Consider the following 144179-nt stretch of genomic DNA (forward strand, 5'->3'; position numbering starts at 1 on the left):
GTGAGAAAAAAAATTGATTTTCATTTTAAAGGGAAAAGTTTTTTTTTCAAATTTCCTATTTGTCTTTTCCCAGAGGGAGGATTCGGAGGTTTTTTGCAGTTCATTGTAAGTCACTGAATTATTTAAGTGTATGTTTATTACAAGCTTGAGTTCATCACAAATTGCTCATTTTTCTCAAAAGAGAAGGGAAACTTGCAATGAAAGGATTCCCTTGTAAGTTTTCTCTTCTTAAAGACAAAGCCTGTTCTGTGGAAAAATCCACCAGAAAAACCTTGTTTGAAGGGTATTCATGTGAAGTCAGACCAGATGCCTCTCAGGCCATAAAGCTGAGAGGCACAAGTAAGGAGTCTGGAAAAAAAAGAAAGACTTTTGATGATGATAGATCAACACAAAGTAGTGACTAATTATAAATGAAGCACAATAATAGATATATACATATATATTTTTAATATTTTTTTTCAGTGAAAAACTTTGAATTACTCTGTGTAAACCAAGACCAGGCTGTGACTTGCCTTGTCTTGGTTTTCATATTTGCACTCATCCGCCCTGAGTTGATACTTTGTAAAACTGACTTTCATTGCCGTCACAGTTGCAAGTCTTTGGGGAATATGTCTCTATCAGAATCAAATTTTTGCTCACTCTTCTGTGCAAAATAGTCCGAGCACGCAAATCAGAGCACCTGAATGATCAAGTTAAATTACCAAGTTGGTGCTTTGAATTAAACCACTCTGTTGAAACGCTGGTACTATGTTTAAAGTTGCTGTCCTGCTGGAGGTGAACCACTGCCTAGATTTCCTTCCAGGATTGTTACATTCATCTTCTCACCAACTCTTATCAGCTTCCCTGCCTCTGCTGAAGCAAATCATCTCCACAGCAGGATGTTGCCATAACAGTGTTTCATGGTAGGAATTGTGTATTCAGTGTTAGTTCTCTGCCACATGCCTGAAACTTCACATTTGGTTTCACGGTCTATATATTAGGCTTCGATAACATATTTGCTACATATTCATATGCATTTATTTTAACAATAATTTTCTTCTTGTCACTCTTCAATAAAAGTCAGATTTGTGGTGTGCCCAAGTAACTTTTGTCTTGTCAATAGATTAGCTAACCTGATCTATAGGCCTCCAGGGACCCCATGGCTTCTTGTCTGATTAATGTTCTCCTAGTCAAACCTTTCGGTTTGGATGGATGACAAATTCTTTGTAGGTTACCATTTTTTATAATGAGATGAACATTGCTTTGTGTTTGTTGGCTAATGTTCTCTAAAAACCCTCTGAGGCCTTCAGAGAAGGCCCGAGGTCAAAGTGCACATAGGTAGGCTTTATTTATTCAACTCAGTCAACTATTGTTTTCATTTATGGGCATTAGATTGAAGAGGACCGAATGCAAAAACATCACACTTATCAGAATTATGCTGAAAAACAAAATAAAAAAGCAACATTATTTTCCTTTCACTTCATGAAAACTATATTTTGAAGAAAATGTAGTCCTTACAGAGTTAAGGCACTACTTTGGATTATTCTATCATCATTAACTCAAAACAAAAACAATTTATTGATATAACGTGCATCCTTATTAATTTCAAGAAAGAAAGAAAACACATTGACCATAAATTGATCAAAATGCTCCATTTGATGCAATAATTATTTGAACTCAGGCAACATCTGAACATTCATTTATTCTGCAGATATTATAAATATGTGTCATCTGATTCATAAATGCACATAATAAAAGTGTTCAAACCACGAATGTAACTAAACTTATAAAGATCCAAGAATAAAGATGTTGGATCTTCTGTCAAAAACTGCAATGTAAGGGAAATTGAGCCTTATCATAGTTTTAGGACTATGTTGTGACTGTAAGGTTAAAAATGAATTCAGCTTTGTTTACACAGTTTTTCTTAACACTGTGCATCTGTTTGACTTTTAAGATCACCCATTTTTGTGCAAAGTCCAAGTGCAGGGGATTTCAGACTGAATAAGCATAACCTAAAATCCTCTTTGGATTTGGTATATTGTTCTGCTGATATAAAATGGGAAGCAGTGCATTGTCCTTGATCCCCCGGGAAAACAGATAGCAGAGAACATTAACTAAGAAACAGGACTCCACGCTGGACAATATAAATTTGTCTGACCATGCAATAGTTTCATCATTTTGGATGTCAAAGGTGTGACCAAAATAAGCATGCCTCAGACGGTAAAATAAATAAACAAAACACCTTTAATGTTCCAATTCACTACTTAGTTGCAAAAGGTCCCTTATTTCTAATACCGAGAGACAATAAAAATTAATATTTAATAAATGAGAGAACAATTTAACAGTCTGAGTTTTACAACATTTTCAACCTCAAAAGATTGGCAGCATGACATGTTAGAGTGTCATAACCTATTTAGGACAAACTACAGAGTGAGTAAAAAAAGCAAACAAACAAAAAAAACATTTGTTTCAAGCATCTTTTGGAACCATCATGAACAGCCCTAATTTTAACTGTATTCAGTTTAGCTGAGTTCATTTAATCAATTGTGCCAATGCACAAAATAACTTTACCCCTTAAAGTCCCAAACAAGCAAAGTGTCTAAAAAGTTGGTCACTTATTTACAATCAACTAATTAAGTGTGACAATTTAAAGGGCACCTTGCTGCTGCCTACCCTCCTAATCTCAGTGGAAGCAGCCCAAGGTGTACTAAATCTTTCACATTCAGCTTTGGATTTTGGCTCAGGTTTGTGAAATGAATACTGATGCATTGTAGTATACCATATGTTGGTATCCATATTAAGATGGGTGTGGGAAGTCACAGGCTTTCATGACTGCAGTCCCACAATGCCCAGTAATGGATTTAGCCTGTGGCTTCCTACAGTTCATCTAAACACCAATAAATCTAAAGGTGTAAAAAATGTGTGAAAAAAAAATTAAAATTAAGAGACCACTCCACTGAACCCCATTGAAAACCTCATGGTTATGCCACCAGATACTGATTTCTGAAAGAGTGAAGGGAAGGGATAGCAAAGAAAAGTGATTAATAAATTATGTACATATCAATTTAATGCAGTGTGAGGACAGATGAACAGATGCACTGAGGAAGAGAGATTAGAAATTACAACATGACTATGTGAACACTACAAAGGAACACAGGATAATATAACTGAACAAGACAAGCACAGGAAAAATCATGGGCAACCACTAAACAGAATATGAGTTACACAATATTCCACTTAAATGTCAAGAAACCTCAAATAGTATAGAACTAAGAACTGTAGTGACAAAACAGAATCAAAGTTCTACACATAATGTGTAACCAGAAGTTGCTTTCTTTCCTCACTTACATAGATGTAGCAATTTTAAAGCAACTTTAATATAGGCCTTTGTTGTTTACGTTGTTGTTGAAATGTAGAAATTGTACAATATTGGCATCGTCACGTTTTTACCAAAAACGTAAAATTGTAAAAAAAAATTATGAAGACCAATGTATCATATACTTTTAGTGTTTGTATTTAATTTTATTCAATTCAACCAGTACCTCTTACTAGCAATTGTGTCATCTGGGATTCTCCAGCAAAATATACAGTTCTGGAAACAAATAAGAGACCACTGCACTGAACACCATTGAAAAACCTCAAGGTTATTCCAAAAAATATTGATTCTTGAACTCATTCTGAGTGAAAACATTTACATTGTTGTTTCTCAATGAATATGAACTTGTGTTGTTGCCTTATTTGAGGTCTGAAAGCACTGCATCTTTTTTGTTAATTTGACCATTTGTCAATTTCTGCAAATAAATACAAAAGTTTGGCTTGGAATTTCAGAGACATGTCAGTAGTTCAGTGAGTAAAATAACAATGTTAATTTTACTCAAATATATGCCTATAAAAAAGTGAAACCTGAGAAACTGATCATTTTAAGTGGTCTCTTATGTTTTTCCTGAGTTCCTTATATAGAAACAGAGGCATTTAAACATATTGCAATTCTAACCTTCTTAGTTGACATGCTTCCCAGAAAAATATGGTAGTCTCAAATGTGCTTTTCAGGTAGCAGTAAATTGCAAATGGCTTAACTTGAATCAATAATGTTGTTATTTATAAGCTTCTGTATGATTATATTTTGTGCTTAAAAAGCTGACAGTCTGACTGTAGAAAGGACAATCTGTTTCAGATTAGATTTGTCTTCCTGTACTGCCAGTCTAAGCCAATTTAGTTACTTGGCTGCAGCATGCACTGTCGAAAAGCTCTCTGTGATTTTGTCAAGATTATAAATGTCCACTTTTATTTCATCTTTAACTCTAGTAATCACAGGAATCACTCAGAAAGAAAAGGAAAGAAAAAACTCCTCTGTTGTTCTGGAAATCTGACATAAACAGGATTCAGTTTTTTTTTTTTTTAAATAGGCATGCTTTGGGTATTTGTTTCTCTACATAATAACCAAATTAGAAAGTGCTGTTTGCTGAGAATAATTCATGAAATTTAATTTCCCTGGTATGGGAAATATTAATTTATGTTAAACTATAGCCCACTGGTATTAATAAATAAAAAAAAAGAATAAATTAAGGCATGTTCAGCTTCAGGGCCAAAGGTCACACTTTGAAAGCAAAGCTGAGTTGAAGGGAGCTGAGATACTCACAGCTGTTCCTGTAATTCTCAATGTAGATATTAAAACAGAAAGCAACATTTTCAGCACTTTACTTTTAACACTAGTGTAAGTCTGCAGTGTTTACAGGCACATGATGGATAAAAATAAAATCTTTATTCTAAGATAGAAATATTCTGACAAATATAGTGAAAGGTCTATTTTACAAAATTCCAAGTCACACATTGTAAAACTCTTCACACATTTCTACGTCTTGTCTTTTTACAACTACAAACTTAAAGCAACTTATCCTGAGCAATCTGTGTAGCTATGCTGCTATGAGTTTAAGCTAGTGGAAAACACAACCACTTTTCCTCATTCTCCTACTACTTTACATTTTTGCATAAATTGTAAAGTTGGACTAAAATTATTTCAGCTTTTTTTATAAGCTACACCTGAGCTGTTCAGCTTTCACACCCTACTGCTGCCATTAACTTAATGTTCTACTTTCAGTGTGGCTACGTCTCTCTCTTAGACGTAGCCATTGGTTGAACTTTTGCTGTGACTAACTGCGTGCTCCCTCTTTCATCCTAAAGATTTAAAAAGTGGCTGTGAACTTATCTGCTTAGCTGTGTTTTTCTCTTAGAGGAAACCACTAAAAGAGCCACTACTACCATTAACTTTTACTTTACTTTAACATAGTAGACACTCCAAGATCACTTCTTCTGTTACTTTACATAAAACTCTTTTGTTTTGCTTTTATAATTTTTCACAACTTGTTTTTCTATCACAAATAACCCAAAGAAAATACAATGAAATTTAAAGTTGTAATGTGAAAAGGTAAAAAGGTGTGAATACTTTACGAAGGGACTGTTTGTGTGAATGATCCTAAAGTCTGATCCCATTTTCTTGTCAATGGACAGGATCAACATGAACAAAAATGATTCTCTTTTTAAGATACATAATATGATCATATAAACAAAAAATGCAAATTTTTTCCAAAAAAAAAAAAAATGAAGGTCAGGTTCTATCCGGATCCTGTGTTGTTTTGGATTTTTTTGTGTTTGCTTTCCCATGTTCCCATTTATGCATGATTAGCTTTAGTTTCTGTCTTTACTTTTGACTAGTATTTCTTAGTTGTTAATTTATGTTGGATCTGTTGCAAGTTGTGTTTAATTATTTTTTTGTTATGTTAGATTTTTTTTTTACTTCCTGCTCTCATCTTAATGTTTACGTTTTCTTGATCCCCTGCGCCATCTTTTTCTTTCCCTCAGCCTGCCTTTGCCTCAACCCTAACAGCTGAACTCATTTAGTAATCACTTCCATCCCATTGTTACAGCAATCTCTCTTCCAGTATTTGACCTCTTTTTCTTTGTTAACTTTGAACAAGATTCTCTGTTAGTTTTATGTACCTGGTCCCTGTTCCTGCTTTTACATCTTGTGGTTCCTGTTGTTTTATAAGTTCTTCTTCAATGAGTGAGTCACGATTTACTCACTGCCCCTGCCTGCTCTATATTTGGGTCCAATCTTCACAACTACACATTATGACAGATTCCCCGTGTTAACCTAAAATGTGATCCAAAATCTTTAGGTGCAGGGTTTCCCTCTGAGACAAGCAAGTGACACTTGAAAGCACCTTCACAAGGTAGCACACCACTCTAATGGAAATCCTTCACATCCTAGAGGCAGCGACATTAATCCACTGTTGATCTACACAGGGATCAAGCTCTTCAAAAATCAATAGTTCCCTGATAAGCTTGCCTTCTGATCCTCACTGTATCCTTTACTTCGATGTGTTTTATATTTATAAATTCAATCCTGTAGTCGTTCTGGGTGTGAGAAAGGACAAGAAAATAAGTAAGCATTTGCATGATTTGAGGTACAGCATGTTTACCTTTTGGTGGAGGGACATATAAGTAGAGATGATAGAAATAAAGAAAGTTTTAAAATCTTAGCTTTTCAGAATTTATGGAAGTACTTGCATGAAATGGAAGTGAAGTCTTCAAAACTAATTTTTAGCTACATAGCAAATCCTCCCACACAGGCTTTGAGATTTTATTTTTCCGTCTTAACACTTGGACTTTAAATGAGCCAAAGTTTTTCCATTATGCTGTTATTATTTTAAGGTCTCCCTGCTCACCTTCTGCAATGAAACTGAATGGACAAAAGTGTTGGTACATGGAAAAACTTTTTAAATAAATTAATCTTTTACTACAGTGACATTGTTGGATTCTGAAAATCTTAGTTAAGTTTAATCTCTAATTTGAGTTATTTACTCGTTGGGCGAAACAAACAGCATGCAAATAATTGTTTTTAAGTAAATCACTTGGTGCACAGTAAGTGGTACCTTGGCTGTAAATACCAGCTTTGGAAAAAATGTACCAAGTTGTTTTCTTTAATATTGACTGAAATTATTTGAAATTATTAAAACAATTTGGCAAAGCCATATTGCTATTTTCATATTCACACAGGGGAAAAAATCTTAAATTATGAGTGTAAGCATTTAGTTCCCAATAAATAATGACATCTACTGTTTTTTTGTTTTGTTTTGTTTTTTTTTTGTTTTGTTTTTTAGGTCTTTATATTCTAAATAAATACAAAGTATGTTTCTTATAAGCTTTGGAAGCATAGTCCCCTCCATGCAGGGTTCAATCTTCATAGATGAAACTAAACATTTGCAGTTTTAACATTTGTAGTCATTGACTATTGACACAGCCTCGATTACTTCTCAATTAAGACTGCATTGAGTTTAAATGTCGGGCTGCATTTATAGATTTCAGTGAATACATGATTCTTCGACGAAAGCTGCATTTATTCTAAGAATCTTTCATCCGTATTTACCAGTGGTGGCAACATATTTGTTTCTGCACGTCAGTCCAGCCCGTTTCCCGCTGAGCTGAAGTGGATGAGGCTCGATTCCACTCCATATTTTGTGTCCCGCTCTGTCCTGTCGGTCCGTCTGATCCGAGCACGCAGCGCTCTCCAGCAGCCCTCAGCATACCCACTTCAGCGCAGCCTCCAGAGGGGCTCCTTTCACTGGACCAAGTTGAGCCACCCTCTTGAATTCATGTGGCACCTACACAGTCCTTCTCTCTGCGCCACTTATTCCTGGCCGCGCTCCGACTTGCCGCTCTGCTCCGGGAAATGTGTCGGTAGGCATTCATACTAGTTGAGCTCCAAACAACACATAGATGAGCAGTCATTAAGTACCTGCGGACCTGCTGCAGGAGGGGGGAAGTTTTATTTCACTCTTTTTATTTTTCTTCTCTTCTCACTCTCTTTTTTTTTACGCCTGGGAACCTGGCATCACTGAAGGATCTTTACACAAGTGAACAATGCTGAGACTAGAGACTATCATCTGCACTTTTTCTGTGCTGTCAGTCGCAGCGATAGCAAATTTTAAAGCGCGGAACTGCAGCGAGGTGAGGGAGGCTTGCAATGAGAGGGGCTTCGCCTTCGCACATGTTCCTCACCAGGAGATCCCAGGTAAGTCTGCGCAACCTTTCCGACAGTTCAGGATTGCTGCAAAGTAATTTATGAACAACCACACCGGTTGACATGGGTCACTTTTACAAAGGGGTGCTGCATTTTGGACCCTTTGCTTGCATATTATACAGATCACTCATGATATATCAACCACCTGTCACTTAAAGTCCTCTTGTGAGGGATCTGCTGCCTGAAGGGCTTTAACTGTCTGGATATTGATTAAGTCCAGGTTGAAGCCTCCATGCGTCCCTCATCTTGCACCAGTGAGGTATTTATGGATCTGTCTGGTTTATTCATTAAAATGGGAAGATTTGCTCCTTGTTCATTTATGTTCAATTCTTTCCAAAAGTTTCAACGCTGCTAGGGTCTCCTCATGAATCCACTGATGGTTTCAGGTCTGACTGTGTCCAGCAGAGATTTCTGACTGACGGGTGTAAAAAGTGGCTTAGTGTGCTGAAATCAGCTTCTGTCTAATTAAATGAAATAACAACATACAGATGTGTTGCCATGGTTTCCTCTAATCACTAGGATGAGCAACAAGTAAATAAACAAATAAATACAAATGTGTATTATTTATTTTTATTTAAAAACATTATATTGTGATTACTGTCTTGAATCTCAAGTTTATCAGTATGACAAAGGCATTAGAGTTGGGGCATGCAGTTGTCACATTACTACAGGGTGCTAACAAGTGTTGCGTATCTGACCAGAAGTCACTCTACTCTGCAATGGTCACTTTGTGGAAGACGCAACACTTTGTGATTAGGGGTCATTTTGTAATTTTCACGTGATGTATTTAGAAATTAGCTACTTAATAAAAAGCTCTAGGTAATAGGTTGTGGTATATGCCTTAAAATATTTGTCAAGAGCTCAGTCGGGGTCTGTTGTCTCATGCATGTACAAATGAATTTAAATGAATCATGCAATATTTGTGGAATCGGTTGTGGCTTTAATCATTTCTAAATAATTAAAGCAATGGCAATTTGCACATTTTCATCAAACTCACTGCTCAAACACAATAATTTACAAATTCGCAAATGATCGTTGGTTCAAATAAATGCTTTCCATGCAAAGTGCATTATGGTGCAACTAGTATTTATGGTTTTATCTGAAAAAAATAAAAAAACTCAGTATTTTGTCCTTAAAAAAACATAGACCTTCAAATATAATGCTGTTTGTTCAAGAAAACTTCCAAGCTGTTAACAAGTTAGAGAGACAAATGGGAGCATTTTGAGGAGGGCATTGGAGTTAACTTTGATTGGATTACCTTGTAAGCACTAAGTGGCTGCTGGAGGCAAAGGACTACTCATACTGTTTCCTTTTGTATGTAGTAAAGAAAAAACATCCTCAAAATGCTTTCCTCACAAAGCCCGACATGTTTAAGATTCTTTTGAAATTATTTTTTTATTTTTTTTTTTACTTTTACATCCTTTTGCCTTCTTCTGAGATAAATTGTCTGAGAGGCTGAGTTCTTAGAGATTTTCTGCTCTTAAAGTCATGGTAACGCTGTGCTGTTTTAATGGTAATTTCATTTTAAAACAGCAAAAATAAACTGCTGAAAAGTTATTATGGCAATCATTAAAACCACTGATTGCTTCATCCCTAACAGTTAGTTTATTAATTTATTTATTTATAATGCCTCAGCCAATAAGGAAGAGATTGGAATCACTTTTATTCTGATCACAGTTGTGCTCCCGCTTTTCAAAAAATGCATTAAACCAAAGTCTCCCAACATTTCCTGTCTATAAAAACGTCGACCAAAATAATGAACTTTGATTTCCTATTCTTAGTTTAATAAAAAGTTCAAATAAAGCTTTGTGACACATCCCTTTGATACATAAAATTGGATGATTTCACTTTCAGTTGGGTTCAAAATGACTACCTCTATCAAAAAACCTGCAGCACTTTTTTTTTTTTTTGCAATCTCTCATAATGTTCATCAGATGTTCAGATCTAAAGGAAAGCAAAATGTAAGCAAGGAAATATTACGAGTCCATCTGTTTTTTGTTTTTTTAAGGGTTTTGTTGGTATTTATTAACAGTTGTCAGACAGGAAATTGGGTTATGACAGAGAGGGGGAAGACATGCGGCTGAGGTCATCAGACCAGGACTTGTACCTGTGACAGCCTTGTCAAGGACTAAGGCCTCCTCCATACATGGGTCACGCTTTACCCTGGCAACAACACTACATCTGTTTTTATTGTTGTCCTTGTTGCCATCCTTGTAATTGTGCATACTTCTATGACGTTTGTTACTCAGAAAGACACAAAGAAGACATAATGGAGTGTCTACCAATTGTACATCTATAGGTGTACAATATAGATGTGCACTGAACTTTATGCTTCTTTCATTTAATTAATACATTATTTACTGTTGTTGCCTTAACTATAAGCATATGATGTGCACATTTTAGCTAAACTTAAATAATAATATAATTTCTAGTTTGAACTTTAAAACAGTATAGGGTGTGACCCAAAACAAATCAATTTGGTTTTAAATGAGTTCAAAAGGCTTTGTTTTCAAGCTGTCCCAGCCGGATTGTCACATGTTATTAGCGTAAAGCTCCATCATCAGCGACTCTTTCTATAAAGCAGGGAATCTGGCACACGTTAAAGGCTGCATATTTGATAACAGGCACACCTGTTCAGGAATTAGTTGAATAACAGACTGATTTAATCTTATGAATCTGTGTTGATGACATCACAGCTAATCTCCCAAATGAGAGATAAATTTCTCTCTTTTTCTTTAATATCAGGATGATGACATCCTGAATACTTTTGTTGTGATCTTTGAATGAGTTACAAGATTAAAATAATTCCTGCAGAGACAACATGTAACTCAGCAAAAATCATCCGCTGCAGGCTTCGTCTGTATTCTGACAGTGTAGATCCCGCATTAAATCATGACATAGCTAATAAGTGAATTAGCTTCTTGATTAAAACCCTAAATTGCCAAAAGTGTAATTTAGAACAACTGCATGCAACTAGTGTAAGATGGCAAACAAAACATCTCCACTGTCTTTCTATTAAGTCATACAATTAAGAATGATCTCTATTGTGGTTGATCATCCAAGTTGTAGCAGATGTGTTCGTTTAATAATCAATTATAAATTCAAAATTGAGGCATTAAGTTTATGTCCTTCTGAAGAGTGGAGAAAGTACTTCTTGTTTTAAAAAAATGCTGATGCTTGCTTTATTTGCGTCACATTTTTTTGACTCCTCAAAAGTCTGACCCACAGTAATTTATTCTTGCCTTAACCTGCGCCTTACTCTCTGCTTTGGAAATGATAGTCTCCTCGTTGGAAGGTAAGGTTTGCTGGTCACACAAGTACTCAGGAATGGAGAGGAAGCTTAAAAAAACCCTAAACCTAAATAAACTTGTGATGTTTTATAACAGGATTGGATCCCTCCTACTGACTGCAAATCAGTCAAAATATAGTATAAACTTTGGAAAATAACCCACAATTCTAGTGGAGGCTGCAGACTGCTCATTCTCCCTCTGCCTGCATTGGTGACAGTCCTGTATGCTTTTGTTTCTTAAGGCTAATGATTTGATCTGTCTAGGTGTCTGCTGCAATAAATCTTTCACACCCACAGTAGAATCAGGATTGCAGTGACCATTTTGGAGGTTTAACCTTGCCATGGCCTCTTTAAATAGACATAGGAGTTTGGCAGGAAAGAAAGGCCTCTTGGAAACTGAGCTCTGGATTTCCCACACAAGTAAAGGGTGTACTAGTTCTGTCCCATTGAGCAACCTTGGGTCCATGTAATATTGAGCTGGGTAACTGTCAAGTTGCAGGAACTGGAGTTGACATTTAATCCTTTTTGATGGGCATAACAATATGGGATAGATGTGTGTTTGGGGGGTCGGAATGGGAAGATGGCATGTCTGAGGTTTAATATTTCAACTTGGCTGACAGACTATATGAACTCATGTACTCATACATTGACCTTGTTTACTACTGGCAGTAACATTTGCCCATGCTAATTAAATCATGTCCAGACATTGTTAAATGCAGATGTATACACATTGAAGGTGCGTTATCTATTTTTAAAATCTGGATTGGTTCGGCAGTCTGACCACAATCGCTCTTAAGTAGTAATGAAGGACCACCGTCTGACCTGAAGGGACTCTCTTTCAAGCTGCAGCTATTATTCAGATAACATTTTTAAAAGGAGAACATTCCATCTCTGCTGTCAGCTAATTAAAGCCTAATAAGCACCCCTTTGAAGGAATACATTAAAGACAGTAAATTTTATTAAATGCTTGTTGGATAGCTTTGTAGTAGAACATATATTTCCTCACAACTCCGTCAACCATCACTGGCTGGTTCTGCTTACTTGGAATTATATATTTTTGGGGTTGTACGGTGTCTTGAGTTAACCACCTAACCAGAATATTAGCTCAACGTCAGCATGCTTAATGTTTTAACGCAGCACTCTGATTACATTATAGATGTTTTGCACAGCTAACAGTTGAGGGGGGACAGCCTGTTTGTTTTTATCATTAGTGTCTTTTTGCTGACACTGAGCTCGTGAAGCCAAGCATTATTTATTCACCTTCTCCCCTCTCATTTAGTGTCTCTTAAGATGAATAAATGAACCCCTCAAGAGTTTTGTAACAAAAAGACCATCCACATTATGCAACATAGGTAATTTTCAAGCATGATAAATGTCTGAATAATAATGTAGCGCAAGTGATTAAATGCAATAGTGATGTTACAGAAACACATCAGAGCTCATCTGTATGATTGAGCTGATAGTTCAGTGAATAACATGGAGAAATGTTTACTTGCATGTACACCAAGTATCTGGCGGCAGATTTTAATACCTGATGTGAATAGTTGTTGCTTTGCCTGTCTGTTTATATCTGAATAAGACAAGATTGAAAGACCAAGCCATTTGCCCTTAAAGAACTTTGCAACTAACTTATATATTGGCTCATTGCCCTTTTGTAAGACTCATTTCCAAACTTTGCTTTCCTGTCTGATCTCAAGGTGTCTCAAGGTGTCGCTTCTGTACGGGGGAGGGACATTGTACTCTTACCTTGTTATCGAACTTGCAAGCTTCCACTTATTTCCTTAAATTGTAACAAGGGTCATTTGGGCCATCCATCTGTTATCCATCTATCTGTTCATTATTCAAACCAGTTTATCTTTGGAAAATTGCAGGGGGATGGTGCCTATCTTCAGCAGTTAATGGGCAAGAGGCGGGGTGCAGCCTGGACAGGTTGCCGGTCCATCATAGGGCAACATAAAGACACACAAGACAAACAATAATGCACAGACATGGACAAATTAGAGAGCCTTCTTTGACCAACAGTCCAGAGAGAACATGCAAACTCCAAGTAGAACCCAGTAACTTCTTGCTGCACCACTGTAGCGTTCATTATGACCAGACGCTTACATTTTTGTGCCATCAGGTCTGAGAAAATCTCTCCAAAGATTCCCTTTCAAAATGTAATGTAATGTTGCAGAAAAGGTTTTATGTCTTTCTATGCAACGTATGTAAAGATGTATTTTTAATTTCACATACTGAATTTTATTGATTTGATTTGCTATTTTTTGTGGTTTTGCTTTCTTGCATATGGACAATAAAATGAATTCTGATTCTGAACCTTTGAAATATTACCTACTTGTAAAATAAACAGCTGGCAGTGATAGACCTGTACATCATTATAATACCAGAGAAAAAGAAGGGGGATGTGTAAAGATGTAATTTTCAAATCCAGAAGTCCACTTTAAAGCCCATGTATAAAAATTGTGGACATCTGCCATTTGTGCATAATGTGAGGAGTCACACAAAATGGTAACTGCTAGCCCCTAAAACAGCTATAAATGTAATTATGTAACAAATGTGGCATGGCAATGCAGAGGGCCTTTAATGTGTTAAGGAGCTGTTTAAGGGGTGGCACGGGAGCATGCGTGTGTGGCAGACGGTGAACAGCTTAAGTGACAACATTACCTTGGAGTTCATATTGCAGTACTTGTATGTTAGTTGGTCGTTGGGGGTCTCAGTGAAAAGTGACTCTACAAGCCTCATACTTAGTATTTCTGTTGGCCATGCAGCTGCCTCCACACTCTTATAGATCACAGATGATCCGGGAAAAATTTCAGTTCTGATATTTCTGGTCCTAGTCTACGAATGAGTCATTTTATCTACATGCTGTGTGTCCTTGAAGAGTGATTAACTTCCATGGATTAATTCCTTGAAATCTCTTGTAATAGCTTTGAGCATCAGCTTTTAAAATGAGCAGCGTTTCAATCCTGTTACTTTGTGAGACATGAGATTAGACTGAGACATTACACATCAAGTTATATAAGGCAGATTTTCTTTACTGTCTTTTTAAATGCTATTCATTAGATCGTTCCCTTTTTTTCTTTTACCATTTAAATTTTTGGCTAGCGATAAATCATTATAAATTTAAGCGCTTGGCTCAGCCCTGCTGCTCAAAAGACATGAGTTGAAGGTTTTTTTTCTATTAAGCCATTCCTGAACCTGTGGGAAAATCAGAAGCAGTTTACCTTGGCTAATGGGAGAAACTGGACTATTCCTCCTACAGTCCTTAGTTTAGGAGGAAGAGTAGAGAGCAGAGTGACATTTTCATAGCCATGTCAAGCTTTTTTGTTTTGGTCCCCTATGTTTTATCAATTCAAAAGTCAATGCAGCCATCTACCAGGATATTTCAGAGCAGTTGCTGCTTTGAAATAGCAGAAACTTTTTGGAGATACTGATTCCATTTTTCAGCCGGGCCTTAGACCTGTGCTCGCTCTCAAAGTACCACTGGTACATGGTTCAGTGAACACTGGATCACTGTGCTTGACTGGTCAGCAAACTCACCTGACCTAAACTTTATAGAGAATCTGTGAAGTATAGCCAAAGGAAGGTGGGAGACACCAGATCTAACAATGCAGACAGAATGAAAACTGCTTTCAAAGCAGTCTGGGCTTCCTTAACGCCTCAAAATTCACTTTTTCTTTGGAACTGAATTCGGAGGGTCTATATGCTGAAACCCATAATTATCAAATTTAGCAGAAACAGATGGTTGACACCCAGTCATCCTCAATGAATTACAGTATTATTAAAGTGTTAATTTATTTTTTAAACTCAAATCATCAAGTGAAACGCCTTATTAATTACATACAGACTCCTGTTTTCAAGCCTTTATTTCTGTTAATTCTTGCAGCTAATGAAAAGTCAACATGTAGAAGTAAAAGTAAAATACACATTTACGACGCTGCTAAAATAATATATGAGAATTTTAGTTACAATATTTATTTTTTATTGTCATTTTGACAGTCTTCGGGGAGATAAATATAATACACTTAAAGTAGTTTAGCAGTAATTTCATTCAAAAACATATACACAGATTCATCACTGATATAAAATCATTCAATAAGTTAGAATAAATTTGCTAATATGGGTCATTATTTGGTTTTCTGTTTTAGAATAACTAGGTCATGTTTTACTCAATCTTACTATATCATAATCTCATACCAGTCCAACTCCACGTAGATTAAACCAGTGCTCAAACGATGTTTTTAGAGTTAAAAATTAAAGTCTTAGTTTCCATGATCTGTTGTGTTTGATTAAAGGAACCAGGTCAGATGACATGACAGCATGTAGACTGTGTTATGATCCAAAGTTTAAAAGCTGAGAAGGTAATTTGACAACCCCGAGGCTGTTCCTTTGCCTGCTGACCATGACTGAAAGCTGTCAGCAGCTACATCCCGATAAACTTGTGGATTGCAATAAAAGACCTTGGTGTTCACTCATCCAGAAATCCAAACCGCACTCTTGTCAGTAAGTTGAGTCTAACTTTAACTTTTTAATTTGGGTGTGACAAATTAACTATCATCCTCTTCATCAGTTTGCTTTTCCACAGCTCTTGTTAAGGATCTGATCTGTGTTTGGTCTTGTCCCTGCTGTCTCAGTTTCCTCCAAAAGGATTACCCAATGTCTGAGACTAGATATGGAAAGTGAGTCACACAGCAGTCTGCTGGATTCAGTGGAGCTTCTATTCAGCACAAACATTTGACGTCCATCTCTGTTTACTGCCAGTAAGTACAGAGAAGTGGGACAGAAATAACTGTGCTGATATTTTATGTGATCTTCTGCATACAGAAGGCAAACGACCTTTGCTGAGGACTCTGATTTGTGCAGGTTTACCCCTGTCAATGAAAAGGGCCATAACAGTAAATACTTGCGGTGACCATGTCAAGTTTGCCTCTCCAGCATTCCTCACTGCAGTGGTGATATGTTGTGAAATTATTGTGACCTTTCTGTCAGTCACACATGTGTGGAAATATATCCGGATTCTCCTTAAAGGGATCACGAATTTCAATAGATCTGTGGCATGTTTATGTTTCTCCATTTCCCTCAACAAACATCAAAATATTTGCGATGAAAGTGCAGACGAGATGGCTGGTGGTTGGTTTTTGTGTTTGTATATGGCTGCAACAATGTTTGTGCCTCCGTTCAGCTATAAAATGTAATGTGAATCTGTCTCAGCATGGGGGGTAGCGTCAGGGGGACAAAAAAAGTCCAAACAGTCATCAATTTTCCCGTGGTAGAGGGGATTTCTCAAGCGCTGTCTCCATCCTTGTGTCATCAATCATGCTTATGAATGCCAAAGTGGCCTCATGATGGGCTCTTTCAGCGGCTGTTTCGTCTGAAAGCTGCAAGAAACATTGTGCCCTACAATTTATACACACAACACCCTGCAAATTTATTGGAACTCCTGGGATAGGTGGGTAAAAGAAAATCTTTAAAAAAGTAACTTTCATTTCAGTAGCATAATTTCAAACGTAATCATTTAACAACACCAAAATCACCCACATCACAATTAGTAGGAGCCAATCAATACCTCCTATAAAAGGAATGTACAGTACATTGAAAAAGTATCCAATGGTACTTTTATGTTATGTTACAAGTACAAGCTTTAATATATTTTATTTGGATTTCATACGACAGGCCAGCCGTAATTGTGACGTAGATTTTCTTATGTTGTGTAAAATTAGCATTTTCAACTAGCTTTCAAGCTTTCAACTTGTTGTTTAATTGTAGCTCTGGTTGTATATTTAGAGTTTTCCTACTGGAAGGTGGAAATCCATCCCATTTTCAAGTTTGTTTTGAAAATGGTGCTGAAGTTCTTGAAGGTTTTCTTTAAGATTTTCTTCAAGATTTTTCTTGTGTTTAGCCTCATCCATCTCTCCTTCAACTCTGATTTAGCTATGAGCATGAATTTCTAAAATAATATACAAATATGTATGATTTTCTCTCCACCTCACTATTTTGGTCTATTCTGTTGGTCTATCACAAAACAGATTCTTTTTTTAGTTCTGATATAACTACTTTATCAGAATATAGAAAAGCTCAAGAGGTATAAAACTGTTTGTTTCCTTGGGGTATACAGTAAATGGAGCAATTCACTGAGGTTTCCTCTCTTAGCTCCTTCTCAGTTTGGCAAAGACAGATGACCATCACATTTAAATGAGACGGGGCTGTTTTGATTTTAACTTAGGAAGTGGCTTTAGGAAAATTCCTACTTGTCAACATTTACCTAGATTTGTTGTCAGTAATAATTATAACCTTTGAAAAAAAAAACTTGAACTGGAAAATCCCAAATTCATCTTCCTATCTCTGACTGTGGAGAGGATTAGAAGGGAAGTTCCTTCCCCATGTCCCCAGAGCTGATTGTAAGAAAAGGCCAAGATCGACGATTGCTTTAGTGACACCAACAAAGTTAATTATGTCAATGTACAGTAATTTTATTTTTCCTGACCTGAATTTAATTTTATTATATCTGCTTCTCTGCGCATCCCAGTGCAGAATTCAATTTTAATGCTTCTTTAACAAAGGGAGGCTTTATGTTTTCAGGGTTGCTATTTTTAATAACAAAGGACTGTCTGCAAAATATTCCTTGACTCCAATCCTATTTGTAACTCAAACATTTAGATTATTTTGCTTTTTGCCCCCAGTAGAGCTTAAGTCTAACTCTATTTTCCTGCTAAACCCCTTCGTAGAATTTTATATCACCAACAGTGTTTATGGATGGGTGTTTAAGTGTCAGCATTGCACCTTATTTGCTCTTATAAGGTTGAGTGTGGCAACACACTGATATATGTACTTTATTAATCTTACAAAAATAGGCAGAAAAAGCTTTCCTTTTAGTATCTCGTGTATTTCTTCAACATGCAAATGAAAGTAAAAGTGAATATAAAGCACTGTGTGTTACAGAAGCTTCTGCAGAGCTGGTGTGGTTGGTTGACATTGCTGTCGCACAGTTGTTGTCCTTTTTTATAAATTGGTTTGGAAATATTACTGCATGCACAGCCATAAAAAATTAATGTTTGTCAGACTCATTTAAGCTTAATCCTCGCTGGTATTTTGAGCTACTGGGTCCTGTCAGCAACTGCCCAATTAAATTTGAACCTGCAGTTACTAAGAAAGGGATTTTTTTATTCCTTCCTAAAAGAGCAGGTATTAACACATTTGCAGCAGTTAGTAATCCTGCTTTTAAACACTGTTGCCCACTCAACACGGGGCTGCACGCTTCATGCTTACAAAAATAGAAGCTCGCTTACAGCCTGTTATCTCTTTCAACCTTATTCAATTTATGCAAGAATGCCATGCTAAGAAAGCCAGACAGTACAATTCCAGTGAAGTTACAAATAAAATATAGTTCAAAATAACGATGCGTAAGACTATTTACGTAAGAAATACACATACGCTCATTCTTATGTTTTTTTTTTTTTCTTAATGATGATTTGTTTTAATTTTTTGTATAGGGGAATACAAAAGAAAATCTTTAAAAAAGTAACTTTTTTAAAGATACTTTAAAAAAGAATGATTGTGCAACACACAAGGGCTGGAATTTCTAAAAAAAATAAGAATTTTATACACAATTTTATCCTGTGGATTTTCTCTAATCCAAACAGGTTCAAAAGTATACATACAGGCTTAGTTGCAGGGAACCTGCATAATTTTAGAAGCTATTTCTGTGATATTTGGGGGAGTTCGTATAATTCCAATTGAAATTGGAGCATTTTATGACATAGACAAAGCTATGGAGAACAGTAAGCACATTTTGAAAATGGCAGCGATTGAGTCCGATCCTCAAGGTCGATATTAGTCTGCCTTATCCGTCCTTTGTTCCAAAACAGATCTGATGTTTGTTTGAACCAATGTCCTGTTGCTGTACATGGTTGAGTCCAAGTTTCAAAGATTTCAATATTTTTATCATTCTACCCATGCCTCACCATGACTCCTCCAAACATACTTCTTGTTTTTGTGCAAATAATCTATTATTTGTCTTAGACCTTTTTCCAGATGCCAGTTGGAACAAGGGCCATTTTCTGGACAGCACCCTCCCAGTCCAGGCTGTTTGTAAACTTGATTCACTATGAACAGTCACTCCAGAGTTCAAGCAGTTTTCTGTTTTTGGCTGACTTGAGGTGCTGAGCATCCAGACCAATTTCTTTTTTTCTGAGGGTGACGGTTTGGGTCAGATGGTTGAACCTCAAGCAATCCACCAGAACGACTATCCAAAGCACACAAATCATGCTTTGGAAGGCGAGCATTAAGATTCCTGATTGACCTCCACAACGATCTGACCTTAGCCCTGTTGTAAGTTAGTTGTAGGAAACTAACCATCTTAAATTAACTCTGTTAATCTTAGTCAGAATAATTATCAAAAATACAGTTCCAATTCTACAAAGCCTTTGTTTATGGCTACAAAAAGCATATAGCTTCTCAGCAGCCTTGCTTTAGGACATCTATTCACATATTTCTTATGTTATCTTGACAGGATGTAGATTACAAAAGATGTGCAATAATCTCAAAAACAGATATGCTGTGTAATGATTTCACATGGAAAAGGAATTGTTCAAATCTATCTCTAAAATCATATACTCTTTCAAAACGGAGGACATTCTTTGTTGTCAAAGGTGCCAAGGCACTGGATGTAAGCTTCTCCAACATGAGTAATTGTTCAGACATTTTTGGCATCTGTCTCTCCTATGATGTGTGAACACTTTGATTCTCATTGTTTATTTATTCCTGAAAACTCTTTACAGAGTTCCCAATGGTTTTCTTCTTTTCAACCCGATCACTGATCAGCACTTTCCGAAAGCAATCTTCTTGATCACTGTCTGGTTCTTTATTGACTTTAGCATCAATATTTGGCCAACGTCTCATCTAACCAGGTCCAAACCCAGTCATCATAAAACAAAACCCAAATCCAATACCTCATTGTATTCATCTTTAGCTACTTGCTGCCAGTTCTGTCTTGTTGAGAACGTCTGAGGAGACGTGAGGTGAAACCTGAGTGGATTGGATGTTTTCCTTCATATTGATTTTGAAGTTGTTTTTGGATATTTTCCTCTTTTAGCATTTTTTTGCAACTTAGTGCTGCAGCCCAAGAACATTTGCAGTGCCTTTAGATGTAACAACTTATTCCTATAAACATATCCATTAATCATGAATTGAAGATAATTATGAATGTAGGTCTTTTAAACTATCTGCAGCTGCTACATGTAATACAGCAATTTGCAATGTTCCACTTAGCAAACCGACATGGAGAGTGGCTCCCGTTCTCACCTCTCATCCCTGTGGGTTGGGGGGGGGGGGTTCTTCTAGGCGTGCTCCCCACATAGATCAAATATCCACATTGGACTTCACAAGCATATACTTGGCTTTTCATTGCGTACAACTCATCAAAGGCCAGACATAGAGCTAGAAATGCTAATTTTGTTGTGCTTGTCACAACAAAATGCAGTGCACATGGCAATGGGGAATTCTGTACATTAATCATAACCGTAATTATATCGGGACACCTTTCACAAGGGCAAATAAAGCATGTAAATATTTTATCACTATTACCTTCAATGTCAAATGCACAACATGTTGTGGTTGTATATTAATGTTCCTGTCAATAGTAAATTGAGGGTTTAGCATATTTTGTACCTGCTACAGTCCCTGATTGAGGCCTTTTGGGTTCTTATTTTTTAAGCATTTTTAAAATGCCAGAATTTGATAAAATTCATGTTTCCATTTTCCAAAAGCTCCTGCTAAATTTGAACCTTTTGGTACTGTGTGGATGACAAATTCTTATTAACTTACAAGAATACAGGTTTACTTTTAATTGGAAAAACTAGTTAGGTGATGCTTAAGGAGATAATTAAAAACTAAAAATACTTAAATTGATTGTTCTCTATGCAGACTTTTTATTTCTTAAATGAACTTCAGAGACACCTCGAGAAGGTTCAAGTTTAAAAACATAAACATATGAAACAAAGTATTCTTATTTTTAATTTTCACTGAAATGTGTTTTGACATTTCTTGATGATAACCAACAAGATAGAGGTATAGATCAAATATCCATTATGAAATAGATTTTCTTTCTTCTAATTCAAATCTGAAAAGTATGATGTGCGTCTATATAACACCCTCATCACACCTCTTACATAATCTCGTTTGACCAGCTGCTTCCTGAGGTGACCTAATCAGTTTACCTGTTTTTATTTTAACCTGAATGCAAGGCTAGCTGTTCTGCAGAGGCTCCAGAAAGTTGTTCAAGAACCTCAGCGAAAAAATAGCATCACATAGGCCAAAGAGCACATCAGACAGGGCAGCGATAAAATGGTGGAGAAGTTTAAGTCAGTATTGTTTTAAAACAATATCCCAAGCTTTGGAGCGAGTGTGGCTCAACTGCAAGCCTGCCAACACACTGGTCTCCACCTAAACTGACAGACCAAGTAAGTGGAGCATCAACAACAGAAGTAGTGGAGAGATTTAATTAACTATGGAAGAGCTTTCCAGATCTACATATCAGGCACCTGTTAGAAGTTATAAAAATGCTACACGTTGTGCAAACATTCACCTTTCATTTCCGAAATCACCATAAACACATGGAGCTACTAGGGAATTGTATCAAAACAAAATATGTATGTGTTAGACCAGCCTTTTCAGCTATTTTGCAATCGAGAATGGACTAAAATAGGATTCCCTAGATGTGCAAAGTTGGTGGAGACATTCTAAAGGCTTAGGGCCGTAATTGCAGTGAAAGGCGGCTGAATACAAATTCACAAGCACTTGACATGTTTTTCTTTAAAAAAAAAAAAAAAACTGCTTCACAATTGTGTGCTATTTTGTGTCAGTACTCCACATAAAACTCAGATAAAACACATTAAACTTTACGATCAAAACTTGACAAAGTAAAAAAGAAAAAGATGTCCAAAGGATATGAATACTTTTACATGCACCAGTATATATGTACTAGAAAAAACAGTGTCTTCAAATCTTCTTTAATATGTTGTCTGTACTCTCTTTATTTTCATGCATTTTCCATGCTGGAACTGTCACTTTTAAAATGCCTCTGCATAAAAACACCCTATTGTTCAGTCAGCACTGTGTTTGTGCTGTTTTACTGCATTTTTATCCTTGTATCAATGGCATGTTGAGGTGGATTGTGATGATATATGTTCATAGATGAAAAATAATGGTGCATTTGCTAGGAGCATATAGCTATTCCAAAAATCTTTATTCTTTTTTCTGTTTTTGTTCTCTTTATGCAGAATCTCTGGAGAATGAAAAAAATACTGTCACACCATTGTACTTTGCTTCTTTTATTGTAGACGTTTTCATATCAGTGAGACTCTTTCCTCTTGAATATGTCCTCATTCACCCAAGGACATCTACCCATTGAAACGTTCTCCTCCCACTTATATAAAACATGAACAGGATTTTCATTATGAATTCTGACATGCCTCAAAATGTGATAAGAATACATGCATTTAATTTTGATTGAGGCAAGTGCTAATTTGAAGAAGGAAGTTGGCTATTCAGGAAGGAAAACCCTCTGGAGACATTAGCCAATGTGGAGAATAGATACTGTTAATACACCATCAGACGAGAGGCATAGACTTCAGCTATGCAACCTCCATCTATTGTTTGTGTTTGCACAATAATAAAACAAAAAAAAAGTCTACACCAAGTATTTTTGCACAGTTTATCTTTGGCCTTGTAAATGTGAAAATACTCTGTTGAATACTTGAATGAACAAAACCATTTGTATGCATTTTATCAATAGGTAAATACACAATTGTGTCATTTGTCGGTCTTCATAACAGTCCATCTTTACCTATTGTAACATATGCAATTTCTGAGAGCTAAACTAAGTAGATAGAAGAACAACACTGAGAATACTTAGTCTAGCTTTCCTGCTGTAAAGGAATCATTTATTATTAATGCTGAGAGGAGAGGCAATGCCACAGTACAGTGAGAGCCGCTGCTGCAAAAAAACAGTTTTGCTATCTTAAACAGAAACATCGTCATTTTTAATAATGTGTTAAAGACTAACATGGTCAGCAATACAAAATCAACATATTGTCTTGTGATTTTTCAAAGGCTGCCAACAACTAACAATATATTGCTGCATGTTTTATGACAGATGGCGTTGGTCAAAAGGATAACAGAGAACTACTTTCTTCCCTGGTCAAAGACTTTCTCTCACTCTCTCCCATTCTAAATCAAAGGTAAATGTACCTTTAGAGTAGATGTAGTTTACTATTAAAAAACTGACTTCATTTTGAAACTTCTCCCTGATACCGTGAGAAGTTACCTTTAATTCTTCATCCCCATAACAAGATTGCTATAACAGCATCCATGCTAAGGAGCGTTGTGGTCAAACAGTCGCTTTTGGTGTAGTGCTGTCACCAGTCAGGTCTAAATTAACAGTCATGGCACATTTCTACCCTTAAGTCCCTGGAATTCAAACACTATTAACCCTTTTAAAGGGCGTATTATGTAAAATAAACTTTTTTGAACTTTATATCATGTCATAATGTTTTTCCCTAGTCAGCAACATACTTGGGAGTCAAATAATAGCTTTGATTATTTGACCCATGTTTGAGAGATACTTGCTTCTCCATGGCAGCCATTTGGGAGTACCTAAATCAAGCATTTAGGTACTTATTTCCACAAATCTCTTCCTTGGAGCTGCAGTTTCCATTCGAGCTTCTGCCTCACAGAGCTCCTTTCCTCTACCCCACAACTTGTTTTGACTTGAATTCATTTCACCTCTGAGAAAATAACATAGATCAGATGAAAAACAAATGATTTTTCTTTTTTTGGAGAAGCATCTGTGTCTCAGTCGCTAGAGATTAGATAGGGACACACTTAATATATTTGTAAAATCTTTGTTAATTTGACTTTTTCCTTGTAAATCCCTAGTTTTGATTCTTGCTTTCTGCTGAATAAATGCTTCATTACATTTGTGTCAATGCAACAATTCATACCTTATAGCAATTGGTGAAATTACCATGAGAAAAGGAAATTCTTTGAATGCTATTTAAAGCCTTGGACTGGCGTGCCATTGAAAGTCATTCTTTTGTGTTGTTATTTCATTTTAAACGTGGTGTTTTTGTCATCTTGATTATCCATCAGTTAATAGTATTGTCCCAGCAAACCCCAGAGAAAAGGCAATGCCACAGTGCATATATTCTGCATTCAAATTACTGTTGTGAATGACTTGGATGTTTAACTGAATATGGAATTAGTTTATATCAGCAATACAACATAGCCTCAGAATTACAATATGTTCTGTGTGTCTACTTTGAAATGTGCTTGCTTCTGCTTTCGTTGTAAATAACTTTACAATAACCTTTAGCTCTAAATTTAATTTGGTTTTAATACCATGGGGAAACAAGCACGTTTTAGTCTGTCTAGGCTCAAATGAGCCCTATATAATATCCACATGACATGATCATAATGCCAGAAAGGATGTTGCATCTTCATTTATTTGTGCAGAATTCACCAACATGCTTTTAAGCTAAATTCATTAAATATTCTCTTCATGTCTTCGCACACCCCCCAACAGATAGTCTATTGATCCTAACTCTTTGAGCCATAACAGGCGGGTATTAATTTGCTTGTAGCAGCATATTTTCCAATGTTTGTTTGTGTATTCAGTGTGTTTAATTCTGAGCTTGAAGTAACTATAGTCAGTCAAATGACTGAGTTAATTTAAAAATGTTTAATTGCATATTTATGAGAAAAAAAAGATTATCAGGCAATTGTGTGACCTAAAAGGAAAATATTGCAGTAATAATAAAACATGTATTTTATTTCTCTAGGTGTACTTAAATCTGATGATTGATTTGTTTTTTATTTTTTTTACTGATCAGTTTGCAGTTGGAATTTTTCTTGACCTATCTATTCAATTTGCATCTTATTTTAGCCCAGTTCCCTCATATTTCCTGGTCTTAAGTTTACCTTTGCAAAATTGTAAATGATTGCAACTCTTTTTCTTGTTTTCTAGATTTTTTTGGCACTTTATTGAAGAGTAAATTGACAGGAAATGGGGTGGAGAGAAAAGTGTAAGACATGTAGTGAAAATCATAAAACGGGGAATTGAAACGAGGACAACCACGTCGAGGATGATAGCCTCTGCACATGGTGCATGTTGAGCTGCCCAGCTCCCCTACATGTGGTTCTTCTAAAATGAAGGAATGCTCATGTTTTCTCCACCACTGAATGATGTAGTTTAAAGAAGTTTAAACACTCAAACCTGTCATCCATTCTGATTAAGAGTGTTTGGCTTATACCTGCATGTGAAAACAGCTTTGGCTCCAATAAATGTTTTACTTCTCTTTGACTTGACTTGACTTCCCAGGTAAAAGTAAAAAAAAAATAAATAAAAAAAAATTCAGTGCCTCAGAAAATTAGTACACTACATTAAACCAAACAAAAACGGATGTTGTAAGCACAAATGTCAGGCTTCTGAAACGTATATACATTTCTGCACCTAATACTTGGTTGGTTGAATTACTGCATCAATGTGCCGTGGCATAGAGGCAGCAGCATTGTGTAGGTGTAATGGAAGTGGAGATTGCTTTGATAGCTGCGTTCAGGTCATCTGCCTTGTTGGGTCTGGTGTCTCTCATCTTCCCTTCATTTTTTCTCCTTAGCCCAGCTAAGACGCCTCTCATGTTGCCTCTGATTCAGGTTGGCTTCTTCCAATAACCCTTAAATATAACAGAATTAGTTACAAGGAGTCCTCAGAACAACAAAGTGAAAGTTTTGGAAAGGTCATTATAAAGGCCTGCTCTCAATCCCATAGAAAGTTTGTAAGTAGAGCTGAAAAAGATGTCTGTAAGTAAGGCGGCCTGTATACAGTTGAATTCAGGTATTTAGATGCACTGAATAAAAAGACATGAAGAAATTTTGTTTTTCTCACTGTCTGAAGGTAAATCAGACCAAGCTTTTCTTGATTTAAGTTAGTTTGAATTTCCAAAATAATTTCTATTTGTTAAAGGCTAGAGAATTTGGTGAGGAAAAATTTTATATATATTTTTTGTAACATTTTTGTAAATTGAAAAGTTTACATACCTTTGGTTAGTATCAGGGATAACCGTCTTTTAAAATATATGACTTGGGTCAAACCTTTTGGGCTTCCTTCCACAAACTTCTACAGGTCAAGTTTCAAATTTGAGTTAATTAGAGTCACACCTGTGGATGTCACACCTGAAACCTGAAACACATTTCTTTCTTGTTTGACACGATGGGAAGCTCAAAAGTAATCAGCCAAGATATCGGGAAGAGAGCTGTGGCACTGCACAAGTCTGGCTCATCATCAGCAGAAAGGTTGCTCGCAGCTATTCACTTAGCAACCAGAGACTTCCTATAAAAATGTACTGAGTGATACTGAGCCATAATATTAAATTCACAACTTTGTTAAAGTTAAACAATTAAATGAAAAAAAAACAAACAAACAAAAAAAAAAACGACAACTAAATTCAAAGCTTTATATCTTTGAAAATTGATCTTTGAAAGAGAAGGAAAGCTGGACTCAGAGCCCCAACATTGATCTCACAAGGGCTGAGAGTGGCTTCAACTGTGACTCCATAAAAGGCTTGTCAGGGAGGACCAAGGGACACAGCAGATGGCAGAGACCATATGCTGTGAGTCTCTTCGGCCACGCACTCTGTGGAATACTTCAGAGAGGTGGCCTACCTTTGCTAGTTTATGCACAGGACACTTTGAATCAACTTGAGTCACAAGATTATTTACACAGTACACCCCTGTCACAATGTCATGAGGCTCACATAAAGATCTCTTTAATTTTGCACACCAGGGGTGGAGAATGTGTGTCTGATAAAGCTTATGAGAGATGTAATGAAAAATGAACATTTTGATTCAGTAATCAACAAAAACAAATATTGGTATTGTTTCCTTTAAATGTAAAAAAAAAAAAAATGCAGTTGAAATATCTGTGATTAAATCATATGCAGTAGGATGTCTGAATGGGCTACCTTTTTATTGTAGATACATCAGGAAGATCAGAATAGCAAAGCAAATGTTCTAAAAGGTTTTTATGATGAGGGATTTTATTTTGCCACACACAGGTGAATATTAAGAGGCACTACATTAAAATGACTGTCCACCTAATCCTTATTATGGAGAATTCCCAGTGCAGTTCAAAGTCCTTTTTAAAGAACCATTTTGCATACTATTTAATTTATTTTCTCCAATGAATTCACAAAGCAGATTGCACTAAATACATGCTGATCAAGTTCAGCAAAGAGGAGGAGTTTGTTTTCCATCAGGTCATGGTAGTTTTTGCTCCAGATGCAAACACAGAAGTGATCTAAGACACAAAGAAAAACTTAAATTTTGTATCAATATTTAGATAACTCCAGGTCCTGATATGAAAAGTAAAAAATAAACCAGGTTTTTACATGTAGTCTAATTACACCACTTTAATTTGACTTTATAAATAGAAAATATTCTTCTTTAGAAGCTGTGGTAGAATCTTGGAGCCAGCAGAAAGGCAAGCTCTAAGACATTACTGTAAGACACAAGTACTAAGGGTTCGGTGTTTAGGATTTTTTATTTTTCTTTGTTACATTATACAAAAAATAACATGCATAGTAAAAGAAAAACAGAACAGAGTGCAGGTGAGATCTTACAATCTTAATGTGTTTAGTTCCTGTAATGGTTTCTAAACAATGTCCATTTTCCCCCACAGTTCTTCAGCTACTGTTTGTTGTCCATGTAAATGTCTCTACTGTTTGTTGTCCATGTAAATGTCTCCATGTTGAGAATTTCCTCCACGAAGTCCATCCAATTAGTTAAGGTGGGGGCCCAACTATTAAACCCACAGGCAGATCAATTTTCCTAATATTCCAGACTCACAAAATGTTACATACTTGCTGGTGATTATTATTTTTATCAATATTTCTTTTTCTTCTGTCTTCTTTCTTGATAGTGTTTATATGGATTGAGGGAGATAAATTTTCATATTTTTAGGTACTATGTAAATTTTGTGATGCACCTGCTTCTGTCTGTTACTACAGTATGGTAAGTTTGACTTGATCCATTTGATGTATTTTGCATATATTTAGATATATCTGTATAACTGGGTGTGTTCTAACCCAATTTTGCTTGTATGATAATGGTAAGCTGTTAACTATATCACTATCATGCTGCTTTTATCCTAACCCTCAAGTTAAAGTATAAATGGATTTTGTAAATAAAAAGGTGGGGGGCCTACCTTTTTATTTGAGGGCTTTCTTGGTCACAGCCAGGAAAATTTTAAACAAGGACTGGGCTTCATTTGGAGTGTTATTTTCTAATAAATAAACCACATATAAAACTTCACCTCTTTTGGGTAGCTCATATATTCCTTTCAATAATTTACAAACAAAAGCCCAGTAACCTTTCAGCTTTTTGCATTTCCAAAAAACCTGTGAATGATCTACATCTTTCTCATCCAATAACAACTTTGGTCTACATTATACCAAAACAATTAGATTTTCCTTTTGTAACTTATGGGAATTGTAAATATACATAGAAATGTGAATGCAGATTCATCCATGAGGGAGCTACTTCCTATTTCTTGATATGTATTTATATATATTTGGTGAATAGCAGGTAATTCTATCCAGCTAAATTCATTAATATAGTGTCATTTTAACCTCTAACACTTAACATGAAAACCAAATCCAATTTAGAGCACTGAAAGAAAGCCAATTTGAGTAGGAAAAAATTTAATGAAATCTTCTTTTAGGGTTCCCTTAGCATTGGTAACAAGCTGGCTGACGTTAGTTGAACTGTTTAAGATGTAAAAGTGACAGGACGTGATCACAGAGTTTTATGACATTTTGCATAGGTTTTAATGAATGCCTGAGAGCATGAATACCCGTGTTTCATTAAAATTAATATAATAAATGCATTTTTATAGCTTTGCTCCATTGTAGAAAAAGGGGTGAAACATTAGTATGCATTAAATCTGCTGCTGCTTTGGTATTAATATGTTAATAGAAGTAGAATCTGCTCCTCAGTATGAATGTTAAACACATTGATCAGAGCAAAGGGAAGCATTGCTCTGCTCTGTTAGTCATGGACAAATAGACAATGAATGTTGGGCCTATTGTTTCAGCCTTACTGTCCTTTTGATATTGAATGACTTGCCAAAGGGCAGCTTTGAAATGAGACCATTAGTTGGAACTCCCTTCAGCTACTCTTCTTGGTTTTGCTGAGAAATGTAGACAATTTATCTGAGAAACTATTTTGTTTTGATAATGGCATTTGAAAACCCCTTCCAGCCTCCTTGGATTGTCATGTTTTTTTTGTTTTTTTTTTCCTCTTTGACTGAAAAGACAAATTAAAGAAACACAAAGGTCTAAAGTTATGCCATAACGGCATCATTGGGCAACTAATAACATCTACTTTAATAACTTCTGGAGATAGTTTCTCTAGTAGTGTGCAGGATTGTGTTCCTCCTTATACAGGTCCAAAATAAATTTGAATATGCGTTTTGATGAGGTTATTTTGATACATAAAAATAACGTTTTTCAAAATAACCGTTAAACAGGTATTAAACATACTTTTTGTTAGTCCCACGTTTCTGCATTAAAAGTGGCATATTTATTCTAATTTCAAGTGTTGTTACCATTAACTATAAGAAAATAATCATAATTGTCACCATAATTAACAGAAATAAAGGCTTCATACAGTCTGTATGTAACCAATCTGTATGTGTTTAACCTAGTGAATTGTGTTGTATTCAAAGTTATTAATTCAGTTTTTAGATCTCAATGAGGAATTATGAAAATTACAGAATTATTGACTACAACATCTCTGGCTGCTGCATTTCTGCTAGTTTCTCCAGTTGCAGAACCCATCGGTCAAGTTGAAGAGGAAAGCTCTAATATTAATTTCACTGAATAGAAGTAGGAAGACAAAAATCGGCAACAAAGAGAGTGATGGCAGGCTTTTGGGTAAGACCATTCATGTGTCTTTGGGGATCCACATATCCAGTGATGTCCATTTTAGACTTGGTAAGATTACTATTGCCATGGATTCTGAAATATGTCAAGCAATTTGACAACTTACTGTTAAAGTCCACCAAAGACAACCACAGTTGGCAAGATGAGAAGAGTCGCACAATTACTTTTAAGATATTAAAACCAACTAATCGTGAAAGCTGTGAACAAATCACAATATATTTATTCAAGGTGTGATGAAAAACTGTAAAAATATGAAACTGTTCTTTTAAATCAAGGCTAAAACCCACCTCTTCAGAGTTGCATTTGATCAGTAGTGATTGGAACATTGATCAACATATTTGCTTGATGATTTTGATGATTTGACAAAATGTAATGCTTGTTTGTTTCACAGCTGGTGACCACATGATGTTTAAAGAGGTGAAGCATGTTGAGCTGCCTTGTTTCTGAAATGCGCTACACAAATTAACTTGACTCAATCAAATCTTTTATGTATCAATGTGGACACACACAGTTACTCTTCAGTTTAAGTTTATTTCAAATTTGATACAAAATGTACAGGTCTCTTTCTCGACTCGCTGCTGCTATTAACTCAACTCAAAGCAGATCAATTCTCTCAGTGTAAATCGAGCTGATATGAAAATGTTTTGAGCGGAGTGCGCTGCTCATTCTACCCTTTGTAAAAGCTGCTTTGGGCTTTTTTATTGTTGCAGCCTATTGACTGAATGACTTAAGCTGGTCTAGAGGGCTAAAAGTAATAACTTGAAAAAATATTTGCCCAAGTAGAACCAATATGCTAAGAAAATTGCCTTTAAAACTATAGATGACATCAATGCAAGTATTTGCATTCAGTTAGCTCTGTGAACCGTGCAGCCAGTTACCAACGTGCGTTCTGTGCTTCAGTAGATGGATTATCTTCGAGGCTACAGCGCTGTTTTAACCTTGTCTGGAAGGTCGGGGCACTTTGCTGAGTGCTGAAGTCCGTTGAAAGCTTCTTCCCTTATGTTGATGTACGGCAGGCTTATTTTTAAGTAATGTTTTGCTCTGTTGAGACTGCTGGAGCACACTGAGTTGTTGTCAAGGTAGACTTTTTTTTATTTTTTATTTTTATTTTAACTCTTCCTGACATTCCCTTGAAGTGACCATACTCAACAGAAAGGGTGCACTGGTGAGATCTGTCTTTACTCCTATTTGGCAACAAATCTGTTAGAAAGTTGAAGTAATATTTTAACTTTGCTTGATGTATTTAGACAATTTCACCTCATTTTTTCAGCCTGTCAGCCAAGCAGGATGTTAAACATGGAGCGGTATGAGATTGCCTCAGTAGATGTTAACATGATTTAAATGCCTTTCAACAGAAAAGAAAGAAATATTTGTATTTGATATAACTGAATATTGTTCATTATTTTGCCTATGAGGAGAGATTTGAGCAAAACTATTAAACATTTTTTATTTTATTTTAGTAGGAATTAGTCCTTATTAATAAAATTTAAAGTATACTTTTTGGGATAACCTTGTCAAGTGCTTGTGTAGAATATATCTCCTCAGTGGCTGTGGATAGCAACAGTTGTAGGAGGAGCATTGAGATGATACTCTATAAGGTTAGAAGAAGCACAAGAGAGAACCTCGCTGTGCATGATGCAGATAAATTGTGTAGAAATAAATAGTCCAATATCACTCTCTCTGTTTGCTCCAATGTTATGAAATATCTCCTACAAAAACTAAATAGGTTTCATTTATGAGGAAATTTAATTTGCTTTGCTAAGCTGTACTAATAAGTCAACATTTACATCATACATTGCCTGTGCAACAACCATCTAAAGCAAACTACCTTTTCCAGGATTAACTTTCAGAAACAACAAGCACAATGCTCTGAGTCAATTTAAATCTTATTGACCCTAAAAAATGAAGATTTGAAATGGATAACATAAGCAGAGCTATGTAACAAAAAATAAAAATAAACTGCCTAAAGGTTATTAAAAGCTACACTCTTCTTCATCTGCAGCAGCAGGTATTTGAGATGATTTTCTGTCCCTTTTTTGAGCTGAAATCATTCAACTATTCTAACTGGGTCATCCTTAAGAACAGCTGTCTGTACTAATTTCCTTCTTCAACCTCACATGAGCCACCAATGAACTACCAAACCTTACATCTGCCTCATGGAGTTTCCTGTCTGATCTTGATGCTTTACCTTATGAGTCATATTAAGTGTTTTTAGTGTTATATGTTGCTTTGCATTGATCTTATCTCTGAGTATCTGACACGTTGTTTTTTTGTACCCTATGGCTGTTAGGGTGAAATCTGGAGGTATATCCTTCCTCATGAAATATTTAATTGATTTTTTTGTCTTTAGGAGGTTTTACCAGAAATAATAATTTTAAAAAAAACTTTCTGAAATTTTAATGAGTCTTAAGATTATCTTTGAATTAAATACATCCTGTGGGCCTATTCACTAAGTTATATGGCTTATTCATTTTTTTATTTACAATTTTTTTTGGTTTCACATAACAGATGATAATTGATTGATACAGATTCAGGGAGATATGTATAAAACAAGTGCATCTGAAGAGAAATAAAATCAGCATCTGAATGCAGCTTGTTAACAAAGGGAACCATGAATTGCTCTAGAAAGTCCTTGTAGACGGCTGCAACGACTGTGTATTTCAGAAAACCAGAGACCTGAGGAATGTGACATTTACAGTACATGTCTAGTATTCTTCTGTGTGTGTTTGCTCTTGTCCCACAGACTCCAACCTCCGCTTACTCCTTGTGAAGCTATACCAAATTCTTGAATGGATTTTGCAGGACAATTCTCTCAAATTTGTTGTTGTTCTGCCTGTTGTTGGTGCATCTTTTCCTACCGCACCTCTTTTATCCACTCACTTTTCTGTCAATATCTTTGGATACAGAGCACCGTAAACAACCAACTTCTTAGCAATGACTTTTTGTGGCTCGCCTTTTGTAAAGGATGTCAGTAGTTGTCTTCTGGTCATCTGTCAAGTCAGCAGTCTTCCCCATGACTGTGTAGCCCACTGACCCAGAGAGGGAAACTGTTTAAAGGGTCAGGAAACCTTTGCAGGTGTTTGGAGTTAATTAGCTGATTAAGATGTGACACCACAAGTTTCCATTAATGACCTTTTCCACAGTATTCTAATTTTCTGAGACACTGAATTGTGGGTTTTCATCATTTGTAAGCCATAAGCAGAATTACAAGAAACAATGGCTTTGAATCACCTAAGGTATGATGAATCTATGTTATATACGAGATATACACACACACTAGTAGAACACTATCAGTTCATCTTAGCTTATTTCTTCCTAACCATGTGGTGAACTATTATTCCTAAAGAAACAACTAATATTGTGCTTTATCTTTCTGTATTATCATAACTAAGATGGTTAAGTTTTGCATGTATTTGTTGTACAAAAAAAAACACAAGTATATCAATAGATCAAATGTCTGACAGCATTCTGATGGACGACGTAATTGCAGAACTTCAGGCAGATGGTGGCAACTGTAGTAGGAGTCTGTCCTCTAACAGGGGACTCCTAACAGGAGGGTTGCTGGTTCAAACCCCCGCTCTATCTGTTTCAGTCGTGGTGTCCTTGGGCAAGATACTGAATCCGCCTTACCTCCTGCCAGTGGTCAGAGGGCTTGATGACACCGGTGCAAGGCAGCCTTGCTTCTGTCTGACTGCCCCAGCTCTGGCTACTATCCAGTAGCCACAGCTGGATATTATTCACACACTATCACTGTGTGAATGATTGACTGTAGTGTGAAACGCTTTGGAATCAAAGATAAAGTCCTATGCAAGTACAGGACATTACCAGCATTTATGCTGCGTAGGAATGAATCAGTGATACATGCAGTGGGTTGATTACTTTACACTCAGAGTGTCCAGCTCTGGTCCTGAAGATCTGCTGCAGGTTTTAGATGCATCCCTGCTCCAACACAACTGTATAACATGATTGAATTATCTCTTAAGAATACCGTGAGGCTTGGCAAAGGTCTCGTATCGAGTCAGGTATTGGTTTTATGCTAGCTGTGAACACAAGCAGACATTTTGTTAGGCAGAGAAGGCATAAAAGATAAAAACTTCTGTATTAGAAGGCATTTTCTTTCCTGTTAAACATTATGCTCACACATAACAGCCTCACACATAACAGCCTCATTCCCCACTTTGGTTTGACTTTTTTGCTGCTGGGATATTTGTATTCTTCAAAGCATGAGCTAAGATATATTTCCATATGTTACACTTTCAAACACTTACCATTGTTTCATAATCTTGGGGCAAATATTGATCTGAACAGAGACATGTTTTTTGCGGGAATCCATCTTCCTCACGTGTGTTCCACAAATATCTCATTTTTCCTGTATAATTTTTTTTTTGTTTTGTACCAAAAGTGCTCACTCTTTACTCTTGACAATAAGCAACAACTCATAAAAAAAATAATTTATTTTTTTATAGGTATTAACAATCTAATATATATCTACAGCCATTCAGAGTCACATAGCTCAAGGAATGAGACAGATGGAACGTCACATAGGAGTGCTGTCTTCCCTTGACTCAGAAGCCTCTTCTTCTTTCAGAAAAAGTATATTGTAAAACTTCTACAAAAAAACTTTAAGGCAAACTGTGAATTATTTATGTTTCATATTTTCAATATTTTAGGCTTTCTACCTTAAAAACACTATATGCTCTTGAACTTATTATTTAGTGTTTGCTATATTGAAAATATATTTTATGCTCATTGTTCAGCCAAAAGCCATTCTAAAAGAAGGCAGCATATTTTAGATACTTATCATAAAGGCTGTACAGCAGTGATACACGACCATAATAACTGAGCAGCACTTTCAAAGTTTTCTGTGAAGATTCAGTATTATTTTATAGACCATGGAATAGACTGCTGAACTGCCCGGCTTTAATTTTATGCAAATCCATTTTGCAATCAAGTCTCGCGCCTTTCCACATTGCACTGTTCACACATTTATTAACACAAACATCCCCCTCACATTGCCATATTACAGTTTGTAAATGAGGTTTCAGAAGAAAAAAAAAGTTCTGTTATTTTGTTTTGGCTTCATGGATATTGAATAGAAATTCTGCTTTGTCTATTACTAATTGCTAAAAATAGTGTGCCCTCAAACATATAGGTCTGCCTTGACTTTAGGCACAAATTGTGTTGTAATATTCAGTTAGATTTCAGCAGGGAAAGGATCACTCCACGGTGTGCCATCACATGATCATATGATGAAATTAGAAATATTTCTGTCATGATGATCACGAGATGGAACCAAAGAGTACATGCATCAGCTGATCTTGTTCAGCTGCACACCGAGGTCACCAAGTACGAGACACCACATGCCATTTCTAAAATCATCAAAAATGAAGCTAGCTACAGTTTTGAAGTGAATTTTGTCAGGCAGCGTTTGGATTATCTGTGTCTTCTTTTATTGGCCATTGATGAAAATGAAATTATAAGGGTCATAAAGTTTTCATTAGTAGTTCCACGGTTACATCAATTATGTATTATGGGAGAATATTTTAAATCAATATTTCATCTGTTATGCCAGAGGCAAAAGTTAATAATAAACATCAGCATTTCATTTCATTTGCTTTCATGTCACTACATTATTTTAATTCTCTAATTTCACTGCACAATTCAGTTTATTTTGCAAAATTAAAAGTCAGACTTCATTCACTGTCTCTGACTAAAAACACATTTAATTTCTCCTTCCAATTAATGTCTCAATACTTGCTTAAAGAAACAAGTATGAGTTTTCGCAAACTCATACTTGTTAGAGAAATGATCAATTTTGATTTTTGTATTTGCATCTTTTGCATTTGCTATTTCAAAACCTGCAGTTTTTTTATTATTATTATTTGTAACGAGCTGTCAACACTTTTCATAATAGTTATTGTTATAAAAGTAACCCATCCTGATGAAGTCATCCTGATGAAGTTGAGGACTAAATTACGCATCCTTCATTCTTATCCATGCATTATTCAAAATGATTATTGTTAGAGTAACAAAGACTCTAAAGATGAAAGAAGGCTCAATGTTCTTGGAAATATGGCTAACTTCCTCACATTTAGATCCTTTAGTTTCAACTTATGACTGAGAACCAGGAAATGTGCCTTTGAGTTCTAATTCCTTCTTTTTGGGGAACATATAGTGGACTTATTTAAACCACCCAACTGGCAGTGGACAGGAACACGTTTTCAGTGGATGTGTTGCTTTACGTTTTGCTCCAAAAACTATTCCTTTATAGCACAATTTTACTTAAAGTTTATGAAAAAATTATCTTCTAGATCACATTAAAATTCAAGTGTGAATGAACATGTGCAGACCATGTTCTGATTTGAAAAATATTAACAAAATTTCCTCTATGCTGTATTGTCTCAAGCATAGACAATTTCCCTCAGTCAAGAAAAAAATGCCTGATGATTATGTAATTTACATAGGCAACAGTCAGACCGTAATTACTGAGCGTGTCTTATTAATAATGTACATTGAATTAAAGCAGATTTAATCAAATTCACTCATGCTGTAAAGGCATCTGAAGGGCCATAAATAAAGGTCTTGTGGACCAGACTTACTACTTTGCTCATTATGAAAGGTCTGAATGATTTGCTTCATATTAAATTTACTTTTAAAACAAATTAGATTAAATACTGAACACTCCAATTATCAACATAGGACATCCTCCTTTGTAATCCCAACTGCTTTTAACTAATGTGGGAGCTTTAGATAGTCTGTGTTTTTACTTCAACTTGGTCAAGTGTTATCTTTATTTATTTTTTATTTTTTTATCAATTAAGCAGTAGTATAAAAATACCTCTGCTTTGTTTTCCTTTTGCAGGAGAAGATCTGCGTGTTTGCACCTCTGAACACACCTGTTGTACCCAAGAAATGGAAGACCGATTTGGTCAGCAAAGCAAGCTGGACTTTGAAAAACTGCTTAACGAAACCAGTCACACGTTGAGAAGCATATTTGTCTCCAGACATAAAAGATTCGACGGTATGTCTTTCATTCTTTAATGCTTTTCTTATATTTATTTATTTTTTTAATTTAGTTTCTTTTGAAAGTTATTTAAATACTCTGTCACCATATTGCTGTCGGCTGCAGAAAGCAAAAATCAAAGGATTTATACTGCAAGACTTAATTGTAAAGAGGTGTCTGAAGTTGTTTTTCTTCCGTTTGGAAGAGAGGAATTGTGAAAATCTCATTAATATGCTTCTGTTTGGATTCAACAAACACGGTTTCTTGTGCAACAAATTGATGACGTGCACAGAGACAAACTACGCTGTTGAGGCCACTTGAACTTTTGTGCAATGTGTGAGTTTTGTCTCAAACAATATTTCAGTCTTCAAATCACCATCTGTTTCATTAGTTTCTTTGGAATTGGAACACACTGAGTTTTAAATTAAAGCTCTTTATCTCTCAAAATTTTAGCACTGTTTTCTTATTTCTTACAAGAATTATTTTTAGGAATATAGTTTTTTCTGCAACCATTAGACTGTATTTGCAGCTTGTCATAAAGGACAAAGCTAAAGCGTAGACGGGGTGAAACTTGTCAGAGGAAGCCACCTGTCAGCAGAAAGATTTATTATCTTTCAAAATGACTGACACACATATCCTTTTAATTTTAATTAAAAAAAAACTTTGAAGTATTAAAGCTAAAGAGCCCTTTAATTCTTGTCTTTTATAATCTTAGAATATTATCAGAATTATCATGAGAGTAGTAAAATCTATGATCATTAAATATGGGTAGTTATCACTGTGCAAGATTCCTATCAAACACCTTGTAAATCTATGTAAAAGGGTTTGCAATATATTTATTCTTCAGCTGTTAAAGTTAATCCAGCCTATGGTTTGAGGCCATTTATTTAGTGGGAGGAATAAATTGCATAGGAATAAATGTATTAACAAAGTATGGAGATTATTACTTACTTTATAAAGTCTAATCCAAATAATACAAGATCCTGTTTTGCATTTGGCATAAATATAGCTCATTCTACTTAGCCACTCTTTAAAAAAGAAGATACAAGAGAACATATTTAAGTAGGGCAAATCTGCTTGTTAATCTTTGTTCTTCAAGACATAGTTGCAATTCAATTTCATCATCCCTAAACCTGTGCATACCTACAGCCAGAATAATATTTCAAAAAATTAATACACCTAGAATTGTGACAAAAAAGGCTGGATGATGACCCATATTTATCTTTACATCGTGCAAAATCATTGAGGATAATCAGTAAATGCATAAATATATATATTTTTAATCACAAGCTCAACGTTAGGATCTGCAGGAAAAGCATAGATCTTGGTGCCAACCAATTGTCAGGATAAGGACCAAAACATATGACCAAATTAGTACAGAAGAGGTTAAGACTCCAGATCGACCTTCTTTCCAGTCTCATTTTCCAAAGATAAACCGCATGGATTTAGAAGAGAAAAGGGCAAACTTGATGAACCTGATTTCTGACTGTTGTAGAGATCATGTACAGAGATCCCTGTGTCCTTGAACTTTGAAATATTATATTAGAAGAAAAGAAGCAGTGTTGTCTTTTTGGTGCAAAGGGTGAACTGCAGGAATTAAAATTGTCAGCACCAACAATTGAGTCAAATTACCATTATTTTAAAATTGAGTATTTTCCCCAATTAATAAATGTAATAAAATTTAATTAAAACACAACATGTTTGATAGTGTTATAAAGAAATAACTAACAAAGACTTTTATAACTATCACACTACAGTCAACCTCTGAAATCAAGAGTAATTATCTGGGGCTGTTTATAGTTCATTAGGATTTGCTGCAACAGTCTCCACAGCAGTGGGATGCTATAAAGAGAAATCTGAAACCTCCGATTACAATTTAATATGTTAACATTTTTGGAAAAATTTATCATACAGATCTTACATTGTGTAATACCGTATTTGAATGTATTTTAGAATGAAACTGTTTCACAAGTACAGAAAAAAAATCAAAAATATGAAATAGTTGCATAGTCTAGACTCCTATTGCTACATACAAATTATTGTATGAATAATACAATACAATACAGGGAGAACATTATATGTTCTACCTGTATACTACACTTTGTAAATGCATATCGTCACCTTCTAAAATAATGGCCTAAGTCATTCTTTGCCAAAATTGACGGGTATTTTAGGAAGGTAACAATAAGGGATTCCTGAAAGCTTAAATAAATGATGCTTAAATTATTCACTGAAAAAAAAAAGTGGTGAAAACCAACCATTTCCCTGCAGTAGAAATGATGGGTGAAAGGGGTGGGGATTGGGTGTGGGGGGTTTCCAGCAGCATGCATGACTCCAGGCTACCTTTCTTTCCCTTGGGATTTGCTGCCACTTTCCATATTTTAGTCACAATAGTCAAAGATGTCCTATGCAGAGTTTATGTCAGACACTGTCTGTCTACACTGACAAGCTGCTTAGGATGTGTGAGATGTTGTTTCCTTGATTAATATTTAATCTCAATGTTGATACTGTATATAATCAGTTTGAAATGTGCCTTTGCAGCAATAGATTATTCAGTACAATGTTAGTTTCTCTTTCGCTTCACCATAATATTTTCTTGTGTTTTTCTTGATACTTCTCCAGAGTTTTCAACAAGACCTCACTTTTGGGTTATTTAGATGGCCTTTCTAATCCATTTAGCACCTGACTCTGGTGTTCCACCTATGCATAGTTAATTGTACAGTCCTTGAGTATGTCCATTTCCTTGTGCAGACTCTGATGAGTCTACAGTTGTTGGCAGTTGTTAAGCAGCCCACACATATTTCTTGTTCGACAGCCATTTATTATAAAGAGAGCATGCATTTGGTATTTTAAGGTTGTCCACACTTAGAAATGTATTCGAAGCTCAGTGTTCCTGTGTGAGTGTTTGAACTACCAGTGTCCACTCTCTGACACCATACAATCCATAATTGTATAAGGAGAAAATTTAAGAGTTTTAAAACCCTTCTTCTTCAAATATGTTCAGCTTGTAGTTCATAATAGCTGTATACATTTTCCAAAATTAAATCAAGAAATGCTGAGAAAATATATAGAAAAGAACTTGCTCAAGGCAGCTGAGAACTAGACGTTGCTGCTGAGTGATGACATTATGTATGGAACATCACACTAAGGCATCGTAACAAAATGGCAATCCATGACAAAAACGGTGACAGCAAAATTTCTAGTTTTAGTTTGAGTTCAAAAACTGGAGAGTTATATAATAATTTATTCAAAGAGGTCAGGAGAACCTGCTGCTGGGACATAGAGACCTAAAAACAGGCACTCTACCCATTAACGCTGCATTACCATTTGCCCTGCACCAGTTGGAGGAATGATCACTTTTGCCATAAACTACAAGTATTCAGACTAGATGGAACAATGTCGTTCTGACCAGCATTAGCACACAGGCCTTAATACTCCAATCTCTCCAAGCAAGCATGTCATAAGAAAAAATTTTCTTTCTTTTTTTTTCAGTGTTACCTTAGGTGCTCTGGCCACAACATATATAAATATGCAAATAAATTAATTAATATATGTTGTTTTTTGAGTAAATGTAGTTTTTTGTTGAGTTTTAAATTGAGTTTTAAATGTTGCTAAGATCTTTCTTGTTTCATCCAGAGTTTTTACTCAATACCGTTGTCTGTTTTTATGTAGTTTATTATGCATGGTGGCGAAATCTGAAATGGTGTAAGTTACTCAACATGTTGTTGCTAGGGATCCAAAGAGTGAGTTAGTTGAGGCTGCCCACCTTGCTTTGTTCACAGGAGAGATGGAGCAGTTAAAGTCTTTCCTCTGCCTACATCTCGCTGAAAGTTGTGCAGTTTTGGATTGGAGTTCAGTCGCTATTCTATCAGATCTATTGATATTGATCATGTATCTGTTGTGACATACATTGATACTGACTTATTGACCATCTCTTTACTGGGTTTGTATTTTCTTTGGAGTCCGTTCTGTGGTGGAGTGAAGCGGAGGTGCAAGCAGTGTGACTTGAAGGTCATACAATTATTGTGCAAGTCTCCCTTTTCATCATTTTACTTGGACGTGCAATTTCTTCACTAATTCAACTGTTTAGAAGTGATTCTGAGGATACTGTTTTATTCAATAAATAAAAGCATTTTACCATATTGAAGGTTTTTATTTTATTTGATTTTTTTCAGACAAGAAACAGGGGAGAGAGAAGGCAGGAAAACTTGCAAGATAGTGTGAAAGGTCAAACTTGTATAAATACACATGATATATCTGTAATTTAAAAAATAATAGTGATTTTTTTTCCACATATTATTTCAGGATTTTTAACATTTCTAAAGTAAAGCCATTTTACAAATATTCCCTTCCAACTTAGTTCATTTCTTTTAAGTGCCACTGCGTATCTGGGTGGTCGTTTTGCCTTCGATATGAACAGAAGAAAATGGAGAAATAAAAGGACTCTGTCTTCCACTCAGATCATCTCTTTTTGGACTGGCCAATCGATGACCCAGTTTATGATTGACATGTGGAATTTAAAGTGCGGCACAATAGCTTGTTTTATGTACGGGAAAGAAACCTCAAAGGGACTGAAAACCAAGTTGCGTGTGTTATTCTTTGCGCTTTTAACTGTCACCTACAGAGTGATGGACTCCGTCTCCGACTGGTTGGAGTCCTGCTGAGAACACGGAGCATTCTGCTGGTAATATCAGCTGTTTACTCTACAGCATATAATTTCTGTAGCTTATTCAGGTCTGCTTTCAGAGATGGAAGTTTTGTCAATGCTGATGTTGGAAACATCCGATTGGTTTCAGATTGCCGTGCAAAAGCTTTGAACTTTTTCACATCATGTCAGCCGTAGACGTCAATACAGTTTTTTGGGATTTTATTTTGATCGATCAACACAAAGTAGTGCACAACTGTGAAGGTAACAGAAAATAATCTATAACATCCTTTTTGTGAGATTGAAGATAAAACTGCACTGTGCTTTTATAGTTGCTTATTGTACTATCCATTTCCTCAGTTAGCTGTGCTACTGTGTGCCTTTTTGTAACAGAAAAAACAAAATAAAATGCAGAGCAGTTTGTTGTTAAATGCCAAAATGTAAAAAGGTTAGAGGGTTAATAATACCTTTGCAAGGTCCTGTATGTTACTTGGTTTATTTATTTGATGTGGCAGGCCTTGAAATTGTCTGTTATTACTGAATTGAATTTATAACACTGGATAAATAAAGATAAATGAGAGCCATTTTGAAATGAAAAAAACTGGAAAATGAACCTGATCACTCTTCTTGTTTTTTTTCCCCCTTCTTCTATCTAGCTAACTTTATAATTACGGTTTCCAAAAATACTTTTTCTCCACAAATTCATAAAAATATTTCTACTTTTATTGTGTAGCTCTAAAGTTAAAAAAAAAGAAGTACTGTTTCAAGACTGTTGAAATAGACTACTGATATCTTTGCCATCACAGAGATCATCTATCAATAGAAGCATAGAAACTGAGCGCAAGAAAGCTCTGTAAAACCTCTGCACAGCTTTGTGTACACAGCAAGAAGTCAGTGCCAAACTGAGATTTGTCAGTAAAATATTATGAGCTTCCGGCCTGCCAAGATTATTAAATATGCTGTTGCCCAATTTTTCACTATTATCGTTTTGCATTTTAATTTGGTCAAACATCTTTATTACTGATGTGTTAAGATTTATGAAAGCCTTCCAATTTTTTTTTTTTTTTTGCCTTTTGCTACATTTCCAAACAGAATGCTAATTAATTCAGTGACAATGTATTGTTTTCTCATGCTTTCAGATTCAGTCAGACTATTCATAATGAGCCATAATTATTCATTCTAATCACTCCAAAGCAGGGACAGCTTACATAAATGTCTTATGCAGATTGAGAATAAACTGCTCATATTTAGTGATCTTTTTTTTTTCAAAATTTGATAATGACTGCACTGAATTTATTTTAAATTTAATTATTTATCTTTGAGTGAACTTTTCTCAGATGCTGCCATTATTCATTTAGCATATCCCCCAGCACCACTGACTGATCCTATTAAGTAAAACTCACCAATAAGGCACAAATAATGTTGGAAACTCTGCATATTTAATATTACCTGAGTTCATTCTGGTGCTGTTCTTTTTTTATATTGGATGTAAAACAAAACGAGCCTGTGATGAAAGATACAAAAGTGTAGCACAAGGTAAGCTAATTTTATCAGCTCCCTAGAGGAACTACTGCAGTCATTTAAAACGTATTAAACCTGATACGATGTGGAAATGGACAATAATAATTTGTGACAACGTATCAACTTCATTTCAGACTAATTGTATGTGATAAATCAGTTTTCTACTAAGCCGCTGGAATCTTAAGTTTCCATATAATTACTATGAATACATTCTCATTCATGTTAGCATTTTATACGAGGTGTCATATGTCCAGGAACGGAAGACTCTTTTTTACACTCTTTTTATTCCTGTTCTCTTGATAAAACTAGTCCAATGTGATTTGTGATATAATTTGAGAGTTACGTCTCTTTTCTTCACCTGCATTGCTCAGAGATAATGACCACTTTAAATCCATTACACTTTTGACTGGGCCATTATGATAATTGGCTGCAATGTGCATTTCTCATGTGGGGTTGAAATGTGACCTACCTCTGCTGCACTGCTTTAAGACTCTTCTGACTTCAAGAAAAAAGTGGTAGTTGTAGAAAATTTATTAGTCTACTCAAGAGCCTGACTCAGTTAAAATCCTGGCAGTCACATAGTTCAAATACTCAAAGGATCTTTCCATGATATGGCCTCAAAAACGAGACTCTCTTTCTTACTGGTGTTCACAGTGGGGCCAAGGGCCAGGTGTGATATCACCTACAATAACCAGGCACTACAAAGCAGACAATCAGGCCAGACACTACAACATTGTGAGATGAAGACAGAGCTATGTTAACAAGTAACAGTCTACGTTAAATATAGGTGTTGGACATTTCCCCCCATCAGGGGATGAACATATTATCAGTCTTTCACTGATCAAATCAATGGCCTTTATTTCATGGGCGATTTGGCTCTTTATCCAAATTTCCATTCCATCAAGAGGCAGCACAAACAATTGAATGTAAGAAAAAAATCTTTGTGAGTTGTATTCCAGATGAGTCACCTTTTACTTATTTGGAAGTCAATCAGGTGAGGCCTACCAAACAATGTAGCCATGCACTGCCACTACCTAATAATCTGCAATTATCTGCATTCACCTTTAATTTATAATATGAAGTTGTTCAGGCAGGGAAAACCAGGACTGTATTGTAGTTCATCAGTGAACCCAAAAAATTACAATATAAAATGGAGATTGTTGTCAATTCAAATGAGTTTGGGTTTGTTCTCTAGAATAAGTTCAGAGCTCATTGTTCCATGTCCATGCTGCTTTCCTGAAGTGATGAGTATCTCCTCCCACTGAACATGTCTCACTCCATGCCAGGGAATTAGAAACTCTCTAATTATAGAGCCCATGAGTGGATGCCGGGGTGGTGAAGGGACTGGAAAGAATCTAACAGGTAGTGAGCAGCAAAGTGGAGGTTTTGCATGTAGGGTGATGCTTCAAGCTTTTAACCTTGAATAGACTGCCAAAATGGGTAAGGAAAGTTTGATCCATTATTTGGAGTGCCTTGAAGAGCAAGAGTAAAGCAACATCATAATTGATGGCATGAGCTGTCTGGCAGACTTTGTCTCATTCATGAGACATTTTGAGCCATGCTGGCCATATTGAACGTGACGTAAATAATCATGTTTTGTCGCCTGCGTATGAATCAAACTGTTCACTAAAATTATGCTTCTTATTAGTCCACTACAAAGAACAGAAAGTAGATAAAAAAAAATATTGTGGTCTGCCGATATTATTTAATAATGAAAGTTGGTGATGAACAGAGAGCATCTGACAACACTAATTTGTTTGACGGGCGGTTACTTAATATTGGAGTTCAAATCATTATTGAGATTTTTAACTTAAACATTTGGTGATCAAATTCAAAATGATGAAGAAAATGAAAACACTGATTTTCACCACCCACCTACACACTGGTGCAGTCCGAACTCAACCCCCACATGGGCACATCACTCTGCAGCCCCGTCCTGCTTCACCTCCCAGGTCAGGCCTGACATGCCTTCAGTGCACTCACTCAATGCACTTTACTGGAAACATTTCAGGATGACCTAATGCAGCTATGAAGCAATTCTGTTTTTCCAGAACTATAAATGTCTCCCTCAATGATTAATTAAACTAATGTGTGCTTGACAAAATGTCACATTAAACCTGCAGTATGCAACTTTTATATATTTTTTGTTTTGTTTTGTTTTTTTACATATTTGCTAAAGTCTGTGAAAAGTTTAATTTCTTCCACCACATCCTTGAGCTGCTATTGACATCTGCAGAAAAGCACCATTCCCAACCAAAAACAACCAATCAGAGCCACGAGGAGAGTGTTAGCGCTGTCACTCTACCTCATGACTGCTGCGCAATGTGCTAAGGATGGAGAAATAGCTTACCGCTAACAGGAAAATCATAATAGCCTGAACATTCACAACAGGCTCTGCTAGCTACAGCATAGCAGAGAGCAAGCTTGAAATAGTATTATTTTTCCAGGACATTGACATAAAAGTGAGTGATTTAAGCTTCACACTCATCTAAGAATCCTATTTTGAATTAAGGACAGAAATATGTTTTATATGTCCTATGTCTTGACATAATTTTCTATGTAAAATATCTGTTGGATCAGTGTTGCCAATAAAGTTGTTTAACTTTTTCATGTAGCCAGTAATCAGATACAGCCAGAAACTCTTAATAAAAGGAACTCGCACCATTTTCTTGGTGTTTTCCAGCACTTGGAGATCGAAGTGAAAGCACATATTGTTCTTAATCTTCTTAAGGAGCAGCAGTGGTCCCAAAAGCAGTGCAAAAGCAGTGCTGTCCCAAAGCACTTGCATGTGATATGCAGCGCGCCTTCCCATCCACAGTCAGAGCAGATGTTCACCGCTCTGCATCCAGATTGCAAAAGAGTTACATGTGTATGAACCCACTGCTGGCTGATGGATGTGAATGCAACATTTTCTTTGCCTGAAATATCTACAAGGCAATACTTAAAATAAAACCTAAATAATTTTAGTGTGTTGTCTCTTTTGCCAAGGCCAAAGAAAGGAGTCTGAAGTTGCAATGTTAATAAATAAATAAATAAATAATTGAAGAACTGCAACAGAAGAAGGTTCATTTGTAGTTTTTAACATGTTTATTTATTTATTTATTTATTTATTTTTTACAACTGTTTCTCTCTTCCACACCATCCATTACTCCAGTTTAGATTTTTCTGGATGGATGACTAAACTTACATAAGCATGAAGAAAGTCTCCAATGTTTCTAAACCATTCCTGTGGCAGAACTTTGAAAACAAAAAGGTGATGATGATTTATTGAGCAGTGTGAGCATACTGTAAGTGGCTGTTGGTCATTAATAATGCTAAAGGTACAGGATGTATATTGTTCTATTATTTGATTTCGAGTAGATGTCTATAGGTGTTTGAGATCAAGTTAAATTTAAGACACAAGACTGGCTAACAAAAAGACATTTTTTGTATCTAGCTATTTTCATTGTTCAGTGAAAATCTTAAAAAATGATCAATCACCTGATCCGGCATTTCTTAATTTATAAGGCTGCACAAAATCCTTTTGACCTTAAAACTAGGCAAGCGTGAAAACTGCAATATTTCCACCAGCTAAAACTGTACTTTTTTCTCCACTATTTGCAGCTTTTTTCAAAACATTTTTGAAATTTGAAATTTTTATTACAAAACATGTTGGTTCAGACATATCCATTTAGTAGTGAGATGGGCATATTCTTACACACTTGCTATAAGGATTAAAATAATACATAAAAGAAACAGTTATCACATGTTTGGATTAATTTGGCAATGACTAGAGAAGAAAGAATTACTTTTTTTCTTTTTTCAGTGTGCCTAAAGTCTTTTTTATGAAACGAAGGATGTTCTTATAAAATGTTTTATGATGCTGTCTGGTGGACAAAGAACTGGGAACAAAGCCAGACACAGAGGGACATGGACAGTGTCAGTGTTAAAAAAACATCAAGCTGCTCCCCATAAGATACTATAAAAACAGAGATTTTTTCATGGTGGTGCATTGTATTGTTTTGCTGTATGAATATGGAGAACAGCTGTATCTATTTGTGGAAGCTCTTTTCATATTTGGAGGGAGAGGGAAGGATCATAGGCAGGAGGAAAATATGAATCTTCAAATAAAAGCAGCAGGAAGAATAACTCGGCAAATGAAGCTGAAACTTTAGTAGCACATGAAGGAACTTTTGAAAAATTTTGCAGAGACTAAATAATTTGATCCCTTGTGGATTGTACATGTTTGATCAGTCGAAATGAATGGAAAGCATCTTTTTTAATAGTTTTAAAAAGAATGTCAAAAAAATCTACAAAATAACATTGTACATAACTGGTAAAATTTAATGTGCAACATTTTGCTAAATGGAATGGAAAAACATTTAGGTCCCAGGCAAATCATGACTCAGTACTTATTATTTGGAAAGGCAGAGACTATGTCCTGGATCCTCCTTCATACTGTTTTCTTCAGCTCTCCTCATAGCTTTTTATATGTTTTAGCTGAGAATTGAGATGGGTGTGGAAGAAGGTTGATGTGTCAAATGAACCATCTCAGAGTTTATTTGGCCGGAGGTTTTCTATGGATATCCTGCTTAATTATAATGACAGCCCATTATCCATTACAAAAAAGATTCACCACATTTAATTCAAAATGTCTTGGCGTCACTCATGTAAAGCACAATAGCTAAACTACGAGGCCCGTTTGCCAGAGAAAGAAAAAAATCTCATCGTACTTAAATGGAATCTATTACACAAAATCCAATTTTTGCACATTTATTTTATTTTTTTTGGCTCTACTGATTCTAGAAATAAATAAAAATCTCGCTTTTTTTTTCTGGCAGTAAGTTAATGTTATTTGGCGTCTGGAAAACAAACGGTTTCATGAACCTCCCAACTGTGAAGTCACAATCGCCAAGGCATTGCCCAATTATCTAGAAACCTCAGCAAAGCTCAACCTTTAACGTAGCAATCCAAGTGAAGGGTCTGTACAATGGCTGCTGTAAAACAAGTTTTTTGTCTTTGACTTACCATTCAGAAGCCATTGCTGCATTCTTGCTGGTTATGCAGGAGGTTCTACTTCTGCTTTTAGATTTGATTAAGGGTAAAAAAATAAAAGTTATGGTTGTAAAGCTGCACATGCCTGAGTACAAATGCTGAGACTTAGTTCAAAATTATACACAATGAAAATTAGCTGTGTACAGAAATTGATAGTAATTGTGGTGGGTGCTGTGTATCTTTATTTATTTTTGTACACTTTATTATTTAGTATTTTTCCATGTGTAAATATGACGTCTTTTCTTTTGTTTGATCCCAGAATTCTTCCTGGAGCTTCTGGAGAACACGGAGCGCTCCCTGAATGAGATGTTTGTGAGGACCTACGGCAAACCTTACATGCAGAACGCAGAGGTCTTTGAGAACCTGTTTTCCGAGCTCAAGCGCTACTACACAGGAGGGAATGTTAATCTGGAAGAAATGCTTAATGATTTTTGGTCCCGGCTGCTGGAGCGCATGTTCACGCTGCTGAACTCCCAGTATGTTATAACTGAGGACTATCTGGAGTGTATGAGTAAGTACATGGACGTGCTGAAGCCATTTGGAGATGTTCCCAGGAAGCTCAACGCTCAGGTTACCCGTGCATTCATCGCTGCACGCACATTCGTCCAGGGTCTCTCTGTAGGTCGGGAAGTGGCCCAGAGAGTGTCAAAGGTAAAGCTCATTACCAGTTTAATTGAGCTAATTTTTTACTTGAATGTGAGTTTATGCAAATATGCTTTTTCCTGTCACCTTAAAGAGACTGAATTTGATTTAGGTGGAACATATTTACCATTTGACCTCAAATAAAATAAAAATTTTATCCTAAACAAAGCTTAAAAACTTTCTTCTCGATAAATTCCTGCACTCTTTCTTACTAGTGCCCGCTCTTAATGTAATCATCTCCAGGAAATGGGAGACTCAAAGCAGCCTGTTCTGTCACTGTCTGGAAAACAGGTTTGAAGAGTGTGAGGATTTCTCGGGAGAATTTTCCCGACAATGAAAGTGAAGAGAAAAGCATTTCTGCTATCAAGGTTTATTGCTCTCTCGCCTAATATTTGTTCACACGGCATACACAAGCCATTAATCATGCTGTTGGAGTCATTTCCAGTTTGATGCAATATAGTGTTGGTGCTGCAGCCTTGGGATTGGAGCAGCTCTGATTACCTTCAAAAGTTACATAAAAGAAAAAGCAAAAGGCTAAACATTCAGCAACAACAAAGCTGTTTCTAAAAGGCATCTTAAGGTTTGAAAGAAACAATGATTCAATACTCTGCAAGCCATTCTGTTTAGCCCACTTGACACCCCCCCGCTCCCAACAGTCATTTTAATTCAATTATCATATGATAAATATTAGCCGAGCCTTTGTACAGTTGAAGCAGAGGCCACTAGAAATGTTGTAACCCTCAATTATCGTAGACGGACGAAGAAGAGGAAGCGGATACCCTGCTCTTCTCCACATAATCCACGATTCATTTCAGGCTGTCCTCACCACAGTAAACTCGGTGAACCTAAAAGATATTTCCTTCACTTCAGCTTCACCGCCCCTCTACAGTAACAGCGGTGAGGCTCATTTAGAAGCAGTCGCAGAGGATGTGTTGTTGGCATGTGTTTACTGGGTTACACCCCGCACTCCTTCTGAGCCAGCATGTCCCAACTTCACCTCTTGACATTTCAGTGGGACCCTGGGATGCAGGTCAGGTGTCTGGGACTGAAGCCCTTTGAACCGCGACGGATAAACTCAATGTGGCAGATTGAGGGAAAGCATAATGAAAAGAGACAACCTGCTGGAGGCGACCGTTCCATGGTGCCGCCAAGACGGGACAGCCAGGCTTATTGCTGCAGAGATTTACAGTACACTGAATTAGAGAGGGTCATGTTGAACTTATATTTCTTTTTTGCTACTGAAGTGAGAAAAATGTAACTGCAGCTACAGCTTCAACAAAGTGCTTTGCAAAAATATGCCTTCCCCTTTACATTTTTCCCATTTGGTCTCATCACAGCCACAAGTTTTACCGTATGTTTGTAGATTTTGTTTTAGACCACTTGAAAGTAACGCATCATTGTCAAAGGAAATGAATTATGTATGGTTCTAACTTATTTTTACTTTCAAAAATCGGAAAAGTGAGACTTGTGTTTGCGAACCTAAATTTTCAAGGCTTGCCACAGATTCTCAGTTTTACTTAGGTCTGGATTTTAACTAGGAAATTTGCAAACATGAAAATGCTTAGATCTAAACCATTCTCTTGTTGCTCTGGCTCTATGTTTTGGGTCATTGCTCTGCTGGAAAGCGAACCTCTGTCTCACTTTCAAGTCTTTTTCATCCTCAAAATGGTTTTATTCCAGCATTTCCTTGTATATAGCTCCATCCATTTCACATTCAACCCTGACCTTTGTCCTGTGCCCTTTGAAGAAAAGCATGCTCACTTCCTGATGATGCCTCCGCCATATTTTACCACCAGTGTGATAGTATTTGATAGGTACATTTCTTGCGCGACCTATTAGGTATGGTGAGAATTTGGTAGGGATGCATTTGTTCTACTCAAATAACCCTTAAACTTAAAAAAAAGAAAAAAGTTTTATTTGACTATTATTGAGGTCAGTCTGCATGAACTGTTTCAGTTTATGAATAGAGAAAGTTTTACCAAGGGTAAAATGTTTGAACTCAAAACTTTGTCAGGTTCTGGTCTGCCAAAACAGTTTTTTGCCAATTTTGCTTTATATTTAAAACATATTTCCACTTGCTGAATGTGATATTTTGAACTAAACATAGTCATTGTATTTTTATGCTGAATAAAAACGGTAGTTATCAAAATTGCAGTCCATTTTCAACAATGGTCTGCATTTTCAAAATGCAAAGAGCTGCAGAGCATTTCGAAAATGTCTCTGTCTCTCTGCATGGAGAGACAAAGGGCTGCCTCTTTATGCATCACAGAGAAAGGAATCTACAGATAAAATTAAACTAAAACAGAGCCTGTATCTTTATTTCTCAGGGACATAAGACCTCTTCTCCTTATTAAAGCATAAAACCTCACTACATTATAAGACCTTTAGTTTTTTTTCTACGAGGTCCATTAAGAAAATAACAGCTGTGTCTAACTTTGAAAAAATATTTCATTTTATATTTAGTTGTTTAATCCTTCCATTTATTATAACTGGGTTTAAATGGGGTTAGTGGATCATTTCTGTTTCTGCTGATTATTTTTTAGCTCCTCACAAGCTTTATTGGAGCAGTGTCATTTAACCTATTAATGATTATACATTCTTTTGTACCAAATGTTTTCATGTTTCATCTTCCCACGCTTATCGAGAAGGCAAAGTCACACAACCTTACCATAAAAAGCATAATTCTAGGAAAAAAGCCTCTTTATCATTATCAAAGTATTCATGTGGCACAGGAACTTGACCAAAACAAACTGAAACTAGTACATTTCTGTAGAAGACAACAAAAGCCAAATTAACCTCATGACTTATTTATGTGTCTCTTCCTTGAAAAACAAAAAACGCTCATAGCTCTACTTTTTGAATTTTTAAAGGAGCAACAGAAAAGTAGGAGCATAGCGGCTTGTAATCTTGAGAAGCAAGTTTTCACACTCCGAAATGCAGAATAAAATCTGGTTGTTGCTTCATAGAATAAAGAAAATAGCTGCAAAGCTAAGTATGCCATCAACAGCACTGCAAGCATCTGGCCCTCTGGATCTTAACATTAAACATTACTAATTAAAATTGTTGTATAGCTTCAGCTGATATAATATTTGCCCTTTCAGAGATTTTTATATTGACATACAGTTTACAAAACAGTAAATTTAAGAGCTTTTAATGAGAAACTTTATTATGGATTTTCTGCTTTTATTTTGCAGAAGGACCTAGCACCTTCCCACTCAGCCTGTATTTTATCACCAGCTGTTGCTAAAAGGAGATAAGAGATAGAATGGGAGGTAGTTTCAGGTGTTGTTTCAATAAACAATCCACTGAGTAAGAAACTAGGTAACAAGATTGCAAAAGAAGAACAGTGGGATTTCAAACATGATTAAGTAATAATAAACAGGTATTTTTTTTCCAAAATATATCAACCTTCGTTATGGTTGATATTTTCCCAATTTGATTTATGATTCAACAAATGTGAGAACTAAGATCACAGGTTTTATTTTAAATGTCCTGTAAGCTAATAATACAAAAACAGCATCTATGGGAGTTGATAAACTGGTATCTTTAGAAGCCGTATATTGTGAATAAAAGGTCTTTAGGACTAGTTTTTTTTCAGCTACATTCAGAGTTGCAGCTATGTATATATATTCATTTCCACATCTGAAATTGAGAAGTTCATGAAGATTTCTTGTGTAAAAGATATAACAAGAGCACAAGGCAGATGAGCGCAAACCGAAATATATGTAACACTGAACTCAGGCATCAAAGAATAAGTTATTGCCACAAAATATAGGTAGTGAGGGCATCACCAACTAAGATGTGTTCCCCAACACGCTGTCATATCACTCAATTCCTTTAAGTTTGGCTTCAATTACATTTCTCTTGACGACAGCCCTTTCCCCCTGAACTATCACTTTGAATTAATCCGACACATGAGGCTGTGGCGTCAAGGAGCGGCCACACTTGCATCTTTATATATTCTCATTAAAAAAGTTGTTTTCTGTTTACAACAACTCTTGCTCTTGCATTCTCCTACGCAAAGGTTCTTTTTACATCAAAAAATGGCACTTCAAAATTACATATCAGCTATTAGGAACAACTGAAGGACAAATTGGTATTTATTTGCCAGAGTTTTTGTCACTAGAATATAAGAAAATTTGCTCTTTACGATTATAATCAGTCTCACAGAGCATATGCAGACTTTAATGACAGCTTCTGTACTCTGTGTCCTTGCAGGTAAACAGCACCCCAGCTTGTATACGAGGGCTGACAAAAATGCTATTCTGTCCCTTTTGTCGGGGTATGCCGGGAGTGAAACCCTGCAAGAATTATTGCCTTAATGTGATGAAGGGCTGCCTGGCAAATCAAGCTGATCTGGATCCAGAGTGGAACCAGTACATCGGTAGGTCAAGCATTGTCTCAGTCATTAACATTTGTACCTGCTGTTCCGTTCTTTCCATTTGAGCCAGTTACATGTGTTAATATGTGGACTTGTGGGAGCGTCGCTCTGTACTGTGGTTGAATTTAATAAATGGATGCAGTTGATGCAGCGATAAAGCACAGAGCAGGTGATGTATAACAGGAGTTTTCAAGAGTGTGACACTTGCTTGATTCAATTTTTACTTTGACAGCTATCACGGTTGCTTCTGTGCTCAATGCTGGCTTTGGTTAATTGCAAATGGTTTTTTTTTCATGTGCTTTGAGACTAATGTTTAATAGAAATGACATAAATTCAATGAGGAAGAAAGTAACCATTATTTATTTCAGGAGCACTGAAGTGAAGCAACATAATATTATTTTAATATGTTTACTGCAACAACCGCAAAATGTCTTGAAATAGATTATTGTATATCAGTGGAATTATCTGACAATAAAAAACATTAAACCAAGAAAGCTTAGAATCGGAACGTATTCAGTCAGTAGGGGAACAATTCCTAACTTCAAAAATATTCCTCAGAAAACTTTTTGTGAAGTCTTGTTGGTGGATTTGGGACACTTGGATCTCCAGTTAGGACTCCTAACTGGACCCCGGTGAAATGTATCCAATTAGAAGAAGACAATGGATGGAAAAATAATTAGACCGTCCCAAAGTATTAGACAGTAATTAGCAAATCACTGTTGCTACAATGTCTTGAACCACTTAAAATGAAGAAACATTTTATTGAAGTATTTTGTTCATCAGTATCTTTCTTTTGTAAAAGATTGTTTTTATGCTTTCCACTTGTAAATGTATAACTTGCCAAAGCGATCCTCTATCTTGGCTACTGTTAAAAATTGTAAAGAGAATTCAATGTTTGTTAATGTCATAAGTTAGAAAACAGCTGAATCTTAATTTTTCCTCACCTAAATCTACCCATGTTTCCATAGAAAGCGCTAATTGCAAAATTTATCAAGGAGAATCTGTAAGAATATGGATCTATTTAGATAACCTGTCTGGAGCACATAAAATAAAAGGACCCTTTAATTTAAAATATTGTTTTTTAGTTCTCAAAAGTAGCTTAAAAATGGCTAAAGGTTTGTCTCTGATAAGTTTTATTTATATGGGACTATTACTGTCCTCATAACCCTTAGGATACAGTGTCGATGCCAGCTGACGTCAGACTGCCTGGAACTGAGGATCTTGACAAGATTGAAGGAATCATGAAAAGTCATAGGAAGATATTGAAAGAAACCTAAAGCGGTTAGCAGCAACACCGAAATGAACATTACTGACTGACTGGCTCAGAGGGTCTGACTTGAGTCCCATTAAAAATATGGAGTATACTGAAGATTAGCTCCTATGTCTGAAAGACATCAAATCTGAAGACGTCTGAGAGATTTACACAAGTCGAACGGGCTGGAGTTCGTAGGACATTGGTCAGAGAATTTTTGCAAATGTCAAGCTGTTATTAGCCAAAAAATTAGACATTGCTGACAGTATATATCAGTTACCAAATATGTTGCTTGTTGCCAGTTTTCTCAACTAGATATTGCTCTAGCTGATGCATATAATTCAGAAACAAAATATTTGTTTTGTATTGTTTACCTTACAAATATTGCAGTTGGGTTTTTTGGCTTGTGCTGTTTTTTTTTTTTTTTACTTTAACATCACACCCATAAATTCAGGACTGGCCTTCAAACGAGATGTCAAAAAGGTGCTGTTTTTTCTGTCTTTCTTTTCTCAACTCTTTTCTGCATGAAAAGATTTTATTCACTGGATTCTGCTCTCCTGCTGTGCTAAATGGTGACTGATTATAGGAAAGAACTGCACTGCAGGGGAATGTCAAGTAAACTGGAGAGAAGTTCAGAAGAAACATGTCAGTTCAGGCGCAGAGAATACAAATATACATGTAATATTTATATATTTCAAGAAGATTTGATAGAACATCAAATGATTCTGTCAAACGGCCTTGGCCTGTTCAGCTCTACAAAGAAAAATGTGATTGGGAAGTGGCAAGCTTGAGAATCCCTGGCCGATTGAATTTCCACCTAAAAAACACAATTCTTTCAGCTTTTATGACAGTAATGCTATGCAACTTTGCGATGATTTATTGGGGGGTGGCGGCTCAGTCACAAAGCACTTTTTTCATTTTCTTATATTTGAATACCAAAACTGCTTAGAAATGTTCAGCTTTAGATTTAATAGTAGTTATCTTATCTGCCTGTGAGTAGAAAAAATAGTGATTTAAGAATATGGAATTTCTTGTTCACTTTATCAGACCTGACATTTGTGCTCCAAATATGGTTTAAGAGATCTGATTACTGTAAATTATATCAATTTGTTTCTATTGATCCAACAAATACTTTTTTAAAGCACCGTTTGCAGGTGCAGAAGGGATTCTAATCAAAATCTGACTAAACCACCAACATATTAACACACAAGAAACAATTAATGTATATTTAATAAATGTTTGAATGATACCTCTTCACTGTACATATGGCAGCTGCTGAATTATTGAATATTTCTATAAATAACTGGAATTATTTCTGTTTCTTTTTCTTTTTGTAGGAATTAGTTGCTTCCCTTTGGTATGCTTCTGCTGAATTTCGGTCCTTCCATGCTGCTCTCAGAACTTTTTCAGTTTTCCATGGATTTAGTGAGTCTCACTGGCTTCCCTCAGCTCATGTAATCCCTCACTGACTCGTTGATGCCGAGATCAGAGCTCTGTCGGGACCTGCCATCTGTTGCAGAATTCATTGTTCTTCTTGTGAATAGAAATAGTTCATTCCTGACTGCTTGTTTGGGGTCATTTTCATGTTACAGAATAAATTAGGCACAAATCATTTCATGCTTCTGCTTGATAGAATAATTTTGGAGCATAAATATTGGAACAGTTTTGTGCATTGCATGCTAAGTGGTAGGAATTCTCAGGTTGTATTTCACTGCTGAAGTGATATTTGATTACTGTGGGAGAAAAACAAAGTAACAGAGCCCCCATATCTCAGTGTCATGTTTAGCTCATTAAGTGTGCATTAGCAAATTAACACATCAGCCAGATTCATTGCAGCATTAGCAACACAGAGCAGTCGTACAGTCAGCTACCTGATAGATGGCCTCACGCACCTCTAAGCAGTTGTTTGTTGTTGTCCCCTGAGTGTGATTCAGTTTTTTTCTGCCTGTCTTGATACAAGTTTCAGGTCAGCACTGGTCCATACAGTCTAATACCTTGGGACGGTATGGACCAGTGAGTCAGAACTAACTCTGAAAGGTGGGAGAACAGCAAAGATTCTGAGCTGATTCTCCTTGAGTTCTGTCATTTTAGGCCAGGCTATATTTTTCTCTTTGTATTTAGTAATAACAGATGTTTCAATAGAATTTTAATCAGGTTTTATCTGTGCAGAAATTGCCAGATTATGAAAGAATTTAGACTTCTCCTCCAAGGCTGAATTACAAAAGACTTGGGAGTTTTTATACATTATATATATTTTATATTTTTTATTGTGATCAGCTGCACTGTGGCAGCAAATAGCTGAAGTCAGATTCACCCTCAAAGCAGAAATGAGAAATTATTAGATTTCTATTTGCTTCCTTATATTTTGGTGTGGCATTTGAACATTAGCATCAAGCATAACTCACAGCTATATTTGCTCACAGCATAGCAAATAGCTCGATCAAAATGTTTGGACACTGGGTTTTATTTATTCTTTATGAAAGTTCAATGAAAGCACAGAAAAATCAAAAAGGTCAACAAATAACATTGATGAATTTTACTTTCCATCTTTTTAAAAAAGATTTTGTACCAGTGAAAATCTTGCAATAGTAAAAGTATTGACCTGTATCAACTATGTATTCCATTGACAAATTACTTCCTTTTAATCAGTGTGTGGGGTGTATACAGCCAGAAGGCCACAGTATTGAAGTTGTGGTTAATTCACAATGTTTGTGCAATAACTCACACAGACACAGGGGGATTTAGTCAAACATGGGTCTAAATGTTAAAAAGGAAAACCTTGTCTGACCTTAGAATGGATTAGGAGCTATAAAAAAAATAAATGGTAGCTTATTTATTATCAGTAGTTCCTTGGTGAGCATCTTCAGCATCTCACATGAGACTACTTCAGCCCTCATAAAGTAAACACTTGAGCCTTAATCAGATGTTTTATCTGCCATGTCATTTTTGAAATGGTAGGCAGAGCTGTTACTACAAACTACAGTGAGGGGATTCTGCACCTACATTGCAGTTTTAAGGGACACTGTTAGAAAATTGGAAAATAAGGTGACAGAATCACAAATCCTCTAAATATGTTAAATATGTTGACAGTATATCATAGTCAACTTCAGTCTTATAGAATAATTCAGCAGCCTTAGAAGTTTTGCACATTTCTCAACATCTTACACGCCTCTTTGATGACTTTGGAAATGTTGTTGCTCTCATGTTGTTTGCAGAGGAAAATCAGGTAATATCACAACATGGGAGACAGTACACATCTGGCAGCAACTCATTGATCCTACTTTAAAAGCAAATCCAGGGTTCCCAAGAGGCACGCAGTTCAGTAGGCTGATTCATGTTCTTGCCACAGACATTGTTATGTGGCGGAAAAAAAATATTCTCATCTGGGACATTCAAGCACAAAACAGGTTTAGATCAATTCTGATTCTCATTGGTTCATAGTTTCATTCCGCTTTAAGAAAGAAAATCCTCTTACATTCTCCACAACATAAATAAGGCATCTGAAAAATGTGCGTGCCGTGGCTACAGTTTTTGCCCTCTTTGACTTTTCAATCTATTCATCTATTGTTAAATCTATTCAGTGAATAACTGGGAAGTTGTTCTTTCCAGCTCCCCCTTTCCTGAGCCAATTACCTCTGAGGTCTCTGTCGACGAGCCAGCAGGAGGTGCTGGTATTAGCTTGAACATGTGTTGCACAGTACTTGGCCTACAGTGTTATCCACTCAACTTGTTCAATGCTTGTGTTAAGTAATACTCAGAAAAAGCTCAAGCGTTTCCACCAGCTTCCTTCACTAACATACCACAGAAATTGCTACCATGACAACCAGTTTCAGTGCATCTGTAGAGTAATCACAGTACTTCATTTTTGTCCACACAAACTCATAAAACTTGTTAAAAATAGACCGGAAAAATGTTGACCTGGTAATATGGGTGTTAATAGCATCAAGATGCTATGGTCTAATTTTGACATAAAAATCATGAAATCTTGCATCCTGACTTGTATAAACTTTACAGCTTGGTGCTAGAACCAGAAGCTAGTGGAGTGTATTTCTATGGGACACTTTGGGCCTTTTAGTACCAGCCGAGCATGCCAACCTAAACATTGTCGATGATCATGCCAATCTGGTATTACCACCTTGCATAAATCCTTAGATTGGTACTTTCAGCAGCCTGCTGCACTATGTCACAAGGCTTAAATGATCTCAAACTGATATGGATGGAAAAACAAAACAGTTACACATCTTTCACTGTAAAGATGAGTTGTAGTATGTTTTGTTGCAAACTGAAGTGTGAAATAATCTTCAATGGAGTTTGAAAACAAAATATGTGTATTGGTTTATGTCTTGTTGAACGATGAGTGTGCCCAGTTGATGTTTTTTTTTTTTTTTTATTGGGGAGGTTATTGAAATCCATATGGGGGCCCAAAACACTTTTGGGAACCACTGATACAGACCATAATCTCTAGAGGAGTGTTTCTGGTACTTTGTTAAATCTATTCAGTGAATAACTGAGATAGTTCTACACTATAAAAAGGTCTGGAAAGGGATTGTGTTATTAATACCAGCTTGCATTTTGGCTTTGCCTCTAATTCATTGAAGCTCATGCACATAAACATTATGCACCCTGAAATTGATTCAGACTTCCTATGAATCACAAGATTCATAGGAATTAGTTTTAAGTATTCAAACTCAAACATTGGGTTGTGTTGCAACCTTAAATTGCTTCACGTGTTTTGTTCAAAACCAGATGTTTTCAGAAATGTTTACATTTATTCCAGTGAAAAGCAACGAAGAATTAATTTTGAAACTTTTGCATTACTGCCATTAATCTTGAGCGCTGTTCTTTTTGTCTTTATCAGCACTCTTGTCAATTGGATTATTGTTCCCTGGTGCAGAGGAAATGTCAGTTCTATATGTCTTGGCTCTGGCATTTCATGCTCATTACAGGCTGAATGATTTTCAATTAACTTGAGATCTAAGCACAAAAAAAGCTTTGACTTGGCTGTAGGTGTTAAATTGCTAGGGAAACCTGTTTTACAAAGACAGACAAATTAAAGCTATATAGAAATGCCATTTGGCTGAGCATGCTGATACAAATCGTACTGCATAAAGTCAATTTGCAGAGGCCTGAAATACCCAAAGGAATAGTCATACAAGGTACAGTGCACTATATTGGTTTTTATTTTCTTTATGTATGTTAAGGTCATGCTGATACATGATTAGAGACTTGACCAGGACCAGAGACCTGCTTCTCTGGTCAGCTTCTCTGCTGAACAGAGAAGTACAGATGTTTGGACGATTGAAATTCGTCCGGTCTCTGAGAGGAGCATTCCCTCTCCAATGTTGCAGGAAATAACACCCCCTTGTTAGAAAGGGGGTGTTATTTATTCAAAAGTATGAGAGAACCTGAACAAAAAAAATATGCCAATGCACATTAAAGCAAAGCTTTAACTCACCTCATCTGTAATAAGAGTGTTGCACTGAAAGAGGCCGGCATAGCCAGAGGCAAACTAAGAGTTATGTGGTATAGAAGCATGAATTTTCTTCAGAAATGTGGGGAAAGAAAAAAAGAAATCAGAAATGCTTGAAGATATATTCTACTTCTGGATTATGGGGAAACAAAAGTGCACTGTTCTGCTTTTCACTTCTATATCAGTTTTATGTTAGGCTCTGTTTCTTGTTAAAACCATTCTACATAAAGGGCAGAAAACATCCTTAGACCAAATCTTCATTTCTGGTTTTATTGAGTAAAAATATATATTTTTACTATACTTTTTTTTTTTTTTCTAGAAATACAATTTTTCCTAATGGACATTTTAAAGAGCAGTTTAAACCCAAAAATGCTTCTGTAAATTCTCTACAAATACTATTCAAAAATTACACTTACGACAAACATATGTCCTGATTTTACATTAATTCAGCTTACGCAGATCAAGGAGGTTATTTGGGTAACAGTCCAGTCGTGATATCTGAATAAATACCACCTGAATCCAGTATTTGTAAATCCGAAATGCCTTTTATGTCATTTTTGGTCATGTTGTTGAATGAACGCAAATAAAGCAAGGTGTTTTTATAAGTTTGTAATCACGTAATAATCATCATTATGATCCTTTCATTTATGCAGTCGCTTTTTTCTGCTCAGTAGTGAGTGCACTAATAATCCTCTAATAATCAACAATCTACAGTCCACTCACTGCAGATTGTTGACAGAGGGATACAGGGGAACAATAGAGTTCAGAGCTATCAACTCTTTGACATTTTTTAGATGCCAAATGTTGATGAGATGGTCTGATAATCTGCTGCAGTCAATAACAAAATTACTCAACAATTTAATTTAAACACACTTGACAGATATTAATTAGTTTGTAATTAAATAGAGTAAACTTACAAACTCAAGACAGTTCTTGAAATGTTTCATGTTTCCACTGGTATTATTCTTTGTGTTTGGAAATTTTAAACTCCTTCCAAAGATTGTCTATCAGATTCTGCCGGACACTTCAATCACTTCCTTCTAGAAGAAATTAAAAGATTATTTTAAATGCAAAGCTCCCAGGTTTTTGGGCTTAACTTTGGGCTTAACTGTTTGCACAAGTTATTATCAAAATGAGCAATACCTTTTTGAGTTGTACCATCAACAAAGATATGACATGCAACATACCAGGCTTATGAAGACTGGATCAGTGGCTTTACTTCAATATCAGATGCAAGAATGTTTCTCAACTCTAAATCCTAACGCTAGTCCCAGAATTATACTTCCCCCTGGGGTAAATGTTAAAAGTAATCTTTCACCACTGTATTTCTTCTGACTAGAAGTCACTTTAAGATTTTGGACTGGCCCTGTGGGAATCCAAATTTTAATCTGATAGAGAATCTGTGGAGGAAACAATTAATTTCATTAGGGTGATGGAAATGAGGCCTTCCAGACTCATAGTGTAGTTCATTGGCAAAAGCAATCATCAAAAGATTAGTATAACTATGCACAAAGCTGGTCAGCAACTGTAAAAAGTGTTTGTTTGCTATAACGCCACTCAAGGTTTTTCCATCAATTTTTGGGAAGGGTAAAAGTCTGTTTTGGGACGTTACGTTAACAAAAACAGATGATTTTATTCAATTAGTAGTCATTTTACATTGTTTTATTGATATTTTGAGATACATATATCTCATTATCTATCAGAAACAAACTTTTTCAGGTATAAAACATATATGGTTCATGAATTCGGTCATGCATCATGATAAAACCTAAACACATTTTTAAAGCCATACTGTGATGTTCACTTTGTTACTTTATATACTTTATAAAACAAGTCCAGCCTGAATTACTAATTAAAAGCACTCTGCTGAGTAGCCTGTAACTAATCCATTTTTTTCCCCACAGGAGGACATAATCCTTGCTGACTTACCCTAAAACTTGCTTAGTGCATAAAATATTGAAAGAAAGTTTCAAGCTGTAGTGCTAATTTTGAGTGTATTTGCAATTTATATACAGTGCCCCTTTAGAATACCATAGTACATAGAATGAACATGCATTGCAAAAAGTAGGCCATATTGAATTTGATGCAATTAAAATGGGATTAGATTCTTATTAGATTAATGAATTATTATTATGAACAGCTGTCCGTCTCTGGGCCATCTCTGAATGTGATCAGAATTCCCATGTTTATGTACAGCTCGGTCCTCTGGGTATCCAGTCTATGGATATCATTCATACTCATCGCTTAGATAATGTATTCCTGTTTCTCTTTTATCAGTTCGACAGCTGTGTTGTTTTTCTTGAAAAAAATTATTCTGTTTTAACCATTGTCTCTATTATTTGCCACCCTCCTTTCTCCTGTAAGGCCTTCTATCTTCCAGGTGGTTTACATATCAATCACAAGGACTGGTGAAAAATATTGTCTTCTGCAGTTTTGACTTTTATTTGTCATATTTTTTTTTTCTGCTGACAGGTTTCTGATTCCTGTAATGATTTTTTTTTCTCCCTCTGGCACGCCCTTGGTCCTTTGAAAGTCTGAAATGAACTGGTTGACTCTGTCAGCCTTTAATATGCTTGTATTTTTTTTTTCTTTCCTGTCTTGTTGCGCTGGTGTTTGCAGGCTTTTATTATTCCCCCCGGAGAGGCATGTCACCACTGGAAGCAATCTGCATCAATTCTATCTGCTCATTTCTTCTTAATTAGCTGGTTTGTTTCACTTGGTAACTGGATCCTCCTGCAACCTGTTTATTTAATTTTATGGCAGCAAAACCTTCCCTTTGTGGAACCTAATCCTCATGAATAAAGCATTGGCAACGAAGGATCTCTTAGCTCTCTGTAACTGGTCAGTCAATAGCCGAAACTCAGCTTCTGCTTACAAGGATTCTGGAGTGTTTACAAGTTTGTGCTATGAATGAAAAATATACTTTCTCCAAAACCCATCCTCTTCACCATAATGATGTAAACCTGTCTTACACCAAAAGATTAATGCTGGTTATGTAAAATTGTACAATTTAGCCAATTTCCATGCCATATTTCTAATAATAATGAAATTTTACAGATGACCCTATTTCGACATATTTCTTTGATAGGATTAGTTGTTGGGTAATTATTTGAAAAAGCATTTATTAACTCATGTTTGGAAGGTTTTGCTACAACGAAGCCTCACTGATAAACATTATTTCTCAACTGAAGAAACTTGTTTGTAATATTTAAAGATTACTTTAACCCTGAACCTAACAGAGGTTTGAATCATTTTGAGCCAACTGTAACTCAAGAGCTTGTACGGTTTAATTACTGAACATCTCTGCAGAACATCAGAACAAATACTAACTAAAATCTGCATATTTTTATGTAATTCCCCTCATCAGTTATTTCACAAGATATGCTTTTTATTTATGTACTATTTAGTCTAAATGAAAGGACTCTAAATGAAGGAACATGCTCCTTTTGCTTCTTCACTGATGTTTCATCTAGTGAAATAAATACATATTAAGAGATGTTTCTCAATTCACCTACTTGTGAAATATATGGTTCTCTTCTTGTGGCTTTGATTACATAACTCGATCATCTATTAAATATAAGATCATTTTCACATGCTTTATTTTTGTGGAGAACATCTAATACTACTGGATAGTACAGAGTGCAAGGTTAGTCCAGAGGCTTGCATCTAAAGACAGCTTAAAATTCAGCGAACACAAGCAAGATGGTGTCTGCTTTATGTGCTGAATATCAATCTAGTTTTAGTTAATGAACAATATACCTGCAATGAACAAAGAAGCATATCATAAACAGAATAGATGTGCATTTCAAGGAGAAGTGTAAAATGTAATTTAATGCTTTATTTTTGTTGTTGTTTTTTTTGTTGATTGCATTTATCTTATAACATATGGAGTCATTTATTTACAATTTATGATGCAAAGAAAAATGCTTCATACATAACATTTTGGTAGTGATTAATTATTCCCAATTGTTTTTCTTATCTCTTACAAATTACATGGTTGGGCTTTGCTGCAGTTGTTCAACATTTTCAACTCTTTTGCAGGGACAACCATTCCTGTCAGCAGTCAGTGTCTGAACCTCTATGTAATCTTGAACGCAATTACTGACATGATCTGATCCTGAACAGCTCATTAGTGCACCATGCTGCCTCATATTATAAGCGATGACGCTGCTTTAGTTTTCGACTTTACATCAGAAGTCACTTGCTGTATGTGCTGGGTTTCTCCTGTTTAAAGATTTAAGAGGACAACAAAGCAACAGCAATTAGTCATCAATATTTTTCTCAGCTTATTGTGGAACCATGGCGTAACCAAAACTTACAAGGCTACAGAAATGAAACAGTGATTTTTAAAAGATTTTACTTATTCTGGTCAGTACCAGATCTTAATCTGGCATCATGCTGATATTGATTTATTTATCATCTGGGGGAAAAAAAAGACTTTACCCCCGTGCTCTCTGGTCCAGTCTGCATATTTTGTTTTCATTTATTAATTTAAATTTTTCAGAGACATGACTTCTTTCCTATCCTTGTTCACCCCATGCCAGTTTGCATGTTTCTTTACAACTTTTATTTCACCAGAAATAAGTCATTGAGATTAAAGATCTCTTTTTCAGGCAAGTTAACAGTTTTCAAAGTCCTCTGCCTCACTGTGCAAACTGAATCACCCACAGCTTCCTCCTTCCATTCCTGAGTTAGCTCTGCTCTAGTGACAGCCCTGTATATCATCTGAAACTTTTTCAAAGCTTTCTTGGGAATGATTATGCTTTCTCTACTGAAATTGAACCTTTTTTCTTGAGATCAGCCACAATTAAGTAAATATTTAAATTGGATTTGATTTTATTAGTAGCCTAAGAAGCTATTTAATGCTTTATTGTTAATTTCATCCACCTTGTTCTTTAAATTAATTTCAAATAACATCAGCTACCTACCTTGTCTTTGTTGACGCTTTGCCCTAAGCCAGGCATAATGAATCATTTAATAGCACGGCTAAAATACAGTAGAAATTAGGTTAACTTTTATTACTCATGCAAATAATTTCTTCTGAATACTCTTCATGGCGAATCACAGAACCACCGTACCACCATCAATTCTGACACTCAAAACTTTGTGAAAATAAGTCATTAATAACAAACACTCTCTCAGGTTGTGGCCATAACTGTTGATATTTTTTTGGATGAAACGTTATCTATATCACTTTTTTCTTAAAAACTCCATAGACTGCTTGTTACCTTTTAGCAACACATTTCTTTCAAAAGAAAGGCTATTTGTCAGCTTCATTTACACTTGATTGTTCAGGTTCTTGACACATAAGCAGCTTTCCTCACACAGGGACGGCACAACAGGACGCCTGTCAACCACAAATCCAGGGAAAATATCTATTGGTGATATTTTAGGTTGAATTATAATGTCATATCTTTTCAGAGCCACATAAAGATAATTGCCTTCCACTACCTGAAGAACATGTCAAGAATTAGAGGACTAATTTCTCACTAAGATTCAGAGAAACGTATCCATGCGTTTATCTTTAGTTGCTTTGGTTACTGCAACAGTGTCTTCAGGGGTCTTCTGAAGACACTGTATCCTCCATGCAGCTGCTCATTTTCTAAAGTAGAACCAAACTTGGAGAAGCGACATTCATTTTCTATGCATCATAAATCTGGAACAAACTTCTGGAAAATTATAAAACAGCAGAAATAATGAGTTCTTTTAAATCTAGACTAACAACCCACCTGCTTTGAGTTGCTTTTGTATCATAATTAATGAAACACTAACCAATATTTTGATGTGTACTGACAGGCCTGGAAAAATTATGTTTCAGTTGTTGATTTTTGTGTTTTTATGATGTAAAGCACTTTGAATTCCCTTGTTACTGAAATCTGCTACAGAAATAAAATTTAATTTGATCTTTTTTAACAACTTTTATACTGCTGAAAAGTCGCTCTTTTTTGTGTGGCTGGTTGTAACAGAGTTTATGAAAGCCTGGCACTGCTTAATTAGTTTCTCCAATATCAGCTAACAGTGTCTGTTACACATCTGAAATGTGTCTTCAACTTCTTACAAAGCTGTGATATCCTGACTGTAATTAACCCAGTTTTAGCCTAAATGTGTTTTCAGAGGTAATTTATTCATATTATTAACCCAAAACCCTTCTGTGGATTTTCATTATTCACTCTTCAAACGTTTTTGTTTATAGGAATTCTCAGAAAAAGAGTATGTAAATGGTAAATGGACGTTCCAATCATACTTACCACCCAAAGCGCTTTGAAATACAATACAATTTACTCTCCCAAAAGTGTATGCATTGATCTGCTGATATGCAGATCAACAGGCAACCTTTCTAGGTAGTTCAGTTTTTAGGAAGGAAGTGAAAAACTATGTTTTAGTTTCAACTAAAGAAAGCTTAGACTACAGATTAGTAGGAAGACAATAGATAGTTTAAAGCTAACCAGATGAGTTAGTGGTGGTAGGAGTTTTTTTGGGGCAGAGTGGTAGTAATAGTCACACTCGCTATAATTGTAGTTGTTGGACTGGTTGTAGTACTAAAACAGGTGATATTTCTAACACTCCTTACAGTCAAAGTTGAGTTATTTGTGTTGCTATATGTTGTAGAAGTACATATCACAGTAATAACAGTATTATTATACTGCTCCTGCAATTAGCAATTGCAGGAGCAGTAGTAATTTCAATCGTAATACTAATTGTAGTAATGTCATTCATGGTAACAGAAGTATTGGAACTAGTAATCACAGTAACAGCAGATGTTATTTGTTGTATTAGTTGCAGGTGTTATAGTAGTAGCACTAATATTAACTGTTTTATTTATATTAGCATTTGGTGGTAATATTTGTTTCTTTCTGCTGTCTGTCTGTGACCAGGTTAATGTTATTGGTTTATCGTGACCTTGTAAACACTATCATTTTTTCTTCCCTCCCTTGTTGGTGTGTCACACAGCACTATTAGTTAGTCGAGTGAACTACAGATGAGCAGTGCTCTGCAGAATCAGAATTACATTGGAGGCCATTTTTCATTCCGCTAAACTCTTTGCAGCCAAAGAGCCATAAATGGGCCTCTTTACTTTCCTTATTTGTCCTTGTCTACTGGAGGTTACCACTGGCTGACATAGACTGAATTTAAGTGGACATCAATCTCGATAAAGAGGCAGAGCCCAGAGTAATATTACCTTTTCCATTTTTTTCACTGTCCTTTCACAGCAAGACAGAACAAATAAGGTTGTTTCATATCATGAACTTAAATATTAAGATTTAACACTAACCATTTTTCCTGCTGTAATTTTACGTCTTGTCACTTTTAGTCTCCATATTTCTGTCCAATTTGTTTCAAAAAACCTTCAGTCCAAAATGAGACTAAATGTGTCTAGTTGCAATGGCTGTGTCATGTGGATTTCCTCTGTGCCCAGTGGCCTGTCTAAGCCCTGCAAAAGCGACGCAGTAAAGATTTGTCTCAGTGTGCCACAGAGGACTGGACTTCATGTACTCTACATAAATGAGAGTCATTAATTCTTCAAGCAGGTAGTTTTCAAATGCAATGCAGGAGTACCTCTCCCATGGGAACAAGCCAACCCAATCATCTCTTATTATTCCCCTGCTTTTCTCTTCGCCTTGTCTTTTCTTCCTGACATATCTATCTGCTTTCCTTCAGCCGAGTAGTTTCATTTGTCTTTTGAGTTACTTATAAGTCACCAGTGTTTGGAAAGATTACCGGAACCTCTTACTTTTTCTCCATCTTTGATTGTAAAATATGTGTTTCTTTTCTCACTTGTTTCAGTGTGTTATGATCAGCTCAAATTAAAAACTAGGCATCAATACTAAATTCTAAAGTGGAGCTCTGAACCAACAGTACATTTAAAAGTTAAAAATATCATCTTAGCAAATGAAACATCTCAGCTGTTTGATAATGAGGGTCATAAGAGATTCTGACAGCCTGATAGCCTTCATTTGAAACACCAGAAAATCACAATAATGTTAATTTCTAGTTGTCCTTTCTTCTAGCAGGTTATTTTGTGATGCAGTGTGGAGAAACATTTTTTCCTTTTTGAAATTCTTTTGATTGGAGGAATCATGTCAGAATGCTGTCTCAAAATCAATGTTAGATTTAATGTGCCACTGCAGATTGTTGACAGTGGGAAGACTTAATTGATTAATTTCAAGATTAAAAAGCACTGATTGAAGTTAAAAACATATTAGATTGTTTTACACTGTATAAACTGATAATTGCAAAACACTTGTGCAGAATTACATTCCGAAAATATAACTTGATAAAGGAAAAAATTGGTCTAGATTTATATGAGGGGATGCTGGCTGTACACTCACTTCCTGGCTCTTCCTCCCACTCTACTTCGCCTCCCTTTGGTCCTTCGTCTCACCCTCACCACAGCAAGCAAGGCAGAGATTCCACAGTGTGTCTCATCCATCTTGCACAGTATGTAAAGACAGCAGCGCAGGAGGTTGCTTTTTCTCTTTTCCTTCTCAAGCTGGAAAGTTACTTGCAGATTCCAACATATGGCTTTTTTTTTTTTTTTTGTGGAAACTGTGAAACCAAAACAGCTCTCAACTTGTACCAATTTATACTTTGCATAAATATGGGTGGACCTTCCACTAATTGCCTCATACCACATTTATCTTTTCTTTAGTTTGGAATCAGCTATTTTTTCAAAAATATTGGTGCATTCTCATGCAGGTAACTATACTTACTGCAAAATGGTGCTTGATATATTTTGAAATGCAATTTATTTGACAGTTTAATTCAGGTGTCTACCTACTGTTTTTGAAAATTGCTTCTTTAGAATTGTGATGCAATGCAAGCCACACTATTAGTACTGCTGTAATTGGCATATTAAGATCCTTGCAAATATCACAGGCTGTTTGCAAATCACAGTGTAAACAAACAGAAGAGCATTTTCAAAGGCTCTGAATTCAGCATAATTAGAAAATGGAGCTAGAGCCAAATGTTTTTGATGTTGTTTTTTTTTTTCTTCAACCCTTTTCATCTGACATTTACTGTTCCTGGAAATAATACAAATTTGAGCAGCTCTTTTTGTTTCTTTCTGTTTGTTTGCTCGGCTGTTTTGTTTCCTGTACAATCTTGCTATCTTATGTTTTCTTTTTCTAATTAAAGTGTATTAAGATCCTATCTTTTTGTGCACAAGGGTGGAGCAACTAAAGTTGCAAACTTTTAAGTGAACTAGTCTCCTTTTTTGGTTTGTGTGCAGAATAAATAAACAGCCAAGGAAGTCAGAGGCATCATGTTAGAAGTCATTGTTTCCGTAGTGTCCAAATGACAGGATGACCTTGTTTGGTTACAAGGTAATTTTTAGTCATTATGACAGCCTGCTGGTGAGGTCCTGTCCTGGGAGGTCTGTGGACAGAGAAACATGTCTCTGCTTCCAGATCTGGAAATTGCTCAGTGGGGAGTTGGTGGTTTGGTGATGTCTTGTTCCCTACTCATGACTTTCAAACTCAGATCTGCCACTGTAGAGAACATTTCAAATTAATAGTTGGAGTACTTGGGTCTTGTTGTGCTGTGGCAAGAGACTACTTATGAGTTTATATACATATTTAGAAAAAAAAACCCATGAAACATAAAAACGCTTTAATTCTGTTTATTGCAGCTCACTCAGCGAACCCTTGTGCAAAATCAAGCTAATTTTAAATCCATTCTGTTCACATTTTTTCAGGATTATGAGTGCAACATGCTTTTTAAAGCTGCCATTTATGATGCATGAAAGATATGGGAGATAATGAGAAGAGCCGTGTGTTTTACAAGCCCTTCCGGCTTTTGTCCAGACAATTTAATAAACCTCTATCCTTCCTGCTGCAGATATGCTGGGCTTTCAGTTTTTGCTTTTTTTTTTTTTTTATTAAATCAACAACTCATCAGCACTTTCTGCTGTTTGTTTACTTGATCAAGTGGATCTGCACAAAAATTCAATTTGCATCAAAAAGCAGTCATGATTATAATGAGTGAGGGGGGAAAGAAGAAGTAACATTTTTGGCTGTTTGTCATACTGGTTTATTTAAAATAGCCTCCAGCTGTTTGAGTCTACCAACCTCAAACCTGTTCAAACAAACAAACAAACAAGTCCTTACATTTTAGACTCTTCATCCAGATGACTATTATATTGGGAGGATGGTAAATGGAAAAACATTGCTGGTAGAAAGCCAAAAGAAGTTCTGTTTGCAATTTGCCACAAAATGAGATCAAAACAACTTTTTTTGGCTTACATGTAAAATATTGTGTTTGGTTGAAAACTCACAGTGCACATAACCCTGAACATAATCTTTGCTGTGAAACTTGGTGTTGGCATTGCTGTGTTGCCGGGAAGCTTTTGCTTTCGCAGGAACAGCGAAACTGGTCACAGTTTATGGGCTGGAGGAAAGAAAAAGTAGACAGATCTAAATAGAGCAACATTTTGATAGCAATCTTGTTAGAAATCTTTCCAGCTATATTCAAAAAAGAGTGGAAACATAAAACCCATTGACTGACAAATGTTCATGTTTTAGTAACTTGAACCAAATATGTGGTGTTTATCTTGGTCAATAGCTTGTTTTACCCATGCATGAATAGTTCTGTATACCACTAACTGGGCTGGCAAAGTATTGAAATATTTAAAGAATTCCAAAAGAGCAGAAGCAGACTCTAAAGTTTTTTCTTTTTTCTTTTTTTTTTCTTCAGCGTAAGCTAGTGGAGCTCAACACATCTGGAGCTTGAGAACCCACCAGAGGCTTGGGAAGACAATAAAAAGAAAGCCTATTAACCAATTCCATAACCTTTGCTCTGCTTGAAAAGCACTTTTCAGATCGGACCAGGACAAATTCACAAGAAATAAATCCAACTAATTATGCCAGGGTAGTAGAAATAAAGAGAAAGGCAATTTACATAACATAGATAAGAAACACCCTGATAGCATTGTCTTTGGGGAACCATTTTCCTCATCGTTTTCTAGAATATGTTTTGTTGTTGTTTTTCTCCCTCATTATAGTGACAGTGGACTGCTTCATACTCTTGTGCTAAATTGGAAAAATATTAATTTGCATTCATTTTGTTTTCCATATTACACACAATAAAACCAAAAATCTTCATAGTTATAGGACATTATGTGACAGACAAACTCAGAGAAATTCACAACTATGATGCAAAGTAAAAATCTGACATATGTGCTGTGCGTTTGAGTTCTGCCCCTTTGCCCAGAGATTCAGTGCAACCAGTTGCCTGTGGAAGTCCTTTAATTTGCCAATAAGAAACTATCCATCCAGGACAAATACAGTTTTTCTGTGAAAGCCTCAGAGAGTTATTGGAGAAAATTGGATGGCAAACAGCATCACAAAGACAAAGGGATGTAGTAGAAACATTAGGGGTGAGGTTCTGGAAAGTTTGAAGCAGAATTGGATGAAATAAAAGCATTTTCTCCAGCTTGAAACATTTAATAGAGCATCTACTGAGACATTGTTGTCCACCTACACTAAAAGGCTAGGCAAGGAGACATTAAATAAGGAATTTTGAATGATCTAGAGAGATCCAAAGCTCAGTTGTGATGCTCTGCAGGTCAAATATTACCAAAGCTAGTAACAAATTTGGCTGGGAGAGCTATTATATGAATACTTCTGCTGATGCAAAGCTGTAAGGAATTTGGTTTTAAGTTTTACTACAAGTTGGGGGCACAGCATACGTTCAGAAGCAGGCATCCTGTTCAGTCAAGAGCAAAATTAAACTGCTTGGTTTACATGCAGAGCGCTATGAGTGCTGCTATGCTACTGCTGAGCATCACCCTGAATGCACCATCCTCACTCTCAAACAACCCTAAACTTTCAGCAAGAGTTGCAGTGAGAGGGTTTAGACTGAATGCTGTTCAGATGCTAAAATGGCCCTGTCCAAATCCAGACTTTAATTAAATGGAGTCAGTGGTGGCAAGACTTGTGTTCCCAAATATAAAATCAAAATCTAATCTGGCTGAGCTTGTACTGCTTTGCATTGAAAAATGCAAAACTATTTCAGTCTATATATGTGCAAAATTGGTAAAGACGCCTCCAAAAATAAAAGGTGGATTTTTATTTCAGAATAATTTGAGAACCTTGTTCTCTTCTTCCATTTTACACATAATCTCTACTTTTCATAAAATTCCAATAAAAATACTTTCAAATTTGTGGGATCCTGCAAGACACTGTCTCTGTTCCATTACATCTATCCTTTTATCACATCCGTTACTAATCGTATGTCTGTCAGTCCACACCCTTTGTCTCATCCCTCTAACCTGTTTTTTTTTTCTTCCCCCCACTGTGACAGATGCCATGCTGCTGGTGGCGCATCGGCTCGAAGGGCCTTTCAACATTGAATCTGTCATGGATCCTATTGATGTCAAGATTTCAGAGGCCATCATGAATATGCAAGATAACAGCGCCCAGGTTTCTTTCAGGGTAAGTCAGGTATATTCCACAGAAGAATAGAAGCTGCACTGTACACATTCTGATGAGGTCCGCTCATATTTTCTCAACAAAAGACCAGTTTGCTCATCATGTCTAAGGTGTGTACAATACATTCTAATTATTCCAATTTAGTTCTGAATTATATGTTTCACATTGGTCAGATAATCATAGTTCAGCTAACAGTATTTAATGTGTTTCCTGTGTTTTACTGCATTTCTTCTTGCCCACAAAACTGCAGTTAGGAAGGGAAAAAATGTAGGTGGTTGTCAGGAATATTTTTTCTGCCTACACCGATTTAGATGCCAGTTCCCATTCAGAGCTCAACGCTCTGTTGGCTGCCTCATTCAACAGACGCAGTTTTGTTGACGGTTTAACTAGATCTATGGTGTTTTCCCCAAAGCCTGTAAAAACTAAGCCCTTCCAGCTTAAATAGCGTTGACCACAGCTCTTAACTCTCTGACTTATCAGTGCGGTTACCTCAGCTTTGACACATAGCACCGTCACTCTGGTGGTGTGGACTGAATGATTCAGGAGACTTTAAAAATGCTGCATGTTTTCTCCTATTTTCAGCATCCACAGCCATTCAGACCGCTGCCAGCTGTGTGCCTGTGTATTTGTAATTGCAGGTTTTCCAAGACTGTGGCCAGCCGAAACTTGCAGAAATCTCAAGGTCTGCTCGTGATACTTCGGATGTGTTCAACGCCCGCTTCAGGCCCTACAACCCAGAGGAGCCGCCCACCACTGCAGCTGGCACAACCTTGGACAGGCTGGTAAGGACATGAGGGGAAACACTGCCGTTTTCAACCAGAACATCGTAAACATCATTTGTCTTTCGGCCTCGAGACTGTTGATTAAAGCAGGTGATTTGCCATCGTAAGCCCCTGGAGCCGGAAATTAATTCTTTTTACTTGTCCTCTGTTCAGCCCCATCTATCGATTTTTGTTTGTTAACGAACCAACAGCTTTACCCCGAGAGGGCAGCGAAGGGTGGGATGTGATCGTTGCCCTTCTTGTGATTGTGTACTTTGCAAACAGAAGAGAAAAGGATAAACAATGATGGATAGATTTTGTGAGGCTGACCAAAATATTTATTGCTTTAGAGCATACACCTATTTTCAGTCAGATTGTCTCCGTGTTTGTTCATCTTGATGTTGTTACAGGAGTATCCATCTCAAGTAACCTTGCAATCCAAAATGTTGACTCATGCTAAAGGTTAACAAGAAGGCTGGAGTCCAATATAGCGCTGACAAAGCTCCCATCTTGAGGCTTAATTTGGGCCATACTTTGTCAAAAATCATTATAGAGGGACTGTTGGTGTCTGTAGATATTCAGAGCCTTAAAGTTTTCAAACCCCCTTTCCACTTTTGTTATTTTCTAACATCATCATAATATTTTAAGCACTTTCAAACAAATCACTGAACATTAACAAAGTGATGAAAACAAGATAAGAAAGCAAAACAAGGAAAAAGAAATGAAAACAAGTGGATTTCTTAAAAACCAGATGCTAGTCCTATGCAATTTGCTTTGTGCAGAGGGTCTGGGCTGTTGACTGTGGAGGCATTGACTCTATTGAAGTTTTAAATTTAACCCTAAAGTTGGAAGGAGTTTTGGAAAATGGGGTTGGAATTAGGGTTTAGGTCAATTAAGTAATGGTTTTTATATAGCAATTTTATTTTGTGGTATCAGATTAAAAGGGGCTGAATAGAAACCCATGACCTCTTTGTGAGAAATGTTGAAAATTGTGTATCTTTTTTTTTTTTCCTATTTCACAATTATGCTCCATTTTGTGGTGATCTTTTATAAAAATAAATCCCAATATAATCCATTAAACTTTATGGTTTTAACAACACAATAAAAAACAAGCTTTATTGTTTAATGGATTTTATTGTGTTGTTAAAACAACACAATAAAAAAAAAAAAACTAAGGCACTGTATTTGAAAAAATAAATGATAAGCTATTTATTGGTTGCATATCTGGGAAAGTCCTTGTTTTAACAACAATTATGGATTTTTCAAGTAACACTGACACAAATTAAATACTTTAATGCCATATTAAATATATTTTGTTGTTCATTTTGATTGACTATCACAGCATTTTTGATCTCTCTTGTGCAGAAGAAGCCTTTATTTAAAGCTGTTTGTGCTCATCAATTGATTCTTCCATCCACACCTAATTAAATTAATGAGGATTTTCTGTGTTTCTGCCTTTTTGCTGCAAACCAGAGGATGGTTTGGAGGACGATGCAATTCAGTGTAAGATTCAATATTTGTTGTACTTACTCTTTTTTTTGCTTGATCAGTTGTTTTGTGGCGTTGTTTTGTGATTTAAGGCTGGAAGGGAAAATAACCAATAATAAATATGATCTGTTGTTACAGCCACTTTTTCATATCACTGGATTCACATATGCCTGCATGAGAGATGTTTTATGTGAGCTATATTGAATAAAAAAAACACTTAATCTAAGCTTTCAAAACAAACAGACCTTTTTGACACATCAGGCCTGCAGTTATTATTGAAGTCCATTTTACGCTGGTGTCATCCCTCAAGCCAAGTCAACTCCTGTAGAAACAAATCAAGACATTACCCACTGCAACTTAAGTGCTAACAACTAATTTACATATATTACATTAAATTGATCTTTTACAATTTTATTAAATAAGTTTACTAGCGCAACAAATTTCATTATCAACCAACCTGATCCACCCTGTTCTGACCACATGATGCTACAAAGAGTATTTCCCAATGGTGTATTTACTATGTACAAATGGAAAAGGAAAATTACTTTCCATTTAGCTGAGTTTGGCTTCATGTTCTCGCCTTAGCTTTGTTTCAAAACTGCAACTTTATTTCTTGTAAGATTAAAACCTTAACATGTTGCGGTGATATGTCGACTAGTTGTTTATATGCGGAGCAGCAGCATATAAACAGCTGCTGCTTCGCTGCTCCAGAAGAAGAGGCCCCACAGTGTTGGACCAGTGTGGGGTCCAACACTGTGCTGGACAACCTGCATAACTGCTGCCTACATTGTAAAATGTTTTACTATTATTTTAAAGTTATTTTAAATGACAGAATATAATTGATATTCTCCATCAAGAATGTAGATCCTTACCCTGACTCCTAGACTTTCTAAAGGCGACAGCCATTTCTGAATCCATCATGATCTAAAGGTTGAATGCTCAACTTTGCTGTGCTCCAGCCTTTTTGTTTCCTGTTCAAAGTATTGCTCTCTCTCTCTCTCTTGCAGCCTGAATGAGCAGAAAACATGTCACAACTTATTGTGAAAAATAAAATGTCCACTATAAATTGCTTCTTGCTCTCTGTACAGTGAAAAGTAATCTACCCCGTCAAAACAAAGGAAGACTATGAATTTTAACCAAATGATCCCCAGCATACACAAAAACAATTTGCAATCATCAGAATTTCCTCATGTTTCGAGCAAAGCAGCAGCTGCTTATTGCTGTATGTGACATTTTTTTGTCATCGTTTGTGACCATTTTTTAAGCATTCGTTTTTATTTTGGATAATGATACACACATTTTGTGAGCCTTATTAGGCAGCAGTTCTCTAATAGCAATATCTGTTCCACTAAGAAAAACTTTTTTCTTCTTGCCAGGATGAAAATGCATAAGTTTTATTTGTTTAGTTTGTGGTATTATTTTTTCAAAAACAATTGATAGCTTTTTCATCATATAGCCACTGATGCAGAAATTTCCTTTACATGTTTTTGTGAGTTTCCTACTGATGCTATAATGCCTTTTTTGTGGTTCCTTGTTGTTATTCCTATAGAAATGAGAAACTTCTTACTGTATCTAGGCCAAATCTGACCTATGATTCTAAAAGCTCATATAGTCCATGTAATTTCTGCTTTTGCCTTAGGGTTTTAATGTGATCTATTAATATTTTTTAATAAATTTTGAATTATTTACACAAGGTAAACAATTTCCATTGAGGGAATCTTTTACAGTGTTTTAAGGATTGCAATAATATTAGACGGCATTTAGTAAAATAAGCTGCATTTAGCAACATTTAGTTGGCAGATACTAGAAACGCTGACTTAGTGTTATATTAAATAACAATAACCTATGCTGGTTGAGGTCATTCTGATTAGGTAAACATTAAAAAAACATTTTGAGATCAAATAAAAACATGGCAAGCTAGTGTATTATATGACATCAAAAAGCATACTGGTCCTGTTATGGAGTGGTGACCAGTCCACAAGGTAAACTCACAAGTTTAGCCGATGTTTGACTTCACATTTTTTTCAGTCTACAGTGATGGCAAAAAAATAAACACTGTTTACATTAATTCTTTGGTTTTAAGGAGGATGAGGTAATGATTAGTGGATTCTAAAACAATTTCAGTCCTGCCTCAATTACACAAAAATACATACGGTAGATAGCACCATGCTATTGTTTATTATACACAGACAAAAAGAACAAAAATCCTTATCATTTAAAGGGATATGCTTTGTTTTTATTATGACCTTGAGATTTCAACAAAAAACTATTTTTTTTTAGTTTTTGAAGACACGTAAGTGACTTAAAATAGAGCTTGGGGTAATTGCAATTAGTAGCTACAGTCAGTAGCTGCAAATCCTAGTAATGTTGAAACATCTGTGTGAAAACATTATGGCATGGGTATGTTTATCCTTGCCTAATTATAATGTAGGCGCTCATTTTTCACTGTGCTACAGGACACACGCTTTTCCCACAGGAAGCCTTGGTTTGAGCTCATTTCTTTATTTCCATTCAATAATGAGGAAAAAGTTCAAACACAGCCGACTCTGTTTGCAGGCCTGTTACACCTGAGAAATGCCAGAACAGAGCAACTTTGGTTTTGCCGGCAGCTTTTCCTCTCAATACACATCCTAACTGACACCACTGCCTGGTGTTTATTTATCTTACCTTCACAGTGTACAGCAGAATAAGGTGTAAAAGGGAAAAGTTGTCAGTCTTTCTCTCGCAGCTCTGTCGTGCCTTCATTAGCGTGACAGCATTTATGTGTTTATGCTGCAGCACTCCCTGCAGCTCTGAGGTCTTCCCACAAGAGCTCCTCTTTGTTGTCCCACTTTCTGTCCTCGTTTACATTCCTGTATCGGATAATTACCTATGACAGTGGCACCAATCAACCTTGTGGAACTTGACGATGGCTTAAAGTGTCCTTTGATAAGAACTTCTTGTCTGGATTTACTGCGAAGTTGGTGAGTCAAAGAACGCACAAGGAAAGGCAGGAAGTGGCTGTACTCATTTCTGCCATTGCTTATAGAGGAGACTGGAGGAGTAGACCCACCTCCGGCTCAATGAGCCATGACTGTTTAATTGCCTGACATTCTGTCAGAGCACACACCCTCGAAGCTCGGGGAGAAATGGAGATTTTAAAGTCCAAAGAGGGGATAAAGGCTCGGCACGCTGTCAGGCTTAGAGGCACATTAAAGATAAGGAGTGGAGCCTTTAATTTGACTTTTGTAACAAGTTTTATGCTGTTGAATTACTGTAGTTTTGTAAAAGGTGTTCCTTTTGTCTCCCTTGAGTAAAGCTGTTTTTACACGTATGTGTGATGCAATAGGAAAGAAATGAAAGAAACACTAAATGCTGACAAAAGAGAGACTCCGCTGAGAACAATATTTGTTAATTCAAACCATTCATCCATGACTCTTGACTCATCAGCTGAACTGGGCTCTGTTTTGAAGCACTTTCAAAACAGTTTCCTTGAATAAAAATGCATAATATATATGCAGGACTTCATATTTAAATTCAGGAACTTAACTCTATTTGGTGAAAACGTGTGCTGCCTCAGACATTTTTGTTCGTTTCAGATTTCTTTCACACTTTTCTGTAGGTATCAAACAAAGGTAGCCAGGATAGCTACAAAATGCAGTTTTCAAACAATGATTTATTTAGCAGTGGAAAGAGCCATCAAATGCAACCTGAACATTTATCATCATCAATGTGAAATGTATTTTTGTTGCAGAAATCAAAGCAAAAGTTCACCAGTGTGTTTAGGTTTCACCAAACAATAACAAATGTATAACATAACAGGAATATAAATATAATAGATGAAAAAAAGTAATGAAAAGAGATTAAATATAATTTGTGTTTCATATTTTAATCTCTATAACTAAGGAACAGAGATAATTTTTTGAAAGCCATTTGAATGATCCTGTGGTTTGAGCAGTTTGCATGTTGAGGTGAGTTATTCCAGTATTCAAAAAAAAAATAATCACCTTCTTGTTGAGGCCTGTTTACTGCTTGGCCTTCAGAATAAAAAAAATACTTAAGCAGAACCTAACAACATAAAGTAGCATAAAAGATTTTAAAAACAACACAACATGCTCATTGTGTTAAAAATTCAAGAAAAGAGAAATCCAAAAACATAATTTGCATTGATTGTTTGAAATTATTATAAAGCCATTTAAAGGTTTTACAGTTCTCACAAAAACTTTTAAGCCTGACACCCATGACCATCACTGGCCACAGTTAGCCCTCTATAAAAACATTGTTCCTGCTCAGCAGATGGATTTAATATAAACATTATTTCAAGTATTAACACCTCTGAGGAATTTTGAATATGATTCACAAACACATATTGTCATTAAATTGAACTTCCTCAGAGGATTTGGCTTCTTTCTGATTTTTCCCTTTTTGTTTAATTTGTTCTGTTGCAGAGAAAACTCTCCACAGGTGAAGTCCATGAGCCTCCTACTCTGATCGCACACCAGTCTCATGTTTCCGAAATTATCTTGTTGGCTTTTGGGAAAATAATATGTTGAGTGATGAGACGACAGTGAAACTTTTTGAAAAGTGTGCATCATGTTGCATTTGGCATGAAGCTTACAAAACATGTCTGTAAAAGACCATCAAACTGGCAGTCAAATGTAACATTAGTAGTGTGATTTTTCTGGGCTGATTTGCTGCTCCAGAACCAGGACATTTTGCCCTCAGTGATTGAAGTAGTCAGTTCATAACCATAAACTAAAGGCATGGTTAGTTTTAGCATCATATAGATGAAATTCTGAAACATAGAATCATAATTTTGCATGTTGTATTTTCACTCACTTTATTTTTGTTGGGAATTAACATGTATGTGGTGATCCAAAAAATTCAAATGTGCAGAAAAGAAAAAATCTTGATCAAGTCTGTGAGGTGCAAATGCTTTTTCACAGTGGTTTATCCTCACATATCACTTCAGAGTGGTTCAGAAAGTTGTATTCAACATAAAAAACCCAGAACTGAAACACTGTGGTGACTCAGTATGCATACAAGTTTTTGTTTTCCCCAGTCTTCACAAAACAAATGGAAAATCTATAACCGTAAACAAATTTGATCTCGCTTCTTCCTGGACACATCTAAATGTTGACTCCCATCTACTTCCCACTGTTTGTCTCACCCTTTTGCAAACTGCAAACAGTTTCGAAAGCAAATAATCAACACTCAGGCTGTCTGGCACCCAGTCACGCAATCCACTTCTTAGTATATTTTTAAACTTGCTGCAACAATTACCGTGAACTGTTGAAAAGTGGAACACAAACAGATTTAATATAAATTATTGAACATGAGTAGCTTGTAGCTTGCACTGTGGCATGAAACGGATAACATTCCCAAGAGTAAAAAGGTAGTTGGGAACATCATCAAGTTTTCTCCCTGTATTTTTCTGTAGCTACCTTAATCATCATCCAGTCAAACCTTACCAGCTTATCTGTTTGCACTAAAGCGGGCGCTAAATCATGATGCTGCCACCACCACGTTTCACTGGTATTAGATGTTATGTTTAAGTCGATGCATAGTGTTGGTTTTTCTCATTTTGTATTTAGGTCAGAAAGTTTAGTTTCAGTCTCATCTGACCATAGCACTTAACACGTTTGCCGTGTCCCTTGGACTGGCTTGTGGCAAACTGCAAATGGGACTTTATTTAACTTTCTTTTAACAATGATGTCTTGCCATTCTGTCATAAAGGTTGTATTTGTGGAGTGCTTGAGTAATAGGTGTTTTGTCAACAGATTCTCCCACCTGAGCTAGAGAAGGCTGTAGCTCCACCAGAGTTGCCTTGGGGCTTTGACTGCTTTACTAATTATATAACTTAACCCAATTGTAAAAAGGACAACCTATTTGAACCTTTTTTATTTGTGTGTAAAATTGGGTTTCTCTACCACATAAACTTCATTGAATTTGGGCGCTGAGGAGGTGCAGGCTGCAGAGCGCGTAGCCCTCAACGCAGCCGCCACGGGTTCGAATCCTGGTCCAGTTGACCTTTGCTGCAGGTTTTGCCCCTGTCTTTAAGACCACTTTCATGTCTGCTTATTGTGAAATAAATACATCTGAATTAAAAAAATCCTTTAAAAAAAACAAAAACAAAACAAAAATATATATATATATATATATATATATATATATATATATATATATATATATATATATATATATATATATATTATAATGTGAGACATGATATTTCTACTTTGGGAAAGCACAGTATTTGCAATGAGTGTTAAATATTCGGTTTAAATAAAAATAAAAAGAACATCGTTCATTAAGACTTTACAGAAAATAACCTTCTTCTCTCCTCCTCACTGCAACATTAAATCACTTTTTGTCTTCCTTTTATGTGGCTTTTACTTGGTGGAAGTCCAGTCAGTCAGAAAAACAGTAATAAATCTGCTGGACAGCATTGGATAAATGCTGAGAATTTATGCCCTCAAGCCAGGAATTTTACACTTTGTTGTCAGGTTTCTCCATGATAGCATTTTATTTTTCCATCTGTCTTGGCAGCACAGTTTCTTACCTTGAAAACTTGCAGGTCAATAAATAGCTGCTAAGTGTGACAGTGGGATTGTTTGCAGGCTTTGTGACAGACTAGTGATCTGTTCAAGTTCCTTCTTTGCTTTTTAGCCAAAGAATGTGTTGAGGTCTTCTATGACTATAATAAGGACAGCCTAAAGAGAGTGAGTAAAGGAGAGAAAGGTGCAAAAAGCAAAGTTTTTAGCTCGGTTAAAATATTTTTGCTTTGTGCTGCTAAATATAATCTCCAATTCTCTATTTATTTTTACGATAGGATAAATGAATTGTTTAAGCAATTGAGCAATAGACCCTTAGCAATAATATTATGACATCAAGAGGAATTGAGTGTTCCTGTTAGCATTTTTTCTCTTCTAGGTTCAAGTGAAGAGCAATCAAAGAGTGGTTTGTAGTCAGTTGTCCTGGACGAAAACAGAAAGACAAAACCACATCCACTCCTCTCGAAAGTCCTGACCCTGGAATTAAACTTATGCCATTCAGGAACATGTCAAGCCACTGAAACATTCTTGTTTGGGATACATGTAATAGAAGTAAAGTGGGCCTATCCACAGCTCCATTTTCTCAGTTGTTGCATCTGCAGACTTTTGCCCAACAAGGCATGTAATTATGTAGATTCCACAGATTGTAGCCATAACTGATACTTTTTCTAAGACCACATAAAAATAAATAGTCTGGTTGTGCACATGTGGCGCAGTTCTTCAGAGCACCGTTCGACCGTGAACTTAACAGTTCCCCGGGTTGATGCTGGCACTCGAGCGTCAACGTTTGACTGAGCCTATAAATTCACATATATATTTTTACAGGATTTGCTGGTGAAATTAACACAAAAAACAATAGATAACAGGCAAAAGTGCTGCAAGCATGAGCTTAAGAGACTGAATCATTGATGACATTTCTAGGGTGGTAATGTTTTCTTTTCAAATTATATACCTGCTGTAGACACGCCACTTATGTTTTAGTGTTGCTATATATTTACTTTGGGCAGATAATGACATGAAAAACTTTCTTTTGCAGACGTTATTCTAAGGCAACACTTTCTCAGTAAAACAGACGAGTTTTCTGGTGGTGGGATAAGTCAAGCTTCTATTTAAAAACAACAGGTCTCTAAAACAAAGATCTGTGGCATTACACCGCATGAAAATATTTTCCGTTTCCCAGCAAACAAAACCTAAATGTAACGGTCCAGTTAATGTGTGCTGCTGAGTGACGTGTTCTCATTTAGAGGTATTGACAATATTTCTTCAAAACATGCCACATGCAAAGGCATTGTTTACTTGTATGGTCTAACCACGGCTCTGACTGCACATTTTCAGCTTAGTGTTAAGTCTGCTTGTTGTCAAACAGTAAACCAGGAATCCTGGGTGGAGTTGCTGTGGGTTGAAGTTAAGCGCTCTGGGGAAAGGTTCCTCAGATTTCCCATGACTTCTAAATGTTTTAGGGTTATTTTTTTATTATTATTCTTATTTTCTTCTCGCTCTCTTTCAGGAGTAGCACCTGCTGAACTGTAGATCAATCTTTATTTGGCACCACAAAGCCAGAACATTCTAAAAAAAAAAAAAGTGACATGTTTAGATGATGGAAGTTTTGGACACTTGTTTATGGCACAAAATAAATGGGAAGCTTCTAGAGGATGTTATGTTGTTTTTTCCAGCTTATAATCCTGGGAACTAGCTACCCTGGCCCACCACGCAACTTATCATTAAAAAAAACTTTAACATGTCTCTCTGGAGGATTTGGATCCATGTTGTAGGATTTTGTTGGACCCCTTCAGCATCTTATATTGTTTCACAGGTGCAGAAATGATGGAGCTGTTCTTGGAGATTGCTCTGGGTTCCCTATTCCAGGCTGCACATCCTGTTTACTTTTTCCTTTTTTGCATTAATGCTTGAAAGAATTATTCCTCGACTGAGTCGCCCCATGAGACAGGTTTAGGACCAGATTGTGTATGCTAACGTGTTGAATGTGTAGGAAGGCAATCCTGGAGCTGTACTTAAATAAGCCTGCATATCTTTCAAAACCACTGAAATGAAACATGGGGGTGTTTCATTTCTTTCTGTTATATCATTCCTTTCTATGTTGATGTTAATAGCGACATTATTGCTCAATATCAGCATTTTTGTTCAATGTTTTTTGTTGTTTGGATATTTTTCCTACAAATAAATAAAATTATTTATATTTGATAAAGTATATTTCAATCATTTTAATTATTTCTTCAGTCTTTGCTTTAAATAGATGAACATACTATGAAAAAACAGCACTGAACGCAGCTGGACGTGTAGCGCAACTTTTTTTTTTTAGGAAAAAACCTTTTTCGAGATGCTCTCCACAAACTGTATATATGTGTTGAGTCATTGAGTACTTTATGTCACTTGTAATCAAATTTCACCTCATCCGCCGACTCATGTAAGTTTTACAGACATGCACTCACACAAACAAAACACAGGGACAATCGTGGCTGTGAGTGTTCTTTACTGATTGCATGAGTGAAAAGTTAAACCATCTGAGTAGGAGAAAGGAGCTGTTTATGTAAATGACTTGGAAGTTGAGCCCTTTTTCACTGCGTACCCGTCACTTCTTACAATTAAATAACGCGTGACAAACATACAGAGAGACAAATCCCACAGCGACACAGCTCAATCAGGATGATGGGGTTTTCAATCATACTGTACTCAGAAGCTTTATGAGCTCGGTTGTGTAATGGCAGAAATGCATCACACATGCTGAATTTGTCAGAAAGCAGTGACAGCTGAATAGGCAGAGCCTTAGTGTTTAACAGAGGGGAAAATAAAGTGAAATAAAAGAAAAATGACTTGATGTATTTATTTTCCATGGCAGTTTTTCCACATTTTGAATGTATCGTATTCCCCAAGCATACCTCAATTTACATCTTTCACAATCGTTAGAAGAAAAACACATTGGCCTGAATTTAGGATAATATAGCTTTAAAATTAATATGTAACAATATTTAAAAGTATCAAGACGACTACGAACAAGCAAAGTTGAATTTGCAGCAAAAACCTATCAACATATTCAAGATTAAATTGACAAAGTTTAATGTCAACCAAAGCAGAATATAAAGATACACCAAATCTGGATGAAATAATTATGAAAAAAATGACAGTCAGTCAATATTTCCTGCTGACAGAAGGCACATGTGATGACTTGTGCTTCAAAATGAGTAAGGTGACAGAAATCTATATTAGATAAACCCATCTTCCTCTGGGTGGCACATAGAATGGTAATAACTTGTTGGTCATCCTGACCAAGCTAGCAGAGCAGTATAACTTTTATCAAAGTATTAAATGTGGCAAAAATCCGATATCTCTTTTTCAAAGTTTTTCAGATGTTGGATGTAAAGGACTTGAGGTTCAAAAAAGATTATTTTTAAATATTCAGTTTATTAAGGGTACAAAAATAAGTGACGTGCACTATGTGCCAGCTCAAAAACACTAGTCATTTTATACATTGATGCATAAGTATTCATATATATATATATATATATATATATATATATATATATATATATATATATATATATATATATATATATATATATATATATATATATATATATAATATATATATATATATATATATATATATATATTATTATATATATATATTATATATATATATATATATATATATATATATATATATATATATATATATATATATATATATATATGCAGTATATAATATAGTTCTTTTCATATTAAATTATGTTTTTCTTCTTAAGTACTTACACGAGTAAAAGTTTATCCAAATTAGATGCTAAACTGGTTGCTAGAGTGATACCAAAATAAAGATGAATCATAGCAGAAAAAAAAGCACATAAAACTTATTTACCCCACTAGTAGTTTCCTATACCATCACTTTGATACCTTCAGAACAAGCATTTTTTTCCTCATCTGTATTCTAAATGCATCTGCTATTCTGTTATGTTTGGGTAACAGTAAGAAAAAAAGGATATATACTTGGCACTGTATCTTTCTGCAGAGCTGCTGCAATTCAGTTTCTTATCTTACCTGTATGTTGCTGTTTTATAACATGTATTAAGTGCATCTAAGTATGAGAAAATTAAGCCCATTTTAGCATTAAGTCTAGTTTGTGTCACTTTTGATGCATCCAGATTCTCTGTGGTGAAATGTTTACCTTCTTCCTCTTCTGTGTTGTCACAAACTTTCATTTTTTATATTTAATAATCAGTTGATTAGTCAGAGAAAGTTGAAAGCACTATTATTCCTTACAAAATAGTGAAATGTCTATGGACTCAATTATTTAGAAAGCACATAATGATGCTGTCAGGTCAGAATCTTTTAGTGCAGGCTGAGCATTTGTTTAGCAAAGCACTAATGTTATTATTAGGTCATTGTGTATTTGTAATGAATGGGAAGGTGATTGAGTTGCATTATTTCTTAAAGCTGTCAAACTTTGGACAGTTTTTGTGTAGCTCTAAAAGATGCAAGAATTTGTATTTCTTAATTTAATTGAATTGTCTTAGAGTAACTATGGATATTGTGTGTTTGTACCTTTTATAGTCCAATATAAAATCAATATTTTTACTTTTGTTCAGCATATTTTTTTAAAAGCATGATGAATTATTGTTGAAGATCTACTTTTTTTGCCAGGTCAACGCTTTTTTAGTAAAACACCACTATAAGTGGTGTTGAAAATTCAGAAGCAATGGAGATGAAAAGAGTATTGATGCCTGTGAGCAACACTGTATCACGTTCTGCTGCAGCTAAACTAGAGACACGTCATCACTCTGACTAAATAATACAACATAACTGTTTTATTATGCATTATAAGTAGTGTATATAACATTTACTTTGTATATGTACACAAGTGTTTGCTTCTAATGGTTTGCTGAGAGCAGCAGCTCTCAGAGCAATACTATATTTAAAAATGCAACAGTGACAAACTTAAAAGAATGGACACATTTTTGTACTGTAGATTTAAAACAAGTTTTAGTTGTAGGTCATTCAAAGCGAGCTTACGTTTAGGCACTTAAATTTTAATTTTTTTTGTATGTAATTATGTCAATGTTGTGAACAGATGTTTTAAATAATAGATCATTGTCTTCCCAGTTTATCAGATTATGTTATACTCACATTGATGTGTACAGTATGAATATGTATTCTTTTGTAACACTAAAATAATTTGGACCATTTGTTTATTTTGGATTGAACTGTTCTTTTGCTTTTATTTTTGTTTTGAACTATGTTCCAATAAAATCTTCTATATGATTACATAAAGAAAATATGCAAATAGAAAATAGCAGATATGCAAATAATATATTAACAGTGTGAGTAATTAGGTTTATATTCGCTAATATACTCGTTTTACATGTGAAAAGTTCCTGCTTGGAGAATGGCAACTAGTAAAGAAAGAAGGCAGAATAAACAATAGTCAACTAAGACTTCTTAAGAAGAATAAAATGTTTTTTCTCCTTTTTACTGTCATAAATGTGACAGTAAGGTCATTTTAATTGGAGCATATTGTCACAACGATTTGTTTAGGTACCGAAACATGGTACCGTTTGATTTTACGTGAATAGGTACTCGGTAGTACCGACAGAATTCAGTACCCATCCCTACCGCATACTGATGAAAATCTCATTTTTGATGCAGTGGATCCATTTTACAAAGACAAACCAATCCAGTGTTTTACAATTACTATATTTGCCTTTTTCTACAGCGCTAACAGGGGACAGTCTCTGAGTCTCAAGGGCAACAGACCTGGGAAGGATCAGACATGTATCAAAGGAGTATGGCCCTATTCATTTCTATGCATGAACCCACACTGGCTGCTGACACTCCAAAGCGCAGCACCCAAGGATCCCTTTTTTAATCAGTCAACCTATCAAAGGCCTTTGTCCACTAACTTGTCCTTTCTTGGCACACTTCAATGCAACCTCTATAGAGACTGTTCAAGGCACCAATTGATGTGCTTTAATTGTCAAGACGCACTGCAACACACCGGGTCCCCATTCTCCTTCATTCTACTTGCTCACTAAACATGATAGAGGTTCATAATTTAGTAGATGAAGCTTAGTCTTCTGCTCCATCTGCACACTCATCCTCTCTTGTTTAACTTTAATGTTAAACTCACTTTGCTGTGGTGTGTGGTCTTTACTAGACAAAATATTCTCTTAAGCAGTACATTCGAAATGAATTGCAACTATAACTAGATGTTAATCTAATCCAAATACACAGCTTGATGACATGAAAAAAATATACAACCAATGCTTCATTAAGTTCATGTTCTACCACTACATCTGTTATTATGCTTCAGTAAATGCATATGGATCATTTAATAAATATAGGATTGCACTGATTGCTTCTTCCTCATGTATGTATGTATTTTTAATTTTATTACTAGGCTGTCATTTTGTCATTTGAAACCATCTCATCTCATTTCAGCTGAAAATAAAATACCAAGCTAGCTGTTATCTGGAGAAGCACGAGGTGTGACACCCAATCTTTCCCACGGACTAATGCGGGTGTCGTCCACGCTCTGCTACATTTCACATGTGTCAATATATTAATGAGGTACACTGGCCCCATTATGCTCAAGGCTTCCCGCCTCTCCAGGGAAAATGGGCAGCATGGGGGGAAGGCGGGTTTTCCAATGATAGCTCAGTCTGTATTCCACAGAGTGCAGCTTTCCTTTAATCATCTATCTTTTTCAAACTTCTCCTGTTGTAGCCTGGGGCGAGCCTCACGCACAAACTCGCCACTGTCTCATCAATATTCTGTCACTTTCTTCTCACTGAGGGATCGTTGCCTGATACTTTTTGCGCTCTATGATAAAGCATATTGCCGAAACTGTGCAGCTATCATGGGACTGAGCAAATGGTTTGAGGTTGTAATATTTAAATGGGCCACTGAGTATAACCTGCAGCTCTGTTCGCTGAGAGTAGGCACTTGTTACCTAAGTAACAATATAAAACCATTTGTCCATAAATAAAGTAGATGTCAGCTCATGCACATGAAATATTTAGAGAGCTACTACTAAAAATAAATACAACCATATTAAAAATTATTTCTATATCCTTAAATGCAAAAATAGTTAGGGTTTTTTGTTCATTATAATATTAGATTCAGGGAATCTGAAGAGGCACCGTATATTTTTATATTCTTGCGTCCTACAATCAGCCATTTTTATGTTTCTTTTTTGTGTACAAAGAGATTTGCCGTCACATTGAATTAAAAGCATGATGAATTGTTTTTCCTAAAACAAGCAATGAAAACGTTTAAAGCAAAGTTATGCCTCAGGGATTTTGGGCAAATTTGAGTGCTTAAATTCAGTTCAGTTGTTTCTGACTATGATATGGATTAAAATTAAATTTGACAGCCCCATCATGGAGAGAGCACACCACCAAGTGTAGCTAAACGTGACGGTGCGGTCGTGCAAACGTGCTGTGCAACATTTATTTACAGGAGGAGTTTTTGCAATCTGTTCATGCAACACTGATAAGCGATGCGTCAACAGTGTTAGTTCCACTGTGTTTGCCGGATATATCATTAACCGATGGATTGCGATGCATTTATTCTTTTGTGTGGAACCCAGGCTGGAAATGGGAAAAAGATGGGAGATAAAAAGCCAGCTTTATGATAATTGAACTATCTTTATGTTATGTGTCTCTTCACAGAGAGCCATATCATTTAAGTGTGATAGCGTTGTCACTGGGAGACGCATCAGAAAGAGACACAGCCTTGATTGATGATTTGTTGAGATGTTTGTGTATCAAAACCAAGTTGTCACATTGCGCTCTGGCTGGTTTTCAAAAAAGGTTGCACGCTGTTGGCCCCGTTTACTGGCACCTATGGGGAAGATGTGTAAAACCTCATATGTGTTTTATTTATTTTCTTATCACAGCTGCATAGTTCACCACTGAAACATTTAAAAGAATCACGCCTTTAATCTCAGGTCATTTATTTATTCGGGAAAAGTTAAGAACTCAGGAAAAACAACTCCATTAAATTTGATGTATTTTAATGTATTTTTTGCTTTGCTTTCGCCTCAGGCCACTAGGCTTGACCAGGATTTTATCTGACAGAAGGAATGCTTTACTACTCTGAAAATATTTCATGTCCTTGCACTTATTTTTAGTAAGAGATTTCAATTCATGTGACTTGTGCAAAAGCTGACATCTACTTCATTTATGGACAGATTTCTTTATATTATTACCTTGGTAGTCTTCACACCACCAACATTGATCAGGACGGCAACGGACATACAACATCTCTCAAACTCTCATTTAGAGAACAGTAGTGACATTATGAGGTCACTAAATCTCCACAACCATAGTGCTATAGTTATGTGGGAGGTATGCCATCTTCTTGCCTACCATCACAAATGTAAATGTATGGAATTTGCTGAACTGTACTGGAACTTTAACTGGAACTGTGTAATTGTGTCAGGTCAGCCTCAACTGCTTAAAGATCATCCTTTAGTTCTGTGGTCTATGTCTTACGATTAATTCAAGGTTCCAACATAAAATGTCCACCTCTCGAGTCGGATTGAAGTCAGTCCAACTCATCACCACTTTGAACTTTAAGAGGCAATATGGGATTGGGGAACGCTTGTGACATAGTCTATAACGGGGGGAAAACTGCATCTGAAGCAGCATGAGTCTGCTGTTGCACAGAGGAAACGTGTCAATCTACAGTGTCCGTCTGATCAGAAGAATATATTCATCAGAGGAATGTGAAGCATTTGAAGTATTTACAGCACCTTCTGCAGGAGGATTGTGACACAGAGCTGCATTCTGTGTTTGGGGTTTCCTTAGGGAAAATTTCCATACCTCTGCTGACTCTTTGTTTCAACAATTCTGTCTGCATGACTTGAAAGCACACAAGGCCAGTGATCTCAACGCATAAAGTTCTTTGACGGCAAAGAAATGTATAATCGGGTTGAATAGTTAGATGTTTATAGTATAACTACAAACTAAAAGTAATATAAAAATTAGGTTTCTGATTAAAAACAGATGTAAAGAATGAATATCTGGAAAACAAGCTTATCCTCATTTAGTCTGGTGGAAGGCCTGTGATACTGTGGATTTGTTTCTTTTGCTAAGCCTCTAGGAGTCTTAACACTGTGTATGAAATCACACAAATACCACAAAACCTGAATTAAAAGTATAGTGGACTTAGGTTCAAATCTAAAAATGGGTTGCCATTAGGTCTTTCAGCAGGTCGATAATTCATGACAATGATTGGATTTTACAAAATGTGTGCCTCGTGTTTAGGCTAAAAACTTTTTTTTCCTACATATAAATTTACACAAATAAAATTTTCAGTGTGACATAATGCTCCTGCAATAATATTTTATTAATTTATTTCAAGATTTTTACATGTCTGCACCAGAGTCCAGAACACTACAATGAGTCGCAATCAGGAGAATAACTGCTTCATTCAAGGGAGCTGAATGAAGCATGACAGCCAAGAGAATGCTTCTAAATAAGGACATATCATCAACACATTGCAAGCATCCCCCACAGCATATGAAGCAATAACTTAGTTTCTCTCTGGTTTCCTCTGGTGGATTGTTGTCATCATGCACACTAACGGCAAGGAGATGTCTTTCTAGTCTCACCTGTTGCAAAGTCACAAAGGGGAAACGTAGGTGCTTTAGCATTCTGTTGATGGATATTGATCGAACAAGAGCATCCCACATCTTTATGCACTCTGATAGTTACCTCCTCTAAGCAGCACTGCCAGTCACATTTGAGGTGAATGTTTCCAGACAAGGACAAAGTGAACGTGCTAAAGTGGTGGCAACAGCTATTCAAAACATTACCGAACAGATCATTTGCGCCATGGTGTGCTATAGGCTTGTAAATGTTATTTCTACTGAGGCACTTTCTTTAATATGCTAAAAGAGCTTGGGAGCCAGATGGCAGGTCTTGGTTGAGAGGCTTTGCTGTTAATGGGTTGACCTGAGTCATTGTGGAAGACTTTATGACGCATCAGACAAAGTTTTCCCCTGGTGCAGTTTGTCATCATCAGACTTTTTATGTTTTTTTTTTTATTATTTTTCCCCCACTCAACAATCAAAAATGTGATGAAGAGGCAGAGTTATTCTTACTGTGGCCATCCTCCTGGTGAGACAATCTTTGGTTTGTCCTCAGCGTGGTCACTGGTCTTGGACAGGCATGTGGTATGGCCAAGGTCTCAGTATGAGCCGAACCAACTCACTGACCTCAGTAATTCACATGCAGGAAGAATGCTGCTTTCATATCAAAAGAAAAACTATTTTAACACAGACAGGAGGAGCAGTTGCCAGGGAAAATAGGTTGATCGAGGACTTGTCTGGCAATTGTGGTTTGAGTGGTAAGACCTGCTGTCGAGTCTGTGATTAGATTGAACTTGCACTAAATTAGCTCAGACTAGAAGCCAGGGGATATGCTGACAACCCAGAGACATGTGCACAGGCAAGGACTGACAGGCTAACAAGAGAGAGTTGTTCTTACAACATTTGAAACATTTTAGAGGGGGCGTGTGGGACATTTGCCAGCTGACAGAACTAGCTTCTATCACTAATCATGGGCATTCTGTGTTAGTTTAATGTTCAAAAATAAAAGTCCAATACTTACTTTAAAACCCTTTCAAGTTGTCGACCAATCCAAAGCACCACAAACTGTAATTGTATAGTGGAAGGAGATTAATGTGTTGTTTTAATGTTTTTATTTTTTTTTTTATTGTTTGCATTTGTATTCAGCTCAGTTTAAGCTGATACCATTTTTTTTAAATCTAGTTTTACATTAATTAATTGAAAGATCACCAATGTGACATTTAACAAACAAGTGACACCATAAAGAACAAGGAACACTCAGGAAACACAGAGTTGGCAGGATCAGAATAATCAGTTCAACAGGGAATCTGGTCAGAGTTGATGGGAAGATGAACAGAGTTAAACAGAAGCTAGTCCTGGAACAAAAGTGTTAGTGGCTGCAAAAAACATGAGACCGGACTCACCACCTTTCACTGCATGCCTGCAGGTCCTTTGGTGTATATCTTTTCCAGTTTTCCAAATCTGGATTGTAACATTTTTGCCCATTTTTCATTGCAAAAAAGCTCGATCTTAGTTGGATGGGATGGAAAATGTCTGTTAACAGCAATTTTGAATTATTGATGCAAATTCTCAATTGGTTTAATGTATTGCCTTGAGTTGGAACAAAGTATATTTACTTTGATTATATGCTCAGGCTTCTTCTTCTGCTGGAAGGTGAACCCCAAGTCTCTCACACCCTCCAACAGGTTTTTATCCAGGACTGCCCTATATCTGCATCCATTTTTTCCATCAGCTCTATGCAGATTTTTCATTCCTTTTGTAAAAAAAGTATAACACTCACAAAGCCCAACGTTGCCATCAGTGTTTCCTGATGGTTTTCATGCAGCTGTTTGGTCACTAATTTTCTCTAACAAACCTAGAAGGCATGAGTTGTTTGCACTGGATTGTTTAAAAGATGGACACAGTCTCTGGACACTGAAATACATCATCTGTCAATCAGCTATATCTACTAAATACACAAAATTCAATTAACAGTATTATTCAAAATACTTAAAGTTCCTGTAAACAGAAAGCCTTTTAAACCTCCTAACTCAATTATTCCTGTGACTCATGCTGTTGTTTTTAGATAAAATTTCTCTCTGTAAACATTTTCCGCATGTGTATTCATTTAGGGTAGTTAATTACCTTTGCTGCAAGTAAACACTCGCTCGCATTTATACATAAACAGGTTTTTTACGTGGATTCTGTTGACTATATAAGCAATTTTAAAGTGTGGTGGTGTTAGGAGAACTAATATTTTAGCTATATATACAGGTCTTTTCAGGAGGTACCTTGTGCTGTGTTTGTATGCAAGATGTAAAAAAATTAGTATTTGACTCAGTTATGCCCTTATTTTCCAGGTTTGGATAAATATGGAAATATTATCATTTTTACACCTGATTTCCTTCCTGATTGTCTTTTTCTCAATGTTTATATTTAAAGAAAGAGACGCACAAAAATGTTAACAACCCAAAACATGTTTATTCATCTTTGATAATCTCATCATTATGATCCTTCAAAAGGGAAGCGTCAGGGTCCCTGACTAAATATAAAAGATACCTTACAAGCCTTGGAATAAATCAATTTTAGTTGCATAAGCATCATTTTACTGTAAGAAAATGGGAATATTTAAATGGTCTTTTTTGTTTTCTGTATGAGTAAGACATGACACAGACGCTCCGCTATCCACTCCTCAAAATGGGAAAGAGAAGTAGACATGGCAGTATAATAACCAGATATGTGCGATATTAATCTCAGGAAATTGTTGCAACAAAATGGTGACTTACCCTAACCAATCAGTAATTAAAAAAACTTCATTTTATTTATTCTATAGAGTTTTGTGCATATTTACCTGGGGTGCCAATAAGTATTTGGGATACTGTGGCTCAGTCAAGGTGTAGTGAAAAGGAGGAGGTCACAGAAATATGATGGGTGAGAAAAAAATCTCAGCAAGAAGTTCTGAGCACACTGAGCCCACACTGCAGATCAGAAGAGAGGAAAATCCAAGGTTTTATTCTCAAATCACCCCTGAATTGGAGTTCTGCTCCGGGATCACAGGTCAGCTAGCCATGAAACCTTCACTTTTGCTTTCGACTAAAGTAAGAAAGACAGAGAGGAAGGGAAAGAAAGCAAGGAACGGGAAGGAAGCCATGCAGAGTCATAGCTATACGACAGACAGAAAGAGGGAAACACAATGAAATTATTTATGGTTCACAACAGGAGGCAAGAAAATAGGGCTTTAAAAAAAAGCAGACCTGCAGAAGAAAGGAAATAATGGACGACACTATGTTTAGAGTAGCTGTTTTTATCCTCATGCTATCACTGAGGATCCAAACTGATGAGTTTCAGTTTTAAGCAATTAGAATCTCCTTTAAAATACTTCTGCTTGTATTCTAGAGTTTTGTCTTAATAGTCACATTCCTGTTGTATCCCATGTGTTATTTATTTGGCAAATTCCCTGGAAATCTTTTATTTTATGCGATAAAGTTAATTTATTTTCCAACTATCATTTCTACGTAGCTATTATTTGCACTGTATTGTCAAAGGGGTATAAAGATTAACCTAAATGGGTGAGTGTTCTTCCTGATCATCTTATCTGTTGCATAATTAATAGATTTTTTTTTTTTTTTTTTAGTAAGAAAGAGTCCAAAGTTAGTAACAGAAAGCACAAGAAACACAAGCAGCTAATAAAAGTAAAGTTTTTTTTTGTCTCGTGTGTGTATATATATATATATTTTTTTTTTTTGCATAGCACCATAAATTATTATAGATTTATAATTAAATCACAATGTGAAAATGGATAATAATAATATAAAACAAGAAAGATTCTCAGTAAGGAGTAGATTATCCAGGCCATAGGATCATAATGAGCAAAATGAGCCACAGAAAGCAGAGGGAACTAAATCAGGCAAAACACACTTGGCAAAAGTAACTGTAACAGACCAGAAAAGAAAAGTAACAGACCAGGAAATAGAAAACAGCAATACGGCACTGTACTGTCAAAAAATAGTAAACTGGAACAATGATTAGCCTGTGTCGCATTTCTTCTAGTTTGGCTTCAATTGCCACAGGCACATGTTTCAAATCACCAGACAAATTCAAATATTAAACACAGTTTTGAAATTATGATTCTGTTATGAAGAAGAGAAACTTTCCAAACCAACCTGGCCTCCATGTAAAAAAATAAATAAAAAAAAAACATAACTGGCCCCTAATCATAAAAACTGGCTGTGCTGAGCTTGGTGGCTCTTGGTATAACTTGACACTTTTACATTAAAAGGAAATTTGGTCAATTATTCTATTAAGAAAACCTGATGGTAATAGTAAATGCTGTCATTAGTGATAGTAGTGATAGAAATGGGAGAACTATGTTTATTTCTTGTCTTAGTAGTCAAACCAAAAAGTCTGAAAGTTGTCAGAAATATTCCCAAAAATATCAATGAAGCTAAATTCATGTTGTTAATCAAATGTTTCCATCAGTCTAAAATAAAGAATATATAAACTTAGAACCAAAGTGCTTTACACTTTCATTTATTAAAACTAGAGATTGAAAACTCACCATTGAATTCTAATGGCAATGGCTATGTGTGGCATTTTCAGCATAGGTGAAAAATTTGAAAAAAAAATCTCCGCTCTTAATTTTTTATAATTTATTTATTTATTCTTGTAATCCGCTTATAATTTGATATTGAGGAATCACACATTGAGGCAGCGATTCTTCAGAGAAAGCTCTTTTCAGCCGTCTTGTAAATCCTTAATATAGAGCAGAGCCATTTTAGCACCGGAGCCGCTATCACCCATCATAAAAATCATTTGTAAACATATCAGTGACAACAGAATAACATCCTGGTCTGAGGGGAGGAGGTGGAAGTGTTGTCTTCTGTGTTCCTTGTTGTGATTTTAATGAGGATGTCAGAGCTGTCAGTGTTGTAACAGCTAATTGTAATAAGCTTCTCCCTCATATGCTAAGACAAATTGTTCTGTTGTTATTCTAATGATGTGTTAGCTGTGTTGATGCCGTTTTGTTTCCCTCCACACGCAACAGTTTCATGCACTGGATTAACGGAGGTCTGATATCGTTAGCAAGAAGATTGTTGCTTTGACATACTTTTATTAGTTTTATTTCCAGGCTTCATTCTTGTTGCCGTCAGCTCCTCATTCACTAGCAGCACACCGCCATCTAGTGTGTATTTGAATGTATTGCATCAGTATACATGCTCATTGCATTGATACTATGTATTCCTTCTGCAATGACAGAAAAGGCAGACCTTTCCCAGTGGCATATTTATTTCAATCCTCCCCCTATTTTTTTCTGTCATCTAACATATTCAATACTCTAACTTAATCCTAAATGTTTATATTAATCCTATTGGAGTCCCTTGAAATGGAGCCTCTAAAACAGACTATTCCAGCTGGTTGAAAGAATGCAGTTTATTCATTTTGCATAATAAATCTACAATTAAACACATCTTTTTTTATTTCAGTACTTCACACAAAACTCATCTCCCCCTCTGTGCGTAAATAATTGTGAGAAGTAAACTGTTTATTTTCTGCAACTGCGCCTAACAGATGTGCTAATCAAATATTTGCATTGCTAAAATGGGAGTCACTCCCAATTAAATTCACACTTTTCACCCACCTCGACAGATGCCAGAGTGAAGCTGTGAATCTCTCTTATTTGTGAAACTAAACTTAATGTGTGAGGTTTAGTCAAACATTGCCAGTCAAAACTCTTGTATTGAGTGCAGCCCTGACCCCTCTGGGCAGTATCAGAGCCACTGAAGTGCTTTGGCATCAGTGTGACAGGATTAACACATCAAAAGCAGAGTTGGGGCCTACAGCGGCGTCACACAGTCAGTGCAGCACCTTTCATGTTCTGCTCAGGTTCACCACAATTTCACGTAAGCCAACAGCAAGTCAGACGGAAAAAGATAATGGGGCCAACCTGCTGCTATCACGCTTTCCTTCAGCTGCAGTGAAATATGTCAAATTCTGTGTGTTTGATGAAAGATTTGAGTTCAACAAGCTTAAGTCAGGGAACGATATCTGACTGTGTCACATGGCTGGGATGCAAAGGGACCATTTAGGTCTGACATTCGAGCTGAAATTATTGCTGCAAGCCTGCATGGTCTTACTTTTTATTATGCAAATATTTAACAGTTAACAGAAGCAAAAGTTAAACTCAAGCAGTCTAAGAGGTTTCATGTCTTGGAGTTGAATCCCAGACATTTACCCTAGAAAGAGTTGGAAAGGCTTTTCATATCAAATATTGAAGGTGAATGAATGAATAAAATCGTCATTTCAACTGAGCAAGTAACAAATTTAAATGAAAATAAAACAAGTATAAAATGACATTTTGTGACAAAAAAATTATGTCAAACACCAGAAAGTGAGATTGTAGATTATAGAAGTAATAATATCTCTAAAACCCAGCTTTTTTCTGTTTGAAGATTAATTGGAGGAAGTGAATTTATACTCCATCTAACTCATTAGGCGTGTCCCCCACGCCTTCAGACTGTACAACTCCTCACTGGGGGGTCGGAGGTGACACAGGACAGAGGGAAGAAGGAGTAGTTTTTCTACAAATGTGAACTCCATATTTATCAGGCCAAATCATACAGTGCAATACCATATCACTGGTCAATCTATCGACCAAATTGCTATAATTTCCTTTTGTGTTGTATTTATATTCTTTGTTTTGTATTTAATTTGTATTTTTTTGTATTTTGTGTATGCTTACTGTGTGCCACATTTTTGCCTGTGAGCTGCTGGTAACTATAATTTCCTGAGGGAGTCTTCCCAAGGGATCAATAAAGTCAAGTCTAAGTCTTATATACACTTTTAAACTGTTCATATATACACTTACTGTAAAAAAAAACCTCATCCCTCACATCACTGACATACAGCTTAAATGAAAATGCACATATATTTCTGTATGAACTGATGAGCATATGCACGGATAGTTAGCTATATAGCTAGTACAGGTCTGAGTTATACAGTAAATATGATTACCTTTGGTTAAGACTAAAATTATTCAGGTTCAAAATTATATAATAATTATTTTTTTTTACCATTTTACCAATATTCCAGCTTTCTCGTGTCAAATGTCAACGTGTCCCTGGGCAAGCCACTTAATCTCAAGTTGCCTACAAATCTTTGCAATGAGTGTATGAATGTGTGTGTGGTAGTGAGTGCTTTGAGTGGTGCGTATAACTAGAAAAGAAAATTACCATTTCTAGTTATACTTTAAGAACAAATATGAATGTTTTTTTTGTATCAGATTGATCTCATGTCAAACACTATTTTGAATACATCTGATGTCTGTGAATTAACAGTAATTAACAATGTTTAAAAATTAAAAAAAGAGAGAAAGAGAGATTTTAAAAGCATAAAACCAAAGCTTGTTCATGTGCTTTACAGAAACACAGTTGTCCTTTTATGTCTTGCCTAACAGCCCCTGTCTTTGTTTAGGTTGTCGACATAAAAGAAAAACTGAAATTGTCCAAGAAGTTTTGGTCGAGTCTGCCCGAGGCGATGTGTGTAGAGGACAGACTGACTGCCGGAAACGCCAGTGATGAGGATTGCTGGAATGGACACACCAAGGGCAGGTAAGGGGACTGCAGCCCTGGAGCTTAATGCAGACTAACACAAAAGGTTACTTAGAAGTCCAAAGTCTTTTCAGCGTGCCTGATGTTAAGTACTCTGATCCTAGAATTAAGAGGCAAGTTTTTTTCATGTCAGTGCACTGTGGAGGAGCTGGGCATATTTTCATTTAGAGCTGTTTAATCAAAAAAAGGATGTCATTTTTATTGTTACGGTTTTCCTTTAAAATGTAATGAGTTGTATGAAATACATTGGTTTCTTAGAGAATCAATTTCTCTTTGTTCTTAATTAGGCTGTGCCAGCTCAGTGTTAGCTCTTAATCTGATTTCTTTATGTAAAAAAAAAAAAAAAAAAAAATCTTCCACTGCCCACAGATTTTCATTTTCTGAGTTGCAAAAGTCTCTACTGAGCATTTTTTACTTATTTAGGCATAAACTACAAACTTCAATATGTTTTATCATGTTAGTCAGTGTCATTGATTGTTAGATGAAACCAAATGTTTGGAGAATCTTTTACAAATAAAAATCTGTGTATCCCATGTTTGTGTTAAGCTCTTCAAAGGTTCACATTTTCCTCCAATTATCCCAGCAACTCATTTAGAGAATCACAAACAAGTACGCACATCTTGCTTTTTCTTGTTTGTAAAACAGTTAAAGCTCAGATTGTAATTTTTTAATCAGCATTTTCCTATCAACTCTCACCACTTTTCTTGTCCTTGATAAATAAAAATCCCCAGCATTTTATGTCACTGTGTGAATAGCACATTTCCAGATTAATGTGTAAAGTTAGCTATTTTGCTTTCAAGAGCAAAAGTTCTGTTTCGGCCCAATTAGAGCAGAGCACCCTCTTCCAAATGTTAGCGACATCCCTTTTATATACGCAGGAAATAGTGCTTCTTATGACTTTTTTTTCCAACATTAACTTAATGCTCTTTCATAAAGGTCAGATTTTTGGAGTGCCTGACCTACTAATTTCTTGGTATGTCTGCAGTTTTTAGCTGATTGAAAACTCAATTGCTTGCACTGGATTTTTTTTTTCACTCGTGTCATAGTAAATAAAACAAAATATGAATGCATCCCACACAATGTGATTTTCTGTTTCCTGTTCCCTAATAATTATACACTGTTTTGTGTTGGTGTATCACATGAAATGAAATACAAATGCATAAAATGTTATTTAAAATGACAAAATGTGAAAATATCCAAGCGATATATACACGTTTGCAAGGCTCCTGATGTAAAATTTCATTCTTTACTTTTTGTCATCCTTGAGTCAAAAAGCAAACAAACCTTTTCAAATTCAGTGACATTGCAGGGGTATATGTCAGCTTGAGCGATCAGCGATTATGGGAAAACAAACGTTGTTGTGTCACATGATTTGTGGAATTCTGTTCCATGGCGACCCACAACCTATTTCTCCAACAAGAGAGCAGGCAGCTGACATACTTTTCCCCGGAGAAATACCTCACAAGTGTGTCAGTGTATTAACTGACATTATGGGGTCAAATTCCCATTTCACAAACATTGCTGTAAACCTAAAGAGCCCATTTCCAATTGCTTTATGAAAATTAGACATGTTTCAATTATGGGTGGAATTAGTCTACCCTCCAAGGACTTGTGTGGTGCTGCTTATTTTCCTAAAGCCTGTGACGATAATTATTTCTGAATTATATCTTTGCATAAAGAGTGCCTTTCCATAAAGTATCCTTGGCTAATTGAATTTGTTTTGTGTTTTTAATAAAGATACTTTCCTGAAGTCCAAAAGGATGGCCTTACCAACCAGATGAATAACCCTGAGGTGGGCGTCGACATCACACGGCCCGACACCTTCATCCGTCAGCAGATCATGGCTCTAAGGGTGATGACCAACAAGCTGAGAAACGCATACAATGGCAATGACATCTGCTTTCAGGACGCAAGTAAGCTGTTAGCCATTTTTATAATGCAGGCGAATGAATCAGAATGCTTTTTCTGCTTTGCTTTAGGCATCTGTCATAGTTTTTTTTTTCATCTTTATTGTTTGTTTGAACAATAAAAAACGCTTCTTAAAGGAGAGCACATGCAAGAGCATTGCAAGTATTTTTTTTTTATTATTTGAAGTATGTGTATTGTTACTGATGCATATCTGTCATATATTGCAATTCTCTGAGAAGAAATCTGCAAAATGGAAAGTGTGCTTCTGCATAAGGGTTTAAAATATTATTTTGCTGTTTGGTTACTACGTATTTGGTCTTAATGAACTTAATGGTCATTTGATCATCTTGGGATGATGGTACAGAAATTAAAAGGGAAAACACAAAGCTTGAGAGCCTCTATGTAGCTGTCTAGGATAATATTATTTACTTAAAACATGAAATCTACTGCTATCTGTTAAAACAAATTGTTAAAATCTGTTTTAACAAACTTGTGAGAGGGTGCAATATTCCATCTGTAAGGAATATGACCTGTTCTCAGAAGATCAAAGGTCAACCCTAATTCTGAATTTTCAATGATGAACTCTTTTTTTGTTTGCTTGTTTTGCTCTGTTCTTGTAATTCAGGTGATGAAGGCAGCGGCTCAGGCAGTGGAAGCGGCTGCACGGAGGACTGCACCACACACATGGACAGCGCTGCCACTGAAACCCCAGTGGTGAAAGCCGACCGGAGCGGGCCTATCGAGGACTCTGCCCCGCACCATGCACCATCCATAGCACTGCCAACCATGCTGGCTCTGCTAGCTCTAACTCTGCACCGACAATGGAGATAATGATGGAGCAACAAGCTAGATATGGACTGCAGGGTTTTTGTCCCTTTTTTCTCCTCTCTTGCAGTTTTTGTATTCAAGCACATTGGAGCTACAGTCAAGCAAAGAGCATTCAGCCTACCAGCATTGATGCTGCTGGATTCTGCTCTGAGAAAGAAAGTAGTCATCCACATCATGATTTTCCACTTTTCCAAAGATCATGCAGTGCCACCCCTAGACTTTATATTTCATGAAATCATTTCAGTTTCTAAAACTGATGCGGATCCAACAAACTCTGCTTCAGAGATTTTTTTTTTTTAAATCTTAAAATTTCTTTCACATATGGCAAATATACACATAGATTTCCAATTGGAAGAAAAATGATAGTATGCACTTTGAGTTTTTTTTTTTATTGAATTCTTTTGACTGAAGAAAATGTAAAAAGAGATGTGGTTAAATTATGCACCTTAAAAAGGTAAAATAAGCTTAATAAATGTTTGATAATATATTTTAAAGAGGTGATGATCATCTAAGTGCAAGAGGATTCAGGAACCATGTCCGCTTTGTTTAGAATTTGATTAAATATAACATTATGCCATTTATTCATTTGTGAAGAAAAACAACATTCTTTTAAATTTCCTTTTTGCGAATGCAAATTCAGAGTTGTGCTTCTTTATCTTTCTTACAATTTCAATCATTTCGGGCTGTAGATGCATATATTGTTTTAAACAGAATCTGCACAAAGTTATAAATACTCACAAAATCTGTTCAGCAGTGGCCTTGGGCTACAGCTGACTTGAAGAGTTAGGATTAACATTGTATTTACTTTGCCTTGCACCAACTCCATAATCTACAAAATATGCTCATATCTTTCCAGTTGATTAACTTAGCTTCAGCAGTGGAAAACCTAAAATCATTTCTAAGAGGGTTTTTTTCCTCTTTAATCTGCAGAAAATATGCCACTAATTTACTGTTATTGTAGCTCTATGGTTAAACAGCTCTGGTAACATTTTGTTTAAGATGTGGTCACTCAGTATAGTTTAAAATATTTACTTCAAGTTTAAAGGGATAAATATTCTCATAATTTAATTTCATCAATAATTGAACAGGTAGGTAGGAACAGTGGCTAATTATTAATCTTCTATTACAACCATAAGGGGCTTTTGTGGATTTTTTTTAAACTGAGAGGAAATGGCCCATCAGTAATTTACCTTTAATGGATAACTCTCTTAGCATCTTAACATTGATAAAAATAAGAAATTCAAAAGCTTTTAAATGACCTGAGATATGCAGGAGATGATTATTCTCCTTGATCTGTAGCTGTTTATTATGAAGACTTTTGCCGTCTGTGGTCCATAACAATGATATTTCTATCCTAAAACTTTGAAACTGAATAGATTTTAGTGTTTTTCCATTCAAACCATCGTTATGCAAGTTCACTTTTCACAAGAATTAGTTGCACTTTCAATTCACAGAGGTTAAACAGAATTCATTCATATTCGAAATTCACTGTTTTAATATTTTTGTGTACAGTCACACCACATAAAGTTTCAATTTAAAATTTTCAACATTAATTAACACTTTGATTATTTTGCAGCCTAGCATTTGCCAGGTGATTCTCTCTGCTCACATAAAACATTTTTTTTTAGTTTGACCAAGTTGTCAATAAAGCTCCTTTTATACACAGAATTCCCCGCTTGAATTGTAAGAGATCAACATGAGCGGAGAATTTTGATTTGGATTTAGTACTTGAACTAGAAAACCCTTCACTCATGTGAATTATCCTCACAGTTATACCGGCTATTCTTATAGCTGGTAGATGTGACAAAATCCATTTAAGTGCTGCTTCAGTCATAGGCTTGTCTTGTGTACATAGAAAACCTTAACATGAATTTTTTGACACAATACTGATAGAACTGGAGTAAAGAAACAACTCAAAATAATCTACTCCTTTTAAATAGTCTTGATTTAGACCTTCAGCTTATAATATTAGGTATGTTTGTGTGTACAGTATCAATAATGTTTGAGCATAAAGACAGAGAAACATGTTAGAGGTAAAAGCCTAAAGCAAACCAGTGCGCAGATACACGTACGGCAGTCACCAAGGTTTTCTCTTTTTCCTTCACAGAAAAATAATAAAACAGAACAATGTGTCCTAAAATGGTTTCCTGACAGATCCATGTGATATGTTTCAGGATATCACAAGGGAGCAGTTCATGCTTCTGATCTGAGAAACAGCTTTGTTCAAGTCAGTTGTTTGAAAAAGTTAAAGCCACTTATATAAACACTATTTTGAACAAAGTCAACACTGAAACAAAAATATTAACTGGTTTTACTTTGTCATTGGACAGTTACTCCCTCAAGAGACACTTAATAAAGTGTTTCATATAGGAAGGTCATTTCAATGGACTATGGACCGATACAGTCTTTAATGTAAAACACAGCCATTAAATAAAAAATTAAACACATTAAACATCACCTAATATTGAACTTTTTTATAAATGATTTGATAAAGGTAACAAATGATGGCACATATGTACTTTTGTTTTAGCACTTATTATGCAGTCAAATGTAATGTTTTTAACAAAAAGCGTTATCTACTTCAGGTAACTAACATCGAACCAGAAACAGAAAAATATTTCACTCTTGTGGCTCTAAAGACAATCAAATTAGGAGATTCCTGTTGCGCATCTCAAATTAAGTTTTCCACTCACATATTCTGTTTGAATTATAATGAAATTATATGCAAACAAAAATTATTGGGTTGGTCTTCAAGTGCATACCTATATTCTTGTGCTGCTGTGAACTTTACATGAATTTAAATTAACTGACTGTATCATGTTTTAGTGCTGCATCCTCAGAATATATTACACGTATTTACCAACTATCATCAGATGCTTCATACCTACTGGAACTACATTTAGAAACTCGCAAAAACATGCTACTTCTTTGCATATTGAGTAACAGCCTTAATAATCCCAGGCAGTATTTAAAAATGTCAACTTCAAATGACAGAATTGAAAAAAATATATAAGCACATTTTACCATACTTGTATGTCTGGGAGTTATTAAGAGAGGCAGGGAGCAAACATCTCACAGAAGTGACGGGGAATGCTAAGAATGACCCCCTGAATTTATCTGGAAAGCTTGAATGGTTATGTCTGCAGCACAGACAGGCTTGAAGCCGACCACAGTCACCTGTGAAATGAGAATCTGTGGGGACTGGACAAGGCTGAATGCTTCAGTGAAGCTCCTCAGTAGAGCGTACTTACAGAGCATGTGAGAGACCTTGGCACTGCTGAGGGGCGCGGACAAAACCAGTCTGGATGTACGCTCCCTGTTCCCTGAGAGCCCGTCAGGTTCACAACCAGCAGGCCAACTGAGTGTACACATCCACAGAATTAGCCTATGTCATGCCCTTCACAATGTATCAAGAAAGATTTGAGCTTTTCAATATTGTTTGAAGTACTCATTTACATCCACAGAGCAAGAACAACACAGAAAAAAAAATACACAATGTGTTTTTTAAAGTGATTCTTTATTCTGAATGTTCATCTCACAGGATGCCCTTTTTGTTTTTTAATCATTGAACTTTTAATATTTTTGCAATAAAAGGTTAAAAACAACAGCCAACCCAGTGATGAATTACATCAATTATTTACAGGTCACATTTATTTTTACTTTTACCTTGGAGGTAAAGAGTTTGTTGAGGGAAGATGCCTTAATGTATTTCAACCATACCGTTAAGATGATTGCATTTCTGTTTTATTACTATTGAGAATAAATTCTAAACATTTTTTAAACAGATTTCTCCTTGTTATAACTTTGTGAAAGGTATATAAAAAACAACAACTAGGATTGAGAATATAATTAAGAATCTATCCCTACGCAGTGACATGCAAAACTGCAAAAACCTTTTTACTTGTTTCATTAAAATCACAAACTTTACTGAATTTAAAGACAGACCCACAGTCAAAATAATGCAGAAATGTGGAATCAAATGAAGATGACAGATTTATTGTTTTATCTTTACAAATAAAAATATGAACAGTGGCATGCATTTGTATTCAAACTGTTTTAGTCTGGTGCCCCGAAATAAAATCCAGTGTAATCTGTTCCCAGTCGGTACATTTCTCTAGCGGGTTTAGGGTTTCTAGACAAACTGCATCAGGAAGACCAAGGAACGAAAGCCAAAGCTATGTGACATTTAAGCAGGTTAATAAATAATATCTCAAGCTTTTAGCATATCTAATTATCTTTTAAATTAATCATCTAAAAATTAATGGATTGGCACTGAGCTTTCCGAGGCAAGGTCATCTGACTAATCTGGGTCAGAACATTTCCTGAGAAGTTGCTAATAGGACTGTGGAAACTCATCAGCAAAACAATTGCTAGTATCTGTTAATATAACAACCATTAGTTGTCCACTTCACAAATCTTATTAGTGTAAAAATAGGAAGAAGATGGCCACTGTTTTCATGATACTGGTTTACCTTACTTAGCTTTTTTCAAAAAAGCATGGAGGGCAGTGAAACACTGTTGTGGCTTTAACCAACATGTTTTAATTCCAACAAAAAGTGAACAGCTTTTAAAAAATTTGGTAGTAAAATGACACAATTTTAAGGTGTTCAAAACATGTCAATACCTTTGCAAAGCACTGCATGATTCAGAGAACTCTTCTACGGTTAGTCTTAAAATCTAAAAGGAGGGTTTGCTTCATTAAGTCATAGGATCAGTAATTTTCTAACATCACAGACTGACAGCTCCATTGCTCTGAGGTAAGTTTGAGCACTGAGGTGGATGTTGGAACAACAGGTGACAGCTAGGCCTCCTCTGTGTACTTCCTGTTTGTGAAATCAGCTCTTATCAGTGGTTCAAAGCCTCTGTTTCTCCGCTGACGCAGGTAGAGCACAAAGATAAGGAGAAGCACCAGTAGGCCGACAAAGACGCCTCCCAATGTGGAACCCAGCACAAACACAGCTCCCTCATCTGCATCTGTGGAAAGAAAGGAGAAATACTCTGAAAATCCAAAGGTTTGTATCGTCGTTGGGGTTAGTATGTACGACTCATGAGGTAACAAAGACAACATCTTATTGTAAACTGTTGTAGTTTGCATAACACTATAACACTGCAAGTCCCACTTATTAACTTCAATGCAAAACAGAAATAATTCTGCATTCATAATGAATTTAAACTAATTAATCATTGTATTTTTTTTGTTATTTAAGCATTTATAAACTGGTCTTAATTTATTGAATTACTAAAATATTTAAATAGTTATTTGTTAATTTCTTTGTGTATATTTTCAGTTTTATTTAAACAATCGTGCACAATTTTATGCAGTCTCATTGGTTGTAAAGTGGCACTTTTGAGTTCTATACGCTTTAAAAAAGTTATGTAATTATAGTATTTCTTTTATTGCTTGCTCAGTATTCACTCACCACCGAGGGAAATGGCATAAGAGTATCCCAGCTGATCCGATGTGACGTAGAGCTCTTCGTTAGTGATGGGAGGGAAAAAAGGAACCATATTATAGTCCCTGTTATGACCAATAGGAGCCATCTCCTCCGGGTAGGTGGCGTTGGATGGAACAAACCTGCGCATCCATTCATCAAAAATGGCATCGGTAAAAGAATGGAGCACCTTTAAATTTGAAATGACAAGAAAAGTGTGGTTATTTGGCTTGATCTAACTGTATACTCAAATGTTATCATGTGGTTACACTTTTGAATTTCTACCAGAAAGATGGGATCATTGGCTGCAGAATGGGACAAAGAGCTGGTTCCATTGAGCAAAGCGTGAACAAGGTTGTGAAGGTTGTCGACCGTATCGTCCAGTTCTCCGTCTGGCTTGTCGTACCCTTCAAGTGCATTTCTGTTCATTTAAGACAAACTAATCAATGACCTATGACTATTTTTTCCAAAAACATATTCATAACACAAACTGTTGAGTTTTACCTGAAGCTGAAGGAGGAGTTGGTGAAATATGGAGAACTGTCAAACTCTCTGATTCCTAAACAGCTTCTGACATCACTCATGGTGGGTAGAGACATGTTGGTTTTCCCTACCATCCCTCTCTGAATAAAACCCTCATTTGTGCCATTGCAAAGAGTCACCAGACGGTTATAATCATCCAAGCTAGAAGGAGAAATAAAAAAACGCCTTTTTTAAAGAACTGGATGCAGATTCACTGTAACGGCAAGAGCTACAGCGACTTGGAAAGATATTTATGCATATTTATTTATTTATTTTGCATTTTGCATAAAGGTTTGATGAGATTAAAACAGATCTTTTTAACCTTAACTCAAAAAGCTTGGTGAGGTGGAAAACTAGCATCAACCTGAAAACAGAACCATAACAGTGAAACTTTGTGATGCCAGTGTTTGTCTGGGAGATGCTTCTTTTTCTAATCAAAGAAGCTGTCCAGAGATACCAAGAAGGTGGTGGAGCTAATTACCTGTAAGAAATCATGTTAGAATATGCAAATACTAAAGAAAAGAGCTGAGGTTCAGTTTACAGTCAAACGATGATTCCAAATCTAACTGAGTGTTTTATAACACTCAGATTGTTATGTGTTAAAAAACCAATCGAACTGAAATCCAATTGGGAACATGTGGCAACTGGTGCTTACTAGTCCTTTCCATATAACCAGACTAACTTTGAACTCTTTTGCAAATAAAAATATCCAAAAATATTTGCCCATGTGTATGTTATATTGTCTGGCTTTCAAACAAAGCACTAACAAGTTTCCAGAGGGGCTGCGACTGTCACGTTAATGCCACAACTCAACACAAAAAGTCATCAAATCTTCCAGTATTTTTGTCTCCATCCACTGGATCTTGACATTTCAAATAAAATGTATTGAAGTTGACAGCTGCAACATGACAAAATGTCAAAAGCTTTTCCAAGGCAGAGTATTCTTCTATCGTAGTTGTGCTGACCTGTTGCACACCACTCCCCATCTGGAGAATCTTGATTGGTTGCTAATGAGGAAAGGATTGTCTGGGTTCCTGCCTCCGAGCAGAGAGTCTGTACACACATCACACTCACTCTGTCCTGTGGCAAAGTTCCAGTAAGGAATTGCAAAGTTCTCATTGCCTGTCAGTCTCTGCAGAAAAAAAAAAAAGCAATAATAAAATATGTATTTATTTCTTCTTACGCAAAATCTAAGTTGCACTTATGCTTGACTGACAAATAGTTAAAGTTACCTGAAGCTCTCTTTCCAAGCTCAGAAGGTGGTACCTGTGCCAGGTAATGAATGCTGGACCCTTGTGTGAGAAATCTATGGCTTTGAAGGGGCGACCAGGACCTGCAGGAAAAGTTTTATTTAACAGCTAACATGATCTCAAGCTTTCATAGGACAATCAGGCCAAAAAGGTTGAACAGAATTCAATCTGGTCGGAATTAAGTTCAAAACCAATTATAATACGATACAGACAGATATTGTTGATTAATCAGCAAAATATTTGGAACAGTTGCTAAAGTTACATCTTGTTTTTTTTTATTTATATATATATAAGATCATACTCTTAAAATTAAGCCAGCCTTATGAGTTAATCTTCATAGCTTTGTTCAAGAAAATTGTTTCCTGATGGAGAAAATAGTGACAATAACTAATAATAGCGAATGTTATTGTATCAGCAGCAGGTTTTTTACTTGTATTTATATCTCTTTTATATAATGTTGGTATGGCACAATCTATCCTAGATTTTCATCTTGTATTTAAATATAAAACGAGATAATTTTAGTAATTTTGTGTTCCTGAATTCGTCAATAGTAATACGCAGTAAGTGGTGCACATTATGTAAATACATAAATATGGCTCGTTCTTGTTACAATAAAGTGTAATTTGGTTTCTTTTGGTGATAACACATACACTGATAAAGACAATTCATAAATATTGATTTACCTAAGAGAGTGTCTCTCACTGAGTAGTAATGCTGCCAGACGAAGAAGTCATAAATGGAAATGTTGGCAAACTGTGGCTCCGTCCCATTTGGTCCCAGCAAACCCAGCCAGTGCTGTGTGGCAATCATGTAGTCTGGATGGATGGTGTTCTTAGCCAGATCCAGAACATCCAAAAACTCCTGAATTTCCCCGCTGGTAAGGGAGTGGATGTTCTTCCTCACCACAGGACTTTTTCTCTGGTCACAGTTTGGACCAGTCCAACCGAACTTACACTGACCACAATTATAGCCAGCAAAGTTGCCTGCAACACAAAAAGCCAACTGTGAAATACTTGATACTTAAGATGGGCTTATGATGGCTTACACAAATTTCTTTCACTCACCGCTGCACCTGCAAGTCTGATTGAAGAACTTGGTGGGCCACCTCTCTCTGTCATCAACATTTCTGAGTCTGTACGGTCCCCCCCAGGGTTTGGAATCCACTTGCACGGCCCTGCAGGTGCCTCTCCCTGAAAGAGAGCCGCAGACGTTGGCAGGATCGGAGCCCAGAGCAGGGCAGCACTGCTTGGACCGGATCCCCTCTACTGTGCAGCAAGCTCGAGGAAACTGAGTTTCAGCCAGTTTAACGCAGAGCAGCAAAGACACAGTGCCAAGAACCAGCACGATCCTCATTTTCCACCTATTTGTTTCTTCCCGTGAGTGGTGAAAAATCAGTTTGCAGATCAAGCGTTGGCTGTAAGGCAGTCGATTTGATCGCCCCCCCAAGGAGTGTGGAAACTCCCTCAGCAACGGTCTGCCGCTGTGAATCTTCAAATTAGATGGCGTGATAAAGTTAACATCTGTGGAAATAGCACTTAAAACCAAATCATGTTGTGCTGCAGCTGGTTGCAAGGAGATTAAGAAAGCCTCTAATGTGCATTCTTGCTTTTGTAGGGCTGGGGAGGATTAAGACATTGGTCTTGTGATGATCACCTGATAGCCCGGCTGTGAGTTCCAGCAAGTCCTGGAAAGAAACCAAGTAACTGTTTGAAGGGGCTATTATGTTGTAAAAACTACTATGTAGCAGCGGAAGACAATATGATGTCTTCTTGTGCTCTGTGGTCGAGTCATTCACAGTTGCCAAGAATAACAGCAAAACAAAATCAGCTTTCAGATCAATGCCATCTCAGAATATTTGGAGTTCTTAGAAGGAACATTTCATCCAGAAATTTGTTAAATTTTGGGGGGGATCATTATTCTTCCAAGTTCTTAATTATTTGCATTTCACCTTTTCAAAACTGAAATTGAAAATTTAACCTAATAGTTTACTCATTTTCCAGACTTATTTGTTGTTTTTTTAGTTTATACAGCACAAAAAAAAATCAACAAAAGTGGGCTTTATAAAGCTTGAACTTAATCACTAAACCAAACTAAAGCCAATACAAAAAATAAAAACTGAAGGGTGGAGTGTGGGCTTTGAGCTGGGAGTCTGAGCACATGACCACCTATATGATAACATGTCAGATGCCCAGTTTCCCAGCAACACCATTAGAGTCAGAAAGGTCAGGTTTAACAAGAGGCTATCCAGAAAATTTTATATGACTTTATAGTGAAAATATTTGTCTTTATAAAGATAAGTATTTTCACTTTTCTGTAGTATATCACACAATAGCTAAAACCCCTTTAAAATATCTGGAACATTTTGTCACATATATATATTTTGAGGGGATTCTGTGGTATAAATAAATGCTGATTTGGGAAAAGGATGTAAAATGATCAATGGTGTTCAATATTATTTAAAGATAAAACTCTGGAAGTGTGACAAACATTTGTTTTCAACCACTGTCTGAGTCAATACTTTGAATAACCTCTCTTCACTGAACTCAGGTCCATAGGTCTTTGAATATTTGACACTTTTACTGGTTCATCTTTGCATATTAACTTCAGCTTATTCAGATGGGATGACATCTGTTTTTAAATTTTGCCATAGTTTTTGCATTTAATTTAGACTTGGACTTTGACTGAGCCATTCCACTGCATCTAAGTCATTCTATTTGGAAGGTCTCTTGGTTTAGGTGCATGATCATGTCTGGGTAGGTTTACAGCTGTGCTGATTAATCTTTAGATAAGTTGATGATGTTTTAAAAGTCTTCAGCTTTAAGCATTTCTACAGCTTTATCTTTCACGTGTCTGGCATAGTCTTCGATCTTCATGACGCTTTTAGTCCTGTGACATTTGGCTTTGTTTGCCTGTTGAGTTTTAGTATATTATATAGATTTTCTTATTTGCTAACAAGAATCCTATATAGGTGTATAATTCTTCATTTTTATTTCAAGTTTAACCAGGTTAAAGTGCATCCAGAAGACATTCACTTAACACAAATGTGAGATTACTTTTAAATATATTTGCAAAACACTCAAAAGAAATGTCCACATTTTCATAATGAAGTTTTTGTGCCTAGAATTTTGAGGAAAGAGATTAATTTAATACAAGAGATTAATTTAATACAATTTGAAATGCAGCTGAAACATCGCAGAATGTGGAATAAATGAAACTCTGTGCATACTTTCTGGATTTATCTCACCAGAGGATAATGTGGTAGATAAAAGGAAACAATGAGATGCTTTTACTTTACTGTATCACGCAGAATGTGGTATTTTCCTTCCTTGAAGGGAAAATATGGTGGAAGTCTACATTTCTACGATAACAAGCATCTGTCTGCTGAACAAAGTAAAACTAATAATAATAAAACTACCTACACCTGTTTGGAAATTATAAATGAGTAATAGCAGAAATATAATGACCACATACTTGTCAAATAAGCTGTGAGTTTAAAATGAATTAAGAAAGAGCTATCATTGTACAAAACACATTATATAAACATAAATGTTTTTTATTTATGTTCTTGGAAAATAATAAATACATTCTAGATTTTGATTTAGACATGGCACCGAACTGCTTGTATGACTGATTGCCAGGCAGCCAGGCAATATGTTGCACACGGTCCTCTGTGTTTAAGAGGCATTCTAGGAGAAGTTAATAACTTATTTAAGAACAATACAGCAAAAAGAAGAAATACAGGTTGGAATTGAGATATGAAGACATTTAAATATTTAGCTTTTTGACTATTGTAGTTGTCTTACACGGACAGTTTTTGGTGTTTTATGATTCTCCAAGATAGATATTTCAAACCTAAGTTGTGTCTGTGCTGATAAATGTTGAAGAGCATACAGTTTGTTAGCCACTGTGTCAAATCCTGCTGCTCTCAGGTATAACACAATTTATAACTTAAGAGACAACAAACAGTGTGAAACAACAATGTTCAAGATAAAGACATTGCCCATTCAAACATCTTCACCTCAAGAGCAGAACACAAGAAGCTAACATGACTCTCTGAAAAGCCATCATGGGACTTAAAGCAGCTTAACTTCCCTGGGAGGTATCCAATAAAAACACAAAGGACAGAGTTAAGTTTCTAAGTAGACACAGAAGTTCTGCATTTATTTTGTTTTGACAGCTGAGCTTAAAATTGAACTACATGGACACCAATGAAGGACACAGACTCAGGCTCAAGTAGTCACTTTCTTACCTAGAAGTAAAATATAAGATTTGACATCAACATGTAAATATTTCTTTTTAAAGAAAGTAATATTTTGTTGACTATTGTGGGTGTTTTGCTTTTTTTTTTAAATCACAAAAAGGAAAACTTAAACTATGTTCCAATAATGCTAAATCAAGCTGTTGTTCAGTCTGAACTGTGACACTTCAGAATCAACACAAGCGTTCCAGCTGTGTTGCATTTCCTCAGCAAGATTATCAGTGCTGCACAGAATTTCAGACATTTCATCCTTTTACTGAAAACAGCTCCTTCAGCATTAACAGGTTTCTAGTGGAATCTGTTATTCCCACTGAAACACAGGATGGTGCCAGAGAGCCATCAGGAAATAATAAATGCACATAATAGCACATGGCTGTAAGAGCTAAAAACATTGCTGCTAAGAGCTTTACAAACACATTTAATAAAAAAATCTTGAACATTCAGCGCTGTAAAGCACCATTTGTTCCAATGTGCTTCTTTGAAAATTGTAAAGCAGAGAAAGAACACGGATAATGTCTTTGCATATTAAATAATAGAGTAAACCCTGTTTGGCCTATTGCAGCTAGTCTTTTCACACAGAGGTTTAGTTATTCAGCCTCCTCCGGTTCAACATTTGTGACTGATAATATTCCACCAAGCTCTAAATGAGTATTTATTGAGCATTTCATCTATTCTTTCTTGAGTCTATTGAGTCTTTCAAAGAAAACTGCAGATGGGGGGCAGAATCATGCAGACAGAGAAATCTGTTTCCATTTTCTTTGACAACAGGTGAGTTGCACTTAAACCACTCTGAACCCGTTTCATAGCAGCAACATGTCTTGGCTTGATATTACAGTCCTTTCACATTTTTAATTGAGGGCACTTCAGTTGCATTTCCAGAGGACAGCACTCTGTGTCCAAATTGAAGGTGCTAATTTCAATTTTTTCGCTGGTTGTTTCATTAACAATATGAAACTTGAGGAGCTATTCAACCAGCACTGCTGGGCTTTTGGAGATTTCTAATCCATATTCATATTAGTCTTTCAAATCAGCCTAGAACAAATGCAACAGAAAACCAAATGCAAATCTTGTTGGTGTTTAGTCATGTCTTCTACTGAGGTCTTTAATTATGTATTAAGCTATTTTGGAACAGACCAGATAAGCAAGAAAAAAATTGTGTGCTTATTATATAAACTTAAAATAAATCTTTCTTAAATTGTCACAATTCATGAGATTTTCTAAAAACAAACTATTTCCTTTAATATGCAACTTTTACTTGTAGTTGATATTTTATAATCAGCTGTTTTTTATTGTAGTGCTCAAACTTTACTGTATTTTTTATGTGAACTTGACTACACAATTTGAGATTAAATTTGTTTTGATTTGTCTCAAAATAAAGAAGTGATTTGAATTCAAGTGATTTATTGACCGTCCATTTTCGTTACGTTTCCGTAAGACTTGTACAGACTGAAATATGAAATTTATATTTCAAGTAATAGCATAAGTTCAATGCTTCTGGATAGAAAGCGTCTGTTAACATTATTTTTCAATTCTTCTCACAAATCTTTGGTTTACTGGATTTACTACATTTTCCCATCAATACTACTTAATCTAAATTATTCCACTGTAGATCTGGCTAAATCTTTAGAGTTGTTGTCCTGCTGGAAGTTAAATCTCTGCCTCAGTTCAATTTTTTACAATTTACTAGGTCTTCTTCCTTGTTTTTAGCCCTATTCATTGTCCCATCAACTCTGACCACCTTCTCTTTTCAAGGTAAAGCAAAGCATCCCCATGTTATGCTGCTGCCATCACCATGTTTGACTGTGGTGATTATGTGTTTAAGTTGATTTTGTTTGTTTTAACAGAAAATCGGCTGAAAATAGGCAACGCATAACATTTTGCATGGAGGATGTTAGTTTTTGTTTTTGGTCTTATCTAACCAGAACACCTTTGTTCACATGTTTTAAGTACATATATTTGAAGAGCCCTATGACAATTGTGTAGTTATTAAAGCTTTGTGGCATTTAAAATAATAAATACATAAACCCTTAGCACATGCATGTTGCTTCGTTATGGAATAATTCAGGATTACATTAAGGTGTAGTGAAAGACGCATTACTCATGTGTCTTTATTTCTTCTTCATAATGAACAAAAATATGCATGTATACCACTAAAAGATGGGCGCCTGCAGTGCCTATTCACAATAGGAGGGGGGCAGTGTTGCTGTGTTTGTCGGCCTTTGCTTCTCTGGAATGACTGGCTTTAACAGTTTGCATTTCCTCCACCAAATATGCCATGAAATAGTCTAGGGTTGAATGTCTTTGTACTTTAACTGTCACCATTTCAAATCTCGACCATGCCAGGGAGTGACTGACAGCATATATACAGTAGGCTAGGTGCCATGCAGCTATGTGAAATGAGCCGCCTGTATAGAGTTTTAATCCTCTTTAAGACTTCTATCCATCTCAAAATTAATATCTGGGGGCCACGTATCCCTCTGCACTAGTTTTGTGCATGTTTAAACCCACTTCAGAATTATTCGCTGTAAAATAAGATTAATAGTTATGCTGCAAAATACGCTTTAGGTCAATTACTTGGGAGATCCCTATGATATTCTCATTACATTGTAAAGCCAATTGGGGGACAAGCAGCATGAAGGAGAGTGTTGTAAAATAATTGCCATTAAAGGTCAACATGCGTTCAAATTGACGGAGATGCTATCCGTTTTCATCAGAGCATATGGGAAACCTATAATGCTCATTACATGCGTTAAAATGGTTCTGTCCTAATTACTAATCAGTCTCTTGTACTATTAGAGATGGAAATTAAAAAATACAAAACAGACCCCTGGGCATCATTCACTTAGAATATATTAGAGATTTTTCTTTTAATAACAGTGTTGGCATTTAAACAAAATTAATGTTCTCAACTTACAAAACTTTGCCAGATATCATATGCTAAAGGCAAAAGTGTCACATTTTACTTATTCAGAGAAAAATCTTTGCTTCTTTTTAATTATGTGTGACTTCAACAGAGCATTGTGATACATTTTTGTTTGGGAAGGCTTCAGAAACACAAACAAATTATTCTGTTTATTTTTCTGTGCCCCAATCAGAACTCTGGCTAGACCCCTTCAGTGATTCTTTCTTCAGTGATTCCCGCCCACCGCTCTGGCAGCTTACCGATTTACATTTGAGCATAATGCAAGCATTAGAGGAGGCACAAGGCAGCCCTGATAAGTTACAAAGTGCTGCAGGGGTAAACCTCGTAAGAGAGGGTTTGGAGTTATTTACAGCATTCAAATCCTTAAAAAAAAAAAAAAAGATTCCCTGTCTGGAGAATAAGATTGGGGGGTTTTTTGCAGCTGATGCTTTGCACACAAAGCAAACAACAATGACACATGGAGTGTGTTTTAGCCGTAAATGACCAGCTGACATTAATTCTAATTGACTGATCTGATCCCCATGCTTGGGACCGGTTTGTGTGATCCTGCTCAGGACACAAGGGTCCCTGTCAAGGCAACAAAACAGAGACACTAAGGCTTCCTAAAGCATGAAGGAACACAGAAAAAATATTTCTTTAAATGCAATTTAATTTTCAATGAGGCACTACTTACAGTGCTTGTTGTCTGGCATTTTCTATTCAGAGATATGTTTTGATTGTGCGGCTCTCATAATGAGAGCGCCTGGAAATTGCAAAGCCAGTACAAAGAAGGTTAAAGGCAATGGAATTCTTTCTTATCAGAAATGCTTTCTGTACAGTTGTTCCATTTGAAATGCATTTAATTGCAAATAGAAAAGAGGAGAGAGAAGGCCAACAAAGCGAGAGGCTAAAGCATTTTTCTTGTCTTCTTTGAGTGCGCATATTCAAATCTGAGCAGGCAGACAATGAGGGAAAGGAATCGTGCTCTGAATAGCCTCTCTCTCTCTCTTTCTCTCTCTGCTTCCTTTTCATTCCCAGGCCAATCCACAGCCTTCGTCTTCTCTCTGTTGTCAGGGGCGGGATTTTTCATTCACAGCTCCAACTTTCTTTGCCACTGCTGAACAACACAGCAGCTGCAGACAGGTAGTCGCACTTCATCAGATTAGCACATTTACCCCATATGACAGTTTTCATGCTGTACAAGGAGTGCTAGTTGTTCTTCTGCTACTCACTGCTTCACCCAGGCACTTTCCTCTGAAGGTTAGGCCAAGTCTTGACCTGAGATGCTTTTTTCCCCACTTGTCCAACTAAAGTGCTTGGAGTCTGTGCCTTTTTATGAGGCAGGCAAGCAAAGAATACCCTCCAAAAAGATATGCTGACAGTCTTGTGGGCGCAGAAGTTGAAGCAAGAAAGTGCACCCTTCAAACTTTCCAGTGCAGCGCAAGGAATTCTATTTTTTCCCTCAACAAAGATTTATACATATTTATACAAGCCCAAGTACTGATAGGAGTTTGGTAGAAGAAAATCTTGGAATTGCAGAGGTAAACTATATGTAAATGCCATAAAGTAATAGACTTGTAGTGCAAATCACACCATTTTATCTTTAATTTTGCTTTCGTGCCCTCCCCACTCCCTTTCCCACCCCCCCCCATCCTCTTTCCTCTGGCTTAAAGGTGCATCAGAGATATGCATTTAAGCATATTCAGAACACGGGGCGTGAAATTAAATGTGTGGCAGAGTGAGAAAAATATACAGACGCTTGGAGATGCCTTAAAAATAGTCATTTATGCAGATGGAGAGGAGTGAAATCATTTGCAATGGGATGACCCTCTCTCCGAGCATTTCTCCCCCGTCACTGTTCTTCCCCCCTAATCTTGCGCTGTATCTTCATTTTTCATTGAACTCGCCAGTTTGCTGCTAAGCAGCCTTGTAGATAAGGCAAAGTGCTAAAAGGAGACGACAGAAGGAGCTCAGTGGGCCCGTTTCTATTGCACTTTCACCCAAGGCAATGGGCAGAATTTAACGGATTCCTTCCAACATATGTTTTTGCCAGATAAGTAAACAGTGTGTGTCGGAAATGAAAAAAAAAAGCATTTGCAATTTAATGACATTACAGCTCCCAGCTTAGCCCGCCGTGCTGCGAGGCGAGGAGCAGAGAAAGGGGAGAGCGGAAGAATGGAACCGGGTGTCATCAATGTTTTTTTTTCCCTTCTTCTTTTTCCTCGCAAGAAGCAGCACTGAATTCTTCTTATTCTTTTCAAACCCCTTCCCCACTCCATCCCCTTCCTGCTATTTTGTTCTCTTGCCCATAGTTTCTATGCCATTGTTGCAATAAAATTATCTATTATTTCATTCAAAAAAGTTGCTGTTTCACCACCCTGCATCATCTGATTCTCTGAGGTAAAAACCACATCCGCCCTGGCCATGGGTGCTTTCTCATCAACCGCCTCCCATCCCCTCCTCACAGTCTCCTTATCCTGCTTTTGTCTGGCTTCATCAAAGTGCAATAGATGTTTGGCACAATAAAAAAGAACAACCCTCCATGTTGTCACCGTATTCACACCTACAGAGAGAACCGGTGCTGACTTGAAAAGAGAATAACCTCAGACGCTATATTTCAGTGGCAGTAAGCGATCCATCCATCCTGGGTAAAACTCCCCGCTGCCTGACAGACAGCTGCCTTAATATAGGAGGCTAATTGTGCAGCAAAGCAGATTATGAGAGCGGTAGGATGTAGTCCTTGACCATGTGCTAATGTGATGACAACTTTGGGGATGCTCTAAGCAAAAGGCGTCGCACGCCAGGGCACTTTTGGCACCGGCTATAATCTGCCTTTGGTATTAACTCAGCAAACCGGCTTGTTTGAGTATGGATCTATCGCTCACTCATTATATTATTTTTATTTTTTTTTCAGGAGAAAGCTTTATATTTGAAGCGCTTTCCTGGTGTTGATCTCTCATTAACCATGCTATGTAAATGCACTGGCAATCCCAGTGTAAGGGATACGTCACCCCCGGGGCCCGAGCTCGCAGAAGCATGTTAAGGAGAAGAAGGGGCAGGAAATTTGGGTCAGTCGCCTTCGCCAAAAACTTGAATTTCAGGTTTAGCTTAAAGCGCCCTGCTCAGCTTTTCTCCTCTAATGTGTTTTTTGTTTAGTGATGTTATGTTTTAAATGTCAGCCCTGGAGCCGTCCAGCAATTTAGCACACACAATAAACCCTGTTTTACTAATGTTTCCAAGTCTTCGTGTTACCTCTGTAATCGCTGCCGGCTGCAACATTACACACTCCATTCACTTGGGGTCTTTTATCATCCAGGATTGCATTGATTGTACAGAAAGAAAAAGGTTAGATAGGGTCAGAATAAGGTGCCCTGAAAAGGTTTTTACACTCTTTGAACCTTGTCACATAACATACTGTAATCCTATGAAGGTTTTACTTGATAGATTTACATAAGGTAGTGCACAGCTGTGGTTTTCATAGAAAATCTGAAAAGGGAAAGCAGGCATATTTTACTGCAATTAGAGCTGCAGATCCTTTGGGATATTCCTGACATTTTTTAACATGTCTTGTTGATGATTAACTCAAATTAAGTATGATTTTATTTAAAGCTTTTTTTATTGTATGGGCTTCATTTTTAAGTTAATTCTTCAGCCAGAGTCCTCCACCAAAGTCTCAAGTTTATTTCAGGACTGTCCTGTATTTTGCTCCATCCATTTTCCCATCAGCTCTGACCACCCTTCCTGTCTCTACTGAAGAAAATCACTCAGACAGCCTGAGGCCGCCACCACCATGTTCCACCATTGGAATGGTGTATTCATTGTGATGCAGCATTAGTTTTCCACCACACAAACCATTTTCCATGGGTGATGTTATGGTTTGGCCACATAATTTTTGCTGGCTGTGTCTCCCTGCTTCCTCCTTTTTCTTTAGTTCTTTAGAGGTTAACAGCTTTGTGGATTGGGCTGTTCTCTGGCACACCAGTGGTTAATCAAATTCATCAAGCACTCCTCTTGTAAGCTTCTGAAATATCCTCTTTTTATATCTGTTTATACATTAAGAGCTCCACCAATTCATATCTCATCTTACTATGGATTTCAGTGATACCTCTTTGGGTTTCACCCAAGGATGTAGGAACATGTCTGTCATTGAAGGGCTTTAATATAAGTTGACTGTCAATTGAATTGGTTCTGCCTCTTTCTAAACCCAAAGTAAAAAACAGGTCATAAAATAGTACTCAGTAGTTTTAAACCCAATATAGCAGTTTGACCAACAAAAACAAAATCTAAAAAATAACTTTTGTTCTTCTTGAATAACTCTCTACATCAGTGCAACAGTTTGATCAACAAAATAAATAAAAATAATTATTTTCGCATCTAACAGACACCTTAGCTCCTCGCGGATAACTGAGTCTCACTTCCAAGCCCTGCATTCAGCATGAGCCATGAAAAGCACTGTCATTTTCAGCCACAAACATTTAACTGAGATATCTATGTGTTACTGTTTGTCCCTCCCTCTGATTCTCCTGATGACCCTGCATAGATTCATGTATTTACAGTAAACACTACAGTAAAAAATAGTACCTACCTGAATTAAAAACATTCCTCCACAACCTGGACTACAGCCACAACTCACCCAACCCTACAGCATCTTTCCCAGGACATCTTCCATGTCTGTCAAATAAGAACCACACAAAAATGCCTTGTTCATCTGGAACTGAGCTAACACCTGCTGACCTCTCTCCATCAGCCTGCAGCCCAGACACGGCGCTTTAATTCTTCAGTGACATTTTCTTTGTACATTGGTGGTGAAATCATTAATGTACACGAAACTGTAAGTAGGACATTTTATGGGTTTCTTCTTCTCTAAATGCCAGATGTGTAGCGGGTGCAACAAATAGTTGTCTTCCATGCAGATTTTTCTATCCAAGCTGTGAATCTTTGCAGCTCCTCCAGAGTTACTGTGATGCTCCCCACTGCTTCTCTGTAAAATCTGCCCCATGCTTTTCATCACTTTAGGATGATGTCTATGTCCTGGCAGGTCTGTCGTTGTATCCCTTGCACCTTCAGATCATGAGTAAATCTGAGCTCTGTGAGATGATTCAAGGCTTGAGACATTTTCTTAAGTATCCCCCTAACTTGTCTGCTGTGTTCCTTTGTCTTTAAGACTTTGTTTGCTTACTAATGTTTTCTAACAAACCTTTTATACCCTTACAAATCCGGTGAATATTGGGATGAAATTACCGAAAAGTGGACTCCTCTTACTGATTACATGACTTCTCAAGATTAGTGAGGACTGAATATAAATTTACACCATATTTTTCATGTACTATTTATTAAACATTTTTAAAATCATCATCCATCTCTTTCTTTCTGCTTCACAATTATGCTTAGCATTGATCGATCTCATAAAATTTTATAAAAATACATTGTTTCAGTGTGACAAAATGTGAAAACGATAATAGCGTATGAATACACAGGAACAGCATAAACATGCAATTTATTGTCCTGAGTCGGAATATGGGGATGTCAACTACATGCAGCCAAACTAACTTATCTATCTGAACAGAAAGGACCTGACACATGACACTGGATATTTAGCTGAATTGGCTGTCAGGATGCATTGTGCATCAAATTAAGGAGGGGCAATATTTCAACTTGTTTACTCATTTTTCTCGTTCACAGACATCCAACAATCCGCAGCGCTCAGACATCTGTTTGCCTGACAAGAAGATCACGCGGCACGTGGTACCAGAAGTGGAGCCTCTCTGCAACATTTGGCTGCGCTGCATGGCTGGCACGGTGAATGACGCAACAGGAAAACCAACCTGACAGCAGCAGGCATCAGCTCGGCATTTCTTTTGCGCCCTACATACATAAATCTCTTATTATTATCGCCGCACGTTAGCTCTGTATATTTTTACACCTGTCTCTGCCAATATCAAAGAGCAGAGGTTGGCTTTAAAGACACTCAAGTTCATTTGTGTCTGCTGTATGAGTCTATATGTGGAGGAGAGGGGGGGGAAACATGGTGCAACAGCAAGGTTTGATTTCAATCTGAAAAGGACTGTCAAAGAGCACTATTCTACTTGACCCATTTTATTTTATTTTTTGCATACAACCTCAGTGTACTAGAATAAGCACACTGAAAGTTCTCACTTTTCAGCAGACGTGTCATATGTGTCAGGCACTTATTTATTTATTACTTTAAATTGAGGCTGATGAATAAAACTCCAAGTTTTTGTTTTTTTTTTGGGTTGTTGTTGATGGAGAGAGGGGGGGATTTTGCGGCTGAACAGAAGAGGAGGACAGGAACAGGGATGTTTCTCTGTCTGCAGGTTCTTCAGCAGCTCCCAGCCTTGTGTCGTCTTTCTTATAACAGCACTGCGAGAGTGAAGGCCAGACATTTGATTGCTTTTTCTCTTTCACATCCTTTCATAGATGTCTTTTCTTCCGGCACACAAGCAAACAAAGCAACTATAAACGTCACGTTCAAAAGCCATTACCCCCAGAGCAATCCCCTTTTTCATTTATTTATTTATTTATTTATTGTAGTAACAAAGAACATAAAAAATGTCCACAACACAGTTTGCCCCCAACACACAGAGTGATGGTGTGGCTAAAGCGTGCAGGACGTATGAGGTAACCCTGTGTGTGATGTGTAGCAGAACCATTTATAATAGATTTGTTCTGAGGACCTCCTTCGCATCACTTCCCAATTAGAGGATGAAGTCATGCTCCTTCATCAGTATAACTAATGGCACGTTTCACAAGCCGGGCATGTTTTGAGATTAAAGGCATGTTTTCTGCTCAATGTGATAAGGTGCCCACACAAAATTACCACTGTGCTGTCATCAAGGTGCATACACTTGCATTCTTTATATTTTCATTAGGCAGGCATCTGCATGGTTGTTCCAGCATGTCTGCAAAGCTGCACGGGGACAGGGGAACCTGACAAGTATAGATCAATATTCATACAGATTCCTCCACACTTAGGAGCACATCAAGAAAAGATATGTGAAAAGCCTTAAAATAAACGTTTCTGTTATTGTGGCAGGACAATAGTGCAGAAAAATCTGACTATTATTTGTGCACTTTTGAGATGTAAACTCGAGTTCTAGAAACAGTTAGTAATCCGTCATTTTTAGTCACTGTTCAATATCTTCTCTCAGTTGTGAGAAGATAGCCAAGACGCAACAGCTGCTTGTTTGCTGAACTCTATGGGAACTTTAACTGAAACACTGAGCTTTCGTCAAATCAGAAAAGGCAAATCCAACTGGAGCGATTGAGCCATACAAGGAATACCCACATCAGGTTGTTCCCAAAATTCCCCTGAAACAGTAGAATTTGAATTTCCATGCCAACTTTTCAACCACATTTAAACAGCAACAGGTGTCTTCATGTGAACATGGTGGAAGTCTTGGTTTCTGATTTGAGACTGAGCTGCAGAACTGGACTGCTTTCAATCGTCTGTAATTCAAAACCTAAATAAAGTTGTTTTACACTGAACAGAGATTCTTTAAAGTGAAGCTTCAGATTTATCGATAAAAACAAACAAATATGTCCTTTGCATGTTTTTCTTTTACAAACCAGGACCACCTTAGATTGAGGCCAAAGTACAAGGATCCCTCACTGTGCACTAACCTAATGAAATGTTTTAAGACTAACAGCAAAAGGAAGATGTGCAAAATATAAGGAGCAGAAGAGCTAGTAAAACCTGATTTCACTGAAAAATGTATTTCTCCATTTGGAATATAGTTAACATGCCCAAATAAATTAATGGTTAAATTCTTCTATGATTTTCTAGCATGAGGTCATAAAACTGCAAAAAGATGCATAGATGTATAGTATATTGTATCTATCTCTTACTAAAGTAAACTACGACAATATTTATCGAATTTTGACACTTGGGCAATGGGACAAAACAATTTAGAAGGAAAATTAAGACAAGTTAAAAGCAGAATGATGAGGAAAGCCAGTTTATATCTAGTAAATGTATTATTCAGTATCCAACAATTTCTGTATGCAAAGATTAGTTCTGGTGCCACATATCATTCGGAAATGATGTATTTTGTCGCTGTTAATTACAACAAGTCTGTGGAATTTGACTGCTGCGCCACAGTGTCACAATAAAGTGTGGGGATCCTAAATCAAGCTTTGCACACCATAATCCTGTTAAAATGTAATAAATAATCCCTGTGCATTAATGTTGGCAATATTTCATTTTAATAAGTTCGAGTAGAATTGAGAGAGAGCGAGAGTGTAGGGGGTGGGTGGATCGTGGAGGGGAGAGGAGAGAGGAATGATGGCTTTACAGCTCACTCACCCAAGTGTGGCTGTGAGTGTGCATGAGGAAATCATTCCTTCTCATTAAAGGTGCAATCTTCGAGCCCCGCAGATCTTTGTTGTAATAACTGAGGAAAATAATCTCTCTCATTGATAGGCACATGTAGCTGAGAGTATGCCAAGTGACAGGTACTTATCTTTTTTTGCCTGTGTCCTGTGTTAAAGAAAGATATCATTCTTTGCCACTCTTCCTTGGGGGCATCGGCTCTTCAACGTCATTATTTCTACGTACCAGGGATGTATTTTTTCTCTTGAAAACCTGAGAATTAATATGAGAGCCAGCAATCTCAGCCAGCGGTCATTTGGAAATGGAACAAAAAATGTCATGTCGGTTTAAGGAACACTTGTTAAGGCTGCTCACTGACATTATTCCTTCTTATTGATGGATACAGAGAATGATCGCACGCCTCGTCTGTTGGGTTATTAACTTCATGATTTGAGTGACTATTTAGCATCTACAAGATGTTTTTGAAAAAGTATAATCTTGTCAAAAAAAAAGGAGACTTGTGTCCCACAAAAACAGGTAAATTATTCTCAAATTAATATTTTTAAGTAGTTTTTTTTATTTTTAAGATTATTTTTAATTAACTTTCATTCCTTTAAATACAAACACAGCCCCAAAAGTGTAGTGAGGTATTTTAGACAGCAGTGGGAGCTTTTGGGTCAAAAAACAAGTTTGCCATTCACCACTGATATGACACACCTTCACATCATTTCTGCTTTATTACATCCTGAAATGGTTTCCTCTTATATGCAGCAATGTTAATTTACTATCAAATGCTATTAATATATATATTTTGATCTTGTTGGTTCAATTTTTTATTAAATATTTTCTTATTCATGTATTCAATGTTACATTTCTTTTCTCTTGCTCCTATATATATATATATATATATATATATATATATATATATATATATATATATATATATATATATATATATATATATATATATATATATATATATATATATATATATATATATATAACTATAAATGAACTTTTCTCTTCACAAAAATGGGGTTTTTAGGTCGATATCGAAGATCAGCATTGCAGGTTTTGGCATTTCATTTGCAATGTTCTGCATGTACCCTTCTGGGTCCCAAAGGTTCATAGTCTATAGATATAGATATATAGATATCTATAATATATATAAAACCTTGAGTTCCGCAATAATTCTAGCAAGAAGAGAGTTCAGACTATTGGTGTTGGCAATAAAAAGTGTCCAGCTTGTCTGCAAATCTTTTTGGATAGGACATTTACTAAATCTTCGGGGTTTAGTGTACTGAACATATTTAAGCTTGTATATATAATATTTTGACCATGCATAGAATGCATGTTGAAAATGTGCAATAAATTCTAACTTGAAGATATAATTTCTACTTTTGAAATTAATGAAAGTTGTTTTGTGAAATGAAAAACACAAACATGTGCCATTATAATTGGATAAAAACTTTCCAAACACGTCAGTGAAGTACTGCAATAAGATTTTATGTTTAGTAGGGGGTTCAAAAATTTTTTACTGATATAAAGGTGCCCTCACGTGTAAATAAAAGTTATCGTGAAATATTGTTGCTATTGCAATTTACTTCAAAAGTGTAAAGCCTGGTGTTCTGTTAGACACTGTGTCAGTTCACCCGTCTCACCTGCAGAATTTACCTCAGCAGCCCCTCCTCTCCATCCACCTTCTTACCCCCCAAGCTAATTCAAGCATTCCCTCTGAACTCCAGTAAGGGTGCATCGACTTATTGCATTATGTACTATTAAACAAACTTGGACTCTCTTTAAAGCGAAGTCAGACTTCAGAGGGCTGTGTGGCATGTTTATGGGGGTGGACTGTACAGTACACAGAGATTTCTCATTTCTCCTGGTGACCTTGGGCACAGCGACATGTACGGTTTTGAGGCTTTGATTTGCTATGTTGAGGTGTTGCGGAAAAGGTGCAATGCAAGATAATTTTGGCATTTTTCCCCCTCCTGGGAGCATAGAGAAAGTAAGAAATACAGCAGTTCATACTCTGGAGATTACAGGTAATATGACACACAGCCTTCATAAACATTCTTGACCCAACCTGATGATGGAGATATTGCTTCAGGAGAGACTTTTCACACTTTGATTTGCCTAAAATGAGATGGAGGAGTCAGTGATCAGACTCTTTGAGGTTCCTTGCAGAGAGGAAGGGGCTGGCTGTATATGTCTTCCAGCGTTTAACACACACTTACACACACATGCAATGACAGCCAGGTGAGCAAGGAGCAGACTTCTCCAAACAAACTGAGAAAACATCCTCAAACAAGATTATATTGATGTATTATTCATGTCTGAAAAAAAAATACTGAAATGATCCATCTCAGGCCATTGAAACCAGGTGATAATCCACCAGCTTCCAGGGTTGGCCCTCAGGCGAATTAGGGATGAGCAAACTATTGTGCAGCCCTCTGAGGTCAATATGGTTGAACTGGTGATACATATGTATGTTAATTTGCCTAATCTCACTTCTACAAATGTCTTACAGGCACATAAAGGGTTTAACACTGAGATATAATCATATCAGGGCATCAAGCAGGCAGCTTATGAAAACATGAGGCAGCCATCGTTTTAAATTGGATGCAAAAAACTCCAAAGTGACTCTTAGTGTGTAAAGTAAAGCATAAAGTATACAGTTAATATTTTACAAATGTTTTAACAAGAAAATGTTTCACCTTTTTAGTGGAATCTGAAATATGATGCATGTTTAACACTTTGATGATCCAGTCGTAAGAGATGCAAAACTCATTCTGAATGCTCATACTCAGATAACGGTTAGAAAAACCTGCAATATAATAAAAATATGACAACCATTCTCCACTGCTTTCATCACATGATGGCAAACATTTCCCACAATTTTAATTGCATACACAGCAGCCTACATGAGAAATGCAAGCATTTACAATTAACTGTTTTGTTAATTCTCTCCCTCTCTTTTGAAATGTGAAATGTGTGTGTGTGTGTGTGTGTGTGTGTGTGTGTGTGTGTGTGTGTGTGTGTGTGTGTGTGTGTGTGTGTGTGTGTGTGTGTGTGTGTGTGTGTGTGTGTGTGTGTGTGTGTGGGGTGTGGGGGTGTGTGTGTGGGTGTGTGTGTGTGTTTTCAAATAACATAAATAAAGACTGAAACTCTTTCTTATGTATAATTTTAATTATAGTAAGTGAATAATTTTTTATCATTAGCACAATCATAATGACTGGAAAGTAAATGTATCCAATGCCTCCAGAAAATCTTGTGTTAAATCTTTATTTAACCTAAATAATTATGAATGTTTGGATTTATTCAGATGTCTGTGACAACACAGCTACTTCTGTCATCTTCGGTTCAGCCACATTAGAATATGCTTCCCTTTTGTATTGATGAAGGACAATCGGAATAAAAATATTGGAAAACCAAATTCAAAGTGTTAAATCCCAAAATAATCCTTCATCTAAGGATGTAAATATTCCTCTAAATCTTTTCTTCTTATTATTTTTAAAGTTTTCTCAAACTTCTCCATGGCTGTATCTCCACCTTTCCCATTTGGTTCCCATCTAACCTCCCTCCCCCCAAAAAAAGAAAAAGAAAAGAAAAAACATAGCCTATCTATTCAAAAGGCATTTAGTCCATTTCTTTTTTGGCCGGTAAACCCATTCATCAATTGTTCTGGCTTGTAGATTGCATTCTAATGCTAATCCAGCGTGTTAAATATCTTTTTGTCCCCCTTTCACCGTTTTGTCATTCAGTTTATCCAGTTTTGGCCACCCATTTTATTTATTTATGCGCCTGCCTCCATTCATGCGCTCATGTATTTTTTATTATGTTGTTTCACTGTCATGCAGTGTCAACTCACTCCATTCAACGTGGGCTACTTGAAGGGCTCCGAGGGACAAAGCGTGTACACATTGCACCGCTATTCACTCCGGCCAGCTGGATCGGGTGAAAAAGAAAAAAAAACCTTGTGAAAAGAAATCCTCCACAATGGACACAGAAGAAGTGGACAATGCTAACAGTTTTCCAAATACCACTGATTGCTTTCATCACAATGAGGGAAAGCAGCCGCTTTTGCTGAGCTCCACTTCAACAAACAACACTCTCACAAAAACCTCCCAACCCATGTTTTGTTCCCAGACAAAACCTCCTCGACCATCTAAACGCTCCCAGAGCCGAAGGAAAAAAGGAACTTCTTTCAGCTTTCTTCCCCCTTTTTCCTTAAGAAAAATAAAATAAAAAGAGAAGAAAGTGAAAGAAATGCACGAAAGTTGTAACTCAACTTCATATATACTAAAAAATGGAATTTTGGAGGATATTAATTTTTAGCCATTAAAATGTTTGACTTTAAGTAAGGACTAATTTACACTTCTTCATCTCAACAGTGGCTTCCACACCAGCAAGCAACATTATTTTATTTTGGTAACAAATCCTACGATTTAATTATAATTTAACTGAAAAAGTTTATGCGGTCAGTTTTTTCTCATTTGCTATGTCTGACAAAACTAATATATCTATTTAGTTTTGTGAAGGTGCTAAAGCTAAGGTCAATTTTGCTAGCAAACTAAACTTTGAGTCAGTTCTTGCAAATGAGCATCACATCTAAGCAGTGATTTTAAGGCCGATTTGCATGTCAACTTGTTGGCTCAGAATCAAAAGGCTTGTATTCAGCCATCTAGCCTAGCGACAGTGCTAACCCGAAAAAGGAACCTGCTATCAAGTCGAACTTCTTAACTAACACAGTCATTGTCAGGTAATAACAAATCTTATCTGTGTTTTTGAGGGTAATGTCCATTTTCCAGAACAAATTTTGTAAAAGTTTGGATCCAGTTTTAATTATTTTATTTATAGTGCTAATGCTAAAGTTAAACTTTCTAACAAAATCAGTTTCTTAACCCAGATGTATTTTATGCTACTAAAGCTTAGCTGTTGTTGTTAAGGAATACAATTTAACATGCAATATTATAAGACAGATTTTTTTTTTTTATTTTTTTGTATATCACTATCATTTTATGCCTTAATCAGAATAAATTTAAAATTTTGATTATTTAAATAGGAGAAAATACCCAGATATTGTAAAATGGTTGGTTTGAATGTCAAATATTAATTTTGGCATCACTTAGCAGTTAAAGCTTTCCAAATAGGCATGCAAATATTACAGCAACTTTACTGGCTATTTCAACAGATTAATTTGTAAAGGGATTTGATCAGAACATTTTTTTAAAATGCCTAAATTGTTAATCCATGTCTAATACTTAGAAAGAAAAAAATCTGTTCAAGGCTGAAAGTATCCAAGATATAGAAATAAGAAATAAATGCAAGTAGACAGACACTTTTCTTGTTTTTCCGGCCTTGAAATGAATTGAAAGCCTGCACAGCGCGTCATTGTGGGGGCCAAGGAGGAGGAAGTTCCGTGGAGAGAAGGGATCGAGGTGTCACAATGGAGAGCAAAGCGCTGAAAAGGTTTAATTAACCGTGTCGGAGATAATTATCCCTGGACTGTCCAAATTAGTTTTGCATAATCGCTCTGATCCTTATGAATTAATCTCCCGGTGTAATCTAGAAGAGGCGGCTCGCTTCATTTTGGTGCTTTACATGTTGCTGAGAGATTCGGACAGTCCGCACCTGCTTCACACACACTTTCTCACTCACACTCTCTTGGGTGCACCCATTTATTTAAATTAAACCTATTTTGTTTTTCTTCTCACACTCAGGTTATTTTAGATCCTCAATGAGGAGCTTGTTTCCCACCACTTTTCACTGCTTTTTTTGTCCCTGCATGGGAAAAGAAAGCTTAGAGCAGGGCACAGTTTTATCTTCCGATTAAAATTGTGATAAATAAGGTTTTGGCTCTTGATAACAATGGGCTGATTTAGATTTCCCTCTCATACACCCCCCAGCCTGTAATGCCATTCAAAGCGTGGACAAAAGCGGCCTTTGGAGGATACCTTACACTTCACCTGGACTGGACTGAGGAGGCAGGAGCAAGAGGAGGTAGAAAAAAAAAAGAAAAGAAAAGATACCAATCTTGTTCATCTCATCAAGAACTATACAGTCAGCGATTCCCTTCCATTTAATCCGAATAGGTTTTATTGTAGTCCTTTTGCTCAACAATAGTTTGACGTACATAACGGGATGTTAAAGGAAAACACAAAACATACAAATTCCATATGAGTTAGTTAAAAAGGGTCTTTTTTCCCTTGCTGCACATGACACAAGAAGTGGGAATGGTGAAAATAATAATAAACTTCCAACTGCTTCCAAACTTTTTTTTTTCCGTTTGTATTTTTACTATTTAAAGAAAACGAGAGCTTCAAAATAAATTACATCTTGTAAGACTCATGTGCAAATGTCTTGTCCTTTTTTAAAATTGTCTGGCTCACCATAAATTCCACTAAAACAATAAATATTACAGACATCTATAAAACGTTTTTTAAAAAAAAAAAAAAAAAAGCAAAAACAAAATATATACACCGTGTTTCTAGTGAAATATCTCAAACACTAAAGCCTATAACGGCAAATAAACTAAAGGTCATTTTGGATCTGTACACATTTACATTTACAGTGTTGTGGCAGTCCTCCTCATTGATCCTTGAATAATAAGCCCCCCCATCTGAAAGTAAACAGTTGTGGTCCTGATGAGAGAAGCAGGAGAAAGGATGAGGGTCGGGGGGGTCATTGGCCATGATTCCAACAGGTCAGTCCTGCAGGTGAGAAAAGATGCTCAGCAGCTCAAATCTCTGCTCCTTGTTCAGTCGTCTTCCTTGCTGAGCAATAATAGATTAGAGAGTTCTCTAAATAAGCATTACCTTAGATAAAGGCATTAATCAATGTACATACACATGTGATATTGGAGAGGACGAGCACTTCATCACATGTACAAGTTTTTGCATGCATAATAAAAAATCTTGCATGAACAGATCAGTCACAGTCATCTCTGTGGCGGGCCTATCATAACGCCGCAGCATATGCAGGGTAAGGTTCAAGCTGAGGTTTCCCCATCCCAGGCAGCAAGATGTAGGCTAAGGGCGGCTGGAGTCCCGCCGAGGGCCAGGCCGTACAGTTACACGGGATCATGTACCCCGGGTTACCCGGCGACGGGTGCGAGTGGGTGTGGGTGTGCGTCCCACCGCCCACGCCGCCAGTCCCGGTAAACGCCGCCGCCCCTCCCGGCGGGTAACCCAAAGGAGAGGCGTAAGGAAAGGAAGGCGGGGAAAGCTCGGTCATCTTGGATCCCAGGTCAAAAAACGAGTACGGGTTCGCTGACATGGACGGGTTGAAGAAGACTCTCGCAGCCGCGGCCGCCGCTGCCGCCGCAGCCTTGTCCGGGTTCCCGATGACGGAGTCGGAGAGCGCTCCTGCGGAAAGTCCGCTAACTTTGAGCGCGTCGTGCTCCCCAAGATTATAGGGCACCGGGAAGGAAAACTTATCTTTTTTCATCAAAGTCTTGGGCTTCCGCCTCGGCCTGTACTTGTAGTCTGGATGCTCCTTCATGTGCATCGCCCTGAGCCGCTTGGCTTCGTCGATGAACGGCCTCTTCTCGGACTCCGTGAGAAGTTTCCACTCCGCTCCCAGCCGCTTACTGATCTCGGAGTTGTGCATCTTCGGGTTCTCCTGAGCCATTTTCCTGCGCTGGGCTCTGGACCAGACCATGAAAGCGTTCATCGGGCGTTTGACGTGATCCATTGGTTTAGACATGCTGCCGCAAACTCTCTCTAAAAGAAAATATAACGCAAAGTTTAAGAACTCATCAAGAAGGCAGAAAAAGAAAACACACACACACTCACACACGTATACACACACAAGATAATCAGCTTCATAACAATGTTATTCTTTCAAACTGGTAAGATTACTCACTCCAGACTTTAGTTCTTCATCCCACCCGTGGATTATCCGGTGAAATCGTCAAGTTTCTGCGTCCTTATGAATGCTCAAATGTTTCCAGCGTCATAGTGCCATCCAGAGTTGATGCACCTTAAGTGAAAAATTACAATAATAACAAAGAAAAAATAAAATAAATAAGGAAAGATTGTCTTGTTCTCCCTTGTCGCCTCAGACTGTCAGCCTAAACGCGCAGCAGCAGCGTTATACACAAGTGCATGACAGCTCCCGCTTGCCCCATGTGAAATACCGGATTGTGTGGCAGGTAGTGAAAGTGGCGCTCACGCATGCGCACTAGAACTAGACCCTTGATTTTTTTTCTTCTCTCTCTTAATTTCCACTGTGACTTTTTGAACGTATCTCATCTTTGAGATATTTATCCTTTTTTATACCTGCATGTGGAGCTTATTTTCTTAGACGGCGGTTGTTTATAGGGAGCAATGGCTTTATTCTAAAATTTATTTCTAACAGCTGCACATTTAACGACGTTAAGTTACGTAAGATCTTTTCCTTTATAAAAAAAAAAAAAACACAGGAGTATCACCTCATTCACATATATCTATTTCCAAGAAAAATCTGTCCACTTTGCGCACTTGTCATCCTAAAGGTGTCTTCCTCGTGGGTGGCGCTCCCCTCGAAGAAGAAAGGTACAGAATTGCTCTTTATTTATTTATTTTTTAAAATATATTGTCACTTTTATTTTATTTTCGCTTAATAAATAATAAGCAAAAAATATCGAGCAGGTCTGGAGTGTTTCTAATCGTGCTCGGTTAAAATTAATTACTTTCTTGAGATCCCCCCTCATTCCCTCCCACTTCCACGTTCACTTCAAAGGACCTTCCCAAGGGCAGCGAGTCGACAACTGGAAATTAGGTTGTCCAATATTCAACTGAGCAATTACAGCTATCAGCGGGACCTGTTGCGTTAACTGTAGGTTTTAAGTGGCTTGTTCTGGCACTTTCTCCTGTTGTACATAATTCTATGTTCAAAAAAAAAAAACAAAAAAAAAGTAAAGAAGCGGCATTGAGCAATATTATAAATGACAAATTAAGCTGCAGGTTGAGCGCTTAAATTAGGATATAAAATTCAATTCACTCCAGTTGTCCTTTTTAACGGTCTGCTCTAATCAGCTTGCACATTATTATTATTATTATTATTATTATTATTATTATTATTATTATTATTATTATTTCCTTTTTAAAAATAAATTAAGTTAAGACTAAAAAGTAAAATCTCTTAACAAGGATTAAAGAGGGATTTATTGCCGCGCACCTTTGTCTCTAGGGGAAACCTGAAGAGGTGACAATGATCCGCGCCAAATTAACAAAAAAAAAGGGCCAGATGAAAGATAGACCTGTTTCCCTCAGAACCGACCCGAGCATCTCTCAACGCCGCGCCTCTCCGCCCCCCCAACCTGTTTTGTCGGCCTTGTCATTCAGCCCCCCGATAACATTCCTGCAGAGAAGCGGCCCACTCCCTCTGCAGCAGCACGCTGCCTCTCATCACACAAGCGTGCAAACACAATTGCACGCGCAGCCTCCTTGCAGTGGTGAAAGTTGTTATCGGAGCAGAAGTGTCTGCTCACATGTGCGCCTTCAGGAGGACCTTCTTTCTTTCTTCATTTTTCCTTTTATTTTTGATAAGTGTCCCTTCCGCCCCCACACGTTCGAGTTTCCACTTCACGTCAGTTTTATTTCAAATGTGAGACTACTGGAATGCCATTAAAAAACAAAAATGAATCATAAATAGGTCCCTTATTTCAGCCGTGTAGATGTTTTGGCCCAGTTCAGCATGTAATAATGTGACATTCAGTGTATTTTCTTATCATCAAATATTCATATTTATTTATTTACTGTGGCCTGTCGTGGCAAATTAGGCAAGCAACATGACGGTGGGTGGTTTCCTTCCAGTGTTAGTGGTAGATTTGATCTACTAAAAGGCTTTATATGGAATATTGACTCAGTTGACATTATTAAATCAATTTGCTTTATCTACAATTCTGCATCTCCACATATAGCATTTTTTATGGTATTTAAAATAAGATGTTTTATTTGCATTTTTATTTGATCTGATCTTTTCAGTTATTTGGACCATTTTTGACGTCCTGCAAATAAATACCCAAAATCAAAAAAAATTTTCAGGAATTTTGGTTACAAAATTTTACAACATTTTTATTTAACTCAAACACATACCTTTACATATTAAAATAAGAGAAACAAATATATATATATATTTTCAGAGATACATTTCCAAATCATCAGAAGGTGAGAACATTAATTTTTGACATTTTCTGGATTCACTGAAATCTGATTAAAAGGAAAATAAACACTCAAGTCTGTCCCCCTTCTTTTTGCACACACTGCTCCTAGAAATAGCACTTAAATAATTCAACATGAGTTAGTAAGAGTGGCAGAATTACCTGCTGATAAAGCTTGGGTCCAACCTCTGAGACGGCAGCCAGCACTGCCTTCCTCACAGCGCAGCGGTGATAAGGCTGAAAAAGGGGAAGAATATCATGCAAATAGAAAGCAGACAGCAGCCACAACAAGCCCATGGGGACTTTTTTTTCCCCCCTCGGACAGATCGCACACAGTTCACACTAAAGCGCTAAAGCCATCACTTTGTTAAAGCAGTCCCCTGGAGGTGCAAGAGTCTCCATGATAGCACTCAGTACTTTATTCAACTCAACACTCCAAAGTGCTGGAGAAGGCACAGTAAATTATAAAGAAAGTTGATGAGGAGTCCCTGGATAATCCAAGTCTGAGCAGAAAATGCACTACAGAATATTGTGGGATGTTTACTTACCTCCTCATCCTTCACAAGCTCTTATTCTCCCACAGCGGGAGGAGGGAGAGGGATCGGGTCTGGGAATAAATTGATTTCAAGGGAACACAAGTTGACCTCTTGCTATCAGATGGCTTTTCTTTGACTATGAAAGAAGAAGAGAGGGTAAACAACAATATCTGGTGTTTGCCACTTCAAACCCCCACAAAGTAGGGGGAGTATTTACTGCCACATGAAAGTTTGCTCATTATCAGGGAGGTTTTGTAAGAAGAGGAAGAGGGAGGGGTCCTGATTGTGTACCTGATGTGGGCTTTTCTTTCTGCTTGCCTGATCACAGCTCTGCCTCCATCTTCCCCTTATCCTCCACAGCTGCGGCTGCTACAGTCCAGACCGAGCGGAGAGGGAAACTGCGTATAAAAAAAAAAAAAAGTGGTCAGCCTCCCTTTTTTGAGCTGTTTGATGATCCGCATGCTTGTGAAGACCAGTCCTGCTCTAATGGCCGATTATCAGATTTAAGATTCAGTCAGATAAGAACAAATCTGGAAATTCATTTAGAAGAATAAGTGGGAATGTTATTGTGAAAAGAGTAATTATGTTATAAAAAACAGAGGTAAGCAGTTTCAATACATTCCCCAGTTAAGCGATAAAAATTGCTATTAAGGCTTTTCTGTAAAATCAAGCAAACTCCATTTATGCATTGGTTGTCATACGCTGAAAAAAATTTTAATTTATTTTACTCTTTGTAAATTGTTGATAAATAATAATACATTCTACCAGTTTAAAATCAACCCTCCATTCATACATCCAACTGCTGACGTTCCATAATCACTTATTTTTCCTACATCTAAGTGTGATCATCTTTGTCTTTTTAAATTGTATGTTTTTAATTATATTATCTTTCCTTCTCAAGGCTTTCCTTGTATTTTGCAGCAAAATGTGCTTTATGAGAACTAAAGTTTTGTTAGATTTCATTATCAATGATCTTCCATGATCATTTCTGGCTAAATTGTTATGTAAAAAAAATAAATAAATGTGATCTGATCATTGCATCCTATTTGTCTTGCACAACAGAAGAAACACTTATACAGAAAATAACTGTTTAAATTGAGTAATTGTAACAATTAAAATAGTTGTAAAAATACTTAGTCTCTTACTGAAATAATTCTAAAAGAGTTAAATTAACACCAATTCTGAGAAGAACCAAATAGATTCAACACTGCCAAATTGACTGTATACAGAATGTTATCATTGCAACCAGATGGAAAAAGTGTGAAATAACTCAGCAGTCACATGGAGAAAAGTTTTTCAGGTTATCAAAAGTAGTTTGGCTTTATGATATTTAAACATAAACCATATTGTATTTACCCAATACATAATAATAACACAAATGTTTGATTTAAAAAAGAAAAGCAACAGCTATTTGCACATCTGCTAAAAAGTAATAATATTACAATAAGGGTTCATATATAATTTATTTAAATGTGTTGAAGCAAAGATGTAAATTAAGCACCTACTAAATTCAACCTGATTTTCTTGCTTTGTGATTTTTATAGAATAACATGCATATATCTTGTATTAGTCTTAGCTTGCCAGTTGTAGTTTTAAATGTCTTTTTTTTTAAAAAAAAAAAAGAAAAAATACCTACAAATAGTTCCAAACAGCCAAACTTTTTCTTGTTTGTCAGTCTGCTGACATCTACAGGTGGACCTCATGCTTAAACCCACCTGACCCGCTTTTGTGCCTCTTGTGATGTCACTGACACAAACGCCAACAGCTTTTTACCACCGTTCAAGCTTGTAAAATTGTACTCTGTAAATCCATTCTTCATTGCCCAAGTGTGTTTTTTTATTTATAGGGTACATTTGTTATAAAATGAAAAAAACTGGATGGTATCTTTAACTGCGCGACGTGGAACATACCGAGAAGCTCCTCTGTCACCATCATGCGCCATTACCCTCTGAGTCTTATCTCTCCTTTGATAAAGTGCTAATGACAAACAGTTTAAGGTTGTAAAATGGTCCAATTGATTACAGTTTAAAGATGAATGCGTTTGAATTAGATGGCATTTTGTCTAATGAGGTGCCTTTACAGCTGCTACAATACACAGAAAATGTGCTTAAGAGCAAGGCAACATTATGATGGGATTGCTTACAGAGACAATGGCGACTTCAGCATCACTTCAAATGAATCACGCTGAATGTCTCAAATAAAAAATAAAAAGTATAATTAAAGTGAATAAAGTTATTTTTTTGTGGTCTAAATATGTGACCTATTTTGAAGGTTTGTGTTCTGAAAATACATTCAGTAAGTGCCAAATGAGTTGTGCAGCTCTTTAATCATTCTAATTATACAGTCTTTATTGCTCCTTAGGGCAGAATTGTGTGTCTTTGTCTCAGTGGGAATTATTTTGGTGAAGAACCAAAATATTTACTCAACCACAACCTAAATATTATGCATATCAAGAGGAATTGAGATATAATCCCCTCATAGAGCACAGTATTAACTTAATCACATTAGGGGGAAATACTATTGATAGTGGTCATGATCCCTTGGTGAGGAGAGCTGCAATTCACAATGAAACATACAGCCATGCACAAATACAACACAGAGTGGTGTGTATCCAACATTGTGGACTCATACAGGCAACTGGGCCTTAGGGCTGTGTAGGTGTGTGTGTGTATGTGTGTGTTTGTGAATGATGGTGAGAGAAGAGGAGTGATTGTCAGTTGAGTCTTCGAGGACCTGAACTGACAGATACAACAAACTTTGAAAGCACATTACCCAGGGAGAATGGTAACACAGAGGCACGACGAGTCCGCCGGGGCTGATAAGACCTTCATCTTTAAACCGTCGCTTGTCAAAGTATTATACGTAATCTCACAGTGCAGAATATCTCCGCACCCTGAGGGGCACACAAAATAGCGGCGGCAATCAAATGGCTTCCTGTATCATTAAAGAAAAAAAAATAACAGCAGCGGCCTTTCCTAGCCTTTGAGAAGTCAGTTATTTTTAACTGTGATCACTGCCATCACCCAGGGGGCATACAGCAGGGAGAATAAGTATTGAACATGTTGGTTACCTCAGTAAATATATTTCTAATGGGGCTATTCACACAACGATTCGTACCAGATGTCAGTAACAATCCTTCAAGACATCTCTAGTATGTAGAGACGAGTCGCCAGCATTTCTCAGGTGGGATACTGATCCATTCTTCCTGGTGAACCATCATCAAATGTTGAAGGTTTTTCCATCGCGCTGATCATCAGTTCTTTCCACAGATTTGGAACTGAATTCCAGCTGAGAAAAGCAGCCATTTTATTTTTAATTAAACAAACTGACAGTTTTCTTGGCAGCGTTTGGGGTCGTTGTGTTTATTCTTCTTCAGATGTTTATCAAAAATGCTAGAGTACATTTCTCCATAAATCTTCAGTCACCAGAACTTCCAGAACCAACCTGCTGAAAAAACATCATCGATTTCAAAAGTCTTCCAAAAGTCACTGAGTTTTGATGTTGACCTTCAATCTTGATCAACTCCTCTGTCCTACATGAAGAAGTTGATCATGTCTGGTTTATGGTTAAATACAAGTCAGCCATATTCCACTCCTGGATTAAGGCTTCCTTGGTTTTCGCTGGGAGATTTATGGAGTTAGAAATATGCCTTCAACAAATTCTATCAGTATGTTTTCCAACAGCAAGGATACAAAGGTCTCCAATGGGGGCTCTTTACTCTTACCTGTCATAATAATCGTCCTGGGTGACACCTTGGCAATCACAAACCTTTCATTTTCAGATATTTTCTTGGCTTTCTGTGCCTTTTCACAGCTTCTTTTCATCATTTCTCAGTTTCTTATTCTCTTATTTATTCTACTTTATTAAACTGAACTTAATTTAGAGACTTATTTGATTTGATGTGATTGACTTGTGATATTACTCACATCTCTGTGCATTGGATCCATACGTAGAGAGAGAAAAAAACATTGACGTGTCCAATACTTATTTCTCCAGCTGTATGTTTCTGTTTACCTGCAGGCCATGAGACGACTTGTCCCATGATGGACTATTTTGAACAATTTAGGAGCTACATTATTTCCGGGCTTTCTCTTCCTCATTATTTTCTCCCTTATCCCCGCTGCATCACTGCAAAGCCCCAAATGGAGAGTTGTAATTACCCAGACTGCCACCTGATAGCAGGCCCCTTTCTATCAGCTTTATCACTGCAGGTCCTGCTAACTCATCACAGAGACAGAGGGGAAAGAAAAGGGTCCTGCTCATGGCACAGACAGCTAATCTCTAAGATACATTTATAGTTTCAGTTGGAATCAGAGAAAACTGATGCAGCAAGGCAATTTTTTTTCATCCTTTCCTTCAACCTCACAAAGACTGCTCTCTCTCAGTCTTCTCCCAGTGCCTCGCTCTTTATGTGAAAGCTGAACTGAGACTGCTCCCGCAAACAAAAAGTGATCCAATCTCCTTGAACCTCTGGCAATGCAGCAACACGTTTTCTTTTTTTTTTTTTTTTTGTGGTCTTTCATAAGAGCGGTGGCGTCCTTCAGAGGAATGAGAAAAGAAAAGCTCCAAAAGGTGACTTGTTCATCTTTAACATTGCACAGCACTTACATCAAATTATTTCCAGGTTATTAGCCACCTTTGACCCTTATTTAAATTTCCCTCCTGTTTTGAATGAGAAACGAAGAATTCATCAAAAACATTTTTCATCTTGACTGAAGAAATCAATAGAAACAACCATGAAAAGTTGGGGACAAGGGTCATTTATTCATTTTATTTAATTTTTTCAGGTATACAAGTCTGTAAAACTGAAAAGATGAATAAAAGTGATCCTAAGCCCACGTTAGAACGAAAGAAAAAACTTTTGAGATACTCAATTCTACCATGTTGCATAAAACACTGATTGTTGGGTTTTAGACCTCGAATTCTGTGACTTATAAAAACAAAATTATATAATTACACCAGAGAAGAAAACAATTACATCAAGTCAGAACCAAAAAACTACATCTTTGATGCGGGGCTTTTATTAGTAAACATTTATTTAAGTTTGGTGTAAATGTCTCTGAATTTAACACATATTTAGAATTCAACTTTCATTTTGTGAAATGTCTTCTGTGTATTATTTTCACCTTCATTAATTAGGCTTGCTAATCACCTGACGGCATTTGATGGGGAAAATAATCAAATTATTGATATCGACACTTCTATTAAAAGTTTACAATTACCTGGCAATTCAAAGTGGAAGCATGGGTTAGTGTGCTGCAGGCTCATAGATGCACTTTCCTCTATCACTTTGTGACAATGAAAGTGGCCCTTTGAGCGTCCACTCATCAGTAAGTCAAAAGAAACAGCTCGAGCCACTGTGACCTCCATCAAATGGGAAGATTGTGAGGACGCATTGGATCCTTTATGGTTCCCATGGCCTGAGCGCATTCTGACAGGGGGCACTCTAACGTGGCTTGAAAGGAGAAATCAATCTTATTTGAGGAGATTAAGTGACCAGGATAATAACCATGACATTGAGAGTGAGAAGAGAGAGACAGAAAGAGAGAGAGAGAGAGAAAAGAAAAAACTCCTACTTCTCACAGGAGTGAAATGACGAAGCTTCAGCACAGGGTTCATTGTTGTGGCTGAATGTCACGTCTCTCGAGGTGAGCAACTGTTGTCTCACACAGGGTGCATTCACATTTTTCTCAGATTAGAAATTTTGTACATCTTTAAACATAAATGTAACGAGACACATATGTCTGTAGCAGCCAGACGAGAACAGACAGGCAGACAACTATAATTTTTAGAGATAGGGACAGGGCCTTTTCATGTTTTCCCACATTTATTAACACCGTAATAAACTTCCATCATTTTCCGGCCGCTGTTTAAAACATCAGGGACTGAACATGTGTTCATTTCCAGAACACAGGTTCATATAGACATAGAGAGAGAAAAAAAACAAAGTGTCTGACATTTACATGTTTTTTTGCATCTCAACATGTATGGTTGTGTGTGTGCGTTTCTCCGAAGCACTGGCTTGAATGGCAGAATGATCAATGGGAGGGCAAGTGTCCTGTCAGCACCTTGTGTTTGGGTGAGGAGAGGGGGGTCTGCCACGGGCTGTCTCAGGTGATCTCATTATTTGATGGACACAGCAGAGGAGAGCCTGCATTCATACTGCAGCCTCTCGTCTTGGTTGACTAATCAGGCCGTTATTCATCCGCAGGAGCACTTATAGGAATTATTGATCACATTTTGACACAACATTCTCTCCTCTCCATGATCAGTGACATACTCTTTCCACAGTACACACAGTAAACAAGACAACATCATTAGATTCCCCTGTAGAGTGATAAGACTTATCAGCACCCCCCCCCAAAAAAAACAAACAAAAAGCCAGCCTGGGTTAATTTGTTAAGATGTTTGGCTAATGATTTTTAAATAATCTGTTTATTTCCAGTGTTTATCTAAACAGCCTGTGAGAGGAGGGGGGTAGCAGCAAAGCAAGGAACATGGCTTTTCAAAAATCAAAGACTTCAAAGGAGCCAATCATCTGCGTGAAGATTAATGAATTACTCTTACGATTGCTCTTCTTACTTTTTCACTCGTGCATTTTTTTTCATGTTGTGTTAAAGGAAACATCCGTGCAGAGCAACATTCTGAATAGACAGCTAAACCAAAGGGCAGGACCCTGCAAGAGTCAGATTGTCATCCCATGGGATGCTTGCTGGAAGATGATGTGACACGCCTAAAGAGCAAATCTCCACCAAGCAGCCCCTAAGGGCTGTTTGCATTAGCAGCACAAGCCAAAAGTATCCCCTCTGTTTAGATTAAGCCTCGCCGAGAGGGTCAAGTAAAATCAATATGGTAATCCATAAACTGTCCTGTGTGATAATTACTAAGAGGGGAAACAGTAATTACAGAGGACATTAATTTACTTCTTAGATTTTGTGCCACAGGAGAGTTTCACTTAGCCTCGATTCATCTGGAGGCAAACAATTCACAGAGGAAGCGTCCCTTTTTTTCCAGCTCTTATAAGGAACAGTAGGTGCATGCACGCTTTCAGACAGAGCCCTTTTGGAGATGCCAAAAGATTGTTTGAAGGTTTTTCAGACCCCTGTGTCGGACACTCCAGGGTTCTTACATTGGTCACTGAAGGGCAAAGTTTCACAAAACACACAGTTTTGTTCGCCTCTGACAATGTGTCTCGCAACATTAACATAATAACAATATGAGAAAATCTATATGGACTGTTGGGGGATAAAATCCTTGTGTCCTTGGGTAAAGATGCATGGAGTGCCACATAAATGGCACAATGCTCTAATGGGGCAACAACCTGTATACATTTTGATCTTTTTCTTTGAGCTGTGGCACAAACATTGCACAGGCATTCTTTTCTAAAACCCCAGGTTGCAGCTGGTCCGCCACTCACCGCGCACTGCCAAGTGCAAGAAATGGGTTTCTTTTTATTGAGACGGAGCAAATCTGGACTAATGTGTCTGGGAGTGAGTGTCCCAGGGAGCCCCCGTCCTCCCATTCTTCAGCCATTCTTTCCACTTTTCTCTCCTCCTGCAAATGGGATAATTGCAGTTTAATTGGGTGACAAGAAATGAAAACTGTGTCCACATTATCTGGGATTATCTCTCTTTTTTTCCTCCAGCCTGCCATCAATTCAACGAAGCCCATTTGTCAGAACTGGCAAGCTGATGCTTGGTCAGCTTTGAGCACCAGTTAGCAAAATGAAGAGCAGGAGCCCAAGATAGATAGATAGAGAGAGGGGGGGTGACAGCTGAGAAAAATGCTCTTGATCTTATCATGACCTCACATTTATCCTCAAGATGCATATATTAATAGGTTTGTGAATTAAGAATACAAGAGTATAGTTAGTGGGTTGGATGGCTATCTGGACGGATGAATATATAGTATTAACAGTATGTATAATTAACACAATCAAAAAGGAGAGAGTCAGACAGTTGAGAATAAAATGCTCTTTATATTGTTATATCCATACATTCATCTTCAAGATACATGTCATTTCAGCTAAGTAAATCAATATACTAATTGCAAAGAATCATTTCTTTTTTCAGAAAAAGAAAAAAAAAACTACGAGTTTCAGTTTCCTGACTGAAATTCATCAGCAGCTTTAAATGCAAGAGTTTAATCATCCAGAAACATTTCACAAAGCCTAACACCTCGTGTCACTTTAGCAACCTGGACAAAAAGCACTAATGAATACCAATAAGTCCCTGCATTGTGAAGTGGATGTGCTTCATAGCCAGCTCCATTCAATTCATCAGCATTCTTAAATTCTGCACAGCAAGGTTATAAACATTGAGTCATAGTCAGGCCAGCCGTAGCTCACCTTCCTCTTTGTTTGAGCTGTACTCAACCTTAAAAGCCTCTTTCAGGATGCATGAATGCACTTCATTTTGTCTCTGAGAACTTTGCTCTGATAGCTGGAAAAAAGGGAAGGTTGTTTGGAGAAGGAAGGAGAGACAATAAAAGAAAAATGAAAGCTTTCAGATTCCATTATGAGCATTGCCATCTATTCTTTTTAGCTGTTTATACAGTACATTTTTCTTACAATAAGCCTCCCTTTTGCCTCAGTATGCCTGCCAGCCACTCAAGCAAAATTCTAAATGGGTCTTGCATCAGGGTTATGATAATGTTGTAAATACCAGAAAGATGATGGAGAGGTATTCTCAGGGCAAAAAGAACAAATCAGGAAACTACATCATTAATACTTTGCTTTTTTCCACAAAGCAGAAAATGAAAAGAAATAAAATTTAAAACAAGACTTTGCCGCTGCACTACAGTGCATACTGTAGGCACCCATTCAGGTTCAGGTGCATTGTGTAAACATTTAAGACGGTCTGATCATTTGGCGGAAAGAGCGGGCTTTGTGCAGCATTAAAGCACAGAAATCGTCTGCACAATAACCAAGGTGGAGTGGCTCCCTCTCTGAAAGCAGCAGGGGACCTTCTCTCCATAGAGCATGTTTGAAGGTTGCAAGATATGTTGTATGCTCTTAGGAGCATGTGCAAGCTTACACGTGTGTATTCACACACATAAAGCATTGAGGATGGGAGGAAAATGTATAAAGAGGTAAGAAGGGCCAAAACAATCCAGGTTTGGTTTGTTATTTGGGGTTATATGTTGGCATTGTATCCGTATGTATTTAGCCGGTTTGAATTTGTTCACTTTTTCTTATGTTAAAAACAAACTTTAGTGCTTTTTATAGGGATATAAACTGGATATAAACTCTATAGGCTATGAGTTAAAAAGAAAAATTGTACATGTCATGTAAAGTATTTTACAAAAACTTGAACAGTTGTTGATATTTGCACATTCGTGTTAAAGCCATGACACTCTGACACCCCTACATCTGTTAACA

The 144179-nt window shown here is 36.5% G+C and overlaps 3 protein-coding genes across 6 annotated transcripts; 1 reads left to right on the plus strand and 2 right to left on the minus strand.

Annotated features, from left to right (window-relative positions):
* The first annotated feature begins 7571 nt into the window (after positions 1-7571).
* Positions 7572-105176, plus strand: LOC129361147 (glypican-6-like). Of its 2 annotated transcripts, XM_055031867.1 has the most exons (11): positions 7572-7716; positions 7880-8050; positions 37203-37361; positions 48803-49194; positions 53404-53569; positions 72589-72719; positions 73355-73498; positions 74951-74980; positions 98552-98688; positions 100426-100601; positions 101222-105176. In XM_055031867.1, exons 2-11 carry the CDS (start codon positions 7900-7902, stop codon positions 101425-101427), a joined length of 1692 nt encoding a protein of 563 aa, XP_054887842.1. In that variant the 5' UTR covers positions 7572-7716; positions 7880-7899; the 3' UTR covers positions 101428-105176. The 2 variants fall into 2 exon arrangements, with proteins under 2 accessions (XP_054887842.1, XP_054887843.1); XM_055031868.1 differs by lacking the exon at positions 74951-74980 and having other exon boundaries at positions 7572-8050.
* Positions 105177-105404: 228 nt separating this feature from the next.
* On the minus strand, positions 105405-110191 carry dct (dopachrome tautomerase). The gene is made up of 8 exons (XM_055031869.1): positions 109693-110191; positions 109312-109611; positions 108611-108711; positions 108344-108510; positions 107361-107540; positions 107142-107277; positions 106845-107046; positions 105405-106398 (listed from the first exon to the last, which is right to left on the minus strand). Exons 1-8 carry the CDS (start codon positions 109979-109981, stop codon positions 106226-106228), a joined length of 1548 nt encoding a protein of 515 aa, XP_054887844.1. The 5' UTR covers positions 109982-110191; the 3' UTR covers positions 105405-106225.
* Positions 110192-130184: 19993 nt separating this feature from the next.
* Positions 130185-135172, minus strand: sox21b (SRY-box transcription factor 21b). 3 transcript variants are annotated; one of them, XM_055032395.1, is made up of 5 exons: positions 135092-135172; positions 134813-134936; positions 134427-134501; positions 131984-132100; positions 130185-131841 (listed from the first exon to the last, which is right to left on the minus strand). In XM_055032395.1, the coding sequence occupies exon 5, from the start codon at positions 131822-131824 to the stop codon at positions 131078-131080; it is 747 nt and encodes a 248-aa protein (XP_054888370.1). In that variant the 5' UTR covers positions 131825-131841; positions 131984-132100; positions 134427-134501; positions 134813-134936; positions 135092-135172; the 3' UTR covers positions 130185-131077. The 3 variants fall into 3 exon arrangements, with proteins under 3 accessions (XP_054888370.1, XP_054888371.1, XP_054888369.1); XM_055032396.1 differs by lacking the exons at positions 134813-134936; positions 135092-135172 and having other exon boundaries at positions 134427-134655; XM_055032394.1 differs by lacking the exons at positions 134427-134501; positions 134813-134936; positions 135092-135172 and having other exon boundaries at positions 131984-132233.
* Between the last annotated feature and the right edge of the window lie 9007 nt (positions 135173-144179).

The sequence above is a fragment of the Poeciliopsis prolifica genome, unplaced genomic scaffold (genome assembly GCF_027474105.1).
Source record: "Poeciliopsis prolifica strain line A6 unplaced genomic scaffold, Auburn_PproV2 SCAFFOLD007, whole genome shotgun sequence".
NCBI classification, from domain to species: Eukaryota; Metazoa; Chordata; class Actinopteri; order Cyprinodontiformes; family Poeciliidae; genus Poeciliopsis; species Poeciliopsis prolifica.

Coding starts and splice junctions, on each gene's coding strand:
- dct (XM_055031869.1), bottom strand. CDS start 109,981: ATGAGGATCGTGCTGGTTCTTGGCACTGTGTCTTTGCTGCTCTGCGTT. Junction 108,511..108,610: donor GCTTGGAAAGAGAGCTTCAG/GTAACTTTAACT, acceptor TTTTTTCTGCAG/AGACTGACAGGCAATGAGAA. Junction 107,278..107,360: donor AACTCCTCCTTCAGCTTCAG/GTAAAACTCAAC, acceptor TTAAATGAACAG/AAATGCACTTGAAGGGTACG.
- sox21b (XM_055032395.1), bottom strand. CDS start 131,824: ATGTCTAAACCAATGGATCACGTCAAACGCCCGATGAACGCTTTCATG.
- LOC129361147 (XM_055031867.1), top strand. CDS start 7,900: ATGCTGAGACTAGAGACTATCATCTGCACTTTTTCTGTGCTGTCAGTC. Junction 8,051..37,202: donor TCCTCACCAGGAGATCCCAG/GTAAGTCTGCGC, acceptor TTCCTTTTGCAG/GAGAAGATCTGCGTGTTTGC. Junction 49,195..53,403: donor TGGCCCAGAGAGTGTCAAAG/GTAAAGCTCATT, acceptor GTGTCCTTGCAG/GTAAACAGCACCCCAGCTTG.